This window comes from Microchirus variegatus, assembly GCF_963457635.1.
Source record: "Microchirus variegatus genome assembly, chromosome: 1".
NCBI lineage: Eukaryota > Metazoa > Chordata > Actinopteri > Pleuronectiformes > Soleidae > Microchirus > Microchirus variegatus.
Genome location: NC_139802.1, coordinates 39,436,757 through 39,542,549, shown reverse-complemented (window position 1 = coordinate 39,542,549; position 105,793 = coordinate 39,436,757). Strand labels below are relative to the sequence as shown.

The 105,793-nt window shown below is 41.2% G+C and overlaps 4 protein-coding genes across 4 annotated transcripts; 1 reads left to right on the top strand and 3 right to left on the bottom strand.

The window, feature by feature from the left end:
- Positions 1 to 11,325: 11,325 nt before the first annotated feature.
- slc4a4b (solute carrier family 4 member 4b) lies at positions 11,326 to 49,876 on the bottom strand (the record flags this gene model as incomplete). Its single annotated transcript, XM_083898948.1, has 24 exons — positions 11,326 to 11,431; positions 11,539 to 11,612; positions 13,263 to 13,427; positions 13,525 to 13,698; positions 14,086 to 14,154; positions 14,774 to 14,846; positions 15,955 to 16,133; positions 16,261 to 16,422; positions 17,879 to 17,992; positions 19,465 to 19,709; positions 20,781 to 21,043; positions 22,040 to 22,173; positions 23,419 to 23,593; positions 24,583 to 24,699; positions 25,174 to 25,328; positions 26,420 to 26,507; positions 26,613 to 26,770; positions 28,375 to 28,451; positions 29,490 to 29,669; positions 29,765 to 29,925; positions 32,913 to 33,045; positions 41,332 to 41,496; positions 42,435 to 42,508; positions 49,857 to 49,876. 24 exons carry the CDS (start codon positions 49,874 to 49,876, stop codon positions 11,326 to 11,328), a joined length of 3,261 nt encoding a protein of 1,086 aa, XP_083755074.1.
- Positions 49,877 to 53,922: 4,046 nt separating this feature from the next.
- dck (deoxycytidine kinase) lies at positions 53,923 to 60,843 on the bottom strand (the record flags this gene model as incomplete). Its single annotated transcript, XM_083901405.1, has 7 exons — positions 53,923 to 53,949; positions 55,986 to 56,085; positions 56,517 to 56,632; positions 56,833 to 56,980; positions 58,027 to 58,220; positions 60,336 to 60,451; positions 60,729 to 60,843. The coding sequence occupies 7 exons, from the start codon at positions 60,841 to 60,843 to the stop codon at positions 53,923 to 53,925; spliced, it is 816 nt and encodes a 271-aa protein (XP_083757531.1).
- A 1,169-nt stretch (positions 60,844 to 62,012) lies between these two features.
- Positions 62,013 to 67,589, bottom strand: LOC310936202 (MOB kinase activator 1B). Its single transcript, XM_083900222.1, has 6 exons — positions 67,310 to 67,589; positions 66,089 to 66,255; positions 65,270 to 65,363; positions 65,041 to 65,174; positions 64,003 to 64,166; positions 62,013 to 63,917 (listed from the first exon to the last, which is right to left on the bottom strand). Exons 1-6 carry the CDS (start codon positions 67,321 to 67,323, stop codon positions 63,840 to 63,842), a joined length of 651 nt encoding a protein of 216 aa, XP_083756348.1. The 5' UTR covers positions 67,324 to 67,589; the 3' UTR covers positions 62,013 to 63,839.
- A 14,688-nt stretch (positions 67,590 to 82,277) lies between these two features.
- tnpo1 (transportin 1) lies at positions 82,278 to 101,662 on the top strand. The gene is made up of 24 exons (XM_083898971.1): positions 82,278 to 82,373; positions 82,509 to 82,622; positions 84,394 to 84,469; positions 84,987 to 85,136; positions 85,662 to 85,768; positions 91,106 to 91,239; positions 91,877 to 91,958; positions 92,234 to 92,356; positions 92,738 to 92,856; positions 93,899 to 93,959; positions 94,149 to 94,317; positions 94,503 to 94,655; positions 94,936 to 95,161; positions 95,248 to 95,419; positions 95,699 to 95,785; positions 95,879 to 95,986; positions 96,526 to 96,684; positions 97,346 to 97,433; positions 97,515 to 97,613; positions 97,746 to 97,841; positions 99,507 to 99,582; positions 100,407 to 100,506; positions 100,607 to 100,681; positions 101,536 to 101,662. Exons 2-24 carry the CDS (start codon positions 82,518 to 82,520, stop codon positions 101,641 to 101,643), a joined length of 2,673 nt encoding a protein of 890 aa, XP_083755097.1. The 5' UTR covers positions 82,278 to 82,373; positions 82,509 to 82,517; the 3' UTR covers positions 101,644 to 101,662.
- Positions 101,663 to 105,793: the final 4,131 nt, after the last annotated feature.

Here is a 105,793-nt window from a genome sequence, read left to right as displayed (position 1 = left end):
ACTGTTTCAGACCGAAATCTCCGAGTGCTGTGATTGGCCAGCCAACGAGAGCTTTCCCAACTGTCTTGTGATTGGTCAGGTACCTGGAAGTGACGTGATTAGCACACTTCTCAGCAGTGGCTGAACTGCTTGTTTCCAAACTTTAGGGCTTCATAAACCAGGTAATGGCGCCGATACACACCAAAAAAAATAGAATTAATTGGATCTTCTGGTCTACGGGAGCTTTAAAGAGAGAGAGAAAAAAAAAATCCTAATTAGTTTGACTTGTTGACTTCACATTCTGCTCATTCGGCTTTATTTGGAATTGCAAAGTCACATGGGGCAAAGTGATGGGTAAATATTCAAATATGCCGCAAGTGATATAAAAATGAACCCAACTCTCAAACGGGGAATTATTCATGAACAGGTTAAATACTCCCTTTTCCTCCTCTATTTGCTCAAGGCGACTGGCTGCTCATGGTTTTTAATAGTGCTCTCTCTTTATCCCACAGCGCTCTGCACACAAGTCCCCGAGCTCCAGCTCTGCTTTGTTTCCCGTCTTATCTCTTTAAAAATGCTATTGCTTCATGTTGTTCCAGAGTCATCACTGTATGTCGAGCGACTCCTTCACCACCGGAGCGCTCAGTTTTTTATCGACTTGACTTAAGAAATAGGACGAGCACGTGTGCGTAAAATGAAAAGTTGCGTGCATTACGTTTGGCTTCCGTTTGCATGAAATACGTCGGAATGATCAAAGGATTCGAAAAGATCGGTCACGCTTAATGTTACAAATGAATTCTGGCTTTAACGATGAGATGCAGTCACACTTTAAAAGTGATTTCCTCTAGAATAGGACATGACATGAACTGTTTTATCCACATTGCATTGATTGGATTGTCACTTAACATGTGTGTACACAGTGTCCGTAGGACGTAAGTATGTATTCCTATAGTGGGAGCTGAAGAAGATTTTACAGTTATTGTAATGCATAATAAGGAACGAAAAGGCTAACATAACACAAATGCAACCTCATTAGGCACAACTGGCGTGGCTGACATCTAGCTACGCTAATGCTAATCGGAAATGAAAACATTTGCGTTGTGCCGAATGAGGTTGCACAGTGTTTTTGTATTATGTTAGCCCTACACTAATGCTAAGCGTATCCTCCCTCGCTTACAGGTTCGCCAAGTTAGCCGCAAAGTAGTAGCATGCTAATGCAAAAAAAAATAGCGTTTCAGTATAACACCATGTTTGGCGGTGAACCGTGTGAAAATGTCTCGCCCACCGTGAGGACAGCCCCCCTTCACTCCCACCTCCCCGCTCCAGACAGCGCAGCAGCTGCTGATGAGCCGCTGCCTGCCTGGTGCAGTGTGATATATCGGCAACAACTTTAAATCCTCCAAAGAAAATGAAAATCAAGGATGCGGACCATCGAGCCATGCTCAACCCATATCCAATGTCTTAGGGCGATCTGACTAACGGTCAGCGAGATATGCCTGTGACAGACAGACAAACGGACAGATACAACTTGCTTGATAGATAGATAGATAGATAGATAGATAGATAGATAGATAGATAGATAGATAGATAGATAGATAGATAGATAGATAGATAGATAGATAGATAGATAGATAGATAGATAGATAGATAGATAGATAGATAGATAGATAGAGAGAGGGCAGGACATTTTCATTTAAAACCTGACGTTTAAAATAATCTGTAACATTCTGTAATGAGATGAAATGTATTTGAAATACTGACAGAACCACTGCAACTGTGCTTTTCCTTTGTGTCTTATAAACCCACAAGGGTTTTTTTTAGAAATATTGTTTGTGCATGAAATGAAAACTAAATCATGTGGATGACTGTCGTAGTTCTGCACGTAAGAGGGAAAAGGGAAACAATGCAGTTCACAGGTCAGAGTGGTGACGTCCTTATGAAACAAAATTTGAAACATTATTTCATTAAATTCTGTTTTGTATGAAATGTAATGAACCTAATAACCAAAGGGTGGACTGTTCCTCTAATACAGGGGGAGTCAAACTCAATAACAAAAGCTTCCCAACAAATCATTTCCCCATCATTGTCCATTTTCATCAGTAGAAGAGCACAAACAGTCTTCTAGTCACATGTACCTTAGCCAATAATTTACTCTGTATAAAGCTAAAAGAGAGGAAGCCAAATACAAATGAGGGGCTGAGCCCCCTTAGAATCACCCCCCCCCCCCTCGTTTCCGGCTCTGCCACATTTAACATTTATTTCTTTTATTAGCGAGGTAACTTGCAAACAACACTGTTTTTTTCTAACTAATTATTCAAAAATATTGTATTTTATCGATTGAGACTTGTTATTTGTGCCTTAGGAAGCCGCCTGCTGATTGGCTACTGAGTTTTGGAGTGACAGTTTAAGAGTTGCTGTCCATTTAGAACAAATTAATTGTATGAAAAGTACTCTTAGAAATAAAAGTGCTAAGAAGAACCATATAAGGTTATTCGGCTTTTCCTCATAGGGTTCCACCAAGGACACTTTTAAAGGGGGTTTTAAAGGGTTCTCTGGATCTATATGGTTCTTACTGGAACCATTAGTGTTACCAAGAACCCTTGAAAAAACCTTTCTTCGGGAAAGGGCAGCAGAGCAAACTTAATCCCACTTCCACACTCTTAGAAATAAAAGTGCTAAGTAGAACCATATAAGGTTATTCGACTTGTCCACATAGGAGAACCCTTTTTGGAGGGTTCCACCAAGGACCCTTTTAAAAGGGGTTTTAAAAGGTTCTCTGGATCAAAACGGTTCTTACTGGAACCATTAGTGTTACCAAGAACTCTTGAAAAAACCTTTCTTCGGGAAAGGGCAGCAGAGCAAACTTAATCCCACTTCCACACTCTTAGAAATAAAAGTGCTAAGTAGAACCATATAAGCTTCTACGACTTGTCCACATAGGAGAACCCTTTTTGGCTCCAAGTAGAACCTTTATATAAATGTTCCACCTGGAACCCTTTTGGAGGCTTCCACCAAGAACCCTTTTAAAACCCTTTATCCAGGAAAGGGGTTTTAAAGGGTTCTCTGGATCAAAATGGTTCTTACTGGAACCATTAGGGTTACCAAGAACCCTTGAAAGCAAAATGGTTCCAGGTAGAACTTCAGCCCTTGTAGAAGGACCCTTTTGGAACCCTTATTTCTAAGAGTGTATCTAAATGTTTACAATCTGACAAATGCTAGATACTTACAGTTATTCTGTCGGATGTCGACAGGAGCCAATCAGCAGGCAGCTTCCTAAGGCCCGCCCCCTGGTGGTCAGAGTCTCAAACACAAATCAGGGAGCGCAAGGAACACATATTTGACACAAATCTAATACCATAGAAAACCAAGTGTGGTACTAATCAGTGACAGAATCACAACATATTATCCCGCCGGCCAAATACATTTGCATGGCCGGGAGGCTTTAAAGTTTTAAGTGAGACACACACACACACACACACTACATCCCTGCCCTGACGTGGTCTGAAGTTTACAAAAATGTCCTGTGATTATCTGTTCATAATTGATGAATTCAGAGGAGCCATTAATGTGCATTCCCTCTGTGGGGTTTCCTCTCCCCCCCCAAGGTAAAATCATTTTAACTGTGTCAGCCCAGACAATCATTGTTTCGTTATTAAAAAAAAAAAAACTATTCCATATGTATAATTACATTTGGGAGCTGTCACGTCACGGTGCTGCCTCTTCTTATTCACGGCGTAAGAGAAAAGTGTGTTTTCGTGATCGTCGGGACAAAGTGTGCAGCTCAGGTTCAGATCGTCGTCACGCGTCGTGATTGTGAGGACAACATAAATGCCGTGCAATTAAAACTATATCACTGCGACCTGTTAATGTATGTGTATGCATGTGTGCCACAAATAAAGGAAGAAAAATGGAGAAAAAACAACGACGACAACAACAACAACAACAGAACACAGAGTCAGAAGCTATAACGAGAGACGAGAAGTGGGACCTTTTTCTCGACAGTTTAATAATGAGGTGAACGGAGCGTTTAATCAAACCGCAACGCTTCTTTGACTTTGAAGTCTCCGCGCCTGTTTGTTGTTGTTGTCCTATTTAAAGCGAAGTCACGCAGAACGCAGGTCTTCCACACTCTTAGAAATAAAAGTGCTAAGTAGAACCATATAAGGTTCTTCGGCTTGTCCTCATAGGAGAACCCTTTTTAGGCTCCAGGTAGAACCTTTTTGGAGGGTTCCAACAATAACCCTTATGAAACCCTTTATCCAGGAAAGGGGTTTTAAAGGGTTCTCTGGATCAAAATGGTTCTTACTGGAACCATTAGTGTTACCAAGAACCCTTTTCAGAAGCAAATGGTTCCAGGTAGAAGGACCCTTATTTCTAAGAGTGTCATGAATAATTCATCAGGGAAAAGTTTACTGTCATTATAGGTCAAGTGAGGATAGAAGCTCATTTTCCTGTAGACTTCCTATACCTATGTATGCTTTACATATATTACATAAAACCCTTTCCCGAGTGAAAGGGTTTTTCCACAAGCAAATGGCTCCAGGTAGAACCTCAGCCCTTGTAGAAGAACCCTTTTGGAACCTTTAGTTCTATTTAAGAGTGCAGTACTTTCTGTTCAGTTCACAAAAATGTATTTGATCCCATTGGGGGGGGGGGGGGGGGGGGGGGGAGCAGTTAAAGTACACACTGGTAAAAAAATAAATAAAATAGATGCAGGTAAATACATGCACTTACACATATGTGCACACATACATACATGCATTCACCAGTATATTCATATGTATTTGCACACACACACACACACACACACAGACACACACATACATATGCATGTGTGTATGCAAACTTCATACTTAAATTTAAAGTATGTTAGACTATTTTTACAAATAAAGATTTTCATTTCCATGAATGGCTGATTATGTGACAATCTACATAACTATTATCTTTTATGATTATTATTATTATGGTCTTTTTTTGGAATTTTGTCCTTTTCCTGTCTTCAAGAGCTGATTAACAAAACAACAACAAAAAAACAACGCACAAAATGATTCATTGTCCGTTACAGTCATGGTCAGGTGTATAATAATAATAATAAATAAAAAAAGCTCTTTGATGAAACAGAAAGCTGTGCATCATAACCGTCTGTTTCCACCGTCAGTGGTGCAGCTCCCTCTTGTGCACCAGCTGCAAAACATGCACAGCCTATTGAGTCTATACAACACTTTACACGTACAGTATAAAACAGTACAGACACCAAAAAAAATAAAAAACCTGTCTCATCATGAGCTGCTTGAGATCCGACCGCAGCAGGAAACTCACTCAAACAGAGAGAAGGAAAGCGTGTTCCTCTTGTGGCCTGAAACTAACGACCTTCCCGCTGTGAGGCGGCACAGTCGTCGTGTCTCGAACTTAATGAAGTTCAGACTCTGCGTTCAGTTTAATTGCTGCTGTCACACAGGTGGTGTTTTTAAGACTATTTGCATCAACAGAAAAATTTTAAAAATAAAAAAGTTCACCTGAATGCTGATACTGTATCCGGTCTATGTTTTTTTTTGTTTTTTTTTCATGGCAAATAAAAATGATTTGGCTTCAACAGCAGGGTGTGATTTCCTCCAGAGAATTGCTTTCACCGTTTGCAGCAAGAGGAACATTTTGTAGAGAATTCATACATGTGGCTATGGATAACCTCATTTATGTCTTATTAGCATACATTTTTGGTTGATTTTATATTGTTGATTTTAAACCGTTTAATGTTTTAAATTGTTTTAATTTCTATAATTGATTTTTTAATTGATTGTGTTTTAAATTTCGAATGTATTTCCTGCCTGTAAAGCACTATGAATTGCCTTGTGTAAGAATGGCTCTATACATATAAACTTGCCTTATTATCTCGGTGTGGAACTGCAATAAAAAGGAGCTTAAACACCTAAAAATAACAATAAAATACACACACACACACATAAACAATTATCATCAAAATATAACTAATTATTGCTTATAAGTTATTAATCATTAGTCGTTAATTAACTGTTAATTAATAATAATCATTATTTAATTGGGAAAGTATTTTTTTCTGTAGACGTGTTTTTTTTGTATATATTTTTTCTACTTCCTAATTTTAGATAGATTTTTCTTGTTGAACAATGCTCATTCATGCGACTTGCGCCGTCTTCACTGATCCCATCACAGCCATTCTGATCACATGACCTCTCGTTATTAATAAAAAAAACATTTTTAAAAAGTGGATGTTGCCCAATTTGCCAAGTATTCCATCCTTTTGTTTATAGAAACTTCATAAATGCTAAGTTACTAAAAACTAGATCTCTTTTAAATCAAAAGTTATTTGACCTAATGTGAACTTAAGTTCAGATCGGACAGACCATTAGTGCTGTTCACTACATTTATATTTAAGTTAAGCAATTCCATTGTTACTATTAAGCTATTATACTTTATCTAGACCAGGGGTCACCAACCTTTTTGAGTCAGAGAGCTACCTTAAGGGTAAAAAATAATATGGAGGGCTACCATATAATATTTTTGTGTTTGTTTACCATTTAAATGATTAATATTATGCATTCAACTGCATACACATTCATTCCAGTGCTTACTCCTAACGATTACCAGTTTTTATAAACAATATCAAAGATATTTTACTGACAGATCATACGGAAACATGCAAGTGAGGTGAAGTGAAGTGAGCCCGCGGGCACCGTATTGGCTGCCTGTGGGCTACCAGGTGCCCGCGGGCACCACGTTGGTGACCCCTGATCTAGACTATGTTTTTTTTTTAGCATTTGAGCTTGCTGCTGAGTGTTTAGCCAGCACGTCAGTCTCGCACCATGGGTATTTGTTGCTCATACAGTACTCTACAGCGTAGAGGATCAAATATATCTAAAGCGACTTTCAGTGCAACACCAAAAAAAAGTACACCCTTTAAAGTCAAATCAACATTTCTCTGTCTGACACAAAGCCTGAGTTTCAAAGACACTTGTGCTTTTGTAGTGGATTGCATCAAATTGCACAGGTGTTCCGACTTCTCCGTCTCTCGGATGATGACACTTTTACGGCTGATGGCTCGTTTTACGCAGAAATTGTCTCACTACTACTTTGATTCAAGTACAAGAGGAGGGAGGAGTGTTTGAAGAGGAGGATCAACCAGGTCATGCACTTAAGCTCTTGTTAATGAAGTGAACATTTGAGTTTATGCCCGTCTTTAGAATGTGAAATTACAATTCTACTCACTGACCATCTATCTATCTATCTATCTATCTATCTATCTATCTATCTATCTATCTATCTATCTATCTATCTATCTAATAAGCAAGTTACGTCTGTGTGTCTGTCTGTGACAGGCATATCTCGCTGACCGTTAGTCAGATCACCCTAAGACTTTGGATATTGGTTGAGCATGGCCCAATGGTCTGCATCCTTGATTTTCACAGTTTTTGGAGTAATTTTCGTTTTGTCCGATTTATCACGCTACACCAGGCAGGCAGCGGCTCATCAGCAGCAGCTGCGCTGTCTGGAGCGGGGAGGTGGGGGTGAAGAGGCTGTCCTCACGGTGGGTGAGACATTTTCACATGCTGTTTTTTTTAGCATTAGCATGCTACTATTTTGCGACCAACTTGGCAAAACCGTTTCCAAAGGTAAGCTAGCGTGGCTACCATTAGCATTAGCGTAGGACTAACATAATACAAACACTGTGCAACCTCATTAGGCACAATGCAAATGTTTTCATTTTCGATTAGCATTAGCATAGCTAGCTGTTGTGACCGTCAGCCACGCCAGTGTTTGTATTATGTTGGCCTTTACTTTCCTTATCATGCATTTACCATAACTGAAAAATCTTCTTCAGCTCCCACTATAGGAATACATTCTTCCTAAGGGCACTGCACTAGTAAAACAAATGAAGTGGTGGCGTGTGCAGCGCAGGATCGTTGCTGGGCGACACCAGATCTCAACACCACCGCACAGAGAAACGCAGAGAGAGTCATGTGGCGCCGAACTGTGTGAACTCATCTGACTCATCTGGTTTGAACCGAACCGACATTTGTTCGTAATTTAAAAAGTGACACACTATACTTTCACATGCCAACACTGCTGTCATGGGTTCAACTCAGCAACCAGTCTCCATCATAGTGTATATAGAGTATAGTGTGTGGCCAAAACAAATATTGCCTTTTGCCCATGAGCAAATCAACGCCTTTAAGTTTACATAAGGATAGCCGCTCTTGCAGCTCCTCCGCAGTGACACCATATGGAAGGCAAACACGGTTTTCCTTTGACAGTTAATTACTCACGTTTTCCATTATCCCCCCATACTATAAAACATCAAGACTCTTTCTTTAAAATCAGATCCTTCTTGAGCTTCTGCGGTCACATTACCGAGACTCTTCACCTTGAATATCAGTATCATTAACCTGAGTGGATGTCGAGGGGGGGAAAAAAAAAACACGGCGAAGTTAATTATTACACCGAATTCCATCATGACAAAGACAAGAGCCCCGAGACTCATGAGGCAATTAGTGTCATTACAGCTGACATAAGTCCTGTGATCACAGAAACTATGCAGCAATCTCTGCTGTGAGACCCAGCATTTGCAGCAGGATGTGACAACGGCAGCTGACTTCAGTTTGAAGTCGGCCCCAGAACATCCGCTTAAAGACACACAAACACACACTTTCAATGTAACACACCTATCGCCCAATGTGGAGGATAAAGCGGCAGAAAATGGATCAATGAACATCCCCGGAAACCAGCGATTTAGATTCTTCCTACATTATCCATTAGGTCTCATATTACATCCTATTTCACCAAGTTAACCTAGTTCCCTGGTGTCCTAATGAACATGTCTGTGACATGCTTTGGTCAAAATACCATAAGGATGAAGCACCACAACAGTTCAATCACCCTGCCAAAACAGCCCTGTTCAGAACGCTCGGTTTAGTAAGTATCTCTTTAGGTTAGCATTTAGCAAAGTGATCATTTGCAGGCTCTAGCAGGCACATTGCCGTCATATATAACATGTATCCACTGGACAGATAAATCCTCTGAGGATGGAAGATTGTGTAGAACTCTGTGCTGCACTGCGGAGCCAAGAATAGAACTTTTTTTGCGGACGTCCGGTTTTTCGGATACCGTTGCCCTCGCGTGTTTTACGGACAAAACGGAGCTCCGCGAGACAATTCCAGGAATTTAGCACATTGCGACGTCCCAAGGAGCGCGGAAGTCAACTTTGGTGACTAGTAGGACCTCCAGAGTCCCAAATATACGGATTTAAATGATTAAAAAGGGTATTTTTGTATAATGTGGGACCTTTGATTTTCCAAGTTTAAACCAAACTTGGTGGGAAAATGTTTAGACTTTACATGATCAAGTTCCTGTAAGTCGACGCATGTCATTTAAATCTTACGTTGAAATAAAAAAAAAAAACACATAACTACATGTTTAAGAATCATCAGGACCGTTTTATTGCTCAAAACACTACTCCATTAAAAAATAAAACAAACAACAACAAAGAAATCCCGCCGACGTCTGCTTCCTTCGGAGTAACCTCTCAATTATATTAATGAGCACATTAGATGCTTGTATAAAAGAACGTCACAAAAACATCACACAGTTTGTGTAGGCAGAAGCAGGAAGTATAGAAATCACGATACAGATCACAGGAACAAAGTGGAAGACCGGTTAGTTTTTGGTTAAAAAAAAAAAACGAAATTTGTACTTCAGCGATTAGGATTTTTAAAGCCCTTATTTGCACTACAAATGACAAATACAGCACTGATTTGTGCGTGTGCTTTTCATCAAAGAAATGCATAAACAAACTAGACTAATCATTGACATGTCCTACATTCAAACGTGCAATAATTATACATTTACCGAACTGCTTCGCACAGTGTAAGAGCATGATGGAAGACATAATATACACAAGATTGCAGAATTAAAAAAAGATTTCAACCTGCGACTGGTGGAAAAATTTTTGTTTTGTAGCAAAGCACTTTTAGAAGTTGCATCACAGTGATTGTTGATTGTCATTAAAAAAGAAATAATAATAATAATTAAAGATTGATTTATCGCAGTTTTGATCACATCTTAAAAAGGAAAATTCAACTTAAATAAAGTCTTAGGTACGAGTTCACGTGTGTGAGCGATAAACTCGATTCACTTTGTCAGATGGTTTATATATTAAAAAATAATAATAATAATAATAAACAAGAAATAAATGTACAAGTTTTCACCACCACCGTTTTTACGTCCCACGCGTATGAAGAGATGATTAAAAAAAATTTGCTTTACTATTATGATTTAAAAAAAACCCACTAAAATCTCACATTATTAATCAACATCAACAAAAAAAAATCTTAAGTGTCAGAGAAGGAAAAAAAAAAGGAACTCAACGTTGAGATTTTAAAGATCCTGTGGAGTGCCAGTTGAGGACGACAACAACAACAACAACAACAAAAAAAACACAAAATTAATGTTTGATCATAAATAATTGCACCACAGATGTTCTTAATATAGAATATAATAAATGTCTGGCACCTACGGAAAATAAGAGGTAGAGCTACAAACAAGCTACAGCATCATCTCCGCGTGACGGGGGGGAAATGAGCGCCGGGTGGATTCAGAATTTGAAGAAATTAAAACCGGAGAAGCTCAAACAGCTGAAAGTTTAAATACAATACAATAAATAGAATATTTGTTTTTTTTTCTTATTTAAAAAAAAAAAAAAAAAAAAGGAGTTCCAGTCTGTATGGTGCTTGAACAAATACTGTCCCCTCTTACAGCGTCGTCGTATGTGAAGCACCCTCATAAATAATTATATGCCCATGAACAACAACATTTTTCATTGTGTAGCCCTTTTGTTCACAAAAACACAACAACAGTACTATATACTATGCAATAACTTGACTTCATTTTTTAAAAAATTACAGTAGTCCTACAAAAAAAAAATATATATATATATATATATATATATATATATATATATATATATATATCAGAAATGACTTTAAAACAACAGCACAATCCAGAAACACTGGTGATGTTTGGTGCAGCGTACGGAATAAAACAAACCCACTTTTGCAGCCGTATGTATATTCTATTGTGAATTATTATCGTACACATTCATCGATCGACAGGACGTCGATGTTCCATAAAAAAAACTGCACGCGGAAGACTTCGAGGAGCCCTTTAAACGACTCGTTTCTGTACCAAACAAAGGGTTTTTGAGTTAAGACAAAATGCTGACATTTGGTACAAAAAAAAAATTTAAAAAGAAAGAAAGGAAGGAAGGAAGGAAGGAAGGAAGGAAGGAAGGAGTTCACTTCTTTGGGTCGGATTGGTTCACAGATCAGTTTCAGAGCCCCGCCTCCAGAAGAAACCTTTATCCCCAGAGTCCCGGCCTATTTGAATCTGAGGCAAACCTTGTGCGTACGAACCTCTCTCAAGACTGTGAAAAAGACAAAACGAGAGGTACGTAAATGTCACGAGCGTCCGGATGCAGGCGGGCGCGATTTGCATGTGTAATGAAGCTGCCAGCTGGTTATACTCACTTACTCGGCCACGGTGGGAGACTCAAAGTAACGCTCAGCACGGTGAATGCGGGTTAGGGAAACTGTGCGGTTCATCTCCTGAGGGAGAGGTGAATAAGAAATCGTGAGCATGGAAGGAAAAACACACAAACAGCTGATATTTGGTTGCGATTTTGAGAGGCAAAAGCAGCAGAGGGACAGAAAAGTGAAACCTGGGAAGGAAAACATGAAGCAGTCTGTAGAAGCAGAGATTTGGAGCACTGCTGCTGCAGAAGAGCGAATGGCAACTAGTTTACTCACTATCCTGAGATTTATCCCCCAACATGGGCTCCTTCTCCATCATATCCATGGAGATTTTTATACTGGGGACAGTTTCATGGTACGGATAGTCGGACTGTGGGAGGAGGAGGAGGAGGGATGACAATGTTCACAAATCACAGACGTTTCTACACAAGACAACACAACACTGGACAAGATGGTTTGCAGTTGTATCGACACGTATGGACTGTAAGAGCAGAACATCACTTATGTGGGTTTTTTTTTAATAGGTGATGGTCTCACAGGTAATTAGTGCATAAGTAGGAACAAAAGGTCAACTGATAGAATTTACCATTTATGATAAATTGCTTAACCTTTTAACACCCAAGTCTCAAAGGAATATCTTTCAATAGCTAGTATTTAATTCAGTGCCGCTTTTGTGGCGTCAACGTTGACGCACGGCACGTTTCCATGACGACCGAGCGGAAAAAGGCGCACGTGACGTCAACTCCGGATTGTTGAAACGAGTCTCTTAAGTAACGCTAAACTTTTTAAACAGAGGCACTTTTGTTGCGCCGCTGTTTTCGTTTTAATAAACGGACCGCTCCAGTTCGACTGTAGGCGCGCTAACCGGTGCTAAAAGTAGCTAACTGAGCTAACTGGTAAACGGTTTTGTTTAAAGTAACGCTAAACTTTAAAAACAGAGGCACACATACACAGTACAAAGGTACGCTGGTTATTTGTAGCGCTGCTCTTTTCGTTTAATAAACAGACCGCTCCAGTTCCAGTGTAGGTGCGCTAACCGGTGCACCGGTTTTTGCTAAAGGGAGCTAATGCAGCTAACGGAGCTAACTGGTAAACAGTGCCTGGGCTCCGGTGATGCGGCACGTAAACATTAAAAAAAAAAAAAAGTAGTTGTACATGTACACTGGATTTTGGGTGTTAAATTTTAAATGTGAACAGAATAAAACACATTTAAAATAACATTCGTTTGAGTCTTTGTCGCAATAGCCAAAAACGTTTTTCATACTCTCTCTCTGATGACAAAGACGCTGGTTCGCCGGCTTCCTGCAACAGCACGAGTGAAATTACCGTAATAACCACATGTTGGCTTTGACCCTGCATCTTCTCAGCTTTCAGAAACCGTTGGAATTTTTCCAATAGCACAAACCGTAGCGTAATTACGGCAATGCAAAATACACTTGCGTAAACGCTCAGTGTTAAAGGGTTAACTTCATGAATCAGTTATTAAACCGCACTAATCAGCCCAACAGATGTATCTTTACCTTTACTAGATACGTAAACTAGTTTTTGACTTGGATTATAGAGGCTAAAATTCACAGATGATGATGTCATTATCATGTCTGAGTCGCACTAGAACGGTTCCTAGATACATAGAAACTCCTGCTAATTACCAGTGAGTCCAACACCATGAGTCAACTTCTGCTGTGGACATTTGACATATTCCTGCTGAATGTATGGTTCACTCACAAAGTCCGCCTCGCTGTCGATGCTTCCCTTCTTCTTGCTTTTCTTCTTCTTCTCGTCCTCCTTCTTCTTCTTGTCCTTCTCCGGAATGACGTCGTCCAGGTAGCCGAGGTCGTGCTGGGAGAACACGTAGTCCATGGCCTTGCGCACGGCGACCAACGCCAAGATCTAACAAAAAGCACAGATAAAAAAACGCTCGGATTAGCTTTTTCGGATTGTCCGGGGTGCCGGCGAATCCCGACGGTTTCGAGGGGCCGTTTCTCACCATGATGGGGAAGATGATGGCAGCCACGGTGGACTTGAGGATCCAGAGAAGAGCCAAGCACAGGACCTGGATGAAGGTGAAGAGGTGGATGCGTCTCTGGGGGACGTGTCGCAGGTAGATCAGGTCCGGCTGGTGCTTGGCTGGCATCAGGCCGAGCAGCAGGCGATCCATGAACTGATGCAGACAAAAACATGAGTTAGTTTGATTTGTGTCGCCCACAGTTTGCCCTCAATGGCGTTGCAGTTTGCAGTCAGTGCAGTTTATGACTGCAGCCAGTGTTTTGAGAAAATAATCTGAGGTTGGAAAACATGGCAACCTGGATTATAATGCATAACTACTACAAAATCAATCATAGTGATTGTAATGATGAACCCAACTTTGTAAAATTGCTGTACAAACTTGATTTTTATTGTATTTTAACATGCGTTCGTTTTGATCCGTTTTCATTTATTGTTATATTCTATTTTTCAGGGATCATGTAGAGATGTAGAGATTACTTGTTGTTTAATTGGTAAAACACAATGAGTAAATGACATTTCATAACGATAAGGTCAAACTCACCTGGACGCCGTTGAGCGAAGCCACGCCCATGTAGAGGAACACACCGTAGAGGACAGGCATGGGAATGAACTGAAAGAAGCAAAGCACCATTTAAAAAAACAAAAGTTTACTTTTTTAAATCATATAAGACACCAAGAAGCATTAAAAGAACATTAAAATAAGTACATTAACAAAAAAACATGCAGAGCATCATAAGGTTCCAACATCCTAATTAACACAATGTTTATTTTTGTGTTAACCGGTTTAAAAATAGTTCCCAAGCAGCTTTACTGAGAAGGTCATGGATGACCTTTGACCTCACACTGCTTAGTATTGACAGGTGTCCGACATGAGAGGCATTAGTGGAATAATGGCGTTGATGATCAGGTGTGGAAAAGGAAAAAAATACAATAAAAAACACTTGTCGTTTTTGCATAATTACAAGAAAGAAAGGAGAAAAAAAGGAGGCACAGTATTCAGAATGTCCACAAGAGGGCGCACCAGCACCACACATCTCCACTCGGTTTAATGAGGGACTGGAAAATAGAGAAAGTCTCTCAGCTGATCTGCTTATTTCATGTCACATTACTTCAACTACTGTCTCCTAATCGGATAAACGAAACATTTCAATTTCTTTTGAAATCATAAAAAGGAGGAGGACAGCGTAATCCATAATCCCATAAACGAAATTAAGAAGCCGCGGCTCTACCTTGAGGATGGGGGCCATGAAGACGGAGAGTCCCGTGAGGATGAACACAAAGATCCCGGTGACTCTTTGCTCCCTGGATCAGACGGAAGGAAGAAGAAAAATCGATGACAATTAAACTTTACGATACCGACACGTTTCCATAATCACAGCTCAGGCAAACAAAAATAATCTACTATCTAGTATTATAGTATTGTTATTTAAAAGCTTGACTTTTCGTCGAGCAGCTGCATTTTGCTCATCACAACTAAAGCTGCAGTACGTAATATTCTGCCTCTGTTTGGTGTTTGAGAACAGACACAATGTTACATTATATGTATGAGACAACCAGCTCTGTCGGACTTGACTGAGGGAGCGTTTGTATGTATACAGCAGCACAGCAGGGGTGGGCGGGGACAAGTAATCTTTATCATATCAAGCTGCTGAACAGTTAAGAAGTTAACTTGTGGAATTCACGAATTCCAAAACCTTTTTTGTGGGCTTTTCTTTCCGTTTTCACTCAAACTCGAACCTGCGTCTCGCTCCATCGGTCTCGATATATAATTAACCACTTCCTGTTTGCGGCGTGTGAACGTTAACCCTGGCGACACGGCACGCAAACACCCCGAGTTTCAGTACGTGGAGCAGAGTCAGCACCAGTGTGAGGTCAACTATGACAATTCGTCGACATTTAAAAGTTACACACTACAGCTTTAAACACATCGTCGGGCCGTGACACGTAATCTTTTAACTGCATGTCATCGTGACCACACAGCATTTTTTTGCTCAGTTTACTTTTCTCTGCCTCGACATTCTCGCCCCGCGAAGAAAAAACTGAGAATATATTTAAATAAGGCTCGGCATAGCCTCTCCCCTCTGTGTTCTTTCTGAATGTTTAACTTCTCTTTGATAAAAGCAGGATTTCCCTCTTCTGTCATGCAGGTGCAGATGTATACAGTAGATCTACATTTTTCAAGTGTCAACTTGTGGTGTGTTGCTTTTTCCACACTGTGATGTATTCGCTCAGCTACCTGCTAAAAGGTCGATTTACACCTGGGATTCACAAGGAATGAATGCCATTAAGTAGAGAGTCAAAAGTCAATAATACTCTGGGAAAAACAGACAGGAACAAACCTCTCTCCTGGGTCCATTATTTCAAGAAACAATTAGATCCTAAATGACGCCGATGCCTCGCGAAACCTCACCTGACACCGAGGAACTTGGGCTGCTCCCCGGGGGCCGACGTCTTGGTCTCCATTTTCAGCGAGTCGATGTGGGCGATGGAGATGACGGTGGCCGCCACGTACCAAGGCAGACCCATGAAGGAGCAGATTATCATCAGGATGGCGACCCAGAACAGGTCCAGGTGATAGCCGGCCCCTTTCTGAAAAGCCAAAAACGAGGGGAAGACACCACGGCAGAGAAGGAGAAGAGTAAGAACTTTTCTCGCAGATTTGAAAGTCTTCATGACGTGGTGCAACCATCTTAAAAGTGCAATTTGGCCCACTGACCTTGAGCTTGTGCTCCTTCCTGTTGACGATCACAGCGGTGATCTGCTGATCCATGAATATCAGAATGGTGACCAGCAGGGCGGGGAGCGCAGCAGCCAGGTAAACCCACCAAGGGTTTCCTCCGAAAGGAGGAACGAACCAGCCTCTGTCTGGACTAGTGGGCTACACACAAATGACAGACAAATAAATAATAAGTGTTCATAATCATTTTTGCACGTGCACAGTGCAGATCCCTGAAACAGGGATAACCTGTTTTCGGATATGGAGTCTGAATTCACCGGTGCATCGTTACATGGCACAAATCTGTGAATACGGACTCTGTGGTCGCACAAAGCAGACTCTGTGCTCGTTCTGCATTCTCACATCACCTATAATCAAGTCGATATTTGATACAGGTCGCTCGCTCCTCCGCTACCCCACCGCTCCGCTCCCTTTCTCCGGAGGGGGGGGGGGGGGGGGGTGGCGTTAGCTCAGAAACGTCCGAGCGGCTCCGTCTTAGCTTCATTTAATACGTTTCACTTGTTGGCCAAACTACAGAGGAAGCATTATACTGGGGATTTCAAAGAATTAAAAAAAAAAAAAAGGAGCTCTTTCTAGCAGGAACACGGATCATTACGCACCTGAGACATGCACAGGTGTCTCAGGAAGTGAAGAGAGTTTCTTTTACATAACGTTCAATTCAATTTCTTGAGTTACATTAAATCTAAAGCGACTGGCTGTAAAATCCTATATATATATATATATAATGTTTATATAACTAACTGAACTCACCAACACCAACAGACAAAATATTTGCATTCAAAAAAATATTTTGCAGACTGCAAATCATGTTAATGTTTTGAAACCATGTTTTGGCATGTGGCGCCACCTACCGCCGCCCTACCAATCGTTGCAGTACAGTAGAGTCTCAGCTGCCGAGCAACCACGGGTTGCCAGTTACGTAAGAAAAACGAAACCTAAAAAGACCTCTGTGTTTTGAATTTGAGAGTAGTAACCGTTTTTGGCCACATTCTTACATATGGCGCCTTTAAAAGTTCAGTTATGGCTCCTCCTCCTCCTCCTCAGCAGCAGCTTTTGTTTAAATGGCTTATACTTGCACATTTTTTAGCACATAATTCTCCTGCATTTCTCCGTCACATCTTGTGTTCAATCCCATCATTCACATTTATTATTGCACTCATTTTTAAAAACCATAAGACTGCGTTTGATGCAAGCTTCCATGTTTGTTTTAAAGCTGCAGTGTGCAACTTTTAAATACAAACAAATGCCCGATACATGCGGAAAAAATGAGTTCCCGCAATGTTGAGCCTATCAGATCCACATCTAACCTCTCAGTATATGCAGTGTTTCATGTGTGTGTGTCTGTGGAGACATTCCCATGCTGCACACAGAGTGATGGGGGCAAGGGGAAAGCACCACAACGACAACGTGCTAGTAAAGCAAGAGCAAACTTACTTTGCTTAGTAATTGTGACATCATTACTCTTTTGGAAATTGGGATCCCGACACAAATAATTACTGGGTAAAGTAACAACATTACAGTTATATATATATACACGCACAACAGAGTAACACATTACTGCCAACTCGTACAAATATGTACACGTCCTCCAATGTACCTTGAATTCACTCGGCACGATGAGCTTCGGAGTGTCCACGCCGACGAAGGCGTCCACGCCGCAGAAGAGGAGGATGGTGAGGATGATGGCGAAGTCACTGATGAGCTTCCTCACCTGGAAGAAGGAAGAGGAAGAGGAAGAGGAAACGTTTGACTCAAGAGTTTGTTGACAGGAGGAACGACACACGCTGCTGAACGGCATGTTTTTAGGTAAACACGGGATGAGATCACGTCGCTGAATGTGCACATTTACGATCGAAAACGCAGCCGGTGCAGTTACAGCTGCCTGTAAACACGGGTGTTCAACAGTGGGAGATGTCGATTCACTCTTTAAAACAGTTTTACTTTGATTTTCCAACATTGTCAGCATGATCATTTCACTATTTTGTCATTAGACCAAAACGGTGACATTGCCGATTTGAACTAGAGAAAGCACCGAGAGACTTCTGCCAAGCGTCAATGTACGCATCGATATCACAAGGATCCAGAATCTGGATCACTATGAAAATATCCTCCCCTCCAAATGTGATTTACGGACGTCACAATGCTAATGGTGAGAAACATGACCCTCCCCGCGTCGACTCCCATCGTCACCCGAGCTCGTCGACTAAACTAAAAAACAAACAAACGCACAAAGCCGCAGTGTCCCCGACGCGAGACGTTTACGAGGCCCCCAGAAGCAATCACTCGCTGATGTTGCTTAGTTTGTCAAGAAGAAATGTAAAGCTCTGCCCATATTATACACCTCAGCTCAATTCATGACATGAGAGATCCAGTCTCTGCTACAATACTTTGTCTGTAGACATCAGCGACAACACAAATCAAAGGCTTATTTTTCTCCCAATAATACTTTTTTTTTTTTTTTAAATCACTTAATCTCAACTTCAGTGGCAACAATTCATAATGATTTATAAAACATCTTATACCTAAAAACAAGGAGAAACATTAATTTCACTGATTTACGGAGTGTTTAAAACTTCTACTCTAGTTCCCCCTGGTGTCCCCATGCTTTGGTCAAAATACCATAAAAAAAGAAGGAAAACCAAACTTAAGGGACAGGAAATGACATCAGCCACAGAGGCTACTGGGAGCTAACAGCAGTTAGCATTTGGAAAAGTGATCATTTGCAGGCTCTAGCAGGCACATTGCCGTCATATATAACATGTATCCACTGGACAGATAAATCCTCTGAGGCTGGAAGTTTGTGTAGAACTCTGTGCTGCATTGTGGAGCCAAGAATAAAACTTTTCTTCGCGGACTTCCGGTTTTCGGATACCGTTGCCCTCGACAGCACTCTTGCGTGTTTTTAGCGCATTGTGGCGTCCCAGTGAGCGCGGAAGTCAACATGTTTTATCTCCTGTTATTAGACTGAGGAGGACCACAAAAACATGAGTGAGTCATCTTTTTTCACACTTCGTCGAATGGTAGGGCCTCCAGAGTCCCAAATATAAGGATTGAAATGATTAAAAAGTTGATTTTGCATAATATGGCACCTTTAATGTAAATTGGGGATCTAGGGGCCCATAACAAAATTTCACTCGGGGTCCCTCACTTGGCCATGGGGCAGCCCCGACGCCATAAACTCACCGTCGTGGGGAAAAAGCGGCTCGTCTTGAACTTCTTGAGAGCCATGGAGCAGATGTAGGTCCCGAAGAACAAGATGAACGACATGAGGGTGATGTCGGGCACGTAGTCGCAGGCGTCTCCGATCGGCTGCCCTCCGTACTTCTGACACTGCTCCACGCTCAGCGTCTCCCAGGTGGCATTGAGCGGCTGAAGAGACAAACGGCAAAAGAACTGAGCAAGAAACTCTACGTGGCGAAAACCTTGCGCTGTTTGTGATTTAATAATAAAAAAAAAAACACACACAAAAGCAAGGACACTTGCATACATACCCCATCAGTATCATTTAACCAGGGAGGGACATCGAGTGATGAATTTCCTGGGGTAAAAAAAAACAAAGAATAAAGATACAATATCTATTCACCACAGTGACACAGCTTCCATTACTCACAGTATCACATTTGCTGACCTCTTTCTCCCAAACAATTCTGCCAAGTCATTTGCAACAAAGACACTGATAGGGCCGTTGAGAAAGCAAACAGTGGGGATCTAATGGCCGACGCATTCTACTAATCAATTGTTATCTGTGACTGTAAACACAGAAAAGTAATACGAAAGTGAAATCACTGCCAACGATAGGGCACAAACCAAACACGACTGTTCGGCTTTCACCGTCTGGTATCAGCTGCTCTGGTGATACTGAGATTCTGTGGATTCAATTACCACCACTTGCAACACAAATGATGATTCTTGACGATTTAAAATCAGGTTATTTTATATAGAAAAAAGTCCATAAAAAAACAAAATATAACGCATATTTTTGCTCAAATCGTCCGCTTTACGACAACCCAACCGGGCAATCCATCCAGCAGTCATGTCGTGCTCGGCAGTTAATGGATCACAAATTAGTCGAAAGCCTTTGCCGACCTTTAACGGACTTCGGACAAGCATTAAGGAGAGCATATCAAAGTGAAAGACTGGGTGATTGCGTAAACGGAACAGAGTCTACGGTCTCTAGACTGAGCCGGACGAGAGGTCAGCGTTGCGAAAAGTCGTGCGTGCATCGTGGAAAAAGGACACTCTGAACTCCAATTTCGAGCAAAGTCATGATGAGTGTTCTCATAAGATTTGAATATGGTTCCATTTACAGCATGTTAGGTTTTTTTATGTCACAACACCAGAATGAAGCCGTTATCAAGGTGTCTGTCAAGTGGCAAGACTTTCCTCTCTTTAAGGTCAGAAATAACAACAGGGAGTGATTTTAATGCCTTTAAATCTGTAAAAAGATCTCATTGTTGAGTTTTTTTTCCACGAATAACCAAACGCTTGCACGTACGTACCGGGATCGCACCGGCACTCGTAGAGCGTGACGAGGTTGTGGTCGAACCCGGGGTTGATGGGGTGGTGGTGAGCCAGCTTGATCATCTTCTTGAAAGCGTCGTAGATGAAGATGAAGCTGATGAGCGCCGAGAAGCCCTCCTCGGTAAAGCGCGTGAAGTACTGCACCAGGAAGCTGGCGTCCGTGGCGACCAGCACCAGGCAGAAGAAGGCCGACCACAGGCCGATCCACAGGCGGAACTCAAGGTAGTTGAAGTTGTTGTCTCTGCGGAGAAGAGGCTTTTTGTCAACGAACGCATTCGAAACACTGATACGTCGTAATAATCCCACACATAAACCGACTGTCACTTCTGTCTGAATGAACGCCTATGAAGTTTGTGATGTTTATTCCTTAAAAGGTGCCATATGTAAGAATGTGGCCAAAAACGGTTACTACAATCAAATTCAAAATAGGTCTTTTAGGTTTCGTTTTCTGACGTAACTGGCAACCCGTGGTTGCTCGGCAGCTGAGACTCTGACTGCAATGATTGGTAGACGGCGGTAGGTGGCGCCACATGCCAAAACATGATTTGCAGTCTGCAAAATATTTTTTTTAATGCAAATATTTTGGCTCTACTGTTATTGTTGGCGAAATCAGTTTGTTATATGAACATTATTCCTGAGTCTCTGTGACATATTAGGAGGATTTTATGGCCAGTTGGTTTATATTTATTACATAATGCACCTTTAAATTTAGCTGTGATTTTTGTTTCACTACACGTACACTGGCGTTTTCAGGCCATGGAAACATTTGCAGAGCGACACAGACACCGCAACATTCTTCACTCGCGGCGTAAAATGAAATGCGAGTGAATTATTGATCAGGGAACACAATCGAGCACGGTGTTCGGTAATCCTAGAAGACTCTCCCTCCGACAGGAAGGAGGGAAGCGGAGGTCCGAAGTGGGCATTTAACACCCTTTAGTAATCATTTGGTATTATAAATGTATACTGCATGTGTTTAACCTGCACGACAACAGTCTCCGCAGTTTGCCTCATGCATTTTCCCTTTAATCTACTTCTAAAATAAGCCCCCCTGGACAATGTGTTACCGTTTCCACAAAAATGCTATGGTGGCATACGATAAAAATGCAAGGATAGAAACTCTAAAAAAGACGCAAAGAAAAGTGCATCTGTCCTCTGGTGGGGAGGGAAAAAATGCAGGCTATAAATAAACTGTGACCGAGTTTGATTTAAAAAAAAAAAAAGGTAAACCGCTCACTCGCTGAAGTTGAAGAGGAGTCTTTCAAAGACGAGCACGGGCCCCGTGCTGCTCAGAATAGTCAGCGGTTGTCCGGCCAGCAGACAGAACACTGTTCCCGTCAGTGCTGTACCCAGGAAACTTTCCAACACTCCCTGCAACGCAGCACAAAAAAAAGGTAGTTAACACACAGCGGTACGGCTAAAAATATGAAAGAAGTGGGCACATTCATATGGCGAGTACGATGCCGTATCAACAAAGGGACACTTTCTCCTCCTGCACACGTTTTTTTTTGAAAGCATCAATGACATTCGTGCTCGCTCGACTGGAAGCTTTGTTTTGTCAATACGTGACACGGCTGCACGTGTGGCTCATCGGGGAAAAGGTTAGGTGAGGGCAGGGATTCCCCCCTTCCCTCCGTGCTTTCTCAGAGTTGGGAGTGGGGAGTGGGGAGGGTCGCCGGGAACGGCCAGAGCCGTGACGAGGGCTCGCGGCGGGCCAACTAATCTGGATCTGCGGTTATTTACGGCCCCACGAGGTAAATCCCCGAGGTCACTGCTCTGCTGGGATGCTGCAGCTCTTTGGCAGCAGAGAGCGGTTGAATCAAGCACCTTAGTCACTGTAAACACTCGGCTATAATGATGATGAGGAGTGCAGCGAGCTGGGAATGCAAAACGTGTGACACAGTCCTTCCTTACATGCCTGTCCCGTCAACAGCGAGTGCAACAGATGGATGAGCCTCTGAGCTCCAAATTAGCACGGATTAGCAGACGAACTGGAATCTGTCGAATGTTTAAAAAAAAAAAAAAAAGGTCCAGTGTGTAAGAATTAGTGCGGAGTGGAACTCCTCTGCCATATAATCAGGGAACTATGGTGACTCTTTCACAACTTTCACCATTTCCTCCTCCTTTAAAAGGTTCAATGAGGTCAGTGCATATTCAGTTTCAGCTACAAAACGAGTAATACATCCGTGTTTTTGGCACAAGATGCCGGCCACTATAGGGCAAGGCTGTTGTCTAAAGTCGGTATAAATGCTTTATTTGTTCAGAAAACCCAATTTATTTAAAAAAAATGATGGCTCTATTGAGATGAAACCCTCATAATGTTGCACAATGGCCCTTAAAAAGGAAAGCGTTTCAATCCCTTCCCCTTTCTTTTTACCATAAAGATGTATTTGTTGTGTTTCTCAGAACCAAATCTATTTATTGTAAAAGGAAATACACAAAAGGGAAATTTTGAATATGACTTTTTGCAGTTTTGTGGGTTTTGGGGACTGTGGGAAGTTTGTTTGCACACTGGTTTCGACATTCGATATCAGCTGCTTTGCAGTGAAACATGTTTTTAAAGCGCTGTGGGTGGAATACAAATAGCACAATAAGACACACGTGGGAAGTGGCTACCTGCATGTTTCGAGTGGCGTCGCCAAGTAAGCCTCCGAACGTGATGGCGTTGGTGACCGTGCCCAGGTAGATGAACAAGATGGCCGACAGAGACTGGATGTGCAATGCGTCGTAGAAGTCGCTGGCGAAGAACGGCAGCTTGCGCTTGATGTCGAGGACGAGACCTCCGCAGAACCTTCGAGACGGAGAGAGAGTGCGCGGGGTTCAGCAACATGGCTCTGCTTACTTTAGCTCTTCAAACAACAAATTATGTATAAGCTGGGAAGAAAAGTTTCCAAAGAAGAAAAACTTGTTCCAAAGAAAGGAAGAAAAAAAAAAGCAAAAGTTAAACAAGCGAGCTGCCTTCATTGTTCTTTTACAGCATGTGTGAAACACTTCCTCGTCAGAAACTTTCCACAGGACTGAAGAGTGCAAGGCTAAACAGTGTTTTCCAAGATATGATTATCACCATACAGTGCATACTGCCAACAAATACATGCTCTCATGGACATGGCACATGTACACGGAGGCAGCGGTTTACAGTTATTAAAGGGGCCATATTATATCCATTATATCCAAGTTAAACTAGTCCCCTGGTGTCCTAATGAACATGTCTGTGACATGCTTTGGTCAAAATACCATAAGGATGAAGCACCACAGCAGTTCAATCACCCTGCCAAAACAGCCCTGTTCAGAACGCTTGATTTAGTAGTATCTCTTTAGGTCCACTTTAAAAAAAAAAAAAGAAAAGTAAAACGAATCTTAAGGGACAGGAAATGACATCAGCCACAGATGCTACTGGGAGCTAACAGCAGTTAGCATTCGGAAAAGCGATTATTTGCAGGCTCTAGCAGGCACATTGCCATCATATATAACACGTATCCACTGGACAGATAAATCCTCTGAGGCTGGAAGTTTGTGTAGAACTCTGTGCTGCACTGTGGAGCCAAGAATAGAACTTTTTTAACGGACAAAGCGGAGCTCCGTAAAACACATGAATTCCAGGAATTTAGCGCATTGTGACGCCCCGGTGAGCGCGGAAGTCAACATCATGCGTTTTATCTCCTGTAGGACCTCCAGAGTCCCAATGATTAAAAAGTTGATTTTGCATAATATGCCCCCTTTAAACTTCTTAAATGTATCTGCAATAACGTCAACTATTAAAGTGGAATCACAATTACATACTTCCTGGTGAACTGCAGTTCTTCCCCAACCTCGTGACCTCCTCCCCCTCCGTGTGCCCCGTCATGGGAAGCGTCGCCATTCATCTGAGGACCCTCTAACCCGGTGTACATGTTCTTCCTGAAAGCAAAGAAACAGTCACAGACTAAATGTTGATACATCTCAGCACGCAAAGAAACATTCCGTCTTATTCGGTCGCTCAAAAATACGTAAATATTACCATTTCAATGAACCCTTATGTCATATTTTCTACCTTTATTTATTCAGGTAATCTCTTTGAGCCCCATTGTCTCATTCACAAGAAAGACTGGTTTTTTTATCGTTCCAAGACAAACACACTTGTTCACATTTGCTTACGACACATTTTCATGTATATCTTGCTTATGTACTCGCTGTTAATGAGACATTGTGTTGACTTGGTTTCTTGTTTCAAAGACTTCGCAGACTACTTCTGCAATCAGAATAATCAAATACTTTTTGTTTGCCGTTCAGCCTTCAGACTGATAAGGTAAAACCCTCCAGAAGGCCGTAATAATTACACAACGTGCGAGTGACTTCATTCATTCGGATTAGACTGCGCGGATTAGAGCGAACCTCTTGTCCGAGGACGGCAGAGACTTGGGCGGCTCTATGCGGATGTCGGGGTCCCACTCGCCGGGCGGCAGGACGATGACCTCATCCAGGAACTCCTCGATGCCGGCCAACAAGTCCTGCCTGTCCTTCGCTTTGTAGGCGATGTCATGGAATACCTGGCGACAGACAAAACACACATAAGCAGCCTATTAGCGATCGGCTGATCAATAATGGAGCGCGTTCTGAATTATTCATCCAGGCCTTGAGAGCAAAAACACAACAAAATGTGCAACCGAACTGGATACACTGACCCAAAAAGCCGTCCAAAAAGACGTCCAACCATTTACACTACAACACTTTCTAAACCAGGGGTTCTCAAAGTTTTGATGCCCGAGGGCCAATTTAGGAACCCAACATTGGACTGAGGGCCACCAAAGAAAAAAAAACAGAAAGAAATCCCATTTGTAATCATTTTAATGACCAGATTTCAGCTCTACAGTTTAGCGTCAAGTAATTTAAGCATTCATACAATAACGCTTTATAATTTACTGGGTAATTACAGTATTTTGGCCATTGTTCTTACCTTCTAATTACAGGTTAATACCAAGTAACACATTTCCATTACCATATATTTACTAGCAACCTGCTTATTACCAGCTTATAACACAATAATACACTAAAATTCAGGTAATCCAGGTAAATACCCAGTATTTTTGTTTACACTTATTGGTCAGTATCCAGTAATGTCCAATAAACATTTAACAAGCTTAGTAGCACCTGGATTAAAACTATCAACTGTAATTCACTGCGGGCCGCCCAGAAATGTTTCTGCGGGCCGCCATTGGCCCCCGGGCCGCACTTTGAGAACCAATGTTCCTAACTGATAAAACGTGCGTCTGAGGCCCGTTTTTGGGGACGGCTCGATAAGCCCCCCGTGTGACATCACCGTAACACGAGAGCTGCAGAGTTCAACTCGAGGAAATCCTGGAAACCACTTCTTATCCTGCTTGTGTTGACACGCGAGATATACTCAGTAGAGTCAAGGCCTATGGGGAACCGGCAGGCCAGGTGCTGCAAGGACTAAAAACAATGACGCGCTGCTTGGTAACAACACAGGGGAGATTTGGACGTCAAAGCAGGCGAGACTGAAGATACTGAAGGCTGGAAAAAAGACTTTAACCTTCTCCCCCACTGTCTGGTCTGTCTTTAAGCATAAATATTGTGTTTTTTTTCCCCATATAATATGAAAGAAACAGTGATAACAAACCTCATCTGACATCAGGGTGGCGATGGCTCTTCCAATCTCATGATAAGACTTTGCTTTACCTTTAGGGCCCAGCAGCACAAAGAGAAATCTAAGGACAAAGACAATAAGCCGTTAGTGCACACTTTCCAAAGTCGGAATCAGTTTGGCGAGATATAAAACGATTTAAAACGTTAGTAACGCAGCGTTGCTGTACCTCGTGGGCACGGGGACCTCAGTCAGAGCCCCCAGCATGACGGCGTTCTGCAGACGAACGAACGCGACGAAGGGGGCTTCCAGGAAATCGACCTCTCCGACCAGCACGTTCGACGCCTCCGCGTCGCGGGGCAACTTTTTCATGAACTTGTTCTTCAACTGTTGGGAGACGGCGAGAGCAGAGCAGAGCGAGTGATTACACAAGGCAGAGATTTGTACGAAAACGATGAAGGAAACGGATCTAAAGAGCAGGATGTGTGCATGCAATTCATCTTGGATTCCAAATTAAAGCGGCGATTAAAATATCTCTGCACGAAGGCAAGAGACTGACGTGTTTTTTATTGTGTCTATAAGCACTTAAGAACAGGTAGTGACCTCCCTTTCCTGCAATTATGCACTGAATAGCCGCTCGAATTTATTTATGCCACCTAATAAACAGACTGTAGGTCAGTTTCATATCCAGTAGTGAAGTATGTCGGTGAAGCAACATGCACAGGCCACACTCGGTGAAAGACACGGAGGATTACAGAGAAAACGTACTCGAAAAGGAGATGATTAACTCGGGCCTCGGTGCGATGTCAAAGGCCAGACCATTCTAACAAACCCGCGCTTACATTAGCCGTCGCCGGAGTGTAATTCGAGTTGTTAACTGTTAAACTGCTTCATTGATATTTCTTTTTCTTTTTCTCCCCCCCCCCCTTGTACACCCTCGAGCCAATTACCCCAGCTGTGAGTCACACAGAGAGAAACTGTATGTGACTCGCATGACAGACGGGAGACAGTGAGCTTTTGTTGCACGGAGCCGGAGATACAGAGCCAGAGGGTCTTATCTGACTGGTATGCGAGGCTCTCGGAAGCTTGTGCGAACACACGGGCCAACACATGACCTTGTGTTGTAAATAGAAGCCTGAATGATCATTTGTAACTGTCACACCGGCCAAAAAAACCTGTTCAATCCTAATTTTAAAATGGGTTTTTTGACCAGTGGGAATGTGTCTGGAATTCACACGGGTGAGTTCCGATTGGATTTAGTGTGAAAGTACAAAAATGTTTCACAAACCTTCCTTTTTACAACTTGGGACAATTCATTCATTCAGTGATGCATTTGAACAAGAAACCAAAGGCAAATTGTACAAAATAATAATGACTGTCATTGAGCTCTACTGTGTTGTTACTGCCACAGGTAAAATTGTAAATTGCCCTTTGTGGTGTGTTCCTTAGTACTAATTTTTGTGTGAAAGAGGCTTCATATGCCCAGTAAAACATTAAGTCCAATTTATAGTCCTGTGTAAAGTGCTCTACGTATCTAAGTATCCGTCACTCCATCAAGGGTCAACAGAGACGGCAAGGGCTGCGATTGGTCCTCAGGACAGGCCGAGAGAACGCTGCTCTGTGCCGGCTCACAGTGCACACCGAGCGTCCACAGAGGCGGAGCTGATCACCGCTGACGACGTCGATGCCAAACTATAAATACGTCATAGCTTAATACACATGTTTACACTCTAAATGGCTAATTTTGCGCCTCAAATTATCTTAAAACTGCATTCCGGGACACAAAAAAGTGAGAAACCGCCACTGTTTCAATGTTATTCAGCTGTCTTTCTCTCTCAGACTCGCTCACTGGAGCCAGAAGCGCAACAACCCTGCGTAGTGACCCCTACTGATCGGGCGGAGAATTGCAGTGCGGCACCAGGACGGAGAACTATGAAGGCTCGAGGTGTCTCTGTGGTTACGCAGTCGGAGAAGTATAGTGTGGCCTTTACCTGATCCTTCTCTGGTTTGTCAGAGAAGTCACACAGGCTGTTGGAGGTGAGGTTCCGATGGGCAGTGGTCGGGCTACCTGCAGAGAGGCAAAGACAATGTGTTGGGATTAAAAAGACCAGATGAGGCTGCAGTACTTTCAAAAAGAGACATTACTGTGTCAAGAAGGAAGAAGGAGTCCGAGAAAAGAAAAGCATCAGGAGAGCACATGAAGAGAGTCGGAGAAGATTTGGGCCTAATACCAGACAGTACTGTATCTGTACATAAGGTCTTTTTAGTTGTAATTAACCTTCAAATAGTCACAAAATGTTTGTAATCAATCTAAAAGAATTGTTGCGCTTATATGGAGGGATTAAACTTGCCAATTTATGGATAATAGACCCAAAATATTGAAACGTCCCATTCATTCAATAAACTAGAAAAGCACTCGGAGAGCACAGACCTCCTCCAAGGCAGCTCAGCCCACCCCCACGGATCACGCCCGAAATTGAATCACTTCTTTCTGGTCCCATGGCAGACATTTCCTGAAAATTTCATCCAAATCCGCCAGTGACTTTTCAAGTTATGTTGCCAACAGACAGACAAACAGCGGAGGTCAATAATGGAAATGGAAATACTTGATATCGTCTTGTGTGTCGATCAGGGGTGTGATGATTTTCAGAATCCACAGAGAGACAACGTTCTAAAGTTTGGAAACGGCTCGATTTAAAAAGACTGAATTATTGAGGCTTTGCAGAACTAGACAAGTAGGACTAAATTCTTATATTCTACTTAAATTCTAGATACACGCTGCCTTCAGAGGGAGCGCTGCTACCTCACTTACAGAGGTATCCCGTGCTGGAGCTCCTCGTGACGTCGCACGGTTCCTCCGAGTCTTGCGGGGTTAAACAAGGCACAGGAGGGGGCTCGAGGGGGCCGCGTGCTATCACACCCCAGACACAGCAGGAAATCGAGGGCAGAATAAACCCACAGAGAAGGAAAGAGAAAGAAAAAAAGGAAAAGAACAAACAAGTTGAAAAGCTGCAGAAAAGACAAGAAGAAAAGGAAATGCGTTTGAGGAAACAAAAGTAGAACAGAACGGAGTCGTTGTCGTTTTTGTTGTTGTACTTCTTATTACCATTTTCCTGGTGGGAAAACAGTTTACTCGCGCTGGACACACTCTTGCCGATGTCCGCGAGAGAGCGCAAGTTGGACTTCTTGGTCTGGTGGCGATGCTTCCGCAGCAGCGTGTACTTCACCTTCTCCTTGAGCTCCGTTTTCAACTGACCGGTCTCGATCTGGTTGTCGATGACCATCTCTGCGTTGCGAGGGAAAGATCGAAGACTTAAATCGAGAACCTTCCACATTGTGCAAGAAGAGCCGCCGCCGCCGCCCTCGAAAACGCCACCTTACCCACGATCTGCGGCAGCGTTGAGGCCTCGAGGTCCAGCATGATCGTCCCTTTCTCGATGCACGTCTTGAGTTCCATCAAACTGTGCAAGGACAGCGTGGCCACGTGAGGCTTACTCCAGCGCTCGCCACCCTTCTCCACCTTTTCCTCAAACTTGATCCACCTGTAAAGAAATGCATGGACTTGGGGTGAATTCCAATTCCTTGCTTAACCCTCAATCTCAAAAATGCGCGCTCCCTCTAGTGCAAGTGCTGTCCCGATTCTCAGAAAAATTAAGTTGAGGGGCGAGTTTAAGGGGTGTATCGCCCTCAATATTGAAATTTTCCGAGACCACCATTGGGAGCAAGGGCTACCCAGAATGCATTGCGTGTTTTCACATAAGAAAGATGGCGTTGAAAGTATTTTCTTTGTTAATAGAGATATAAAAATGATGAAAACCATTGTATGATCTTAGTTTAGGCCCATATTATGGATTACTGACGTCATTGTTGCGTAACATTTATTTTTATTTTACGATCTTTTGTCAATAGCTGGCGCACACACGCGATCGTTTGCTATTGTTTACTTTTCAATATGTCCGTGGTTGGAGTATCATCTTATAACTAACTGACAACATAATAACTTGACTGACAAACGGATCGTAATAAATAAATGTGTTCTTCTTCTTCTTTTTTTGGAGTTGACAGACTGGACGCAGCTTTCGTGTTATTCTGCCCCCCGCAGTCTGAAGACGTATCTGCATTTAAGGGGTGTCCTTATTTCTAAGTGACAAAATAACCCTCAACACTTGGTTTTGAGGGCCAGTTAAGATTAAGGGTTGATCTTGAGGGTTAAGATAGGAATTGGAATTGGCCCTTAATTAAATGCCAATAAAAGTGGCATTTAAAAAGAAAATCCCCCTACAACAGAGTGTGTGCAACGATTGTTCTCCTCGCTTCTCATGCGGGCTCCTGAAAGGTCACTGCATAATATAAATAACCATATACATCGGTGGATTTAAAAGTTTACAAGCAAACATGGCCTGTGAACAAAAAAAACAAAAAACAGACACGATGGCTTCTTCTTTCTTTACTAAAACAACCTTGTTGTGTTTTTGAAGTGGTCACAGTTCACGAAGAATAAGGGACGCAGGGCATCATGGAATTTAAAAATAAACGTCTAGACTCGAGGAAAATACACGGCACGCAAGAAGAATATCGTCAGCCACCAAGCGTGGTGGCACGGAGAAACTAAACTCTGCCGCGACCATGGATACTTGAAGATCATGAAGTTGAAAATCGAGGACAAGGATTCTTTTTTTTTTTTGGGACAATAATGCCACACATGGTACTAATACAAAGAGCCATTCTCCTGAGGCCTAAGTATGGGGTTTCCTCTTAGGATAGAGTATCTATCTGAATATCATAGACGAGCCCGTGTGACCCCCCCCCCCCCCACCACTTTAGTGGGAGAGGAGCCTGGCAACGAAGGCGCAGTCAGTCGACCTCAAGGAGTTATTTTACCTTCCTTTTTCATGCGAGTGACTCCTTCATTTCTAAAAGAAGAAAAGAATTTAAAATGCTGGCTGCTGAAAAGAAGCGCTCGTCTGCAGACTGTAAGTTATTACCCCCTCTCCGGGAAAAAGGATATGTTTTTGATGCCAAATCTGTACGTCTGTCTGGCCCGTGTCTGATTCCTCAAAAACTACACTAAGTAGTACACCAAATTTGGGCTCACTTAGAAATGTCCTTATTTTTGAAGGAAAAGCACTTTTTTTTTTCAACGAATATAACATTAAATGAATCAGAAATACACTCCGTTAATGTGGTAAACGACTACTCTAGCTGCAAACGTCTGGTTTTTAATGATTTAATATGTACATAGGTGTATAGAGGCCCTCTCAGTGTTCTAATCGTACATTGTGTTTGCTAATGGCGTTAGAAGGCTATTGGATGATTAGAAAACCCTTGTGCAGCTGAAAACAGTTTTGCTGGTTATTTGACAAAGCAAAGTTTGAAGGGCAACCCTAACCCTAACCCTTTTGATGAATAAAAGTGTGACTTTTAACCCTTTAAGGAACGCGCCAAGAAAAAAGCAAAGGGAAAATTATTGATTTGCATTTTTTTATTTATGATAATAACGACAATCAATATATATATATATATATATATATATTTATTTTTTTTCAATTATACTCTACAGTATTGCAGATACAGGCCTCTACCAAACGGTTGAGACGTCTGTTCACGATAAACCTGGTTTGCATAATTCATAAAGTACTATGTGTTAGCGAGTTCAGCTTGATGCTTTTTTCCAATGAGATATAGTGACTTAAATTGAGGTGAACCAAATGGTTGAGTAGCACTTTAAAGGGTTAATGGAAAACACAACAAAAATTTTATAGGTGACCCTCAAACTTTTGCCCGGTAGTGTACTTCAACCCACGTCAATGACCTTTTGCGGACATGGTCCGAAACTCATAAACCCGGATTAAACGAGTGGGGGATGCATTTAATCTGGATTGACTCCTTCATGAAACGACAATTCCTTCTTCAACTGCTTCTACTGGCTTTTTAGCGCCACACGTTCGTTCATCTTCTGGTTTCATTTATTTCATCCAACTTCATTTTTATTATCGACAAAAAAATCATTCACTTGCGAACGACTTTGAAAGAAGGTCCAAAGTGCTCTTTGTTGCCCACAATGCAACTCAGCCGCCAACATTTACACACTGCTCTGTGTACAAATGGTACTTCCCAAAAACTGTCAACAGACTTTGATGTGTATAACTGGTTGTTCCTCTCTGTAGCAGAAGATCAAATTAAACTAATCTGCTGCTGGGAAATTCGAAAGGAACGCCTCTCTACTTTACCGGAGAATTAACAGATAAGCGGCACAGTTACAATGTTCAACTTTTTCAGCTGCAACATTAGTCTTTGTTGCCATGTGGAAGTTTCTGCCTTTTCCTGGTGCCACAGAGCAGGTGTGACAGATCTCAGATAAGAAAAACGACTGGGAGTTCACCGCAGTGCAGCCTGTTTCCCTTTACACACAAAACGTGATTATTCATACGGGATTGTGTTCCGCTGACTGCACCGGAATTGAGAGAGAGAGGGTGGGAGGGAGGGAGGAAGGGAGGGGGAGGGGGGGTGTTGTCGTTTAGCCTCTCACCTGGCCGTCTCCTTCCACTCCATCTCCTGACCGTCCACAGACAGGAGCTCGTCCAGCTCGGTGAAGAGCTGAGGCGGCGGCGGGCCATCGTCCTCCTCTCCCAGGATAAACTTGATCCTCTCCGCCGGGGAAACTTCAAGGAGAACGAGACGAGTTAGGATTCGGGCAAATATTGTGTTTTCAGTAGAGCTGCAACTAAGGATTATTTTCATCATTAATCGATGAATCGGTTGGTCGATAAAATGTCAGAAAATGTTAAAAAACGGAAATGACGATGTTCTCAAATGTCTCGTTTTGTCCACAAACCAAAATGATTCAGTTTTAATGATTTCTTATGTTATGTTCGTTATGTGGAGCAAAGAAACAAAGAAAATATTCACGTTTAAGAAGCTGAAACAATCAAAAATCTTGTTTTAATAATGAAAAAAGTTTCAAACCGATCAATATCAAAATAGTTGGCGATTGATTTAGTAATCGATTAATAATCGATTCATCGATTAATCATCGATTCATCGATTAATCATCGATTCATCGATTAATCATCGATTCATCGATTAATCGTTTCAGCGACTCCAACCATTGCAATAATCGGTTAGTGAAGCGAAGTCATTTTATGGTATAGGCATAGTTTTCCGCGTTTGTAAACGTCGATCAGTTTTTCCTCAAAATTACACTTTTGGCATGAACCAATAAAAACTGTGAAAACGATAGTTGAAGGCCCGATTTAATGCACTCAGACTTTCATACTACTACATCGATGCAGCTGAGAAAACAGGTGTGATCATGTTTGATGACACGGGCAAAAGTTCACTCGTATCCGTCATATCTAAAACTAAAAAGTGAGGTGTTGAAATGCTGTGCTACGGCGTCAGTGATGCAACAACTATTATACACTCGTCACTGTTGAAAAGACGACCTAGATTGAATATTTCGCCATCGCCGTTGTGGTTTTAGAAAAGTCAATGACAAAGACGGCTGATGATTCAAGACAACAGTTGTGTTTTGTTGAAAGGCTGGACGATGTATTTGTCTGTAAACCGAAGGGCATTCGTTTGCTGACGGTTAAGGCAATATAGGCACCTTTACATGTTTGTTTTGGTCATAATGATCTACAAAGAAGGTTTAAAACTGCCTCTATATACAGTATGACACACACGCACACACTGCTTGCCGAGTTGATCCCAGGACATGAGTGCTGACATTTAAAAACTGTTTGTATTTGAAATTCACGCACTACAAACGGCCGTTTCGTTCAAACCGTCATCAAATGAGTTCACCCGATGTCACGCGTGTGGCTCAGGGTGTCTGCGTTTAGATCTCGTGTCACACCACAACATGCCTGCGTTGCACTTAACGTCTACGGCTAAAAAAAAAAACCGGTTGTTCAGCAGTTTGACGGCATAAACGCGCAAATGCACGAACGCAGTCAAGTCTGATAGTTTTGCTTCACAGGCTGCCTGTTACGCAGCATACAAAAAAAATGTTACACGTCAAAGACTGAACAGAGGTAGAACAGCCTTTAAAGGGGAAATAAGTAAATTATAGTGCCATCTAGAGGAGAGGCTGAAATTTACAACAAAGACCTGCTGCTCTGCTCTGCTCACCCCCCCCCCCTTCCCTGAGTGCTACGGTATCCGCAGCTGGTCAAATGCCGTCCTCGTCGTCTTTCTCCGTGTCAGCAGATGAGGTTCGTGAGGTGAGGGAGAGGGCGGAGCTACCGCGGCCGTAGCAGACGAAGCGGAGAGAGAGGAGGCGGGACTTCCGCTACAAGTAAAGAGACGCTTGTTTTGTTCTCTCGCGTTTGTCCTTACAGGCTCCGGTAGAAACATGGCGTCTCGCTGCTAACAGTGGCTATGCAACCGCGGTCCGCGGTCATGTTATTTAACATGACTTTTTGAAACACTACGAAAATGAAACAAAAACTATTATACAGCGACTAGACAATGCAGGAGCACATTATATGTATAAAAAAGTGGATTTTGGGTTATATAAACCCATAAATACTACATATTGTACCTTTAAGTTAAGCACTGCAGCTTTAAGTAGGACAGACAGACCTTTCATAACACAAGGAAGAACATTCCCCAGGAATTTTAAATACTACTTCCCTCTTACATAAGAGTATCGATCGTTTCCACAGAAACGTTCACTTTCCTCTTAACGCTTCCTTTCCAGAAGTCTTAGTCACAGAACAATTCATAACCCGCTTATGAACTACATTGTCTTTTAACAGTTCAACAAAAACAACAAAAAACAAAACATTGTGCAACTGTGAGGTGATGACATCGTGGAGGGGGGGGGGGGGGGGGGGGAGGACACACAGGCTATTTCAGCAGCTTTGTCTCCATACAGGTTACCAGAGCGAGGATTCCAAAGGACAAAACCTTCAAACCACATAATGTTCGGTCTCCGTAACCTCTTAATCCCGACCTGAGAGAACCTGAGCTTTACTTAGTGTGCTTGCTTTTAAAATAGTACAGTAGGAGCTGCCCTGCTGATGATGCAAGGGGGGGGGGGAAACAGGTCTAGATCAATGTCTCGGGAACATCTTTTGAATGTAGAGGCATCGCAACGTGGAATATTTGAATACATTATATGCATTTTAGCACAAAAAACCGCCACATGAGAGTTTTTTCCACTCATACCCCACAAGACCTTTGAGTCACTTTTTGGCCGACTCGCAGAACCTGCCTCGCAAACGCGATACCCTTTCATGTCGCCTCGCGGTGTACACAACAACTACTCGCCCTCTGAAGCCCCACAACTCGTGTTATCAATGAAAACCTGCCTTTTGTTGTCGTGACGCACACGACTTTGAAGAAGTGGACAGCGCCACAGGGTTTCGCCAGAATCAACAGCATTATGCAAATACAGAGGGAGGGCAAAACAGGGGGGAGAATCCAAGAAAGTAGACAGCTGTGTGTTGGGTTTGCGAGTTGGGTTGAATTTGACGTCAGGCTAACACCGGCACATCAAATTCTCTTGTGCTACATCTTCACAGAGTGTTCACAGACTGCTGCGATGCACCCCCCCCTTAACCTGTCCTCAACGTGTTCACACATGTTGCCGCGAGGGAAGTCAAAACACAAAGTTTAGAGCTATAGATGGATGCCAATCCATGAAAAAAAAAAAGAGGAAACATTCAAGATATTTACAACTTCTGCTCAACAAGAGAGCAGGGTCTGTCGACCTGATTCAACCCAACACTATTTACACTTCAGATCTTCTTCAGAGAGTGGGACGCACATAACTGTCCCACTGACTGGTTGTTCATCCATAGATTGAATATCAGACTGTATGCATTTACACTAAATGTCACCATGTTTGTACCATAAACGCACAAATGATGCTGGGCTAAACTAAGGATAGTAATTTAGGGCAACATGGAAGTGCCGATCAAGCATTTTATTATCTAGTGACCACACGCACAGGGTATTTTTGTTCCATTTGTTCTTAAATGACCTTATAGGACAAAGGGTCTGCAACCTTTAGAACAAGGGTCCTCAAAGTGTTGATACCTGAGGGCCAATTTAGGAACCCAACATTGGACTGAGGGCCGCCAAAGGAAAAAAACACTTATTGGTCTGTATCCAGTAATGTCCAATAAACATTTAGCAAGCGTAGTAGCTCCAGGATTCAAACAATCAACTGTAATTCATTGAGGGCTACCAGAAATGTTTCTGCGGGCCGCACTTTGAGAACCAATGCTTTAGAATGAAAAGAGCCATTTTTGTCCACTCCGCACCCAAATAAAAATTAATCTGGAGCCGCAAAAACCTATTTGTTCGTTAAAATTATCATAATATCACACGTAAAGTTGATAGCCAACCTCTAAAGAGTAGAAAACCAACTTTAACATGAAATAAAACAATTTTGCGTAGTTTATGTATGAGAAAACCTGGCGTAAAGTACATGGATCTAAAGATAGGACAGAACTTTTCATGCATTTTCTTCAAAGCTACAAGGAGCCACCGCAGAGTGGCTGAAGAGCCACATGAGGGCCTAGAGCCACAGGTTGCAGACCCCTACTATAGGAGATGTGAAACCACTATGAGGTACAGATGAAAAATGTATATTATAACGACAGTGAAATCATGCAAGTTGAGCTTGAGTTCTGTGTCAAAGATTGAAAAAAAAAAAAAGATTGAGGATACACATGTCGCCATAAAAATGTGAACTTTTACATTAATTACACATGCACCGTTCAGCCCGAGAGTAAAGTTTCTCTTTTATGTTCGTGTTTACCGACACACTATGGCCTTGTAGCCAAACTACGCGTGACTCATGCACTGATCAGACGGGCGGCAAACAATATCAGCGGAGAGATTAACACGAGCAACCGCTCTATCATATCAGGAGCCTTGAGATGACTCAGCACGCCCGAGCATGAGGCACAACAAGGAGGATTACGGCGTCAGCGAGGAGCCAGCACCATGACGGTGGTGGTGGAGGGGTGAGGGGGGATTATTTAAGGTGCTCATCTGAAGACACGGTGATGTGGCTCGATTAAGACAAGTGCAGTCATGGGGGGGGGGGGGGAGTGAACATACAAGACACAGAGGCTGGATTACCTCCCGTTTTGTTTAAATCCTGATTCATCGTTTTCCATTACGGTGCCATCGCACTACCCAAAACCAAATGGTGTACTGTATCTCTGCAACACTGAGCCTGGACATTTTGCTATGATGAATGAGGCGGGAGATATCAGAAGTATTTACAACAGCAGTAGAAAGTCTAACTTGTCCATGCGAGGCGTGTTGCGCATGAAGGAGCGAGCGCACGGGCTCATTTAAACATTATCCAGAGATTTAACGGAGGACCAGGCAGGGGGGGGGGGAGTTCCAAGAATGCTCGAAGGAACTTTTTGCAGACATTTGCATTTACACACACACACACACACACACACACGCACACGAGAGGCAAACGTCAGTGCATGTCTGAAAGCAGCTCGACTGCCTCACGCCTGACAAGCACAACGACTCGTGTTGTAAGAAAACCCAGTTTTGCTTGTTTTAAATTTTGTCAATTTACTCTGTCCCAGTTTGTTTTTCCATAGCCTACACTGTAAAAAAGAAAACTCAACATTTTACAGCCCAAACAAACAACAACTAATATTATTTATTTAGACAAACTTGTAAGTTACAGTTGTGCCAAATCAAAATTTTATTTTTTTAATACATTTTTTTTTTACATTATCTGAACAAGATTAGTTAGCCAAACTGTTTGAAAAGAGAATTTTGAGTTGGCACAACTCTAACTAGCAAGTTTGCCTAACAAAATAGTATTAGTTGATGTAACTTTTTGAAAAAAAAAGAAAAAATATGAGATCTTTTGTTGGGCTGTATACTAAAAAAATGTCTTTCATCAAATTGCCTTGAAATTTTGAGTTTTCGCAACTTTTTTTTTTTTACAGTGTACAAAAGGTCCAGGGTGTAACTGTAACTTCTGGAGAGTTCTTTCACAGTATTTATAAGCGAGGCAAGAATAAAACAATGTCAAACTGTGGATCGGTTAAAAAAAAAAACATGCGTTAATCTTCAACATTTAGCGAATACATTTCCAAACCCACAACCCACTCTGTATTTCAGTTCAGTGATTGCATCTGCGCTCCTTTCATGCAGGAAGTATTGAACAAATCTTTTTAAATCAACTGATTAAGTACACACCAAGAAATCAAAGACTGTACCTAAAAAAGGTACAAATACTTTGTCGCTCCAGTTGTACCCTATCAGGGTACAAGCACTGTACCTTTCAAATTTGTACCTCTAAAGAAACATTTCTGCACCCCTAGAGACAAAAATGTACCTGTACACACTGAAAAAGATACAGTGCTTGTACCCTGATAGGGTACAACTGGAGCGACCTTTTTAGGTACAGTCTCGTACTTTGATTTCATAGTGTGTACACTGAAAAGAACTGCTTTGTGTCACAAAAAAACGACGTCAAGGAGGCACCGTAGTAACGGAAGATGGCGCGCCTGGTCGAGTTGAGCCGAGCCGAGCTGGAACTGTACGGTGAAAAAGCGATATTACAATGAACTTTTACGAATTGCGTCTTGTATCACGGTGTTCTTACAAGAGGAAAAACCTGCCAGAGTGTGAGTCGTCTTGAAGCAGAAGCTTCATTCACAGACGAAAGAAATAGATCTACGATCTATGGCCCACGAAGAAGAAATGAAAGGAAATTAAACGGGAAAGCGATGCGAAAGAAACGGAAGCGTGAGCGGACAAATCCTCCAAAGAAACTAGAAAATACCCACATTTAATTGGGTGAAAAGTCAGAAAAATAAATTATTTTCTTTTACTGCAAATACGAAAAAGGCGATTCGACTGCACATATTTAAGCAGAGCTTTATTTTAACGGTCGATAATCTATTCCAACCATCACTGTAATTACCAGTTCAGAAATCCTAATTAGCACGAGCGTACTTTAATGCGACAGAAGCCGAAAATTGCGTGCCGCTGCCGTCTCCCGTCCACACACGCCTCGGTGAGCTGCGACGTAAAATCCCTTGCATTTCCTCCTTTAACCCCAGTTTGAGACTATAATGGTTACCTCGGGGCTAGACGACAATGTGTAGTAAATAACCTCCAATTAGGATCATTTTCAGTCTCTGCCACTTTCAGGTGGATTCCGCTGTCATCGTAATTGTACGTCTCGTAAAATAGCTTTTGGTGCCCAACTGAAATGTTGTGGTGCTGTTAAAATAAATAAATTAAAAATAAAACCACCCAAGAGGTTTGCGTGGAGGCGCAGGGCCTTCATTAAGGCTTAGAGTTACAAAACGGAGATCCCCACCCTCACAATCAAATGGCTCATATACTGAAAACTGACACTTGTGGGCTGTTTGTTGCTGGCTTTCCCACCCGTTATTTAACGCACTTCTTCTTGTACATGCAGGAGATGTATGGCTTCAAACTGACCTATATCTAAAGGCTCTTTTGTGAATACAATTCCTCCATGAGAACATCATTTCAGGATTAATGTCTAAGCTTCGGTATAAGACATCTGGTGTGTTTTCTCTATCGTAAGGAGGAGGCTTATAACAATCTTTAACATGCACTTTGGCCTCTCGCTATTGCTTTGTTGACTGACACTTACTCGACGCGGTTGGTCCTGCTTTGTTGCTGCAGTGAACCACTATTTTATGGATTATTGTTGTCGTCTTGTTTTTACATATAAAGCTCCCATAGAGTGGTCCTATCACACTTATATGCGAGTTACGGAGGTCTATTTACATACATTAACTTGTTTTTATTGTCAAAAACCCCCTAGTTGCTGTAAATGAGCCGAAAGAAATCTCTCCTCACTGAAGCTCTCGTCAGCCGCGCTCTCTCACACCCAGAAGACAGAACTGTGTTGTGATTGGACAGCCAACAAGAGCTTTCCCAACTGTCTTGTGATTGGCCAATACCTGGAAGTGACGTAATCGGCACACCAGCTCTGAAACAAATGATAATACTTCAGCTGCTACTGTCGAGCTACAGCTAACGCTAGTACAGCGTGTCACCAGCGCTCTGTTCTGATGTGAAAGATGGAGGCGAGGTAACCCGGGGAGATTTCCGATCACCGATCAATTTAAAAACTGCCCAGATCAGCTCCGATCTGATACGCCAGATCATAACATCCCTAGTTGACGAAAGGGATGGGGCCGATCCGATCCAGTATCGGGTTATGATACAGACGTAATTCACGGATCGGAAATTTTCGATCCAACTGTAGAGGTTTCCGATTCTGATGTCTTCACAAGTGATTCCCTGACTACTTTGCTAGCTGGCTGCAAAAAGTGGAATGGATTTCCTGAGCGGAGGCCTCTCTCAATGAGACGCGGAGTCTCATTGAAATCCATTCCACAGTTTACAGCTAGCTAGCCAGATAGCAGATGAGCATTATTGACCAGGCAGATATCCAAATTCAGGTATCGGAAGTGGAAAAAAAGTGAATCGGTGCATCCCTAGTTGACGTTGTAATAAACCCCATCCCATCATTTAGCATCTTACATTTTTCTGTTTATTCCACCACTTCTTTTTTTCTTCCTTCCACTCTACTTTTTTTTTTTAAGTTTTAAGCCTCTGGGAATCCGTTTCCCACTAAGTTCCATCATCAGTTAATCATCACGGCGACAGTTAATGCCACTGTTGTTTCTACTTTACACACTTTAAGCCAAAACCGAGTGTCATTTTCAGATTAGTATTCAACATGTTCCCATTACCCCCCCCGCGTGCCTGATGATTTCTTGTTCTCTTGGGCCGTCACCCCACCCACATCTCCCTGGCTCTATTTGAAGAACTAACCCCCTTAAGTACAGGAGCAGCGACATCCTGTAGGCCCGTCCTGATTTATCGAGGTTCTGCTGGACCTCGACCAAACGTCTCGAGAGAGAGATTTATACATTCGTTCGTACAGTTTCAGAACTCACTGAGAGGCTTGAGGATGTTCGTGGTGGCCTCGTCCGCCGTCTCCGCGTCCGACTTGTTGCCCTCCGATCGCTCTCGCTTCTCCTTGTGGCCGGACTTGCGTCGGTGTCGTCGCCGGCGGTGGAAGCTCTTGGGAACGTGCACGCCGATGTAGACGGTGTGGTGACCTGTCGCAATACAGGGAATGCAGGTCAGATTACACTCATAATAGCAACAACAACAACATCATTGTAATCCTAATGAGTGGTTAGCTGCCACACCACTGGCAATGCCAAAAACAGCGGGGGACCGGTTGATCTGGTGACACCGATCCGATGATCACGAGACGTGTTTTTGTTGTTGGCCCAATGCCGACGCTGAAACCACGCAACAATTGGTGGATTGTTGCGCCATGTCATGACTGTGAAACTAAATAAATGTCAACTACTTCCCCTACAGGAAATTACATAATCTCTCCAGGAAGTAATTACAGAGAAAGAAAGACGGACGAGGAAATGCTCCCAACTGGAATCTGGACTGACCAAGTAAGTTTCAAATAAGCATTTCCCCATTTTATCACATAATACCATGCACATGTCTTTTAGTGATGACTTGCAGTCCTGCTTACTGCAGCTTTACATGTAATTTATGAGCTTATTTTGCAAATGCTCTCTTCTCTGCTTACAATAGCTATAAACGGCAGCTGTAACTAAACTCATTAGCCAGTATTTTGAATTCTTGGGGTGACACGTCACTCGTCAGCTGTGTTTCTTATCAAAACCAAAACACATGTGATGTGCAACACAAAGCCTTGCAGACAACTGGTGCTGATTTCAATGCACAAACAGCTTGACGGCACGCCAGACATTCTGACGTGGTTTTCACAAGCGCAACCGTCGACGTGTCACCGAGTGCGCGTAGGCGTCGCCCTAGAAGAATTCTTCTTTGCGGCTTCAGCAGCGAACGGGATTAGAAAACTACGTTGTGCATGTGCATCTGGTGCCGATACCGCAGGGAGAACGAGTGACGCTTCGCTTTTCGCGAGGAAGCACGGCCAATTATGTCAAGTTTCGTCTGGAAAACACACACACGGATGAGTCACGGCCTGTCAACGGGATCACCTCACCTTCGACTTCCTCTTCATCGCAAATGTGCTTGATGAAGGTCGCTCCTCTGTCCAACACGGCCTCATCCTCCACTCTATTAAAAAAAAAAAAAAAAGAGAAAGTTTTAGATAAGGATCAGCATTTGAACATTTGAGCAACATTTCATCTGCAAAGGAACAAAATCCTGACAGTGACTCAGCACCTTGTCATTAACTTTAAAAGAAAAAAAAAATCCCCTTATTCTGAACCCGTCAACCTCTAGTTGTTGCGTAACAGCAAAGAAATGCACACAGGGAAACAGTCAGTAATCAGTGGTGCAATGATGTCACATTTAAACACATAAAACAATTAGAAATAAACACGTTTAACTGCATAAGAAGAGCAAAAAGCAGTTATTCTAAGAAGCGTCGCATTGCGGTTTTGATGCACTGCGACGACTTTCACCTAATTATCACCCGCATTCTTGAACACACGCTCACAAAATGAAGAAAGTTAATTTTGTAATCGAGTGCATGTTTTCATGTTTTAATGAGTGCAAGGTGAACGCGCACTCGACATACTCATTAAATCATTCACACCGGTTCTTCAAGTTCACACACAATCACAAGGCCTTATATTCACGTCAAGGCCCAACTGACTGACTGACTGACTGACTGACTGCATGTCCTGAATGTTCCCTCGATCATCAAGTCTCAAGCTTCCTGCACGGTTGGAAGTAAATCTATAGGGATGTGAATCTTTGGGTGGCTCACGATTCGATTCATACGATTCTCGATTCAAAACTTGATACAATGCATAGTGTGTTAAGGCAAATTATGGCACCAAAACAGTAAAGTTTGTATAAGATAATGTGATCACACTTAAGGCAAACTTAAGACAAAAGTTAACATTGATTCATTCAAAACAAATAAAAACTTACTTACTGTACAAAAAATAACTTAATATATAAATAAAAGCTTAGGCTAGCCGTCTTTTTCTCCCAGAAGCTACACAAATAAACTCTAAAAAAATAACACAAAATGGTGTTTTGTGTTATTTTTCGAAATAGAAACTTTAAAAATAATAATAAATCGATTCTTGAAGTTTATGAATCAAATTTGAGATGCGGCATAACAATTAAAAAGCCCATAAATGGGAAATATAAAGGAAAGTATTTGGCCTGAATGATAATATAATAACTGTATTGTCTGTTTTTAGTGGCTCCGTCTGTGCTTCCACACTTGCACTTGCCAATATGACCAACAGAGGCCGCCAGAGGCTTGTTGCGTGGGGGGGGGGAAGTCTCCCATCACTGATTGCCTCGTTTTAATCGCAGTCTCGCCCATCTTTGTTAGCTTGGATTAAGAAAATACAGAAAGTTTCCCCAATGTAAAAACTTAATGATCAACTCCATACAGTCGCAGTCGACCAATCCAACCTCATCAAACGCTCGTGTAATATAGGTACATGTGGAATAACACGGCTATTTTAATCTACAATAAAAGACAAAGAGACGCAGAGCAGATGAGACGGTCCGCTCCTGGTTCTGAGACGCAAGAAGCGTGTCAGGATCAAATTATGGAACTCCTCTGTCATGGCTAATCTGACCGACCTCTTTATGAGAACAGATAAACGAAACATAAATATTTGATTTAGGATGGCAATCGAGAATGTTAAATGGTTAATAAACACGTGAACAGTTTCCACTGGGCGAGCTGGACAATCCCCCCCGACGGTTCCCAAAAAAAAACACACAAAAAAAAAAACGAGGGCAAACACGACGACTGCATAAACAAAGTCAGGAAGGATACAACTTGTTCCTCCGCGAAGCTCATCTGAACGGCCCCAGAGGATACGGTTATCTGGCCTTGAGGGAGATTGAGGAATTCTATGATTGCCCGACAGACGCAATGTTGTGCCACCAAGCTTCGAGATCAAATGAGTGATGAGGAGGGGGGGGGGGGTGTCTGGGCCTCGTGCCAACATTGACAAGCGTTACTAATGCAGCGATTAGGCCTGTGTGTTGGTGTCTTTTGTCGCACCACAATAACAGAGGTCAAGTTCCCACACGGTGCCGTCGGGAGAGGGTCAACTCTATCGTTTAACTGCAGATTTCTGCACAATCTGTTCTGCTCGCCTAGGAGCGTTATCTTTTTTTTTTCTTCTTCTTCTTCTCCCCCACTGTAGGACAGGCCGTACAGAAAATAACAGCTTCAGGAACTGATTTTGTCACAGTGTTTCTGACCTGTATCTCATAGAGATACACAGCAGGCGGATCGAGAGGAAGCACGCTTAAAAGAAACACAAAGACGGAGCGGTTTCATTCCATTCTTACATGTCCAGTGTCTCCAGTGACTGGTTTGTCCATGTAGGCTACTGTAGAAACATGGCAGCAAAAATACATATAAAATGCTTATTTTAAGGCTATGGGGGGCTCATCGCTAATTTTTGTTCTACGTTATCAGCCCAGTCTCTCTTTACAGTGCGTTCGTTTACATACACACTATATGGCAATAATCGGGTAACTGGAATAAACCGTTTAAGGTGTATACTAGTGCTGACACGTTTCCATGACGACTGGTTGGAAAAAGGCGAGCATGACTCCGAATTGTTAAAACGAGTCTCTAAAGTAACGCTAAACTTTAAAAACAGAGGTATGCAGTACACAGGTACGCTGGTTATTTGTAGCGCTGCTCTTTTCATTTTGATAAACAGACCGCTACCGTTCGACTGTAGGTGTGCGCTAACCGGTGCTAAAAGGAGCTAATGCAGCTAACAGGGCCAACTGGTAAACGGTGCCTGGACTCCGGTGTCGCGGCACGTAAACGCGACTTCATTCGCGTCTTTTTCCCGGTTAGTCGTCGTGGAAACGCGTCGCGCGTCGGTTACAGAAACCGAGGTGTGTTAAACGGGTTTTTCAAAATACGATAAAGGCAATAAACGGATAATGATATCGGTTTATCCCGTTTACATGAGCACTTTGATAACCAGATAACTACAAAAACCCGATAATCGGTTTTCTAGTGTGCCTGTAAACACACTCAGTGAAGCGTTAAATGACATCGGATTTTATTTCCTTCTATACAAATCCAGTGATGGTGTCCAGCATCGGCTCATCCCTAATAAAAACATTTTTTTTTTTACTTCTCGGCAATTTAACACGTCTACAAAACACTTTATTCAGTTTCTGGCTGCCAATAAAGGCCCCTGAAAGGTTACACATTGCACCTTTATACTAGCATTACACATGCAATATGTTTGGAGGGATTTAGTGGAACGATCCAACCTTGTCAGCAAAGTCTAAAAGAGGTCGTCTTTATTTAAAGACTCGAGTCCAACTCTATATCTTGTGTATAAAAGGACGAGGTGGATAAGATCCTGAGATCCCTGATCTTTTTCATTTCCTGCAACGACTTCCACCACCTGATTCAATAGAATCAAAAGCTGGATGAGGGTCCTGAGCGGCCAGCTGCATCCACTGGTGAACCTCTCTCGCTGCTCCAACCCCTCTGCGACCTCACGAGGCTGGATAAACCTGTCTGTGCGTGAGGAACCAGAATCAGCTGCTTGAGGATCAGGGATCACTGCCGTGTCTTTGCAGAATGACGCACCCAAAGCCCAGCAGCCAGGTTCAACAAGCAACCCACCCCCAACGCCAAACAAGCGGCTGGTTCACGAAAAGCTTAAAGTCAGTCCCTGATTCAGTCGGCTGAAATGACGACCCATTTCAGACTCGACGGGATAGAATACACTTTAAGAGTTAATCGTTCGTTTGTTTTTTGCTGGAACCGACAATAATTCAATTTTCTCAGCGCATCACTTGTTCCATAAAACCACAGAAAAATGGTGAAAGTGATTCACAGATTCCAATGTGACATTTAAGGTTGGGGAACAACACTGGAGAGAAAAGAACCAGGGAACAATCTGCGGCATCTACTTTATACGTACTATATTTTCATTAAAATCGATGTAGACTTAAAGGCGCCATGTGTAAGAATGTGGCCAAAAACAGTTACTACACTCAAATTCAAAACACCGAGGTCTTTTATGTTTCGTTTTCTCCGCCATCGTAGCTCAGACGTAACTGGCAACCCGTGGATGCTCGGCAGCTGAGACTCTACTTAATGCAAATATAGTTAGAAGGCGGTAGGTGGCGCCACATGCCAAAACACAAACATGATTTGCAGTCTGCAAAATATATATTTTTTTAATGCAAATATTTTGGCTGTACTGTTGTTGGTGAGTTCAGTTTGTTATATGAACATTATTCCTGAGTGACATATTAGGAGGATTTTATGGCCAGTTGCTTTAGATTTATTACATAATGCACCTTTAAATATAGATTTGATCAATCTTAATTTGAATGAGTCTATACTATCTTGGTACTATCACAAGATACATGGGAGATTTGTGAACTTGATGACCAAAATAGCAGATGACAAAAGTTCTCAGTTACTCAATAAACCCACATAATGGATCAGGAACTGATTCGAGACCAGTCAATTAGTTTCAGGAAATCTGAGGTGATACCCAGGCTCCATACATTAAAATTAAATAAAGACAGTTTCATGAAACGGGCTGATGAAGTTGTTGTTTAAGATTCCCCATCTCTCAGGTACACCCTGAATTCTGGAATTTCGTCTGAACACATTGGAATGGACAAGGAAGTGGAGGATTACCCAGTCGCACGTTGCGTCACCCTGCACCGCACAAAAAGCGCTTTCAAGTTTTCCAGTCAGTCATCCAAGCAAACATATGACACATAACGTGGAGAGCGAGACACACTTCCCCATAGCAAAACCAGATTTCACAACCTCACAAACCGTAAAGAATCGCCCCTTGTTTTCACAAAGGTTCGCCTTCCATTGTGAAGGACAGACGTGACGGGTCACTTTAACCCTTTAAGGTGCTACTCAACCATTTGGTTGACTACACTTTAAGTGACTATATGTCATTGAAAAATGCATCAAGCTGAACTCACCAACACTAAATGAAGGTCACTTGTTCTGAATGTTGTACTTAATGAATTATGCAAACCAGGTTTATTATGAACAGACGTCTCAACCGTTTGGTAGAGGCCTGCATCTGAAATACTGTAGGGTCTAATTAAAAAAAAAAATGTGATTGTCATTATTGTTAAGTAAATAAAACAAAAAATGCAAAGAAATAATTTTTCCTTTGCTTATTCTTGTACCTTAAAGGGTTAAGGACCTCAAAATATTTTCCACAAACAGAATAACGAAGAAAATAAATGTCTTCATACACACAAAAACAACTCTAAACGCTGTAGTATATACTCCAGGCCTGAATGTGGCGCTGTAACGTTGCCACAGAAACTCACAAAAAGTGGAAAATATGATGTGGAGCATGCGTATAAATGTTAGGTATGCAGGTTAAGGGTTAGAGATGGAGGGCTATGACAATAGTCATTAACACGGAAAATCAAGGGTGGTGCTTTGAGATTTTAGGGCTCATGGAAATGTTGGTTCTGAGAAGATATGACGACAGACTCGTGTGTGTGTGTGTATACAGGCCTCATGATACAGTACAGTTACTCAACTATGGGTCGTGTTAATTCCACAATCTACGCTTTTTTTACGAGACGCTCTTTAAATGTTATGATTGTTATGTACATGAGACGGCAATTACGCCATGGTTGGAAACCCCATAACGAGGACAAAAGCCATTTGCTTGCTTTAGCTCGACATCATTCCTTTTGAAAAAAAAAAAGACATTTTCTGGAGAAACCCCCCCTTTAAACTCCATGACCTGCTACGTGTCACACACCAGTGTTGGTTCCACAGTGTGTGAGGCTGCTGCTGCTGCTACGTTGACAGAGAGTTTGCCTCTGAAAAATGATGACGAGGACACATCCGTCAGTCCTGAGACAAATTTGATTCAGCAGATAAAGACAAATGAAGTGATTTGGCGATTTTTGTCGTCATCGTTTTACCTCCTTGAACATAAGCCGTGCAACATTACATGTATGCCGCATCCGTCATCAATAACATCATACCTGAGCAGTAGAACTCCCTTCCCGAAACATTTTGGACACCTCTATACGTTTTCAGAGCGACTTTAGCCTGTTTGCGTGAGCCTACACAACAGCTTTAACATGCTCCGAAATGAAAAAACAAGACTTTGTGCAATGCAGATACACAGCGGGACCCCAATCTTAACCCTTTAAGGTACACACCAAGAAAAAAGCAAAGGAAAAAAAATTATTTGCATTTTTTATTACATTTACTTATGATAACAATAACAAAAATCTATCCATCTATCTATCTATATATTTTTTTTTTATTAGACCCTACAGTATTTCAGATACAGGCCTCTATCAAACGGTTGAGACGTCTGTTCACAATAAACCTGGTTTGCATAATTCATAAAGTCCAACATTCAGAACAAGTCACATTAAGTGTTAGTGAGTTCAGCTTGATGCATTTTTCAATGAGATGCAGTGACTTAAACTGTGGTCTACCAAATGGTTGAGAAGTACCTTAAAGGGTTATTGGAGCCCCCCCGTGTCACTAACCTGTTGCCAAAAGCTTCATACACTTCAAAACAAGAGAGATTGCGCAACAATGAGTAAACATGTGCCCCCTAGAGTTAAATTCAGAGTATTACAAAGTGAATTTAGATATGAATTTAGTGAATTGGGGGTTCCCCCTTGGTCCCTTTTGCCTGAGGCCCCCCCACAACCTAAAGTATCTTGTAACGCCCCTGAAAGCCTCCTCCCTGAAAACAGTTGCGGGGGGAATTTCAGCTGAGATCCACTGTGACTGAACTGAACTGGCTGCGGATCAAAACAGCTGATGACTTTCAGCTGCACGTCAGGAGAAAAAAGTGGTGCAGACGCGAAAAGAATGGTTTCCGTGCGTCATTGCGCACGCGGGACCCGCGCGTGTGTGTGTGGTGTGTGTGTGTGCATTTTTGGGGGTGTCAGCTCACACGGACCACATGGTCTGCGAATCATCAGCTCCACGCAGCTTTGCAGAGAAAGCAAAGAGAGAGAGACACGTTCCCCGGCGCTTGGCCTGCGCTCCCGCGTGTCTCTCTAATGGAGAGTGACAGGTTCGTGGAAAAGACGGATTAGCAGCCGTTCGTTCAAAGCCACCGCGGCTTCTCCTTCTCCGGGGAGGAGTGACGTGACTCAGGTGAAGCGGTAGACGTTGTTTCGCGTTTAATAACGTGATTAGAAGCACAACAAATAGTCCGCGCACACACGTCTCACCAACGTGGAACTAACCGAACCCAGGTGCGCGTGATTTACGCACACCGTGTCCACGTAAGACGCCCGAATTAACGTTTAACTTGTTGTAGACAAAATTACGACAAACCTGGCGCCTTTTTGTCACTTTTTTAGTTTTTTTTTCAACCTGGCCAGGAAGTTGAAAAAAAAAAAGGTTTAGTTTCGGTGCGTAATGAGTGAAAACAAGGAAAGAGGTCGTAAAAAAACTTACTTGGTCTTGTCGGAACTCATGGTGACAAAGTTGTCCTTCACACGGCTCGTCCTTCCGCTCACTTTAACTCACTCACTCGTGTTTGTTTCTTCACCTCTGAGGCGCCTTTTTTTTTTCTCCACGAGAGGAAAGTACAAAACAAAGAAGATCGGCTGCAGCTGGAGCCTCTGACTGACTGACTCGAGTTGACAAGTTCAACTCGCCACAGCTCAAAACAAGAACGTCAGAGAGACTCGGTCCTCACAGCATCACAACAACATGCTGCCCGGACAGCATCTTGGAGAAAAGGGTTCACTGAGTGTGTGTCGCTGTTCAGTGTGGAGAGAGACTCTGGGATCACAGCGTGTCCTTCTCCATATTTAAAGTGTCATCCCTCCTCCTGCGTGACGTCACCAAGGAGAGAGGAGGAGGAGGAGGAGGAGGGTTATTCTAACCTTCAAGATATTATGTGTTTAATATGTCAATCCATGAAACAAAAACCAGGAATATCTACATTTTTTTTGTCTTTAATGGGGAAAAAGTTTCAAATTTTGCAGTTTTTTTCCTCTCTTTATTTTTTTCTCTCTCATTAATTAATTAATTAGTCATCTTATTTTGATAAGATTCATTTAACTTGACTTATTTATTTTAATGGTGAGGTTCTCCATAAGCCCTCCCAGCACTGGCTCATTGTAGTTTATCATATATTATATATATTTTTTTTTTTCTTTTATGTGATATACTATACTATACTTTGTTTGTAGTGTTTTATTAAAGTGCAAACAATAAACAAACAAACACAAATCACACAATTTACTTCATTTCTGATCAAATCTACAGTCACAAATATTCAATATATGAATATCAGTGAATTACCCATTACACTCCCTACTGTTGTGTACCTCATTTTCTTTCTTTATGGTTTATTTATTTATTTAATTATTAACTTGTATTTCTTTATTTTTAACACACTTTTCTTTCTTTGTGGTTTATTTATTGACTTTTATTTCAGTTAAAGCCCATGTTCTTTCATTCTTCATCCATCTTGCTTTTCTGTAGGTGCTGCAATTTGTCTGTAAAGTATCAATTCATTAAAAAAAAAAAAAAAAATGTGGACGAGGGAAAGAAAGTCCTCACCTTAACGATTTTATTTGTTTTTTTGATGCAAATCTATTAAATAATAACCTTAAAGAAAAATGCATTAAAACTGTAAACATTAACTCCTTTTTAATTCTCCTTTATGGGTTAAAAAAACCCTACTTTCTTGCATTAAAGTGCTTTAAATTAAAGTAAATATTTTGAGGAGGGTCCTAAACTTCAATCTTCTAATTGAATATATTAAAAAATATTTTTTCTTTTAGCAAATAAAGTAAATAATAATAATCACATCACTCCCCATATACTATTAGGATCTATTAGTAGGTATTTTCTTCTCTTGTGGCCCTTACTTTACATACTTAAAAAATGTGTTCGTTTTTATGTGCTCAAAAGATAAATTCATAGTATAGTATAGTTTTTTTTTATATAGTTGCAGCCTCTTTGTTTGAATTATTATTGTAAATAATATTGATTTTTTTTCAATAACTGTGATCACTTTGACCTTTATTCTCATGTCGGTCATTTGTCCAACCTCAAGCTCTGCAATTTTTTCCAACTTCATTTGTCACATGATGTCGTTTGCATGTCTGTCCCCGAAGACAGAAACTTTGAAACCTTTGAAATCCAAATCCATCCGCACGTTTCTCGCGACTTGAAAGCGATTTTTCCTTTTCATACGTCGTATTTTCAAAACATCTAACGTTTGTTTAGATAAAAAACTGAAGTCTGTTTGGGTTTAAATTAAAGACTCGGTACGGCGTTTTTTTTGTGTGTGTGTCCAACACTGATAGGACAACCTTGAGCGCGTACCCTTATTGACATCAGTGACATCAGTTGTTTTACATCTTTTCAAATGTCAAGTGTGAAACAAAAGATTCTGCTCCCATAACGACGACATTAACAGCCCTCAACGCGAACTCAGTACATAGATTCTTAACCCCCGTAAAGCCCAAACCATTCAATAATTGACCGAAAAATCCAATTCTTTGAAACTGGAGCCTTTGTTGGTCCATATGAAGAAATAAAAAAACATTTTCTGCCGGGTTTCCCATCATTTTAGACAGGTTATCAGGTTTTTCAGGGAAAAAAATTGTCCCACTGCTCATGTGGAGGGCTCAAAAACTCATGTATCACATATGATATGTTTGGCGTTATAGGGTTATAAGTATTTGATTTTTTTTGGATTTTTTTCAGCGACACCAGATTAGTCAATTCCTAATCCAGGGTTCATAGTCATCTTGATAAAGCTTCTTTCAAGAACACCACTCCATAAAACCTAGAGTACAAAGTGTTCACAACCTCATAAATAAATTAATAACCGGAACATATTAAGATCTTACACCAACACTATCATTTTGGCTAATTAATAGTTCTTTTACGATCAGATACGAAGACCTTTGTCCCACACACACGACAAAGTGTGTGTATGAGTGAGTATGCATTCTGATCTCAGGTCAGTAACTACTGCATGAAGGCATTTAAGAGCTTTTTAAAAAAATCCTATAGTTCGGGCTCACTTAGAAATGTCCTTATTTTTGAAGGAAAAAAACAGTGAATACAACATTAAATGAATCAGAAATGCACTCTATACACTGTTAATGTGGTAAACGACTATTCTAGCTGCAAACATGTTTTTTAATGGAATATGTACATAATGTGTATAGAGGCCCATTTCCAGTGTTCTATTGTGTTTGCTCATGGCGTTAGAAGGCTATTGGATTATTCGAAAACCCTTGTGTATTGATGTTAGCACAGCTGAAAACAGTTGTGCTGCTTCTTTGACGAAAGGGCAAAAATGATTATTTGGAATAAAAATCATTATTTCTAACGCCGTCAAAGTCTTGACTATATTTTCTATCCATTTTGCAACTCTTTTGACGAATAAAAGTGTGACTTTTAACAAAAAATTGTACAGGTGAGCCCAAACTTTTGACCGGTAGTGTAATGTTCTCTGTGAGAGCGACTGGAGAGGACACTAGTGACATCTGTTGGTGTTAAGTTTGAACCAATTTTCTCAGTTCAGAGTTCCTACAACATTTTCCAAATTCAAAATTCCATCCCTTTCCAGACTCAAAACCTTAGACTTGTCAGAGGATTTTTTCAGTCAATATTAAAGGTGCATTATGTAATAAAACTAAAGCAACTGGCTGTAAAAACCTCCTAATATGTCACAGAGACTCAGGAATAATGTTCATGTAACAAACTGAGCTCACCAACAACAACAGTACAGACAAAATATTTGCATTAAAAAATATATTTTGCAGATCAGGTTTTGTCTACCAATCATTGCAGTCAGTAGAGTCTCAGCTGCCGAGCAACCACGGGTTGCCAGTTACGTCCGGAAAACGAAACCTAAAAGACACTCGGTATTTTGAATTTGAATGTAATAACCGTTTTTGGCCACATTCTTACATATGGCACCTTTAAACATCTGAATACCAATTGTTAGATGCTTATTATGTAAATAAACGGTTTTAAAATCACTTCCCTCATTTTTCATGAAGCCAGCCCTCGGAAAAAACGTGCATGCACCCGTGACACCGTCAAGTACAGGTACAGGTAGGCTGTGTTGTGTTAGTAACTTGTTTTGATTGGTATATTATTCATATATTTAATTTTAGAAAGTGAGATAATAGTCTGGAAACACAAATATTTTTTACATACTTTTTTCCCCTTTTCCGTACTTATCCAGACCTGGGAAACTTCCTCTAATGAAATTCCACACTTTTCCATGCTGTGTAGGAACCCCGTCAGTTTTATGGGAGCTACACAATAAACAGAAACCAAAAGATTTCTAGTATTTCAAGTTTATTGTCAAAAGTTCACACACAATCATTTGCACACAATAACACAGATAAATACACAACACGTAAAAAAAAAATAGCCATAAAAATATTTTAACAAATTCTACAGGTTAGATCATACATTTAAAAAAAAAAAAGAAAAATAAAGAGTTGTCACTGTTGGGGCGTCTTCTTTATTCCCAGGTTCATAATGTGCTCAAGAACTCCTTGACCTGAAAAAAAAACAACAGCAGCAGCAGCAAACCGTGTTAATGTTTCCAGCTCCGAGCTTTCATCCTGTGATCATAACTCAACAAAAAAAAACACAAGTCTGCTGATGTCAACTGTGTGAAAGTTGCCGAGGGTGTTTGGGTCCATTTCTTGGTCGTGGCATTTGAAAGGGAGTGAAATGTTTACCGTTAACATGAAACTGTGCCTCCAACAGCTGTGAAGGCCTCATTTCCATAAGTGAAACCAGTGTCTTTCTCACACATTTAACCTCTCACCGCCCAAAAACTTGTTGTGAAACCACTTATTCCCTAAACTACACAGCATACATACATACATACACACACTTTAAAATTCCCACAGTTTTCCCCACCTTTTTAACCCTGTATTTGTATTCCTAAACTGTCAATTTGTTTTATTTCTTTCAAGAAAACAAAATCCGTTACAAGCTCAAGCACGAACATGTGCCTACATAACCGTGAATACAACATATACACTATTTTAGAATGCTAGCATGGTCTGTGTTTCATTTTATTGACCCCCGCCAAGGTGGTATATGTTTTCGCTGGAGTCTGTCTGTTAGCAGCATAACTCGAAAAAGTCACAGCGGATTTGGATGAAATTTTGAGCCTGATCCGTACCAAGGAAAGGGGGGTGGGGGGTCTGAGCTGCCTTGGCGGAGGCCTGCGCTCTCCGAGTGCTTTTCTAGTTTATCCTTTATGTAGCCAGGAAGGTACCATTGAGAGTCCTGGTCAAGACAGCAGCATACATAATACAAATAGTTACAGAGACAAGATAATTTCAGATATAAAAGTTAATAAATAAGGTCATTAAAAGAGAGTAAAAAAACGAGGGATAAAGTGCAGAAGTATACATGCCGTACCCACAAGATCCTTAATCTGGACCCCTCAAAAAGGTTATGTAAAACAGCAACAAAAAACTATTCAATGTGTTTGTCGAACTAAAACTGGACTTTAAAAAACCCATGACTCCCTGGTCAAGGAAGAAGGGATCTTGTATCTCAATGGGATCTTCCTGGTTAAATAAAGGATAATAAAAAGAAAGAACTGAGCCAAAATACGTCATACCCTCAAAATTACAAATTTAGCTTAAATAAACTGTTTTCCATGGATTTGCTTGTGTTTACATTGCCTTTTTCCAAATTTAAAAAGCTTCACACTCACTGATTTCACAATCACGCATCAGCGGTTGACCCTCAAATTAGCAGTTCTGCGCGCTAAATCAAGTTCGAATCAAAACAAATGACGATGAATCAGTAATTTTTGGATTTTTTCATCCAATAGTCTTTTAGCACGATGAGCAAACACAAAGTACCATTAGAACACTGAAAAAGGGGCCTCTATACACCTATGTACATATTCCATTAAAAAACAGATGTTTGGAGCTAGAATAGTCGCTTACCACATTAATAATGTATAGAGTGTATTTCTGATTCATTTAATGTTATAATCATTGAAAAAAGTGTTTTTCCTTCAAAAAATAAGGACGTTTATCAGTGACCCCAAACTTTTTAACAGTGCGGGTTAACGACCAGCTGCATTCTATAACATAAACCGCCTTGTAATTATAAGCTAGAAGGGAGTGCGTCGCCACCTAGTGTAAAGTAGTTGGACACACTTCATTTAATAAATTGATTGTATACTTGTATAAAAGGGACAATGTTCCAGTTGAGCGGCACAGTCGTACCCACAACCAGAGCTTGTTGTAGTTGGTTTAGATGAAGCCAAAGTAGGGATTTTAAACACTTTACAGTTGAGTAGTTTCATGCAACGTAATGTATAATATTGTATTTTGGATTGAATATGAAAACCAGTTAAACAAATTAGGTTTATTCTCTAAAAATAAGTTAAATTACATGTTGCAGAATCAGTCAAATCTAATTTAATCTCGTCTATTAAACAATTTAAGATTAAATCAAGTCAAAAAACATACTGGGTTTGTTCTGACAAAAGGATTTATGTGATGTGGACACAACTCATGATATAAACATTGCACATCTGTAGCATCGACTGTCACCCACCTTCTCGATCATGTCGGCCCCTTTGGTGTCATTTGCCTTAAAGTCTTCGTTTACGTCGATGGTCAGGACCGGCACGTCGCTCAGATAATCAAACTCCATGCTGTGGGCCAGACGAGACGAGGGACACATTGTGTTAATCATTCACGTCCGGGAAACGGCATCTGTGCCTGTTTATTTATTCAACATTTGTGTTTGGGAAGGAAATCGCGGAGCGCACAGTGGACCGAATGATCGACGGAGTATACTTGGTGACCTCGCCCGTTTCCTTAAACACACTCGTGTAGCAGATGCAGATCACACGGATCACAAACTGATTCAAGTCTTCAAGCTGTTGTCAGGTTATTGCATGAAAAGGATCTTTCTCCAATAACCAAGACCGGTCATATAACTAATACGGCTAAACTAGAGACTGTCTCCTCCTTTAGCACAAAGAACATCTGTTGTTTTCAGAAATGCACAGTTCCTAATGTAAACATGCCATAAAAGCCTCCGTGTGTGTGTGTGTGTGTGTGTGTGTGTTTTTCTGCTTACGTCATGGTCTTGTGCTGTAACCAGCTCTCATGTTTAAAGTGGAGCTTCTCCAGATACTCCAGAGGGATGTCCTGCTCTTCTTCTCTGCCTCTCAGGTGCAGCCTCTCTAAACATTTCTACACACACACACAACAGAAAAGGAAATGAGTCGCATGTTTGCACAAAGCCTCTGCACTCCTGTCCTTTGTACTCTTTCTTCTGTGGTCTAATGTTAGCTCAGGACAAGATCTAACCATTAAAAAAAACACAATAGCAGTGCTCCCACATGTGATAGAATAACAAAGGATGTAAAAAAAACAGCTGGTGAGACGAATACCTCAGGTGAAGCTCTGAGGTAGATGATACCATCCAACTCGATGTGCTTGCCAAACTGGCTGTGCAGCCACCCGTGCCAGTCCTGATACACAGACCACTCGGTCTCACTCAGACACTCGCCCTCATACAGGTTAGCTGCAAAGATGTACCTGCGACATCACAAGAAAAGGACAAGGACTTTTTTATTCATTATAATCATTGCAAAGAGTATATATCATATCAGAGATTTTGCACATCTTAAGGTCATTAAAGGTCCCATATTATGCAAAATCAACTTTTTAATCATTGAAATCCTTATATTTGGGACTCTGGGGGTCCTATCAGTCAGCAAAGTGTAAACAAAGATGACTCACTCATGCTTTTGTGGTCCTCCTCAGTCTAAGTACAGGAGATTAATAAAACATGCGATGTTGACTTCCGTGCTCATTGGGACGCCACAAGACGCTAAATTCCTGGAATTGTTGTCTCACGGAGCTCCGCTTTGTCCGTAAAACACGCGAGATTGCTGTCGAGGGCAACGGCATCCGAAAAACCAGAAGTCCGCGAAAAGTTCTATTCTTGGCTCCACAGTGCAGCACAGAGTTTTACACAAACTTCCAGCCTCAGAGGATTTATCTGTCCAGTGAATACATGTTATATATGACGGCAATGTGCCTGCTAGAGCCTGCAAATGATCACTTTTCCAAATGCTAACTGCTGTTAGCTCCCAGTAGCCTCTGTGGCTGATGTAATTTCCTTTACCACAATAGCAGCAACAAGACCCAGGTTTGAGCCCCAGTTGGAACTAGGTAAATTGGACACTCTAACTTGACCTAAGTGTGAATGGTTGCTTGTCTCTATATGTGGTCCTGTGATGGACTGGCGAACTGTCCAGGGTGTGACCCCGCCTATCGCCCCCATGTCAGCTGAGATTGGCACAGCATCCGCCTGTGACCCTCCTGTTGAGCATAAAGTGGTAGCAAATGGATAGATGTACAATAAGTAACGCATCACGGGTTTATAGATAGCATCCAGCCCTGATCAAGAGAGGAACTGAACCTACTGTACACACTCCTCCTTTATTTGTTCACCTAATGGCTGCTTTTATTTGTACTATTAGTTGAAGTGAGCCTGAGGGCCCATGGTTGGTGTAGTGGTTAGCACTCTTGCCTTTGCGGTAGATGATGGATCAAAAATGATTCAGATGTGTTCATACCTGTCACTGTAGATGGACCGCTCGAAGAACTGCACAGGATTCTCGGCTTCCCGCAGCTTCCCATTGGCCGACTTGATCTGGGAGCGCACCCTGCTGATGCAGGCATAGCTCTGGAACGTGTAGGCCCACCGCTCGGGTTTCTCATACATCATCTGCAGGACATTCCCTCCGCTCTTCTGAGATGTGGTCAGCTCCTGGTTTGTCACATACAAAAGAAAATACCTTAATAAGACTGCATTTCATTGGCGTTTACACACAACAACAATGGTGCACTCATGTTCCTGACATCTATAATAAATGGTTACTTTAACTTCTTAGGGACATAAAAGAAAATGAATATGTGATTACTTCATTTACATTTATGTCACATTTTTGACAGTAGTTCAAACCTGTTTTAATTGATGTTTGAGTTGAAGCACTATTTTCTTACTTCACTGTCCACTGTCTCACCTTGAATCTTTCTTTTTGTATAAAATGTGTCCAAATCCGCTCACTGTCTCTAGTGATAAAGTGTTTTTATAGTTTTTTTCTGAGGCATTCGTGTGAGGAAATTAAATTCAGTGCTCTTTAAAAACACCCATAATTGTTTGACATAGTTGGAATGCTAGGTTATATTGTAATATACTTCATTTAAGTTCTTTAAAATAAATCAAGAGACTAAAAATTAACACTGCAAAACACCGTCTAACAGCAGAGGGTGCATGACCTCACGCCCAACAACTGGATGGTGTAGAGGATTTCAGTTCTACATTTTCACTTATATTTGCCATTCAAAAGAACGTTCTTCTTGTTGAGTAAAATAGTAATTTGTTGGCTTAACAATGTTTAAATGTGTACGTAAAAGGTGCTTCCTTTTGATGCAAAATATCAGCTCAAATATACAAAGTCACCAGCAGCTGAATCTCATTTCCTGCTTATTTCTATACCGACAGTGGGCGTGGGCGTGAAGCTATGGGCTTGCAGCTGAGTGGAAAGTTAGCGAGGTTTGATGTAATGATGAAGGCATGTTCATCTGTCCAGTGGGACCATCTGTCTCCCCTGGGTGTGTGTGTGGTAATATAACTGGGACTATAGCACAGCCTTAAGGACAGATAGCAGCTGCACTCTAAATACAGATGAAGACTCTCCTACTCATATTAACCTGTGCAGTCTTTGCGTATGTGTGTGTGTGGGGCGTGCAGGATCATGTTCTACTGACGGAGCACAATGAAATTCACTGCAGATTTACAGTATATAGTGATTTAAAGATGCAGTATGCAAGGAGGTGACATCTGAAGCCTGCTTTGCATTTGCTGCTCGGCACTCTTGACTTCCGGCCCATTCTTGCCCAACATCCTGATCAACCGATCCTTCCTTCCGCTTGTTTATCTCAATCTATATCTGTGCTGCTTTATTCATTTTTAATTTTACGTGTAAACGGAAGAGAACGGGAGCACAAGGACGCCTCTCTGTGTTCGAACTCCAGGAGGGAGAGGTGGACAATGTTAAAGTACAAGTTTGTCAAGGCTAAGAAGCCGCAAATTTATCCTCTTCTTCTTTGGTAGGAATGCATCCTATGCCATGTGTCCAGACTTTGTACCACCACCTGATGGTGAAGTGGAATACTACAGGAACCCCCTAGCGCAAGAGTATACAAGAGTCTATTGCGATATGTGATGTGTTTACAATGTGGTGCTGGTGGAATGTGCGTGCAAGTATACCGCAGGCTTCACAGTTGAAGGGAGGAAACTTCAACAGGAAGAAGACGGTGATGTTTTCCTAGTGTTTTGCACACTTGCAAAACTGGGTGCAAAAAAAAGTGTCCTGCAATTGAGTAAATAAAGTATAGGACTCCTCGTCTTAACCCTGGCTTCCCCACACACACACACATTAGGGAACTATGGTGGCCTTTGATGACCAGATAGATTCTTCTTCTTCATTTGTATAGCAAGCTTCTGCTTCATAACACAAAGCACACATTTTAGCTTGTTTGTCCATTTGGGCTACTGTAGAAAATGGCAGCACAAGATGCTAGGTCTGAAGTACATATGAAAGGCTTATTTACAGCCAACAGAAAACGAAATACATATATGCTTTTAATCTTAAGACAGTTATACATTTCTGTGAACAAATTTATTGGTAGAATCTTCAATTATGTGCAAGTAAAACCTCCTAAATGTTACAAACTGGACCTTTAAGTCATACAATTTGCCCAATATAAAAAGCAAAACCATGACTCAGACTATAGTATCTGACGTAGGTGTACCTGAGAGTGTGCTAGCATGACAGCAATTTATTTTTTTAGAGATTTTTAGAGAGTTTGTCAATACCTCAAAGTCGTCACCGTTTGTTTGAACGTTGCACCACCTGGCGATGGGCTCCGGTACTACATCCCAGTCCGGGTTCTCTTGCTCCAAAAGGCGCACAAAGGTGGATTTACCCGCCGCTAAAACACACACAAAAACACGCTAAAGTTCGGTCACAGCGCACACGAACATGTCGTTACACATTTACATTGGGTACGTTTATGCGCTGACAGTTTTACAAAAGGAAGTTGAGGACGTTTAACACTTGGCGGCAAAAAAAAAGGGTCCTGGCCAGAAAGGTCTGAATAAAACAACCAGTCTTTGGCTGACTGACTGCACTTTTACAGACGTAATGTGGACAAACCACCGCGGTTTAAAGGTTTAAACGTCTGTGATGTGATGGAGCTCTGTACTCACCAATGTTTCCCTCCACCGAAATCCGCTTTATTCTTTTCTCCATTGAGTCGTTCATAGAGTCGTTCATAGACTCGTCCAGTGACTCCGGGCAGCGTCTCTTCGGAGTAAAAGACATGTTACGGTAAACAAAATAAAGTCTTCGGATAAAGAGAACGGTAATTGTTGACGGTGTTACAGCTGCTGCACCGCGGGATAACTATCGCTTTTTTTTAAGCTTTGGCGGCAACAAACGTCAGAAAGCGGCGGTTTGCACAGACTCGTCTCCTCCCCGGAAGCGGAAGCAGCAGCTGCAGCCACGGCGCTCCTCCTCCACCGAGCAGGGGCGAAGCTAGAGATTTTGGGGCCCATGAAAGAATCCCCCCCCCCCCCACTGAATAAAGTTGTTTTAATGATATTATTATCCATAGTCGTTCATAAAATTCACAATTAAAATACTCAAAACATAAAAATATTTATATGTGAACTCAACTTTTGAGTAGAGATCCAACTCATTACTGGCTGTATTCATAAAAATCAATGTGGGAGATAGCGGTTATGTCATAGAATACCAAATGGTCGATCACTTAGTGCATTAACATGCATGTTAAAAGTCAAATTTTAGTCTGACTAAGACAATAATTGGTTTTCATGTCATGTAAACACATTAGTCTGACTAAGAATTACATCATTTTTTATTATACTACAGACATTTGAAGAGGGAATAGTAATGCTACAGAAATGTTGTCATTCCCTATGAGGACTTCCCAGGAGTTCTCAGGAGTACGGAATATCCTGGCCAGAATTCCTCATCAACATAACATGGCGCTATTTTTTTCAGTAGATTAAGTTTATGTTGATCACAAAGGTTGTTTCCCATCCTGATATGTGATGTGAAGTCATGAAAGAGTCACAATGACGCCACAAAATGTTATCAGGGTCATGTTGTAATGCATTAACTTCCATAACCAATAACAATAGACAATCTATTGATTAGATTCATTACCATATCAAGCAAATGAGGTCATTATGAAATCAGAAGTATATATACACGTTTGTGGTGTCTGTAGCATAAATGTATGTATGAAGTAAAGTATCTAAGCATATAAACTTCATTTTATTATCTTTATAATATGACGTAAAATGAGCTGGATGCATAGAGTTGTAATATAAAGTAGAACAGAATTGAAATAAATATTTATTGGAATACACCTTGCAGTCAAGTGGCTGTGCTCAGGTATATAATCACAAACATAGAATTCGTTCAAAGAGTCAAGACCAACTTTATTTGTCTTGTAAACAGCATCAATCAATTCAGTAGCATCGAAAAACCCCCTACCAAGCCTTTATATACAAACATATCATCAATTATTACACCGGAGGAGGGACAACTTTGCGGGGCATTTCACAAACATGAGATGCTTTCAGGATGACCAATTTTATATTATGTCTTCAGATATCTGACGAGCAGTAACATTCATCGTATCAAGTGGAAACAGACGTGGAACAATTAAAACAAAGTAAAGTTGATATGGAAACCAGGGGGGGAGAAGGGGACGCAGCCTCGAAAAAGACTCAATGCATTCTTTAAACCAAGAGTTAGCACTCTGAAGCTAATTAAGACAGGTCTAAGCCTCTGTATTTACATGTGTTCAACACCTCTCCATCACGCATCCGATATAAAACGTTTGTGTCACCTTTTCTGAACGCAAACACAAATGAGAAGCAGTTTTGTCACGATGGGTTTACATCAGAGATTGTAGAGATCGACAATGTATATAAAGTTTGAATGAGCTATCTGGTAAACATTTTAGTGTTGTGTCAATTGTTATTGCATAGTAAACTACACTTAAGATTTGGGAAGGGCGCATGCACTTGCTGTTCCAAGCACAGCAACAGACGACTCAAACCGTAACGAAAAAGCGTAGGAAATCTCACTCGTGCCGACTCGTAGCTCGCGCCAGAGGAGGTGAAGCATTTCAACATTCATTTGGGGGAAATGTGAGAGGAAACATACTACGATCGGTCACATGTTACGGCTTCGCACAAAGCAGTCTATGCAGAATAAACATTCAGGCAAAGAGAGGTCAGGGGGAAAATGTTCAAAGTGCTTTATGGCTATTGAGAACAAGGGCTGCCTCAGAAAATCCAATTGGAAATGCCGTTCTATAAACAGTGGAAGCTGTGACAGACGTACCTACTTCCGATTTACTGACCTTAATATACACTCGAAGGCTGTAGATTCCTCACGGATATCTACTAAAACATGCCAATATTTTTACATTTTTGGGAGGAAACTAGTACACAGGAATTTGTTACTAGAAAACGATCAAATAAAGGGGAATTGATTTGTAGTTCCTGCTATAACGTGACAATATTCTAGCCTCACTTCTACAAACATTCATGAATCATAACCTGCACAGTGCAGGTGGCAATGAGACGCAAGGATATGTTGGATGGGGAGAGAACAGAATTAGAGTACAAAAAGAAATGGGCTGTGTTCAGGTGTCCAGTGCGTCAGTGATCTATGGCCTTTAACTTCTAACAGTTCTCAATGTTGATATAGGGCAAATATGAGCCATGCTAGGCACTTAGGGTTCTTTTGTATTGACAGATGTGGGCTGATACAGATGTGAAGAGCGGCAAAGTGCCGCTGAGCTCCCTCCACGTCGCTTGAGGAATAAAATAACAAGCCACTGCTGCTGAATTGGCTTAAATTCTTGCCATAACAGCAACAATACCATACTATTTATTAAAGACTGTATTCTCCCCTGCAAGAAAGTTTGAAATAGGAATCTACAAACATAAAAAAAAACAAAAAACATCTGTAACAGAACAGGAAACTAATGTGTCTATACCATCGTAAATGTGAGCCATGACTGAATACTGGGATTTATTCATAGAGCTAAAACCTTTTCTTCTATTACGTTAAGTGTGTTATCAAGTGTGTTATCCCTGATAGCATTAGTTCTAGTGCCATAAACCTATCAAGACCCTTCCTGCTTCCTGGCCCCCCATTTTTTAAAAACATTTCCCCAAATGGAAATATAGTATATACTGCATACGTACAGCCAGGGTGGGGTGGGTATCTGTGCAAAAACTAGAAGACCAATAAAATAAGGATCACGCGGCCATTTATCTATCCTTAGTTGTCAGTTTTTCAATCAGCTCCTGTAGTGGGACCAGCTCTTTCCTGTCAATGAGGTTAAACTCCTGGAATAAAAAGAAGAAAAAACATGAGCGCATGATACACTAAGTGTTTTCTTATGCTTTACTTATGCGAAGACCAAAGTCCTACCTGAACAAAAAAGATGAAGTGTTTGAATGACGTGTTGAGGTGGGCCTCCTCTTGCAGCTGCATGACAGAGTCAAAGTGCTGGTGATAGATGTGGGCGTAGACTCTGAACAGGCGCTTCAGAATGGTCTTTGCCACGGACATGAAGTTTCGCTTAAAGGGGACACCTTAGGGGGGGAAAAAAATAAAGCTGTTGAAATCATTCAGATCATCAAAAACACAAGGATAATTCCGTCAGTGTTGAGTTTGAGCAAATTACTTTAAGTAAAAAAAGTGGGTTAGGGTTAAATACCTTTTTAAAAATGCTAATAGTTTAAATAAAAACATACCGCACATTACTTTTTAGCTCCGTTTACCTCTCTGTTGCTGCAGGTCATATTATTGAGCTGAAAAATCTCAGCACAAACAAAGCAGATGCAGCCACACTAAAGTATGCTCTCCTGGATTACAAGGTCTTAAGAGGCAGGCCAGAGCATGATTTAATGGAAAAGCAAACAACTGTGATTGCAACACAGAACCACCCCACGCTAACACGGTGTCAAGTGTTCACGTGTAGCTAAGACATTTTGATGTTTGCTGACAGAAAAACAGTAACGGATGTTTTGATCCTGGATCAGCAAAGTTTTATGGGCACTAAATGGGTTTTAGTAGATAGTAACCTTAATGACTGTTATTACGAAAAGTTAAATCCAGCAATACAGACAACAATTCTTATGTGGGCTATGTTTCCTGAAAATACTCAGTCTCATAACTCGTGAATTAGTGTATAAAAAAGGCTGTAAAATAGTGTATATTTGTGATTGAAGTTAGTGTTATTGGTTATTTCATACATTTCCATGACTGAATCTGTGATTTTTTTATAGTGTGATAATGTGAAGAGCTGAAAGACTTTAAAGTGGACATATTATACCCTATTTCTCTAAGTTAACCTAGTTCCCTGGTGTCCTAATGCTTTGGTCAATGACGTCTGACGTCAGATGAAAACATCACTGAAAGAAACAAAGCATTACAACATGAAAACTATACAGAATGTAAACAAACCAATCTTTGATGGGAAGAGACTCTCATCATCAAGCTGGTCTTGCACCCAGGTCATGAGGTAATCGATGTACTTTGGAGCAGAGCATTTGATTGGCTTCTTGATGTTAGTTCCATCAGCCCAGTGGTACTCATACCTAAGGAAAAACAGACGACAAACGCTCTTGGATGACATTCTCCACATTCGTTACAAACAGTTTGTTGTTTGGTTTTACTTAAACGATAAACTTACTTAGGACCAGCAGACATGACTGGACAGCTTTCCTCTGTGCAAAAGTCTGTGATGGTGCCATACAGCATGTTGATTTGGTTGAAGAAATCCACAGCTAAGAGGAAAAGAACATTTTCTTTTTTTTAAATCAACAACATGCATGTGACTGAATACCATGTGAACTAGCACAAAAACAAACAAGCGAGAACCTTCAACTCTTCCCACTTCACTGCCTAGACCACATTTCAGATCAGACTTATACAGCACAGATTGTGTTACTGCCAATTCCCAGTGGCAGACAACCAACACTGCCTTTCCATCATTTAGAATCATCTATCTTTCTAAAGGGAAGGCAGCGTTTTAGTGTTGGTGCTTCATTTGCTTATCGCCAACAAACACACATACTGAACAGCTGATGTGTTGTCGAGTCAAATTTTAAATTAAAAAAAGAGAACTTCCCGTACTGTACACAGTGAGACAAACACTTCAGCAAGTCAGGCAATCTGACAAGGGAGGAAATTAAGCTTCCACTGACCAGCCATTTGTCACAATAGAGCGCAAAGTAAACACGGCTCTCAGCGCAGACAATGAGGTCTACTCAACATTCACAGCGGTTTTTCTAGCATGAATAGTCATGGTCTTTGGAAAGGATGGCAACAGTTTACCCTCTGGTGATTCACAGGAACACTACTGAGACTACTAGCATACAGACAGAAAGACTAAGAAGAGACAGATGTGTAAAAAAAAAAGGTGTGGGGGTTAAATAATTCTTGCAGGAATGTGAATTAAAAAGGGTGTATCAAGGGAGATGAGTGGAGGTTATTTAAACTTGGCACTCACTGTTAACTGCGACCCATTCGTTTAAGTCTTCACCCTCAGGCAACATGACTGCCATGCGCAGGTTTCCACTTCCCAGTGTAGCCTCTGCATGTTTCAACAGCTCGTACTGATGAGAACCCTCCGGGATATTCTTCTTGGGCTTGAACGTCTTGGATGAACGGTTTCCACTGTGAGTCAGATTTCAAAAGAGGAAGAAGAATTGTGTGACACATGTGAAGGGAGTGAAATGTTATGACAAATCATGAGTTAGCACCGGTGTGGGCCCTCTGATTGTGAAAAGTTAGGATCTACACAACTGAGGTGATCACTTTGATGTAATCAAGAGTGAGGGGGCCTGAACAGTGTGTCACTCTGTGACACAGCGTGTAATGAGGCCGTTTGTAGAGGTGCTGCATTCAATCTCTCTCAACGCACCATTTAACAAGAATCCTTGTGTGCGTCATCACAACCTAGATGGGTGTTCACCAAAACAGATACTACAACTTGGAACATAAAGCAAAGCCAATGTCATACAGAATTTTTAAAACCTATTTCTAAACCTCGACCAAGAGAAAAGTATGCCTTTGCTAAACCAAATGTACACAAATGTTCTCTCTTACTGAAATGGGTGTGAGGTGATCTTGAACAACGCGATGGAAACAAAGATAAGGATTTCAGATACACTACTGTTCACGTCCAAAAGTGATAGAATTTTCAAATATTTCAACACTGGCATTTCCATAACTTCAGTAACTTTAATGATGAACTCGTGTGTAAATGCGTTTTCATCTTTCAGCTAACCAAATACAAATTAATCATGTGACTCAGCTGTACTTTAATTAATTTCTGGTTCAGCTATTGACTGGTGAATTTAGTTATATCAGAGACGACTTAGCTTATGTAAACGAAGTGCTGGCACCAGCAAATACACAAGCCAGACTGTGAGCCTTCTCGGTTAAATGTGCACTCTGATTCGTGTTTAAAGGTAAAATCGAGGGTGCTGCTATTAGGGATATTTTAGATCTGAAACCGATGTCCATTATATGCAAAAATCTACAGAGAGAAAAGCAAAACAGGCGAGACATGCAAAGACGAGTCCAGGCTATAGACGAAGCCCGTACTCTGCTACTTGCTAGCGAAGCAGCTAGCTAGCATATTAGCTTACATTATATTGACATTCTTTCAATTACAAAGCCGAATGGTCAGACAAAACAAATATCCATCACAATAATTAGAACTTACAAAAGAAAGCTCATGTTTCCTCGGCGCCCAGAAAACAACAACTCTCCCGGCAAAGAGCAAAAAAAAGCAGAGTGCCTGAAGACCAGAAGGATTGTTTGACACAACTCTCTCAGTCTCTCTCGTCCTCGGTTCTTTCTCCGGATTCCTTTCAGCGGCCCATAAAGATCCAAACAACTCGATAAATAAAAATAAATAGAACAGAAAATAAACAGATATTAGTGTCGGAAAAAAAACCTTGGGTAATGTTATAAAAGAGTCGTATCCACCGGCTGCTGATATGTACGCTGAGAGGCAGCAGCGTACTGAACGTAATGCTGACTTCTTCTGCTGAGGCCACACACGCAGCTCACACGGAGCTCTTTCGTTTGCTGCCACCTAGTGGAATAAAAATGGCACTGCTCTACTGGGATATTTACTTGCTGTTAACTATTGAACTTTCTTTTTAACTTCACTATTTCAAAAAAAATAAAAATAAAATAATAATAATATATATATATTTAATCAACTATATTTTTGACAACTAATAAAGCAAAATAAAATAATCACAAATGTCCCTTCCCACCACACCCAAATCCCTCCCATCATGGACCGCGGAGACATAAAGAACAATTACATGAAGGATTTAATTATAGTGATCGTTTGCTTCCAATGTGATCTATTTTTTACCCCCTTGCTTGGTGCATGTTGGCAGCCCATTGTTCCACATGCGCTATATTTATTTAATCAATTAACTACACTGACAGAATGCAGAGCTTTCCATGTGCAAGCTTTAAGTCACTTTGCAGCGGTAAGATCAGCAAACAAAAGATGCTTCTTCCTGACTCAAGAGAATGTCTGGTGAATCAGGAATTGTTTCAGAGAATATGTTTGATAGCATTCCTGCAAAGACTCAGTTAATGTTGTTTTCAGTCTCACTGGAATGGGTTTTATACAGTTTATATGAGACAACAATAGATAGGACATTTCATATCTGTGTAAATAACAATGTTGCCACAAAGTCTCATGAGTGTAAATTGCATGAGGTCGTCCATTTTCCCAGCTGTCAAGACATATGCCAACGCTCTAATAGTAGCAGGACACTGTATCAACACAAGCAAGGTGTTTTCTTCCTGAGTACAACTGCACAATATGTACAACACATTTTGTACCACTCACTGTGTCGACTACATAAGGCCGATTTCATTCTGCTGCATTTCGTGTGTGGCACCAAAAACAGGTGCTAAGAAGCGAAGAAGAGGAGAGTGTCATGTGAAATTCTTTTTCTGTTCAGTTATCCTGGAATAGCAGCTGAGTGGGATTGTCTGGCAGAACTTCAAACGAACCAACATGCTTTAGTTTGTGGTCTTCAGCAGAAGTAGTGTAATGTTTTTGAGTGGGTAGGCACTGTGTTAATAAATTCACTGATGTGTTGCCATTAAAGTATCCAACCATCCATCACCACATGAGGGTCTCGGCTGACATGGGGCGAAAGGCAAGGTACAGCCTGGACAGATCGCCAGTCCATCATAATAAGGCCACATATGGAGACAAACAACCATCCACTCTTGCACCTACGGTCAATTTAGAGTGTCCAATTTACCTGATCGCCATATTGCATATTTTTGTACTGAGGAAGGAAACCAGAGAACCAGAAGAAAACCAATTGTACACACAGGGAGAGGCCCTTGTTCCGACCAGGTCGCAAACCCAGGTCTTCTTGCTGCAAAGGCATAAAATATACGATCCTGAGTGTATTATCGCCAGAAAATGACTTCCACATTACATTGTCAGCTGAGCAGCAATTCAATACCAATATTCATCATGATATCACTATCTCCAATATCAATAGGACAACGATTCAGTGTACAATCATCAATAATTCAAGCACTGTTTGAGGTTTAAAAGAGAGATTATGGTGAAAATAGTTTCAGACGGAATTTAAGTTGTTTACATGGTGGCCATCTATCTAAACATTTGAGATAAAACAGAATTCAATACAAATCGTTTCCAGCTTTGACATTGCGACAACAACGAGTTTCCTGTTTCAGCAGGAATCTGTTTTTTTTGCTAAAGCCCATCATGAATGTCACTTATTTCTTCCTCACCATTTACATTAGCACCAATAATACTACATATTAATCATCTGTCTCTGTTGTGTCACTTTCCGGAACCATAATAAAACAATGAGAACATGCTAAAATAGAAACACCCACTAGTGTTGGTTGTTAGCATTGAGTTAACAGGGGTCTAATTAATGGCCACAATGTTACACATTATCACATTTCCACTGACATCAAAATACCGGACATTTTTATGTATTCTTTAAATTAACGCGATACAGTTTATAACACCCACAGCATGTGAATATGCATAGAAAACAGCTTGTTGTTAGCCCAATTAGCTAACATTAGCTAACATTAGCCACGTGAACCGGAAGTCACCTGATTGCCAAGCGTATATCAGCTGCGCACCTGCGGTCTCACCACTCAGTCAGCAGCTAGGTTTGTTGCTGCCAGGTCTCCCACGAACAGAAGCGGCAAAGAGAAATACGCAGTCGGAAACCTCAAGAAAAAAAAGTTTTAACCTCCATTCGAACGTTTCGTGTGTGAGGAAGGTTTTCGATTTTAAATCCCACCGCCGCGCAGATGCGTCATAGAATTCAAAAAATGTTGAGCGGGAGATCTGAGGCCTGGTCCAGATTCAAGGCGCCTTCGAGAAGGTAAGTGACGACTGAAACATTAAGTAAACTTGAGTCGAATACACTGTCGGATGTGTTTTATGGATTAGATTTTTGTTAATGTAATGTCTTTTAGAATGTTTATGTTTGTGAATGGATGTCATGGTGGTTCTAACAAACGCAACGTTTGAAACGGGCTTCGTTGCGTTTAGCGGAATGCACCTGCTAATTAGTTTCGCAGCAGGCCCGTGAACGCATCTTAAATGAGCGCTTTAAAATTGATGCAGACTTCACAATTTCTTAATTTTCTCAATATTTTTTTTGTAACCAGTGAAATTTGACTTTCTGAATTCCAGACCTTATTTATTTTCTTTCACAGACCTCATCGCCCTGTTCCAAGACCAGGTTGGGTTCGTTTTGGCTAAAAAACCCATACAACATGAGGAAAAAGTGAGTGGTATTTAAATACACAATATAACACCATGTTTTTAAAAATTAGAATGATGCAATGCTATGATTGACAAGTACAAAACAAACCCAGTGAGTTTATATTTTTGTAAAATATTTTAGCTTTGTGTTAAATCTAATTTTAATTGCCCTGTTTTTTGATTACTGAAAACGATTATATAACGTATCATTGACTGGTAACTTTTTTTTTTTTCTTTTCAGTTTCATCATCTTGAAGATCATCGCACAGTAAGGTCGTTTTTTTTTTTTGCAGGTTGTCGCTGTGCCCCACAGGATCATGGCGGCCTTTTTTCCCATACGTATTTAGTACCTTACTTGAGGGTAGGCATTTTTGTAGCATTATTCGTATATTGTATAAAGTGTAGTTACTATCCAAATCGTTCGGATTTGGACACTGGTCCCTCTGACCAATGGTACTAGGTTTCACTATTAGCCATCCAGCATTTTGAATTTTCTAATTTACGCATCATCTAGCGTTTACTTCGTCGCGGACCGCCGTCCAGCATTTTGAATTTCATCATTTACGCTTCATCGTGGACCGCCGTCCAGCATTTTGAATTTCTTCGTTGACCTACAATCAAGTATTTATTTCACCGTCCAGCATTTTGAATTTCTTCGTTGACCTACAATCAAGCATTTATTTCGTCGAGGACCGGCATCCAGCATTTTGAATTTCTTCGTTGACCTACAATCAAGTATTTATTTCGCCGTCCAGCATTTTGAATTTCTTCGTTGAACCACAATCAAGCATTTATTTCGTCGAGGACCGGCATCCAGCATTTTGAATTTCTTCGTTGACCTACAATCAAGTATTTATTTCGCCGTCCAGCATTTTGAATTTCTTCGTTGACCCACAATCAAGCATTTATTTCGTCGTGGACCGCCATCCAGCATTTTGAATTTCTTCGTTGAAGCATCGTCGAGCATTTATTTTGTGGAATGCTCAACATCAGATCCTGCTGCTCCACTGATTTGCAAGTATAACCCGTAACATTTTGAAGTTGTGGTTTTGCAAGATACTGTGCCGTAACTGCTATTTCTTTTTCAGCTGGTGTATCTACTGCTCCATCCTCCAGTTGTGGTGGTGCTGGGGGGCAGGCGCTTTGCCAATCCCAGCCGACATAACCTGATAAGCAGGGTCACACATAGACAAACAACCATTCACACCTAAGACCTACTTCATCCAACTTTTTAGATTTGCTCGTCCAACATATCTCCTGATGAATCTTAAGAAAAACGACCAGGAACTATCCAATCTAAAATACAGCACACATTTTCAGATTTTGAAAAGTACCTTTTTTGTTTATTGGATTCTATTTAACCTGTGCTACCAAAGCTGGCATAATGGCATTAAATACTTCTAAATATGCCCTATTAGTAACACATTTAATGACCACATCAATTACATTCCTCACCATATTGGACAGTCCAGGTAGTCTGTCTGTCTGGGGTCTTGAGTTAGGGTTGGGTATTATGCAGCCTGAATGGACTACATGCCACTGCCACTAATGACAGTTGTAGTTTAGGCTACCTTGTCTTGCTCTGCCAGATTTAATTCCAACTGGATATTACTTGTTTTTTTTTTTTTTAGTGCGACATACTCATTTGCGTATTCTGTTGGGAGGCCTCCCAGCAGGGGTATTTCTTACCCCTGCATAGCACGTCACTCGAGTTGCGTCGGTCACCATTTTCTGCAGCATCGGCGCTGCGTGTCCTTTTCAGGAAATGCAAGGGTCAATCGTGTACTCGACGGAAGCTTGGGTTCTCTGGGAGGAGGTAAACATGGCAGAGCAACAACTATGGTAATGATTGTTGAGCACACCTAATTTGTTGCCCTGTTTTTAAAAATACATGGGCTTTATTTTCAATATTATTATTATTGAAGCAGTCATCACAGTTGGTCGTTTGATCAATTTGATCTTGAATACAGGACCGATAAATATAGTTTAACTTGACTGACTTTAATGTGAGACATTGTACTGTGGTTGAATACCAGTTATTATTCATCTGTATTGTGCTGAGGCATAAAATAAAAATAGGGCACTTGGCATTTGAAAGGCTTTAGATTGTTGACTGTTAAAGAAAGGTGATAAGCTCTCACTTTAGCGTTGCATAGTTGCCAATGCACCCTAGGGCATTTTCTCCAGTATTGTCAGGGAAGCCCTCCCCAATTGAAACATTTAACATTGATCTGTTATAGAGCAACTTGGTGTTGACCATTCATTAACAATCCCTTTATAGTATACTTGAAAACTGACAATTAAGTTTGTCTAATTTACAGATTAAGACTATAGAGTCGGCAAAGTCAGGGGGGAGGTATTGATTTTTAGGATGGACCTGGCCTGGATACACAAAGGCAGCTGTGGTAAGATTGATACTGGAACAGGTGAGCTACTCTATTCTGAATATTATTTTTAAAAGAAATGCAATTGAAATATCTAATTGTCTCTTTCTTTTTGCTTCAAGGTGCAGAACGTGAGTGATGCCAAGTGGTGATGAAGACCAGTTTCCCATGCTACCAGTATATCTGTGTCCGGCACCATGACCCAAGGACGGTTTATCTTGGACAGCTGTGAAGGAGGCGAGCAACCTGCACCAGCCCATTAACGATGATACTGCTTTGCCATGAGATGTCTTCATGTATGTCCACTCGGATATATTCTTCTTTACTTTAATACTTTAGTTTGATGCTAGTTTACTTCATAAGGAGGTATAACTATATATTTTGTTCTTGTGTTCAGATGTTTAACCTGGGATCATTTCAGCCACTTGGAGAGACTGCTGAATATCTGCAAGCTACAAAACGAGTACTGCCATGTTCCCAGTTCGGGCCCTGGATTAATTCAAATCAGGGTTGCTAATAACGCTCTGCATTGCACACTTGGAACAGGTGAGTGTGTAGATCACCCCTGAAGAATGTATTGTTTGGTGCAGGTTGCCCACCTCCTTCACTGATCTATTGTCTACTTTACCTTTGTCCTTTATGTTTTTATAATTGTTTATTTGTCTTCAAATGTTCAACCTTATAGACTTGCTGTAATCCCCAAGCGCATTGCCTTGACATCACAACTGCAGATCTACAAACTACAGAACGTCATCAACCGCCCAATTCCGGGTTTGCATGCATAGTCATGAGCTCAGGCTGAAATCATATTCAGACCACTGGGGTAAAACACTCTGCCAAGCACACTTGACAGGTGAGTTACCAGCGTACCTGTGAATATTTGATTTTAAGAACAATACAAAGTAAAATCTAAATGTAGTTTTTGCTTCAGTAGGTGCAAATGCATAAGCCAAATGGCGATGGAGCAGGTGCCGTTTCCTGTGCAACTGGGAAACTGATGTGGCACTCTGAACCAGAAACATTGCATATTACACAGCTGTGACATTCTGTACCAAAATGGATTCAGGTATGTCTTATCAAATGTTGTCCACTTCTCTTTAATCCATGGTTGCTTTATATTGATGATTTTTCTATATTTTCAGATGCGCAATCTCAAAGACCGGTGTCCAAAACTCTCCAACCCCTTCTCAGCATTTTTAACTTCATCACCTCTTCGTCTATGACCTCTACATCTCTACAAACAAGATATAGTAAACAGCAAGGTAGTTAATCACTGTTGATGTGGATGAAATTCAGGAGAACTACTGATGCAATTCTAAATAAACAAAGGGAATACAATTTTAATATGTAATTTTATCTTTGTTTATCAGTAAATCTGTTTTAGGGCACCAAAGATGTTGCATCTTGGCCAGCTGTGAAGGAGGCGGGCAACCTGCAACAAACCATACACGATGATGCTTCTTTGCCATGAGATGTATTCATGTATGTGCAGTCGGATGTATTCTTTACTAGAATACTTCCGTTTGATCCTTGGTTTCTTCATAAGGATATATTTTATTTTTTGTTCCTGTGTTTAGATGTTCAACCTGGGATTGCCTTGACCCTGCCACAAGATGAAGTCAACCACCATGTTTCCAGTGTATGTTCTGCACTGGACCCTGGCTGAATTCTTATCAAGTTTCTCATAACACTCTCCATTGACCACTTGGAGCAGGTGAGTGAATGGATCACCCCTGTAGAATTTGGACTGTAAGAGGAATTAAATGGAAATATCATAGTTTTGCTTGACTGTGTACAGAATCTTGGGAAATGTATGTACAACATTGATGTGGAGACATTGGATCCTGGACAACTGTGAAGGAGGTGGGAAACTTGTACCAAACCTTACTTGATGATGTCTCATTGCCATGATGCATCTTCAGGTATGTCTTTTCAGATATATTGTCCACTTCTGTGTACTTTTTTGTTTTTGTTGCTATATGTATTTTTCTTTTTTCTCAATTGTTCAACCTTTAGGACCTAAACTGAAGGCCCTGATGTCATGACCTCAGGAAGTTGTCGTGACGCCTCCGAACAAGATATGGTCACCAGTTAAAATCATCGTCAAAACGGACAACTTAAAATCCTTGACTCCTACTTTGCCCATTTTCTTGAACATCCTTGTTTAGAAGTCACTGTCTGAAAATCATGCAAGAGATCTTAAGCTCTCTTGCATGACCTCATGTGGTTGTAATTTAACCATAGTTTTTGTAGTTTTACTTCAGTTTGGTGTCAATGAGCTGGGTTTCCTTAACACTACAGAGAACGAGGTCAGTCGACTCATCACATGGTAAGGCTTTAGTCCTTCCCCTTCTTCTCTGTGTGTGACGGAAATCTGGCTCAGGACCCTTACTGACCTGTGTGCTGTGGTTGTGCAGTTTCCAAAACTAGACAAGGATCCATCTAGTTTTGTGAATCAGTGCACCGTGGTGTGCAATAATCATCCATACTCTTGACAAATCAGCAATTACTGATTAGCTTTTTTCAGTCATGTATAGCAACATGACTACTTGTAAACAGGGCATGTCTGAAGCATATGGGCAAATCGGAGTTGAGCTTTTAAAATTGTCCATTTACTCGGTGGCCAAGGGAAATCGTCAGGTATGCTTTTTCAGATATTGTCCAGGTTTCCTTTGTCCTTTTTGTTTTATACTTATGTTAATTTGTTTTCAAATGTTGTAGACTTGATCACCAACCCTGAGCACATTGCCTTGACATCATTATGACTTGTCTGCAAACCACAAGACATCCACCGCCCAGTTCTGTGACAAATGTGCCAAAATGTCCTCTTACCAAGGGATGGATTCAGGTATGTCTTATCAAATATTGTCCATTTATCTTTTATTCATGGTTGCTTTAAATTATTGATTTTTCTATATTTTCAGATATGCAATCTCAAAGACCGGTGACCAAAACTGATGATGACCGCTCCATCTCCATGAACAAGATATATTAAATTGGCAAGGTAGTTGACCACAAGTTTTCCAGTGGCTGCTATTCAGCAATGAGCTGATTTCATGAAGTCACTGTGTTAATACTCTGACTTGCTCTCTTGAGCAGGTGAGCTACTGATGTATTTTTAATTTCTTTTTTTGTTTGACATGGTACAGGAAGAGTGAACCAAGTGATGATGAAGGCCAATTATTCATGCGACCAGTAAATCCCAGTAGGTCGCCATGATCCAAAGATGTTGCTTCTTGGACAGCTGTGAAGGAGGCAGGCAACCTGCACCAAACCATACACAATGATTCTTCTTTGCCATGAGATGTATTCATGTATGCACAGTCCAATAATATATTCTTTACTTTAATGCTTCAGTTTGATCCTATATTTTGTTGTGTTTAGATGTTAAACCTGGGATTGCCTCGACCCTACCACAAGGTGAGGTCAACCACCACGTTTCCAGTGGATGATGTCCAGGTTGAAGTCACGCCTGAAGAATTTGAACTGTAAGAGGAATAAAATGGAAATCTAGTTTTGCATGAATATGTGCAGAATGAAAGCCATGTGCTGATACAATTTGAGTCCTGTGGGAAATGCATGTACGACACTGACCTGGAGACATTGTATCCACGTCTGAAGGAGGCGAGAAACCTGTACCAAACCAGACTTTATGATGCCTCATTGCCATGATGTATCTTGAGGTATGCTTTTTCAGATATTGTCCACTTTATCTCAGTCCTTTTTGTTTTTATGCTTGTGTTTATTTGTCTTCAAATGTTCAACTTTATAGACTGACTGTAATCACCAACCCCGAGCATACTGCACAGCTATGACATGTGCCAAAATGTCCTCTTTACCAAGGGATGGATTCAGGTATGTCCTATCAAATATTGTCCATTTCGCTTTCATTCATGGTTGCTCTATATTATTTTTTCTATATTTTCAGATGCGCAATCTCAAAGACCAGTGTCCTAAACTCTCCAAGCCCTGCTCAGCGTTTTTAACTTCATCACCTCTTCGTCTATGACTTCTACATCTCTACTAACAAGATATCGTAAACGGCAAGGTAGTTAACCATTGTTCAAGTTTTCCAGTGGATGATATTCGGCAATGGGCTCATTGAGCCTGTGATTTCATCAAGTCACTGTGGTAATGCTCATGGTCTCTTGAGCAGGAGAACTACTGATGCTATTCAAAAAATGAATACAATTTAAATATCTAATTGTATTTTTGTTTGTTTTTCTTGATAAGGTACAAAATCCATCTGCCAAATGGTGGTGAAGGCCAATTTTCCATGCTACCAGCTGTGAAGGAGGCGGGCAACCTGCAACGAACCATACATGATGATGCTTCTTCGCCATGACATGTATTCGTGTATGCACCGTCGGATATGTTCTTCTTTACTTTAATACTTCTGTTTGATCCTTGGTTGCATCATAAGAATGTTACTTTTTTTGTTCCTGTGTTTAGATGTTTAACTTGGAATTGCCTTGACCCTGCCACAAGATGAGGTCAACCATCATGTTTCTAGTGGATGTCCTGCACTGGACCCTGGCTTAATCAAGGTTCTTCATAATGCTCTACATTGCCCACTGAAGAATATGAACTGTAAGAGGAATTAAATGGACCTATCCATAGTTTTGCTTGATTATGTGCAGAATCTTGGGAAATGTGGAGACATTGTATCCTGGACAGCTGTGAAGGAGGCGCGAATCTTGTACCGAACCTAACTTGATGATGCTTCATTGCCATGATGTATCTTCAGGTAAGTCTTTTCAGATATATTGTCTACTTCTGTGTACTCCTTTTTGCTTTATGTATTGTTTTTTTATAGTTTTTTTTTCTCTGAAATGTTTGACCTTCAGGACTTGAGCTAAAGGCCCTGATGTCATGACCTCAAGAAGTTGTCATGACGCCTCCAAACAAGATATGGTCACCACAGTTAAACAATCGTCAAAACGGACAACTTAAAATCCTTGACTCCTACTTTGCCCATTTTCTTGAACATCATTGTTTAGAAGTCACTGTCTGGAAATCATGCAAGAGATTTTAAGCTCTCTTGCATGACCGGATGGGATTGTAATTTAACCGTAGTTTTACTTCAGTTTGGCGTCAATGAGCTGGATTTCATTCACACTACAGAGAACGAGGTCTCAGTCGACTCATCACATGGTAAGGCTTTAGTCCTTCCCCTTCTTCTCTGTGTGTGACGGAAGTCTGGCTCAGGACCCTTACTGACCTGTGTGCTGTGGTTGTGCAGTTTCCAAAACTAGACAAGGATCCATCTAGTTTTGTGAATCAGTTCACCATGGCATGCAATTATCATCCTTACTCTTGACAAATCAGCAATTACTGATTAGCTTTTTTTTTTCTTCAGTCATGTATAGCAACATGACTACTTGTAAACATAGCATGTCTGAAGCATATGGGCAAATCGGAGTTGAGCTTTTAAAATTGTCCGTTTACTGAGTGGCCATGGGGAAATCTTCAGGTATGCTTTTTCACATATACTGTATTGTCCACTTTTCTTCTGTCCTTGTTTTATACTTGTTTGTTTTCAAATGTTGAACCTTGTAGACTAAATCATCAACCCTTGGCACACTGCCTGGACATCACAACTGTATGTCTGCAAACCACAAGTCATCAGCCACCCATTTCTGAGTTTTCGGGGGATGTTGTTCAGTAATGGGCCCAGGCTGAAATTATATCCAGGCCACTGGGGTAAAACACTGTCGAGCACACTTGAACAGGTGAGTTACTAGCGTACACCTGAATGTTTAATTTCTGAGATCATTAAAACGTAAAATCTAAAAGCGTTTTTTGCTCAATTAGGTGCAAATGCATAAGCCAAATGGTGATGGAGCAGGTTCAGTTTCCTGTGAAACTGATGTGGGACTTGGCTTGTAAAGGAATGGATTTTGGTATGTCATGAAATGTATTGTCAATTTAATCCCTTGGCACTTTATATTATAGATTTGGCTACATTTTCAGACAAGCAATCTCAGACCTGTGTCCTAAATTCACCAAGCCCTGCTCAGTGGTTTCAACATAATGACCAACTTATCCATATTAAGTTGGTCATAATATACTTGACCCTGTTTTATAGGTTTTCCAGTGGACGGTATTTGGCAGCTTTTGATCCCGTCAAGTGACTGTGGTAATGCTCTGCCTTGGTCTTTTGAACAGGTGAGCTACTAGTGTATGCTTGAAGATATGTTAATTGTAACAGGAACACACTGAAAATGCCTTGTTGCTTGAATAGATCCAGAATACAGAAGCCAAACGGATCAACATGGCAGGTTCAGTTTTCACTTGGAGAACTGTGTCGGACTTCATGGACCGCTGTGATGAGGGTGTTTGCCAACCTCTATCAAACCATACTGGATAATGATGTCTTCATGTATGTCCTTGTCACTTCATTTAAATTATGGTTTGCAATATAAAGGTATTGAGGTTTTTTTCCTTCTCATTTTCAGGGTTTTCTGAAAATCTCTAATCGTCTGCTCTACGTATTCACACAAGGAACAGTCAACCACCTTGTTGTGCAAGCTTTTCAGGATATGATCCAGTGCTGAGGCTTGGATTGAAATCCAGGCTGCGGTGCACACATTCTACCTTGAACAGGTGAGCTCCTCGTGCACCTCATTTGGTTTGATAAATTGTAAGATGAATACATGTCGAAATGTACGTTTTGCTTAAATAGTTGCAGAATTGACCAGCCATGGCAGTATCGGTTTTCTGTGCAACTTGGAAAATGTTGTGGGACGCAGACATTGTATCCTAGGATGATGGGAGCAACCAACCTTGACTAATGGATGGCTTCAGGTATGGACTTTCAGATACATTCTTCACTTTTCTTTAAACTGTGATTGTGTTTAGATGAGTTAATTTTTCTTTTTGTAAATTTCAGATCTTCAATCTCAAAGACCTGAGATCACCAATCTTTGGCTTCATGGCCTTGTCTCCAAATGACTGCTTCAGCTCTGCAAGCCACAAAACAAAGTCGGTCACCCGGTCCTATCGGTTTTCACAGGAAGATGCAACAAGTGGCTCGAAGTTGGACTCTGCCTTGCACACACCTGGTGAGTTATTGTGCACCCTTCAAGATGTGTAAAGTGTGAGAGGGAGTGTAATGACAATATTTTTTTGATAGGTGTGCAATGCACAAGCCAAATGGTGATGGACGACATGGTTTCTTCAGTTTCCGTACCACAAGGACATCGATGACGGATGGAATGACTGATATGTTTCATCCTGGACAGCAGCGATGGCGTTCAGCCTGTGCCGGACCGTTCCTCACGTATGTCCTGTCTGATACATTCTCCACTTCTGATTAATCTGTGGTTGCTTTATGTAATGATGGCCTTACTTTGTTTTACAGATATTCAACCTGTGACCTGAGCTCAACATGTTAGAATTGCATGTTTTCAAACCACACAAAATGTTAAATATCGTTTTACATGATTTACTTGAACTGAAATGCCTTAAAGCCAAAGACTCATCCAAACCTGCCTCCCATGCAACGTACGAGTAACTATACAGTACACCACTCTGTAAACTGTTGGCCCATTGGAACATTGGCAAAGCAGACCACTTGAAATGGTTGATCCTAATTTTGCCGAACTCTTCAATATCACCATTTACATGTCTAAAACATGCGAGAGATCCTCTGAGGCTATCCTCGTGGCCCTCTGCCTTTATTTAATCACTTCAGTTTGGTGTCAATGAGCTAGATATCCTTAACACAACAGAGAACAAGGTCAAAGTCGACTCATCACATGGTAAGGCTTTAGTCCTTCCCCTTCTTCTCTGTGTGTAAGGGAAATCTGACCATGGACCCCTGACTGATTTGTGTACTGTGGTTGTGCAGTTTCCAAAACTAGACAAGGATCCATCTAGTTTTGTGAATCGGTTCACCACAGTATGCAATTTTCCTAAATCAGAATTTTTGTCATGTATAGCAACATGACTACGTGTACATGGTGTTTTGAAGCGTTTTGTCAAATTGGGATTAAGCATTTAAAGTTGTCAGCTTCATCACTGGTCCAATTTCAACAGTGGATGTTGCAAAAATATAAATCACTTGAAAGATAAAATGGTGAACCAAAAAAGAATGCACTACTGTAAACCAATAGCTGGGCGTTCACCCCACATCTGAAAACCTGTTTTAAATGTCTGATACTATTGTCTTGTGATAAAATAAATGTATATATTTTTTTTTAAGTTATGTCTCTTGTTGCCTTAATTGTTCAGTCAAATGTTACTTTGGTTTCATTTGCCATGTTTAAAGAATCAATTCCTTTGACATTATCTTTACAAAGGTTAATGTACATATTTTTTTTAAAAACTTGGAATAACATGGTTTTATTCCGTAACTGTCGATTTGTCTCCCACAGCTCTCAAAATGCCATGATTGCGTTAAAATAGTGGCGTAAATCAGTGCAGGCTTCACAAGAACCAGATTTATTCCCAATCAGATAATTTGCTCTCATCCTCCTCCTGCTTCACATTTACTGTACTTCAGACACCGTTATAGTGAAACTACATTAAGACGGAACAAAGGAAGGTCATGCAGTAGTAACGTGACTTGCAGTCAATGTGCATGTGACTTTTTTTTTTCTTTTCTTAAAACCAACTTTGCATTGCAGTATGTGAACTGAGCAAAATGCACCAGTGATGTTTTAAAAAAAAATTTTTTGGCATTATTTGCCATATTGTTGACCTACAACTTTAAGGATACATGTGCCAATAAAATTGACAATGAAATGATTTGTTTTAGCTGTAATAGCTTTTTTCCTCATATGGCAAAATGTGTTTTTTGCAAACATGGCCTCAGTTTCCCCTCTTTACTCGGTCAAGGAACCATATAGTCTTACTTGTATTGTGTGCTTTTTTATTTTTTTTTTAAAACCGTATTTTCTCCTATTTGTACGCTCATCTTTGTTTTTCTTGTTTACTTATGCCCTTGCCCATTTCTGCACCTCTTGTCACCTAACTGAACTGTTGTAAACGTGTTTTAGGAATAGTCATTCGATTTTGATGCAGATACATTTTTTTGCATCAAAAAAATATATTTTTTTTAATTCACCTATTTAACTTTTTGCATTGTGCTCCTCAAAGGCTACAAATGCAATCAAAAACATAACCTCCTTGGCAGAGGTAAAGGTATCACGACCAGCCGCTAGGTGACGCCATTCTGCGTTTGAACAAAATAGAACAGCGTGACCCTCAGGCACACCGTGCTGCCTTCACGCGCAGTCGGAAATATGTCACTTCTCCGTTACCTTCGTGTTGTTGCGCTCTCTTTCGCAGCCATAAATTCTGCCGTCTTTAAATGTATACGCATTAAAACCTACTTGAGCGTCTAGCTGTGAGTTAAAGGTATTTTTTCCGTGAGCTTGTTAAATGTAAAAATACTTGTCGGGTATTAGGACCGCTCGGTCGTGCGTCAGCTGACTGCCCAGCCAATTATATGCCGCCGCCGCACTGTTTGTCCCACAGCTTCTTCAGCTTGTTGCGAAAACGGGTGTCTCTGCCGTGAGCAGGCCCATGTCTGAAAACCTAGACGGACGGTCACATTTCAGCGGAGAGCCAGCGACACTCGGTCCGAACAGGTAAACGCTTCTCCGTGTCCACGTTCAATGAATGCGTCTGGGAAACTTAGATTCCCCCCCCCCCCCCTTCGCCTTTTTCTTTTTTTTTGGAGAAGGAATTAGCGGTGTCGGTTCATGTTGTTCCTTTATCTGCAGCAGAGCAAGATGGAGTGCGAGTGGAAGCCAGACGAGCAGGGACTCCAGCAGATTTTACAGCTTCTGAAAGAGTCTCAGTCTCCGGATACGTCCACGCAGAGATCCGTCCAGCAAGTATCCTTTCCTCAGCCACACTGTCCTCTGCTCTGACAGCGATGTGACACTCAACAGGCTAACTAGCTATAGCCACACCAGCAGCAGACTTAGCCGGGTGTATGGAACCGTTATAAGCTAGTCCGTAGTCTCTGGTTGCTGCGTTTTTGTGTGTCTTTATTAGGTAATAGAGTGATAATAAGCTCCGTGTCGTGTAGCAGGGCCGTGTCGTGCCGAATATTGCTGGGCCTTTGTAACAGTAGATTCTGACGTGTTATGTCACGGTAATACAGTTACCGTGCACTTGAACGTCGCATGGCTCAGCCTAGCAGTTAATCGCAGTCCTAAACGCCCTTTATTACCTCGTACAAGTCTCCAGCAGTAAATAATGAGTGCAGAGCTAATCCGTGCAACACCCCCTCCTTTATCATTAGCCACCTAATAACACTTGACACCACAGTGTTAAATTTTTCTTATATATTTTTGAATGATCAGAATGTTATAATTTTACAAAGAGAAAACCAGTTGTTTCAGTATCATCTATATTATAATTGAGGACAGTTGTCACAATGGTGTAACGACAATGGTGCTGTTATTATCATCACTATTATTGTTTAATTAAAGGTGCATTATGTAATAAATCTACAGAAACTGGCCATAAAATCCTCCTAATATGTCAGAGACTCAGGAATAATGTTAATATAACAAACTGAACTCACCAACAACAACAGTACAGCCAAAATATTTGCATTAAAAAAAATATTTTGCAGACTGCAAATCATGTTTATGTTTTGAACTCGTGTTTAGGCATGTGGCGCCACCTACCGCAGTCTACCAATCATTGCAGTCAGTAGAGTCTGTAAAATGTTAAAAGATAGTCATTTTAGTGGCATATATTAGCAAATAAAATATTGACTGGAAAAAAAAAATCAAACCTGTTATTAAAAAAGCTGGCATTCAATTCGTAAATTGATTTATAACCAAATAATTAATGCATTCCAGAAATCTAGAAGAATTAAATGCAGCATCTAACATTGTTTTATTGCTCTCTTATTTTGTTACCAAATTAGAGATTAGAATTTAATTGTGGAGAATATATATTTTGCATCCTGCTGGCGCTAATGTTTTTGGTTGCATGCTGATCCGAAGGTTATATGTACCGAGTCGTTAAAGGCGCCATATGTAAGAATGTGGCCAAAAACGTTTACTTCACTCAAATTCAAAACACAGAGGTATTTTTGGTTTCGTTTTCTCCGCCATTGTAGCTCAGACGTAACTGGCAATCCGTGGTTGCTTGGCAGCTGAGACTCTACTGACTGCAATGATTGGTAGACGGCGGAAGATGGCGCCACATGCCAAAACATGACTACAAAACATAAACGGGGTTTACGGTCTGCAAAATATTTTTTTTTATGCAAATATTTTGGCTGTATTGTTGTTTGTGAGTTCAGTTTGTTATATGAACATTATGCGGAGGATTTTATGGCCAGTTGCTTTAGATTTATTACATAATGCACCTTTAAGTCATGTGCTGCAGAGCTGCTGTTATAACTCTGAATGTGCCATGTGGTTGGTCAAGTATTCAGTCAGGCAAATTACATATTTATGACCTCAACAATCAGCATACACCCACTTCCCTCTCACACATGCCTCCTGAAAACATTAACACCTGCTCTTTCTACATCTCTTAAGCTGAAAGTGTTTATGTTGGTTTTGTGCTCACATCTTTTATTTTTTAACGTGACGTATTACAGTACAGTTGGCACCTTGTCTTCCTCAACCACTTCCACAGAGACTCGAGCAGCTGAACCAGTTTCCAGACTTCAACAACTATCTAATATTTGTTTTGACGAAGTTAAAATCAGAAGGTAAGAAAATCTGTACTTTTTTTTTATTTTTATTTTTTTTATTGCGTCGCATTTGCACCGCGTTCTTCTGACGGCGTGAGCCATGACTCGGCTGCGCCGATGGCATCTTTGCCACAGGATGACGTGGCGCTCGCAATATGGGTCGCTCTAATTTTAAACCTGATTCCTGGCACACCGCTCGGCTCTTGGCTCGACTGTCTACGCAGTAATGACTCAAATGTTAAGAGGTGTTAAGACATCGCTCACAGTTCACATCCAACAAGCCACAAATATTCAGGAAAGAAAAAAGATGATTGAGTCCAAAAGTAGAACCATCAATTTATAAATGTAGATAATATATTAGTCGCAGTTCATGGTTTATTCCGATGCTTGCGTGAACGGTGTTGGGTTTAATGAAAAGCAACGTGGAGGCTGTTTGTTATGAATGCAATGATCGAGCCAGTGACCTTCACAACACTGACGTCTTTACTGTGGCTCCACTAACGTTCATTCACTTCTCTTGTCTCCACTTTACAAGATGAGCCAACGCGGTCCCTGAGTGGGCTGATACTGAAGAACAATGTGAAGGCCCACTATCAGAACTTCCCCAATGGCGTGTCTGATTTCATCAAGGGCGAGTGTCTCCAGAACATCGGAGACTCTTCTCCCCTTATCCGGGCCACTGTGGGTAAGTGACCACTTTTGGACCCAATAAATAAATAATAAAGATGCCGGTGAAGATGAGTAATGCTTATTTGTATGGCTGCAACTAACAATTATGACCATTATAGAGTCATCTGCGTATTAGTATCTCAGCTAACTGAATAGATGTTTTATCTGTGTAACACTGTAAACTTTTTCAAATTTCTGGTTTTATCCACAAATAAATGTATTTCATAAATGTACATTTCAGAAGCTGAAATCAGAGAATGCTCTATTATTAACAATAATAATAAAAAGCCACTCAAACTAATAGTAGTAATTACATTTGTAACTGAATCATAATAAATTGATCTGTTATTTTATCCTAGGCCCAGTATTTTGCTTTTCTGACACTGCTAAACTAATACAAATAGTATAAACACTATTCTACAATGAATGTGAATGTCTGGGATTCTTTTGTGACTGTGAATTACACAGTCGTGTGTGTGTATTCTTTGTGCGTCTGTCACATCACTGTGACTTACAGTATCGTAAATCTGCTCTTCGACAGGCATCCTCATCACCACGATTGCCTCCAAAGGAGAATTACAAAACTGGCCAGAGCTCCTGCCTAAGCTCTGCCTGCTGCTGGATTCTGAGGACTACAACACGTGTGAGGTGAGGATAAACTCTGGATCTTGTGGCGTCTGGTTTCGTTTGTCTGGTCTTTCTGTTTAAGTTCCTTTGAGTACCTTTTAATATGCTAAATAAATCAAAAGATTATTATTTTTAGACCGTAAAATCTGTCCTTATACAGACAACGATGCTCGCCCATGTCTGCATGACAGAAACCCTTAAAAATTCACACACAATGATTATGTGTACATCAAATCAGCATGTCTAATACTTGTAATCGGCATGTCCCATTGACAGCTTAATTATCAGTAGACTCAAAGTGGGACATTCATTCGGCATACCATTTGAAATTCTGGATTTTAGGGACTACACTGTCATTTTTAGGGTCTTAGATGTTAGATGTCCCCTTCTTGACTTATTTTGCACAACTCCGCTCAGTCTAAATTGGAATAAATGCACCCCAGCTCTTTTCTGTGACTCTGTGTCTATGTCTGAGTGTGATCATAATGTAATGTTATGCATGTGCTACAGTATAAGTAAGCCAGCAGAGACACACAGCACTGCTCTTGGTTTATATATTTATTTATTTATTCGTGGATAGAGAAGAGAGCTGCATCATCTATTAAGTGGCAGCTGGAGAGCTTCCTGCTGTCTCGATGAGCTAATGGCAGACTCACAGCTGGATCAGCAGCAGCAGTCACAGCTTCAGATTATATTGTGTATAACACACGACCCCATTATCTGACTTTGAACACGTCAACCAGAAGAGTTGTATTTATTAGCAAATTCGAAATTCAAATGGTAGATAAATAAGATGCTGGATCAGTTGATCTGTGTCCAGACTTAACCTCACATAAGTCGGGATAAATAAAGCATCTTGAATCTTGAATAAACTCTTAGGATGTTAGCTGTCAGCTGCATGAGCCTGTGAAATCAGCTGGTACAAGTGTGCAGGAATGAATGCAATCATTGCACTGGAACAGAGCTGCACCTAATGTCATTGCTCCATGTGTGTAGCGTGTGTGAAATGACAATAAAGGAATCTTAATCTGATAGAGGAGGTGCACACAGACTAATGAAGGCACATGTTCAAGTGTAATGCTAAATTCAGCTGCGTCGAAGCGGCGTGTGAAATGCATCCGAGCAGGATTACCCATCGCTGCCTTGGAGCAGGAATGTCCACATGATTATTTGAAAAAAATGAAAGCAGCCTTGTTGCACCACAGTATGCCTCTCTGATGAAACTCCTCCAGAAGATGAGATTTAGGTCAGTTATTCACCGAGGAGGATCGAGAAGTATGCGTGTTCCTTTTAATGCCCAACAGTGACTAAATGGAGCAACCCCTCAGCAACTTACAGTGTTTTTGTTTGTTTTTAAAATATTCTTCTTAGGGTCTGATGTTGAAGATTAATACAATTATTTTGTTTCCAATCTGGAGGCTAAATGTGCAAAAATCTATTTAAAATGGGTCACAGGCTATGCAATGTGCCTGCTTGAGCCTGCAAATGATCACTTTTCCAAATGCTAACTGCTGTTAGCTCCCAGTAGCCTCTGTGTCTGATGTTATTTCCTGTCCCATAAGTTTCTTTTTGTTTAAGGTGGACCAGACCTTTAAGGTGGACTTAAAGAGATACGACTAAACCGAGCGTTCTGAACAGGGCAATTTTGGCAGGGTGATTGAACTGCTGTGGTGTTTCATCCTTATGGTATTTTGACCAAAGCATGTCACTGACATGTTCATTAGGACACCAGGGAACTAGGTGAACTTGGAGAAACAGGATATAATATGGGACCTTTAATTTTTTTTTTAACTTCGTTTTGAATTAATAGCCTGTGTTTGGTCTCACACGTTGATGGTAATTAAACTGACATCATCATGACAAGTGTATTTCTGCTCAGCGATATATCATGTGTCGTTGAAATGTACCGTCTCTGAACAGTTGCAGTCGCTTCAGTTATCCTCACTGGATTATTATGTTTTATTCAGCCGAAAGTGAACGTGGGAGTTCTGCAGCAGCAGACCTTGGTTCTGCGAATACCTGTGTGTCATTCCAAATTAATTGGTGAAGGTGTTGCCTGTTGCCATGGAGACCCTTAAATAAACCTTATCATTACTGCTACGAGGATTTGGATATCTATTTTGGGTGTATATTAGTGGGCTGCCAGTGTTTCGGTGCCATATGCTTTTCACTATCCGAGCAATGTGAAATGCACTTACTTCTGTGCGAGGTAATCCATGTCACTCGATGATTTGTCCTCATTATGCATACATTGTATATCGGTGGTGTGTAGGTGTTCGGTGTGAGTGACGTGCTATCTGAGGTGAAGGTCACTGTGTTTATTTTTCTCATGGTTATGGACATATTTAATAAATCAGATGCAAAAACTGCCGTAGTTCTTTCGGAGTTGCAGCTGTGCAGTAAAGCCCTGTCTTGTTAATGGACAGAGATGAGCTGTAGTAGGAAGAGCCAACACTGTAAGCCTCGCCGCATGCTCTATAAAAAGACACAAGCAGGTGTATTGGAACCCAAGTGCAGTGTTGGTGGATGTCTTTATTTAGGTTCTGCCTGAGAGCGGTTTTACTGTCATGATTAATGGCGTTTGCAAAGTGGTTGCGCTACGTGTTGTGAGGGTCAGGTTTGATGTTCGCTCTTGAGGGTGAACGCTCGCGTATGAAAATGCTCCGTCACCGTCGCGCCGATGTGGACCATCACATCAGTCCTGTTTCAGGGGTCCTGAAGGCGCCGTTTGACTGACTGGACGCATTCTCCGTGTTTGCCTTGACTCGCTGTCAACTGTGTGAGTTACATTCTCGAGTTTAACAACCTTTCATAGCTGCTCTTGAAGAGTGGATTACACTTCAGCATCACCGGAATGCCCGAAGGCCACTCCCATTTCTCTGCCCTTTTCCCCGACACACTCTCCACTCTTACGAACACCGACAGTGCCCTGTAGGGTTGGGAATCGCAGGGAACCTCACGATACAATGTGATACACGGTAGGTACATGGTCCAAGATAGCAATAACATCGCGATACAGTCGATCCATTGCACAACAATCTAATAGCGAACTGAAGAAAAGAAAATGTCCGACTCCATGATGAAGAGACTGTGGTTTAATTTTTTTATTAACTCATTCGCTGCCAGCCGTTTTCGAGCATTTTGACCCATTTATCGACACCCACAGAATATTGTGTTCTATGGCTATGTAAACAGTGAAACTACCAGAAGAAGGAACAGACTTTCTTCTTTCATCTGGTACAAAAGTGTTGTTTCTACCTTTTTCCTGTTCTTTAGTAATTGGCATTAGAATATAGGCTGATTTTACTAAAAACACAGTTTTTGACCAAAATACGAGAAAACGCAGTTGACGTCAATGGCAGCGAATGAGTCAAAATACAGATTTTTGCCCTGGCGTATCAATTATCATTGCGTTGTATCATCAAATCAATATTTTGACACACCCCTAGCGTCCGATGTGTTGACGTGAACTGTGCCGTGACCTGCTCCTCATTAGAGGTGGGAACGATATATCGTCTAAGATAATATAGTGATTGTTGTTTGAAAGATATTGCTATTTGTGCGTACTTCACAAAACAACTGACTAGTAAAATATCCATTATTATCCATTACAATGACAGAACAGGGAAAAAAGCAAAGCTTTGAATTTCAGGTTTTGCTTCATAGATAATCAAATTATTTGCAGGTTAAATTGCATGTAATTTTCGACATATAATTTCTTCAATTGTTAATTTAGCTTAATCTGGCATTATCTGATTCCACTTCATAAATCTTTTTTTTTTTTTTTAATGGTTTGATTCACCAGATGCGTGCTTCACTGCGTCTGTGACCTTGACACGGTCTCGGCCTTAACCTTCATCATCATTTTATCTATCCCCCCCGACACTCCTTCGCATTTCTTTTTGCATCGACGACCAGTGTGGATCAGTCTGTCATCTGAAAGGAATGCAGACGTGAGAGTCGTCTCCATGGAAACACGTTTCCGATGGCGTCAGTGTCGGCGCTGTTTCTTGTGTTATGCTTCTCAGACTGCATTTTTGTGAGAGACGGTGGAATCTGCAGCATATTTACAGCATACTAACAATCTATCAAGACACAGACGTGAGTGTGTCTGTGTGTGTGTTTAAGTCCGACGAACACTCACAGACTGTTTGAAGGTAACATCAGCAGCATTGGTGAGCCAACTGAACCTGATTTTGAGCACACAAATACAGCACAATAACATTCAAGACATTATTGCCACAGTAGAAGCTTGTTTTTCTTCTCATACATTTGTTCACCATGTATATTCAGTAAATATGGACGTGCAATGGGATAAAAAAAATATGTTTTGAATGTTGGGAAAGATCCAGTAGAAAGAATAATGAATGTTTGGACTGTCGATGTTGTTTCATGTCAGGAATGGGCGCCTTATTTTCCTATTGGACATTTTGTAGGCGCACAGTCACAGTTTTTGTGACAACTGCTCTATTTTTGATTATTCTGTGACAGTGAAATGGGCGACATGGCTTATAAATAATATCTGGATAAGTTTCGGCTGTATCACGTTATAGGGGAGATATATGGAGATGAAAAGCTGCACTCGGGTTGTTTCTCTGGATTCGTGAAAAGTTTTCTTTGTTTGAGTTGTTTGAGCTTCCCAAGGGAGATAACACCTGGTTTATTACTATGTTTTTGGGTGTCCGTCCGTTTGTTTGTTTGTTTGTGCTTCCACACTTGCACTTGCCAATATGACCAACAGAGGCCGCCAGAGGCTTGTTGCGTGAACGGGGTGAAGTCTGCCATCTCTGATTGGCTTTTTCTCAGGCTTTTTAATGTTAAATAAAGACATTTACGTGTGTTAGAAACAATGAAATTGCCTCTAAATAAATAAGGTCAAACTTTGCTAGAACACAAATAATGAGGATTCAAATTAAAGATGTATTATTAGGTGCCTTTTACTATATTTCACAAATTGCTTCAATATAATTATTATGATGACCAGGAAAAGCCATCCATTAAAATGGATAAAACAAAATAAATGAAGTGTGGGAAAACTCAAGAATCACATTACTAGAACTAGAAAAGCACTCGGAGAGCGCAGACCTCCGCCAAGGCAGCTCAGCCCCCTCCACAAAATAGTAATAGCATCTACGGATCAGGCCCATGTAATGTAAATGTAATCACTTGTTCCTGGTCCCATCCGTCTTTTCCTGAAAATTTCATCCAAATCTGTCCGTGAATTTTTCGAGTTATGTTGCTAACACACAGATGGTGTCTCCAGTATCTCAGTAGTTGTCCGGTATCCTGACAGTGGAATTCTCATCTCTCTCTTTTTTTCCTCCCCATGTGTCGTCCATGTTTCTCTCCGTCTTTCAGGGAGCGTTTGGAGCCCTGCAGAAGATCTGCGAAGACTCTGCCGAGATCCTGGACAGCGACATGCTGGACCGTCCCCTCAACGTCATGATCCCCAAGTTCTTACAGTTTTTTAAGCACAACAGTCCGAAGATTAGGTATGACTCTTCTCCTTTCTATTTTTATGAACCTTCAGTCTCGCGCATTAACTTTAAGTGAGTTTCAGTGAGTAATTGTATTATTCTTAACTCATGACACATGATTATTAGTATGTTGTTCAGAAAGATGATTACATATGTAGCATTTTTATTAAGGCGTAATGAAGGTTTATGAAGGTGTATGGCTGCAATTGAAGATACTTCCAGTTTTTCTTTCCTAAACCTCAAAATGATTATCTTCATGAATGTTTTGTTTTGCTAAATAACCTACAATATAAATGTTTTCATGGTTTCTTTGGTATAAAGGAGCAAATAAAACCAGGTAATTTAAGAGGCTAAAAAATCAGAGAAATGTCTTTGTGTTTAAAAAGATTAGTAAAACAGATTTAATGCAATTTATTTCCAGGAATAATTGACAAATCGATTAATTGTTGCAGCCCTATGTAAATGGATGGCTGAGGTCTCCGTCTATTATAATGTAGCAGGTCTGTTGTTGCTGTGGTAAGGAGTTTCCCGTGTCAGACGGTTAAACGCGTTTAGTTTCGAAGAAAGAAGAAGAAGACAGAGGCTGCATTCATGGCGTGCAGCATGTGAGGTAAACATGACGGTGTGACACGCTGGCGTTATTGTGTTGCAGGTCTCACGCCATTGCCTGCGTCAATCAGTTCATCATCAGCAGGACTCAGGCTCTGATGCTGCACATCGACGCTTTCATCGAGGTGAGTCTTTCCACAGTTCACACACACACACACACACACACACACACAACAGGTGCTTCAGTAAATAAAAGCAGGTTGTTTGTGCTTTATGTCTCACCTGACCTTTATGTCTCCGACTTGCACTCGCTGAACTTTTTACCCGATCGATTATTTTAGAGTAGCATGTATTTAAAATAACGAATTGTAGGAAGAACCAACTGTTGTATTCGTCTAAAACCGAACACCGTTTTTCCTCACAACTCAAAGAAGACATTTGACCCCGTTTCTCCCTCCAGAACCTGTTCGCTCTGGCGACAGATGAGGAACCAGAGGTGAGGAAGAACGTGTGCAGAGCTCTTGTCATGCTGCTGGAGGTCCGTCTGGACCGGCTCCTGCCACACATGCATAACATCATCGAGGTGAGTGAGACCCAGCGTCGTATGAATCGGAGCTGTTCTAAATTGATCACTTTAGAATATTTATGCACCGTATTCCTTCGTACTGATTTGATGAACCGATTCTACACATTGTTACATATGGCGCCTTAAAGTAAACTGTATTGGAAGTCTACAATGTCTAAAAAATAACTATTTATGCATGCATTCCTTGGCCATTTTTATCTGGTTGAGCATCAACACTCTTGTCCATGAATGATACACCCTGTGGACAAGACACTGTACTTGTGTCGCTGTTGGGCTGCAGATATTTTTACATTTTTGAGAACGCAATAACAAGTTTTAGAAATCGAAGCGTAACGTCTGTAATATGAACTTGGATTCCTTTTCATTTCAATCTCACAGTACATGCTACTGAGGACTCAGGACCAAGATGAAAACGTTGCCTTGGAGGCCTGCGAGTTCTGGTTAACTCTGGCCGAGCAGCCGGTGTGTAAGGAAGTGCTGTGTGGACACCTCTCCCAGTAAGTACACACACACACACAAACACACGTTTGCACAGCTATCTATTTAAGGACTGTGACTTCCATTCATTTGGACAGCGTAAACAAAGCATGAGCTCTATTGTTGTGGAAATGATCTGCTGCTGGTGAAGAATGAAATAGAGAACTTCTGCTGGCCGACAAGGTTTTATTTCCTTTGCAAGGAAAAGGTCAATCTTCACAGGAGTGATCCGAGCTGGAGAAAGACTTAGAGCAAAGTGAGCCCTCCACATTTATACCTGAGCAACTCCCCTTTTGCATTTCTCCAATAGACAAAGGAGTCTGCCTTTCCCGGCCGTGTTTTCACACCTATTTGTCTACTGTAGGTATCGGGTAGCCGGCTCCCTGCAGACGTTGTAGAAAGTTCAGGCTAGACATCCTAATTACACAATATATAATACACAATACACAATACACAATACACAAAAGGACCTGGTATTCTGTGTTAGGGAAAGGCTCTAGCTCTGAGACCAAGAAATTGAATTTGCCATTACACTATCCATTACCTAACCTTAACCTAACTACAGTTCAAATCTTAGCCTTAAACTTAACCAGTGTTTATGCCAGAAAAGGTCAAAGGACAAACACACACCCACGCTCGTACAACATTCTTATTGAGGATACTCATAGACTTGGGTTAGGGTTAGGGTTACCCTAACCATCATAACAAATGCCTAACCCCAACCCTTAATCTAACTGTCAGAATGTCCAGCCAAAGCATCCAAACCCACACACACAAACACGCCTACTTCCAACACACAAAGAGACACTCTAATACAAATATCGAAAGCTGTTGATTAATCACAACCTTGGCAGTTAGTCCCTGAAAGAGTGATGCATTCCTCTTCCTCAGCCCAGGACGGTTGATTAAGAACCTTGGCTGTCGACCTCAGCTGTAACATCTGTCAGCACACTGTTATATTAAACCGTGCCGCAGCAGGAATCGGCTGTGACTGATGGCTTTTGGCCTCTGACCTATCCTTGCCCTTTGTTCTCATCATTTTACCTCTGGTTTCCACTCCAGACTCACTCCGGTGCTTGTCAACGGGATGAAGTACTCCGAGATTGACATTATTCTGCTCAAGGTCAGTTCATATTGCCTGATATTTGTGCCTGTTGGTGATACTGTGACACACGGTTCCAATTAAATTGGATATTAGATGTCTTGTAAAACACATTTTACAAACACTGACAATGTAGTGCAATAAAAAAAAACAATAATTGTGTAAATTGATTGCACATGAGACGGGGAAAACTTCTTATCTCATTATCAGGGCGACATTGAAGAAGACGAGGCAATTCCTGACAACGAGCAAGACATCCGTCCACGCTTCCATCGGTCACGCACAGTCGCCCAACAACACGAGGGTGATGGGATCGAGGACGACGACGACGACGATGACGAACTGGATGATGATGATACTATTTCTGACTGGAACTTACGTGAGTTCGGTTTAAATGCACAGGGAATCGTTTACATTTCTTTCAAAATCTTTTATTCCTTTCCTAAAAAGTACTTTTTTTGAATCTATGTTCCCGTCTGTCTTACTCTTTGTGTTGTGTCTGTGTGTGTGTGACGTCTGCATGATGTTTGTCTGCACACTTCTTTGTTTGTCTCCAAATATTAGGCAAGTGTTCGGCGGCAGCATTGGATGTGCTGGCCAACGTCTTCAGGGACGATCTGTTGCTGCACATTCTGCCCCTTCTCAAAGAGCTGCTCTTCCATCCAGAGTGGGTGGTTAAAGAGTCCGGCATTCTCGTGCTGGGAGCTATCGCTGAAGGTAAGTAGACGGAGGAGAAGAAGAACAAAAACTTGAATAAATGGCACAAAACTGCAAATATTTTGAAAGTGATTCATTGTGACATTTTATGGACCAAAAGCTTAATCGATTAATCAAGATGGTAATCTGCAGATTCATCGATTAAATAAATAATTAAAATAATTGTTAGTTGCAGCTCTGGTCAGGTGTGCACCTTTGAAAGAAATCTACCTCAATCTGAAAAGAATGAATGCAGAAGTATGGGCCCCCCCGTTGACGCTGTTGTTATCCCTGTCTCCAGGTTGTATGCAGGGCATGATCCCGTACCTGCCGGAGCTCATCCCCCACCTCGTCCTGTGTTTGGCTGATAAGAAGGCCCTGGTTCGCTCAATCACCTGCTGGACACTGAGCCGCTACGCCCACTGGGTGGTCAGCCAGCCTCCAGACGTCTACCTGAAGCCCCTAATGACGGAGTTGCTCAAACGCATTCTGGACAGCAACAAGCGCGTGCAGGAGGCTGCTTGCAGGTAAACCCCATGTTTACCCCAGTTTCCCTTTGTTTGCTGTACAACGTTTTCTTCCCTCTTCACATTTTAATCTCTCCTTTACCCAGTGCCTTTGCCACTTTGGAGGAGGAGGCTTGTACAGAGCTGGTGCCCTACCTGGCATTCATCCTCGACACGCTGGTGTTTGCTTTCAGCAAGTACCAGCACAAGAATCTGCTTATTCTTTATGATGCCATTGGAACGCTGGCAGACTCGGTGGGACACCATCTGAATAAACCGGTAAGTAGGACAAAAACGTGGCTTCACCCAGTTTCACTTTATTATAAAATTAGCATACACTGTTGTATTCCTTCTTCCTCATTTCCCCTCTTAGTCCTAGTAAAGTGTGTAGTTTCAGATGTTATTGTGAAATACATCCTGCCAGCAACAAACACCACCCACTCCCCCAGTCTTGCTCAATGTTTTTGTTTGAACATCTTGACCGAAGCATTATGTACTGCAATTATTTCCTCGCGTATTACTAGCACACTGACTAATTTAATCCATGTAATCTAACAGGAGTACATCCAGATGTTGATGCCTCCCCTGATCCAGAAATGGAACCAGCTTAAAGACGAAGACAAAGACCTTTTCCCTCTGTTAGAAGTGAGATTTTAATGTTTTTTAATGCATCAATCCAAGTTGTGTAATGAAAACCTCAGACAGATAGATCACCGAGTGTGTATCTGTGTTCCTCAGTGTTTGTCGTCGGTAGCCACTGCCCTGCAGAGTGGCTTCCTGCCCTACTGTGAACCTGTGTATCAACGCTGTGTCAACCTGGTCCAGAAAACCCTCGCTCAAGCCATGGTAAGAGCACAGGACCCTTGAATGTCCATACATACTTTACATAAATACACATACCCATATATGTACACTAGTGCAGTGCCCGTAGGAAGTATGTGTTCCTATAGTGGGAGCGAAAGAAGATTGTTCAGTTATGGTAATGCATGATAATGAACGTAAAGGCTAACATCATCCAAACACTGTGCAACCTCATTAGCCACAACACAATTTTATAAAATTTTCGATTAGCTAATGCTAATCATAGCCTCGCTAGCTTACCTTTGGAAACAGGTTCGCCAAGTTAGCTGCTAAGTAGTAGCATGCTAATGCAAAAAAAATAAAAAAACTGTGCTTGCATAAAGCTCAAATATAAATGAATGCTAATGTTTGCTGGATGTGTAAATAAAGGATTGTTGGCCAAGAGGTCATGTTCACACATTCACAAGTATAAATTTCAGGTAAACGATGTGAAAGATATCATTAGTTTTTTTCAGTCTTTTGTCACGTAAAATTTATTCCAATTTGTATTCTCTTTTTTTTCCCCCTGTCCTTTACTGCTCCAGCTTTATCAGTCACAGCCTGACCAATATGAAGCCCCCGACAAAGACTTCATGATCGTGGCTTTGGATCTTCTCAGTGGACTCGCTGAGGGTTTGGGAGGAACCATTGAGCAGCTGGTTGCTCGTAGCAACATCCTCACGCTCATGTATCAGTGCATGCAGGTAAAGACCTGTCACACTGTGTGTGTGTGTGTGTCTGTGTGTCTGTGTGTCTGTGTGTGTGTGTGTGTGTGTGTGTGTCTGTGTGTCTGTGTGTCTGTGTGTGTCTGTGTGTGTGTGTGTGTCTGTGTGTCTGTGTGTGTGTGTGTGCGTGCAAAGCTCAGGACACACCACCCTGACAGTCTGCCAGTGATGTCCATACATACTTTACACACATACACATTAAAAATTAGAGTAGCTAGCTGTTGTGGCTGTCGGCCACGCCGTTATTATGTCAGCCCTATGCTAATAATAATCGTAGCCTCGCTAGCTTACCTTTGGAAACAGGTTTGCAAAGTAGTAGCATGCTAATGCAAAAAAAATATGTGCTTGTGTATTGGTGAATGGACACCTCGTCGTTTAAGTATAACACCATGCTACTTCATTTCCATGTCTTTGCACATCATCCGATTGGCTGCAGCTATACAGCTAATCACAGCAATTCAACACACTCGATTAACGCCAACAAGAGATGACGTTGCTGCACTCACTGACCCAATGAGGACCATTCATGGTCAATGACTGTCCGAGGTGGTGTGTCCGGGTCTTGGTACGTCACTTGCCTGGTGAACTGATGGAAGTCGGCTGTTTTGTTGACCGTTTGTTTTTCTCTCTGTCTGTTCAGGACAAAATGCCAGAAGTGCGCCAGAGTTCGTTTGCTCTGCTCGGAGATCTGACCAAGGCTTGTTTCCAGCACGTCAAACCATGCATCGGTAGTTTCTGTGCAGCTGATTCTGAAACTGTTTGGTAATAGTTTTGTCTGTTGCTAATTTGACTCATTGTCCCCCTTCCAGCTGATTTTATGCCCATACTGGGTACTAATTTAAACCCAGAGTTAATATCAGTGTGCAACAATGCGACATGGGCAATTGGAGAGATAGCTGTACAAATGGGTGAGTGCTTGCCTTCATAAACAATGTTCCCAATATATGATTTACACTTAATATTGTTATGGAAATACAGTCACTGGAGTGCACGGTCAACAGATTTCTTTCCATTGTCGCTTCCTTCTCTGACACCCACAGGGCCCGAAATGCAGCCGTACATCGCCATGGTGCTGCACCAGCTGGTCGAGATCATTAACAGACCCAATACTCCAAAGACTCTGCTGGAAAACACAGGTACCACTTGGTGGCAGTGCTGAGCCAGAGCTAGCCATGTCACCACATACACAGGGAAGTGCTCACACACACACACACACTCATTCAGCCAGGATTCACCACACTCACTTGGGTGCCTGTCATGCCCTCACCAAGCCTTGAGCCTTACAGGTTTCGCCAGTACAGTACAGTATGTTAAGTATTTTCTCTACTGAGTTACATTCTGGCGGCCTGACGAGGTAATAAATGAAACGGAAACCCAGGGCAAACCCTGGTGTGAAATGCTTAACAATCTTGAATCAAGCGAGCCGTGTAAGCGCCCAGTCTTGGAGTTTTACTAATGTGGTTTGACTCTGCACCATCACGTGTGTTACTAGTCTACCGTAAAGGCAGAGGATAAATCACAGGTAGAGATGCATTCCTTAGTGTCACATAGTTAACTTACTGACCACTGAAACAATAACAAGTCATGAATGACTGACTAAAAGTTAGGACACGTAAGCCAAGAAGCATTCTTCTCACGAGTTGAATTGCAAGTTCTAATGTCAGGAGTCAGAGACTGATGGTGCATGCGAGGGTGAAAGTGTAACCCGCCAAAATAAAATGAAAAAAAAAAAACTAGGGACTCTAGTAGATGTGTTCCTGTTTGTTTGCTGTCAGTTTATTTGTTGCTTTTATTTACTGTTATTTAAATGTGGATGCATATCTGCTAATAGATGTTAAATGTTGTTGAAGAATGGCCAATGTTTGATGCAGGATACACAATATAACTCGCAAGAGTTCGCTCACGTTTGCGTCTGACCAGTGGGACGTTTTTGCTTTGCTGTTTTCAATGTAAAACTTGAAAACACAAATGAAAATAAGAGATGTTTCGATCTAAATCTGACGTCTGTCTACGATGATTATCAGCGGAATTTGGTCAGTCATAGCCACGTAATGCCGCCGTTCCACGTGGGTGTGGCAGTAAAACCTTGATCCATTTTGACTTGGATCAGCCGATCCTGCACTGAACTGTACTCTAATGAGCATACCATCTGCTTTCTGCATGTGTCATTGGACTGTTCATAAATGCCTGTTTGTTAATGAGAATGTTGCATAGTTTTGTGTCTTTGAAACTTAGGTCCTCCCTCCTCTCTGCCTCATAAGAACCTGCTGTGCTGGATACTAGTCTCCCTCCATGTAGTTGCCTTGGAGTAATCTTGTCATTTCTTTTTTCGAAAAAGACATAAAATACAAATTTCTGTTTTCTGATTGAAAATTAACATTTGTGAGTTTAAGGGAGAAATCTCGAGTCATCTGCTATTGTTTTTACACGCACATATCAGCGACCAAACACTGACACATTTTAAATTGGTCCACTTCAATCACTTTTCCGACCAGATTTCCGAAAGCACATGCCATTGTTTGCCTTTTTCTATGAATGTCCTGTCAAAGTTGTCGGTGTGTTCTCCCTTAAACGTGTTGTATGTGTTTTTTTAGAGTGTCATATTTTACATTCCTCCTCACGTTTGAAGGGGCGGCAATAATCAACACTAGTGAAATCTTCTGTTTATTATCATACACAGATTCTGTTGATTTATGTCTCTGAGTTGTTTGTTTTTTCTTTATTTTTTTCTCCTCCCCCTCCTCATTGCTCATGTCTTGGTTGGCGTTTGGTGGTGTGTAACCGTGATTGCGTTACCTTAGCAATAACAATTGGTCGTCTTGGTTACGTTTGTCCTCAAGAGGTGGCACCCATGCTACAGCAGTTTATAAGACCCTGGTGTGTATTATTCAATCTTTTATTTAATTCATCTGTTCTCTGCTTTCTTTCTATGCTCTCCACTGTCTTCTGCTGCTCCCTCTTCTCCCCTGTTGCTCTCCTTTCTCCTCTTTCCTCCTCAAAAGAAGTCTTTTTTTTCAGTTGATTTTCTTTTCTCTATGAGTTTGTAATCATTGCCAACCATGTGACTAACCCTGTCCTCTTTTAGGTCCTCCTTGTGATTTATCGTTTTGTGTTTTTGCCTCTGTAGCACCTTCATGTATTATACATTAATTTGTTTAATTTCTAGTTGTCGTTGATTTTTTTTGTCATTGTTAACTGTCGGTAACAACCTAAAAGATGCATGGGATCATGCCTGCTGGTTCAACAACAGAGAAAGGCTGCAGTCTTTGCTGCAAAAGACCAATTCCTAAATCCCTTTCTCTTTTTAGTAGTCACCCAGCTGCATGTGCCTTGTCCCATAGTGTCCCCCAAACCTTCTGTACTCGATCTGTCCAAAAGAGAAATATTATTTTTAAGGTGCTAAAGACGAGGTGTTGATGAAGACAAAGTGAAGTTACATGCGCTCAGAGTAGTGTTTTATATTTCTTTAATTTTTTTGTGTTTTGGTGTGCATGCTTGACTTTATCTCAGGTCATGTTGTAGACACAATTGTTCTGCTCACATAGAATATATATATATTTACTGTTACTTACTTTTCCAGCAAGTGAAAAAGATGTGTTCACATGCATAGAAGTTATTAGTAGTTTCTACAAGTATCTAAAAGTGTTATTTTCTGGGTTTTCGACGTGTCTCCTGTTAAATGTGGCTGTCCCTGTCGCCAGGTGCTCCTCACTACGCAATATAAGAGACAATGAGGAGAAAGACTCTGCGTTCAGAGGAATTTGCACTATGATCAGTGTAAATCCAGGAGGTGTAGTGCAGGTGAGACCCAGCACTAAGATGCTATGATGCTAATTATGTTGTTTTTTTTCATGGCTCTGGAAGTTAAAATATCACCTCACCTCTCTCTCCTCTGGAACAGGACTTTATATTCTTCTGTGACGCAGTGGCCTCCTGGGTAAATCCAAAGGAGGATCTCAGAGACATGTTCTATAAGGTAACGCCTGAAAGTGAATACAGGTTTAGCTGCAAATCTACCTGAGATGATCCAAGCGAAATAACTGCTTAAAATGGACAAATGTTTTTAGAAGAGTGCAGTGTCTGTAGGAAGTATGTTTTCCTATAGTGGGTGCTGAAGAAGATTTTTCTGTTATGGTAATGCATGATAAGGAACGTAAAGGCTAACAGGCTAACTTGTTTCCAAAGGTAAGCTAGCAAGGCTACGATTAGCATTAGTGTAGGCTAACATAATACACACACTGTGCAACCTCATTAGGCACCACACAATTTTACACTGACGTGGCTGGCAGTCACAACTGCTAGCTACGCTAATGCTAATAAAAAAAAAATTGCGTTGTGCCTATGAGGTTGCACAGTGTTTGTGTTATGTTAGCCCTACGCTAATGCTAATCGTAGCCTCGCTAGCTTACCTTTGGAAACAAGACAGCCTCTTTACTCCCACCTCCCCACTCCAGACAGCGCAGCTGCTGCTGATGAGCCGCTGCCTGCCTGGTGTAGCTTAATAAATCAGCCAACATTACTTCAAAAAATTTGAAAATCAAGGATGCACACCATCGGGCCATGCTCAACCCATATCTAAAATCTTAGGGCGATCTGACTCACGGTCAGCGAGATATGCCTGTCACAGACAGACACAACTTCATAGATAGATGGTTCACTGAGGTCATTTGCTCATTCACTCACTCAGTAGCTCCCCTGCCCCCTAGTGGAGGACCGGAAACATGCACAGTGTGACACTCGTAATAACCTTGTCATGCGTATGATCTATTTTTGAAGGGCGGCGTTCCTTTATAACATGGTATGAACTTCTCTCCCGGTGTTGAATTTCAGATCCTTCACGGGTTTAAGGACCAGGTGGGAGAGGACAACTGGAGACGGTTCTCAGACCAGTTCCCGATGCCACTGAAGGAGCGGCTGGCAACCTTTTACGGGGTCTAACCGTTTCCCTGGCGGTGTGCCTCATCACTGGGGTCAGTTTTCTTCTCTGATGGTCACTCAACACAGCATGGAATCAACCTGAGAAGTCCTGTTTTTGGTACTTAATGTCGTGTCTCTCTGTCTCTGCACAGGTTATTCACTTTGGGAGACAAAATGGGGGAACCTCTTTTACCCAGGGAACATGTTACCCTTTACTGGGGGGAAGGGTCTGCCTACTGAGGGGAGGGAAGGGGTTCGGGCCCCTCCCCGACCTGGTGGACGGGGTGGGAAGGGAGGTGGTAGCTGCAGTGCTCAGAGCCCCGATGCACAGGCAAATGGGGGAAAGGGACAGGCAGAACAACCTAATCATGGGAGGAAAATTCATGTAATCACATCTTACTCAGAAATAAGGATATTTCTGTTTTTTTTTTTATCTTTCTTCTCCAAACTCTTCACTTTCTGTCAGTTGAACGACTGAAAAGAAATGCAAAGCGTTTGCTCTTTCATTTCGGCCGTATGACAAGTTTTTCTTAAGTTGAGAGGTTTGCGCAGAAGAGAGCATTTACGCGTTAAAAACTATGTCGGGTTTTTACGGCGAACGGCATGCGGTCGTTTAACGAGATAGCGTTTTTACCACTGGAACGAACCAGTGTTCACCTTAAGAAGAAGTTCGTTAAGAGATTCTTTAAAGACAAAGGTAGCTTAAAGGTTAAGGATCAGCAGCTAAAATAATGAATATCACACAGAACAAGATGATTTTCAGTGTTCCTATTCGTGAGCAGGGCGAAAGCTGTTATTTATGTCACTGGAGAGCACAAGAGTTTCTTTTTACGGGCAAGCTTTTCTGAGAATAGGTAGCATGCTTGTATCATTGTGAAAAGCTGTTGAATATTTCGTGATGTGCGTTGCGTTCGACGGCTGTCATTCCCCCTGTACTTAGGCTCTTCTTTGACCTCGTATGTTTTGATCTATTTACAGTACTTTCTGTTTCCTCTACCGGATAATTACAGCAATCAGCTGTAGCGTAGCATGACGGCTTTTTTTTTTTTGCACCAAAATGAGGTGTTGAAAGTAAAAAAAACAAACAAACAAGAGTCTTGGCTGTGATGTAACGGTGCAGTGAATGCCGCGGTTTCGGTTCTCGTGGTGCGGATGCGACACGGACGTTCGTATCGAAAAGCTTGTTTAGACGCTCACTTGCGGAGGAGAGACGAGGAAGCAGAAGCACACGCAGTCGATGTCGTCCTTGAGTGAGTCGCTCGTCGTCTTCTGTTCCTCGGATTTAAAAACCCGCAGCAACGCTAAACAGCCGTCGGTGGCCATTCGAACCTCGCAGCTCATCGAATCAATGTTGGATATGTTTATTTCTCAGTGTGCTGACGTTTTTTTCCCCCGATTAGTCGTTAGGCTTCTTGTGCTCAAAGCATGATCTTGAGGATGACTGTGTAATGTTCTTGGGGTGGTCGTGCTTCGTCGGGGTACTTGGATGCTTTCGTCTCTTGCATGTCGGTGGCCCCTCACAGCCCAATATAGTGGGAGGTGGGGATAACGGGAGGGGGAGGGGGAAGCTTCGAATTAAGGTTTTAAAAGTACATAAACAGTAAGCATTGTAGGTATTTTAACTCTGGGACAGTCCTAAATGTCACTTAAACCCTGCTGGAGTGTTCTCCTTTAACTTTTACCCCATAGCTGGATGTAAAGTTTAAAAAAAAACAAAAAACTGTGAAACTACAATGTCGATGTCTTTTGTTGTTTTTGTGCTGTTCTATTTAATTAAGTGTGTAAGTGTTTAAGTTACAGACATAGGCTGAATGTATTCCATGATGGGTTGGACAGTGAGGATTTTGTCTTTTTTTTTTAAACTTAATTTAATTATTTTTTAATGCCCAGCCAGTCATTTTTCCTCTGCTGGCCAGAGTAATAACTGCAGTATTTTAACATGACATGCACTTAAAATTTAAATCTCATGCGCTTGAAATAAGTAATTGTAGCCAAATCCTTGATAATATTACGACGAAGTATTATGGCCAAACTGAAGAGAGATAAAACATAATTTTTACGAGAATGAACCAGTGTTATGTCTGTGTGATTCTTTCTTCCCAACAGACTCAGTTTCTTGCACAATCTCTCCAAAGTCCTTATGCTAAATATAATGTGGTGCTGATGGGCCAAAAAATATGAAGTATTTCTGAATTTGTGAAGCCCCAATCAAAATGTAATTTTTATAATTAGGACTTTATTGTCAAAAGAAAAAAAGAACATCTTCAGTTTGGCCCTAAATACTCCGTGTCATATGACCCTGGTGTGAACACAGATCATTACTGCAGTGATTCCCAACCCTGGTCCTCAGGGAACCCTGGTCCTCAGGGAACACTGCCCTGCCATGTTTTAGATGTTGCCCTGCTCCAAAAACGCCTGATTCAGACGAAAGATTACATTTTTGAACATTTCTTTTTAACAAAAGTTAAAACATTATTATTATTATTCCTATTTTATTTTTTTTTACAAAAGTTGAAACATTATTATTATGTTTTTTTAAATTGAAAGATAAAACATTTTTAAATGACAAAAGTCATAAAACATAACATTTGAGAACTTTTTTTGACAAAAGTTGAAACATTACAATTTTTTTTTAATGGTCAAAAGTTGAAACATTATTTATTTATTTTTTAATGGTCAAAAGTTGAAACATTATTTTTTTTGAATTTTTTTTTTTTTAAATATAACAATTTTTTTCAAATGACAAATGTTAAAACATTACATTTTTTTGAATTGAAATATAATTGTATTATTATTATTTAAATTAAAAAAAGTGAAAACATTATTTTTTTACAAAAGAATTGAAACATTACATTATTTGAAAAACAAAAAAAAAAACCGGGCCACATCTAAAACATGGCAGGGCAGTGTTCCCTGAGGACCAGGGATGGGAAACACTGCATTAATGAAATGATGCTGCTAAAAATGTATTTACCTAATGCAATAATTGATGAGTAGTTAGTATATAATCTACCTTGAATTGGGTTATTAGACTTTTAAGAGTAGTTTAGTTTTCTCTGATAAACAATGTGAAATGTATACTGTAAACAAGTCTGTTTAGATTTATTGTGAGTGAAAACACAGGATATAAATGCATCATGGAATACAGAGGCGTACATGTGCCATGTCATTTTGTGTCGTGCGAAGTGATCGTTGTCCGTCACATTCCAGCTTGTTTGGCATGCAAAAACAAATATGGTAGTTTGATTTTGGGGGGGGCGTACGTTAGTGTGCATTATTTAAGTGTGTGTCCACTGTCCTGCCGGTCGTTCACTGAGAGAATGTCGGTCTATGAAACAAACCCCAGCCCCTGCTGTGCTGTATTTCTGACTCGACTGCTGCTATACATTGTAGTTGTGTTTTCACTACTTGAAAAAAAAAAAAAAGTGTTTTTCCTATGTGTTAACCTCAGGTCGTCTGTAATTCAGTGTTACTCGTTTTCATCGTTTTGCCCCCTCAATGTGTACAACTTTATTCACATCCTCTACAGCTAAATAAGTGATAAGTGAATCTCCTGCCCTTCATATTAAAAATGGGTAACCCATGGAGGGAAAGGGTCATTAGGAAACTTGCACATACTTTAATGTATCTCTTGTCGAAAGTGATTGTTATCAGACTACGGTAATATTAAGTGTAATATGTACACAATGCCTTCAGAGCAAATGCTTTGAGGCTTCGTTGGTTGTTTTGCAAATGCCTCATTTAAAAAGCAAAGAAACAGGTCGACAACTTAAGGACACCGTGTTGTAAGCGCGTTGTGTGTTTTGACTTTCTATGAAGCTTTATTGGAAATTTGTATTTTATAAAGCATCCACCAATATTGAGGAATGTCTAGTCAAAGAACTCCTGTATTCTCATTTTAGCCTTCAAACTTGATTAGACTATCTGCCTTCATCTTTTTTGCTGATAAAAGCAAAAAGAAACAAAAAACTTCATTTTGATAGATATGTTTGTTTGTTTTTTTTTTTAAATAAGCTGCTGAATTTTAAAATTAATACTTATTGGGGCCACCAAATATTTTGGATCATGCAAAGAATCTATATTGTACTGTAGTAATTTTGTAATATTTGTAAGATGATATAGTGAGCGTGACTGGTTACCATTGCTTGAGTCTGTACATTGTTCCAATAAA

Coding starts and splice junctions, on each gene's coding strand:
- LOC310936202 (XM_083900222.1), bottom strand. Junction 65,175..65,269: donor GTCATGTCTGCTGGTCCTAA/GTAAGTTTATCG, acceptor GTTTTTCCTTAG/GTATGAGTACCACTGGGCTG. Junction 63,918..64,002: donor ACTTCATCTTTTTTGTTCAG/GTAGGACTTTGG, acceptor TTTTTATTCCAG/GAGTTTAACCTCATTGACAG.
- tnpo1 (XM_083898971.1), top strand. CDS start 82,518: ATGGAGTGCGAGTGGAAGCCAGACGAGCAGGGACTCCAGCAGATTTTA. Junction 92,357..92,737: donor ACATGCATAACATCATCGAG/GTGAGTGAGACC, acceptor TCAATCTCACAG/TACATGCTACTGAGGACTCA. Junction 100,682..101,535: donor TCAGAGACATGTTCTATAAG/GTAACGCCTGAA, acceptor GTTGAATTTCAG/ATCCTTCACGGGTTTAAGGA.